The 139,602-nt window shown below is 43.2% G+C and overlaps 2 protein-coding genes across 5 annotated transcripts; one reads left to right on the top strand and one right to left on the bottom strand.

Annotated features, from left to right (window-relative positions):
* Positions 1-24,699: 24,699 nt before the first annotated feature.
* Positions 24,700-41,240, bottom strand: c14h2orf49 (chromosome 14 C2orf49 homolog). The gene is made up of 4 exons (XM_038818298.1): positions 41,020-41,240; positions 36,209-36,378; positions 33,964-34,333; positions 24,700-25,309 (listed from the first exon to the last, which is right to left on the bottom strand). Exons 1-4 carry the CDS (start codon positions 41,236-41,238, stop codon positions 25,253-25,255), a joined length of 816 nt encoding a protein of 271 aa, XP_038674226.1. The 5' UTR covers positions 41,239-41,240; the 3' UTR covers positions 24,700-25,252.
* Positions 41,241-41,367: 127 nt separating this feature from the next.
* On the top strand, positions 41,368-110,813 carry tgfbrap1 (transforming growth factor, beta receptor associated protein 1). Of its 4 annotated transcripts, none has more exons than XM_038817920.1 (14): positions 41,368-41,506; positions 44,794-44,899; positions 45,236-45,335; positions 55,730-56,428; positions 66,742-66,936; positions 75,506-75,660; positions 76,699-76,781; positions 77,659-78,000; positions 85,118-85,175; positions 99,498-99,641; positions 100,595-100,741; positions 102,768-102,927; positions 103,533-103,966; positions 108,561-110,813. In XM_038817920.1, exons 4-14 carry the CDS (start codon positions 55,747-55,749, stop codon positions 108,732-108,734), a joined length of 2,574 nt encoding a protein of 857 aa, XP_038673848.1. In that variant the 5' UTR covers positions 41,368-41,506; positions 44,794-44,899; positions 45,236-45,335; positions 55,730-55,746; the 3' UTR covers positions 108,735-110,813. The 4 variants fall into 4 exon arrangements, with proteins under 4 accessions (XP_038673848.1, XP_038673846.1, XP_038673849.1 ...); XM_038817921.1 differs by having other exon boundaries at positions 41,412-41,506; positions 44,798-44,899; XM_038817918.1 differs by lacking the exon at positions 45,236-45,335.
* Positions 110,814-139,602: the final 28,789 nt, after the last annotated feature.

Here is a 139,602-nt window from a genome sequence, read left to right on the forward strand (position 1 = left end):
TTGAGTATACCTGCACTCTAGGACTACAGGTCTTGTACATGGAATTGATTGACCTTTGCAGGCTGAAAGTTTAACAGCAGTAGGTTTCACCATGGCCTTCCATATCCATGGTTACATGTCTTTTAGAATTCGGTGGGGTAGTATGTTGACATTTGCCCCGTATAAATCTTGGCCAAAAGCTTTGTTGCCACCTTTCTTGGGGTTTGAATCTTGGCAAACACTTCAGATGATATGACAGTATTCATGTTTTCCATGAGATTGATAGTGTGAAGTATGTGTTCACGACTCCTTGTCACATTGTGCACATCACCATAATTTTCTGCTTTGTCAATGACCTCATAGTCTTATGGGACACTGACCAGATGGTTATTCTTATTGTTAAAAGGTACTCGTTAAAGACGCCCTGTTTGGATCAGAGCATGGCTCTTTGTACCTGCATCAACCTTTGCTCTAGTGCCCTGTTGCAGCTAATGACCTTTTCTGCCACATACCTTGCAGTATTGATGGAAAGCTGGGCATTTCCTTTGTGCATTCTGTTCAGAAAACAATGTGAGTTTTTTTTTTAAGAGTACCCAATTATTTTTTCCAATTAAGGGGCAATTTAGTGTGGCCAATCCACCTATCCTGCACATCTTGGATTGTGGGGTGAGACCCACGCAGCCACGGGGAGAATGTGCAAACTCTACACAGACAGGGACCTGGGGCCAGGATCCAACCTGGGTCTTCAGCGCTATGAGGCAGCAGTTCTAACAACTGCGCCACAATGATGCCCCAACAACAGTAATTTTAAGAGATTTATATTTACATTGGTAAACATTCGAAATAAGGCACAGATCTGAGTAGGTTTAATTGAATTATTCTATGCCCTGAAGGGTAAAACCTATAGTTAGATTCATGCTGGACAAAGGAGCTTGAGTGGGTTATGTGTGGGAGGGTGGTTTCAATACCAACTGTGATTCTATTGTGCTTAGAGAGGGTTAAGGTGTGAATAATAAGTAGTAGTAGCAGTCATTGCTTAGTAACTGGAGGTCTTTTAAAGTAGGAAGGCTTTCTGTTCTTAGTTTAGCTGAAGTTGTTTGCAGTTGAGGATAGGACATTTTGCAACTCTGCCAGGAAAAAATTGACACAAGATGCAAGTTCCCTTACGGAATAAGTTACAGTCCGAATAAACAGGGAAATGAGATGGAAAAAGTGTCTTAAGACAACTGGAGGTAAGAGAACAGAGATGAAGGTATTGTTCAGGAGAATTCAAGGAACAGAAACTAAACGTTCTGAGTTAAAGAGACAATTTCAGTAATTAGAATTAAAAGTGGAATAGCAAACTTCAGAGGTAAATCAAACATTCAATGCCATTTTACTGGATCTGGGAATTGAGAGTTAAAGCAACTATGAAAATTTTGTACAGCAGTCAAGAGAAAGAAATCCTCAAGGGATTTGATATAAAACCTGGACTGGATTTACTATTAAAAGTGGAGCGGAAGCTTTGTTTTGGTAGTGTAATTTGGAAGACCTGGACTGGATTTCAGAACGTAAATCATGAAGGGAAAGTATTATTGTGAGAGAAGATTTTAAGGTGCAATTTTGGGAGTGGAGTTTAGAAACTCATGTGACAATCTTTTGGGGGTACTCTGAGGAGAAATCCATAGACACTAACATGGGTTCAGAGGGAAGTGTGTGTATTTGACCACAGTCATCTTGTGGAATAGTGGTCAGCATTGTTGCCTCACAACGCCAAGAACCTGAGTTCCATTGGTATCGCAGGTGACTGTGTGGCACTTTTACTTTCTCCCCGTGTCTGCCTGGGTTTCCCCCAGGTGCTCCAGTTTCCTCTCATAATCCAAAAATATGCAGGTTAGGTGGATTGGCGATGTTAAATTGCCCCTTGGTGTCCAAAGGTTGGGTGGAGTTATGGAGATAGGGCAGCGGAGTGGGCCTGGCTAGGGTGCTCTTTCGGAGGATGAACTTAAAGGGAATGTGTGTGTCAATTACGCCATTGTAGCTTAGGATGTCCTTTGTAATCCATGCTCATTGTTAAGCTAAGGAGGTGAGTAAAGGCGTATCGCATCATAATTCAATTTTTTTCATATTTAATAAATGTTTTGTTCTTGTTAAAATGAATTAGTGGCCCTGTGACTCTGTTACTCCATATTTTATTTTTAAAAAAGTAAAAGTTATCATCTTTTGAGCCAGGGTTCCATTCTGGGGTCATCCCGTCCAGTTATCAACTGGATCGTAACACAATTGGGGGCTCTTGTGGGATTTCAAAATGTGGAGAAAGGATTATTGGATGCTGATGAGTAACAATTTGTTGGGATATGTTGAAATGTGGCAAGCAAGTTACTGGATGCTGAATAGTAAAACTTGTTCTGGGATTTATTGTTAAATGGTGAGATCTGTGAATCCTTAAAAAAGGGTAAGTGTGGAACTGAGGTACTGGACAAAATAATTTGAGTTATTGTGAGGTGTATTGTACAGGTTTGAATCCAAAATGGCTTTGGAAATTGCTAAGACTATTGCTAAGATGGAAGATGTAACCTGACTGGTTTACAGAAAGTATCCAAGAGTCGGTTAACTGAATTGGCAAATAAACTGGAATTAGGTTTATCTGCAGGGACAAGGAGAGCTGACATTATTGAAAGCATACTGAAACATTTGAAATTGCAAGGGTTGCCTGAAAGATCAAGTTCTCCAAAGCTGAGGCAGTTGATATGGCTAAAATCAAGTTACAAAGAGAAATGGAAATAAAGAAATTTTAAATTCAGGAAAGAGAAAATGGAATAGAATTGAGGTAGCTTGAAATGCAGAAAAAGGGAAAAAAAGAGAGACCTTTTCAAAATAAATTGGAAATTGAGACGTTAGCTATAGCAGAAAAGGGAAGGGAGAAAGAGAGAACATTTCATCCTAAAATGTGGATACTAAAGCAGAGACACTAGAGCAGATTGAGGAAGGATTCACTCTAGACATGGATTCTGTGGGGAAATGCTTAAATTTGTACAAGCACTTCCAAAGGTTGAGGAGAATGGTGTGGAAACATTTTTTATTTCTTTGGAAAACAGATGAAATGGCCAAAAGAAATTTGGATATTACTTTAACAAAGTAGACCAGTGGGGAGAGCTAGTGAGGTGTATGCATCATTGTTGGAAGAGGTATCTGTAGATTATGATATAGTAAAGAAAGATATACATAGTGCCTACAAGTTGGGTCCAGAGGCATACAGGCTGAAATTTTGGAATGCAAGAAAACAGCCTGGGCAAACCATATTGAATTTGAGAGGGTGATGCAACATAATTTTGATTGTTGGATTGGGTGTTAAAGATAGAGAGAACATACGAAGCCCTCAGAGAGGTGATTCTGTTCGAAGAATTTAAAGATTCAATTCCTTTGGTTATTAGGATACATGTTGAGGAACAAAGGGTTAACACTTCTAGACAGGCAGCAGAGCTACCTGATCATTATGAACTTGTCCATAGAACCAAATCTTTTTTCTGTCATCCTTTTAAACATGAAAAGGTTAGGAAGTGGAAAGGAGAAAATAAAACAAATAGTCAAGGGAGAGTTGGAACATTTGGGAATGGTCAGTAAATTTCACCTCACATCAAAGGGGCAGGAGCAGCAGGGGAGGGTGGAAGTGACATTCGGAGGTCTAAGTGTTTTAATTGTAACCAATTGCGACAGATGCGGTCAAATTGTTGGAATTAAATGGAAGACTAGCTGCGGTAGTATGAAAAGAAGCATCGGAAAAGGTATTGGCTGCCAAAACTTTAGCAGTGAGGGGGCAGCATGGTAGCGCAGTGGTTAGCATTGCTGCCTCACGGCGTCGAGGTCCCAGGTTTGATCCTGGCTCTGGGTCACTGTCCGTGTGGAGTTTCCACATTCTCCCCATGTTTGCGTGGGTTTCGCCCCCATAACCCAACGATGTGCAGGGTATGGATTGGCCATGCTAAACTGCTCCTTAATTGGAAAAAATTAATTGGGTACTCTAAATTTATTTAAAAAAAAGAAAAAAAAACTTTAGCAGTGGTACAGGTAAAATGTGCTCTTTCAGAATCAATGAGAAAGGGGGATAGATCTCAATAGAGTACAGAGAATTATTTGACTACTGGCAAAGGACATCAGGCTATTTAAGGGTCTGGATGTTTTGTTTCAAAGGCAGTAGTTTTTCCTTAAACAAATTAAAATGTTGAGGAGCAGATAAATCAATGATGGTTGATGATGGTACAATTTGTATTTCAGGACGTTTTATGAAGGAAAATGTAACCAATCACTGTTTTGTCAATGTACCATTTGCCAATGTTCCCTGTTGATTATTCTTGTGTCTACTGTGTACGTACTGTGTACGTTCCTCGGTCGCAGAAAAATACTTTTCATGTACTTCGGTACATGTGACAAAAAATCAAATCAAATCAATAAGGGATATTATTGTCTCTTTGTATCAAGTTAAATTAAGAAGTAATTTTGTAAATTAAATTATTACAGTGGGAATTATTCTTTCTCAAGAGTTAAGAATAAGTATAACCTTCTCAAGCGTTAAGAATTCCAGCAGGTCCCCCATGCCAGGGCACAGGGTGGAGAGGTTGATCTCCATTCCGACAGGATCCGCCTTCGGGCGATCAACGAGGTGAAGGCTACGACATATGCCTCCGCCCCAGTTTCCAACCCTGGCTGGTCAGACACCCCGAATATGGCCTCCCGAGGGCCCGGGCCCAGTTTCACGTGCACCACTTTAGAGATTACCCTAGAAATCTCCTTTCAGTAATTCTCCATCTTTGGAAATAAACGTGGTTTGTGCCCCATCCCCACCCCCAACGTTCGCACACATCTTCTACCTCCTTAAAGACCCAGCTCATCCTCGCCCTTGTGAGATGTGCTCTATATACCACCTTCAGCTGTATCAGTCCCAACCTCGTGCACGAGGTAGAGGCGTTCACTCTCCGGAGCATCTCACACCAGAGCCCCTCCTCCATACCCTCTCCCAACTCTTCCTCCCACTTTGCCTTGATCCCTGCAACGGCGCCTTCTCCTCTTCCAAAATAGCCCCGTAACCCACCACCTACTTCTCCTGTCCCCCTGTCGTCAGCACCTCCAGCAATATGGAAGTCAGCTCCCCCAGGGAAGCATTGTATCTCCTTCCTGGCAAAGTCTCGAACCTGCATGTATCTAAATATTTCCCCCTGCTTCAGCCCATACTTTGTTTCCAGCTCCTTCAATCCTGCAAACCAACCCCCAAGAAACAAATCTTTTAGTGTCTTAATCCCCTTCTCCTCCCATCTCCGAAAATTTCCATCCCACTTCCCTGGCTCAAATCTGTGGTTCCCCGAATCGGCATTTCCCTTGACCCTGCCCCCAACCCAGTGTTGGCAAAACTGCCTCCAGATTTTCAATGAAGCTATTATTACCGGACTCCCTGAGTATTTCCCTGGGGCCATTGGGTGCAGTGCTGTTGCTAGCGCCTTCAATCCCGACCACCTACACAAACTCTCCTCCATTCTGACCCATTGGGAATCAACCCCTCTGATCCAGGTCCGCACATTGATGGAACCATCAATTCACTAGACACATGCTTTAAGATATGAACAGTGGTTTTAATCTACTTACAACAGAGCCAGCCTGTTCCGCGTTGAACTCTCGATGAACTGAATGACTGGCTCTGAGCATTGAGGGGTCCAGGGGAAGGAGTCGTGGGCGGAGCCAAGAGTGGAGCCCTGTACAAACTCCTAAGCATTCCCAGCGCTACTCCCCCTAGTGGTCGGGCAACGCAACTGCGCTTACAAATGCATGGTGTCATGTATATACAATACAGTGTGAATTACGGAGTTACATTCACCACATACCTTATGCACATTTGCTGCCCAGTAATAATGCATCAAGTTTGGAAGACCCAAACCCCCTGCCTGCCTTACCCTCTGTAGTAGCACCTTTCTAACTCTGGCTACCTTACCTCCCCATATGAACGAGATAATCATTCCTTGAATCTCTCTAAAAAAAATGCCTTTGGCAGGAAAATCGGCAGGCATTGAAAAATAAGCAGAAATCGCAGCAACACGTTCATTTTAACCGCCTGTACCCGACCCGCCAGTGACAGAGGGAGACCATCCCACCTTGCCAGATCAGCTTTCACCCTCCGCACCAAACTAGAAATGTTGTACCTACAGAGCACCTCCCAATCCTGAGCACCTGCACCCCCAGGTACCCCCAGGTATCTAAAGTGAGTCCCTTCCCTAAGGAATGGCAGCCCCCCCCAGCTCTACCCCAACCGAGACACCACAAAATACTCACTCTTGTCTAGATTTAATTTGTATCCCGAGAAAGACCCGAAGCAGCTCCAATATTCCCCCTATTGACACACTCAGTTCCGACACGTATAACAAGTCATCTGCATATAAGGACACTTTCTGTTATACCCATCCCCCCCACTATCCCTTTCCATACCCCAAACTTTTAATGCGATGGCCAACGGCTCAATCGCGAGTGCAAAAAGCAGGGGGGACATAGGACATCCCTGCCTAGACCCACGGTTGAGAGAAAAGTATCCTGTGCTGATGCTATTTGTGCGGACACTGGCCCTCGGCTCCTTATACAATAACTTTACCCAGTCCACAAATCGCAGCCCAATCCTAAACTCCTCCAGAACTGCCATCAAGTACCCATATTCTACCCAGTCAAAAGCTTTCTCGGCATCCAATGCCACAACCACCTGTTTCCTCCCCCTCCGCCAGTAACATAACCACGTTCAATACCCTCCTAATGTTCAAAAAAAGCTGCCTCCCTCTCACAAACCTCGTCAAATCTTCACCTATCACCTTCGGGAGGCACTCCTCCAGCTACCTGCCAGTAACTTCGCCAATACCTCTGCGTTCATGTTTAAAAGTGATATGGGCCTAGACGACCCGCACGATCCTTTCTTTTTTAAGCAACAGGGAAATCGATGCCGGCCCCAAAGTTTGTGGAAACACCCCCCTTCTCTATCCCCACCATCAGCGGTGCCAGCTTATCCTTGAATTTTTTATAATATTTCACCGGAAACCCATCGGGCCTGCCACCTTCCCCGACTGCATCCTCCCAATCGCATCTTTTATCTCCTGCTTCACTAGCACCCCTTCTAATGTAGCCCTGTACCCCTCCCCTACCCTCGGGTACTCCAACCCATCTAGAAATTACTGCCTGTCCCAGTCTCTCCCAGGTGGCTCTGACCTGTACAACTCATAGAATTCCTCAAAGACCTTGTTAATCTGATCCGGAGCCACCGCCAACTTCCCTGCCCTGTCCTGCACCTGGGCAATTTCCCTTACCACCACCTCCCTCCGAAGCTGACCCGCTAACAAACGTTCCACCTTCCCTCCATGCTCATACACTGTACCCCTTGCTCGTCTCAATTGGCGCACCGCCTTACTGGTAGATAGTCTGTCAAAGCTCGCCTGTAGTTCCTTTTTTCCAACTTCGCATAACTCCTATCTACCTCCAGCATCTCATCTATTATCCTCTGATGCTTCAACCTCTTCTCTTTGTCCACCCTACCCTTAAACATGATCACCTCAGCCCTCACCACTGCCTTTAGGATCACCAGACAACTGCGTTCAACACCTCACCCGTACAGTTGAAACTTACATATTCCTCAATTACTTTTTATATTTTGTCACAGAACCCTCGGTCCCCCAACAGTCCCACATCTAATTTCCACCCCGATATAGCAATGCCGAGTACTCCGACCCCTTAACCCCAGCCAGCAAAGCATTCTCCCACCATAAAAACACCGATCCGCGAGTATATCTTATGGACCGCCGAGAAAAACGAGTACTCCCGTTCCCTCGGGTGCAGAAACCTCCAAAGATCCATCCCTCCCAGTTCCACCATTAGCCCAACCAAGCCTTTGCCCCCCCCCCCCCCCGCCGACGGGATCACACCTTCTCCGCGAATCCCACATCATCCTAATTGGGACCATATATACATACCAGCGTCACTAGCCACCCTCCAGCGCCCCTGTCACAATCACATATCTACCCCCCTGATCAGCAACCACCTTCTCCATCTGGAACTGTACCCTTTTGCTGACCATTACCGCTACCTGTCGAACTCTTCCGTCAAATTGAAACACCTGGCTAACCCAGCCCTTTTTAAGTCTCACCTAGTCCTTCACCCTCAAGTGAGTCTCCTGCAGCATTGCTACATCGGCCTTCAAACTTTTAAGATACGCAAACACCCTTGCCCTCTTGACTTGACATCCCAATCCCCCTCACGTTTCACGTGACTATCCTAACTGGGGTCTCTCACTCCCCCCCCCTTCTTGTCCACCATCACCCTAGCACCGAGCCCTGCCCCATGAGCCTGACCTGCCCCTATCCATTATTAACATCGAACCCCCTCCCCCTTCCAGAATCCCCCCTTGCATTTCCCCTTGAAAAAACCTCACCCAGTATTGTTTCCCTCCATGCTCCCCCGCAACCCCCCCCCCCCCCCCCCCCCCCCCTGCTCGCCTTGTAGGCCCATTGACACCTGTTAATCAGGCTCCAATGTCCGCAGTCCTCCTCTCACCTCACCTCCGTTCACTAGCTGACTTCAGTTAGTTAGCGCGGGTGCTGCCCACCACCTCCCAAAGCATAACGTCCCCTCCCACCCATCCCAGAAGAAAATGAAAAACAATCCAACCCATACAATTCAACAAAATAACATATGCCAATCAAACCAAACAAAAACGTAAACTCTGTAACAATGTGAACTCAAGTAAGTTCAATACAGGTCAATGAAAAGAAAGTTATAACATTTATACATTTTCCAGTTCCCCAATCACAGTCCACGATCTCTCTTCCAGCTCCACTTCTCACTTCTGTCCCAAGCCTTCTGCCTTCATGAACACCTCAGCCGCCTCCACCGTTTCAAAATAAAAATCTTTGGTCTTATACATCACCCTCAGCTTCGCTGGGGATATCATACCAAATCACACCCATTGTACAGTGTCGCCTTTACCGAGCCAAACGTCGCTCGTCTCTTCGCCAACTCTGCCGTCAAGCCCTGGTATATCCAAACTCCAGCACCAGCAAAGGCGGCACATGGTGCAGTGGTTAGGATTGGTACTATGGCGCTAAGGATCCGGGTTTGAATCCCGCCTGTGTGGAATTTGCACATTCTCCCCGTGACTGCGTGGGTTTCACAACCCAAAGATGTTCAGATTAGGTGGATTGGCCATGCTAAATTACCTCTTAATTGGAAAAAGAATAATAATTGTGTCCTCTAAATTTTCAAAAAAAAATTCTAGCACCAGCCCACTGCACCTCCCGCTTCTGCTTCGGCCAGCTTAACACCCTCTCCTTCATGTGGTATTTATTGAAGCAGATAATTACTGCACTTGGTGGCTCATTTACTTCGGGTTTTGGCCTTAATGACCGATGAGCTCGGTCCAGTTCATACCGGGAGGGATCTTCACCCTCTCCCATCAACTCCGTCATCATCTTAGCGAAGTACTCTGTTGGCCTCGAGCCCTCTGCCCCTTCAGGCAAGCCCACAATTCTCAGATTATGCCGCCTCGAGCAGTTCTCCAAATCTTTGAGCTTTGCTCGGAGTCCTCTGTGGACCTCCACCACCCTCCACAGCTCGCCCACATCGAGGTGAGCTGGTCACTGTGATGTGACACGGCCTCTGTCACTTCCTTCATTTTTTCACCTTGTTGTCTCACTCGGTCGATGTCTTTGCCACAGCTACCCTCACCGGGGTGATTGCCTCCTCCACCAATGATTTCAGTGCGACCGCCGTCTTCTTCCTCAACACCTCCATGTGCTTTTCCAGCGCCACAGCCATCACCTCAGTCATCTTTTCCACCATAAGCATTGCGGCCCCAACATGCGGTTCGGCCTCCTCCATCTTGTCAATGCTTTTGCTGGCCCTCTCCCTCGATGGTGAACTCTCGTTTCCTCCCTTCTACACAGCTGCTCCTCGCAGTCCTTTTTGCCTTCTTTAATGACTTATTATTTTTCTGACTTCAATCATTAAAAAATTTTTTTTTCCCCCGGATCAGACTTCAAACTTCTTAAAAAAACATCTTAAGCGGGAGCCTCCCATTGTGCTACTTCACCTCTATATGCCGCGTCCTGGATTCAGGCCTGCCGCCTCGACAGTCTGGTGTTAGGCTCCAGCTAAAAGAGATTTTGACGAGAGGAAATGGCACAAAAATGACATTTTGACGGTGTTAAATCAAAATGCGAATTTATCACGTGTGAATTTGAAAAATAAGCTTGAGAATGGAGCTGTGTCTACAAAGGACAAAAAGAACATCTGCACTGTAAACCTAAAAGAAACAGTATTTTCGGAGTTGAAAACTGGAAATCAGAAGAAAAAGAAACATAAGACATGAGCATAATAATGTTACCATGTATAGATTCTGATGACGCTGCTGAAGTTATTGGGCTGGATTCTCCGCAGTTGGGATTCTACATTGCGGTGGCTGCCCGGGGATTTCCTGACGGCGTCGGGCTGCCCACAATGGGAAACCCCATTGGCTGGTGAGACGGAGAATCCCACCCAGTCTTTGTTTTGGCTAAATAATTGTAATTATACAATACGAGATGTGTAATTGTGAACTAAGAAAACTGTACTTGTATGATGTAGTAAATTATGTTGTTAGATATTTGTGGTGCTAAGTTAGTGTCAAGTGGATGTAACACCAATTTTGAAGAGTTCTTTCTTTCAAAAGTGGAGATGTTAGGAAAACAATGGTCATTTTAAGGGATTTATATTTGTAAAGGTAAACAGTAGAAATAAGGTATAGTTTTAGGTGAGTTTAATTTAATGCTTTTGTGCCTGGAAGGGTAAAACTATAGTTACATTCATGCTCGACAAAGGTGCTTGGCTGTGTGATGGGTGGGTTCAATTTCAACTGTGATTCTATTGTGCTTAGAGAGGGTTGTGGCATGAAGAATAAATAGTAGTAGCAGTCATTGCCTTGCAACTGGAGGCTTTTTAAGGTAGGCTTTCTGTTCTTAGTTTAGCTGAAGTTGTTTGCAGTTGGGGGACAGGACACTGGCGAGTGAACATCTCTCAACTCTGCTGGGAGAAGTAGGATAAGGACAAGGGAGTTGCAAAGGTACAGTCTTCCTAAAGAACGAGAAACAGTCTAAATAACCAGGGAATTGGGACAGAATGAATGTTAAGATGACTGAAGTTCAGAGAACAGAGACCAAGATGTTATTAAGAAGAGTTCAAGGAAGAGTAAACAAAACATTGAGTTAAAGAGACAATTGTAATAACCAGATTCAAAGTGGGACAGCAGATTTCAAAGGTAACTCAAAGGTTTGATGCCATTCAACTAGAGTCTGGGAATTGAGTGTGAAAGAAATTTTGAACAGTTTGTACAGCAATCAAGACATGTTGTTAAAACAAATGAGCAGTTCTATAACTCTGTTCCTCCATGTTTTATTTGAAAATGAATTCCGGTCTTTTGAGCCAAGGTTCCATTGGATCTTCCTGTCCAGTTATAGCATCAACGGAGAGTGTAACAATGCAGAAGACCACACCTTAAAACGGTAGTACAGTGGTTAGCGCAGTGGCATCACAGCTCCAGAATCCCAGGTTTGATTCCCGGCTTGGGCCACTGTCTGTGCGGAGTCTGCACGTTCTGTCCTTGTCGGCGTGGGTTTCCTCTGGGTACTCCGGTTTCCTCCCACAGTCCAAAGATGTGCAGGTTAGGTGGATTGGCTATGCTAAATTCCCTGAGTGTCGAAAAAAGGTTAGTTGGGGTTACGGGATAGGGTGGAAGTGTGGGGATAGGATGGAGGTGTGGGCTTAAGTAGGGTGCTCTTTCCAAGGGCCGGTGCAAACTGGATGGGCCGAATGACCTCCTTCTGCACTTCAAATTCTATGATTCCATGACCTTCCACATGTCTTGCTAGATCCAGGTACCATAGTGCATCAAAATTGGGATTGTACTAAGGATGTGAAGCTTTGTTGACCTGTGAGGAACCCTTCATACATATGTCCATCCTGGTGTTGCTCTTTGTTGCTTTACATTTTGTGCTTGTCTGGCAGATCTTTCTGCAACTTTTCCACTGAAGTGGATGCAATCACCAACTCAACAATTCTGTCTGCTTGTTCTGCATTTTAAAAAAAAAATCACAGTATGTCCCCATTTCTCTTTGTCTGCTGATGAAGTGGTATTTGAATTCTGTAGAATGTTGTTGAAATGACCTTATCTCCAGCTGATGATAACGGAACATTAATCTGATTCTGAACCGGTCTTCCAATGTAGTCCATATCGTTTGGGGATCTATTAGCATTTCTGCTGTTAATTCTGACATGTCTACTGTGTAGATCTTCATTTCCAATTGTTCGGCAAATTTAATGGCTTGCTTGTCTGGTTCAGATACACCTAAATGTTCAAACATTTTGAATTCGGAGAGTAGGTCAGCTGCATCCCATCACTGCCACAATGCTGTGGTGTTTTAATGATATAAAGGCACCAATCACTCATAATGCTTGGGGAAACATGTCATAGGTTTATTTATTTTGTCTAGGTACATGGTACATAAGAATATACATAGATAGAAATGTATGGATGTGTGTGCATTCTGCTCAAAAGCAAAAGTGAAACCAAGACTGGATCATGTGACACATTTCACTTCGAGTGATATCATCTGCTATCTCTTAAAAGGCATATTTTGACACTTGCCTGCCAATTTTTGGACATGAACAAACTTTTCTCTAACTCTCAACATCTCCATCCTTTCTAACTATTGCCCTATCTCAAACCTTTTTCTAAATCAGTAGGTCATGATTGACTTGCAACTATACTGCCTCTTAAAGCTTAGAACATCAAAATCACACCCAGCAAAATCGCTACAACAAAGCTTTGTCATTTATAAAGCACTTTTAATGTAACAAAATGCCCCAAGCTATTTCAGAGCACTACAAAACAAAATTTGACATTAAGCCACATAAAGTGTTATTATTTCAAGAAGCAGAGGGCGGCACAGTGGCGCAGTGGTTAGCATTGCTGCCTAGGTTCGATCCCGGCTCTGGGTCACTGTCCGGGTGGAGTTTGCACATTCTCCCCGTGTTTGCGTGGGTTTTGCCCCCCACAACCCAAAGATGTGCAGGCTAGGTGGATTGGCCATGCTAAATTGCCCCTTAGTTGGAAAAAAATGAATTGGGTACTCTAAAATTTATAAAATGAAAATAAATTTCAGGAAGCAGTTATAGGACTTGGGGCGAAGGGGATCAAAGAATATTGGGGAAAGGCGGGATCAGGCTATGGAGTTGGATCATGATCATAACAAATGGTGGAGCAGGTTTGACGGGCCAAATGGCCTCCTCCTGCTCCTATTTTTTATATTTCTATTACGGGAGATGATGAAAGAGTTAAGTTTTAAGGAGTGAATTAAAAGAGGAAAGCAGGGTAGAGATTAAGGGAGGGAACCACAGAGTTTAGGACACTGGCAACTAAAGGTATGGCCACCAATGGTGGAGAGAATCAAATTGAGGATGCTCAAAAGGCCTGATTTACAGGAGTGCAGGCACCTTGGAGAGTTGTTGGTCTGGAGGGAGATTACAGAGATAAGAATGGATAAGGCCATGGGGGGATATGAACATCAGACTGAGAATTTTAAATTCAAGACGCTCCCTGACCGGGAGTCAATGTAAGTCAGCGAGTATAGGGAGGATGGTTGAAGGGGACTTGATGCGAGTAAAGATATGGGCAGCAGAGTTTTGGATGACCTCAGGTTTATGGAAGGTAAATCATGGGAGGCTGGCCAGGAGTGCATTGAAACAGTCGTCACTTCTAATGTGCCTGATCATACTTCACCGATCCTCATCATCGAATTCCTTGGTCTCTCTGAATGTCTCTACAGTCCATCTTCAGGGCACGTCTTTCTGCTTCCATTCATACCTGATGCATTGTAGACATTACATTATCGCAAAAGACTTATCTCGCACCTTCAGACACCTCTTGTGTATTGCACGGTTCCATCTTTGGTCGACACCTCGTCATCATTTCTACATTGCCCTTTTTGACTGTTATTTAGAAGAATTGAGCCAGCTTTTGCATGCATGCTAATGATGCAGAGATCTATTTTGTCACATCTTCAATTGTCCCACAGCTGTTTGCACCATCAGCAATTGATAATCTGCATGGAATTCCCAAATATATATAGATCAGTTGCCATCACTCACTTTTGAATTCAATATAATCAGCACACACCCTTCATTTTCACGTTATTTAGACAGAAATTCTGTGGCTTTTGAATGGAAGTCAAAACATGTAAACGCATTCGCTGAAGCCGATTTTATATGCAATTCATGTGACATCTAGTGGTGAAATCAGAGTATTACAGCAGTCTCTTGGGTCAATAATAATCCGTAATTATTTACAAAATATTTTATTTCTATAATATCCGAATGAAATTTGGAAATAAAGTCATCACAAAGCTTTGTTTTCCACAACACAAGGCATAGTATCTTGTTTGTTTTTATAACAAAATGGTTAATGACCAGCCTACTTTTGTGTTCAGGAGTCTTAGGGACATTTCTTACTGTAGAAAGTTACTATAACCACAACTCCAGGGACCCGGGTTCAATTCCAGCTTCAGATAACTGTCTGGGTGGAGTCTGCACGCTCTCCCTTTTTCTGCGTGGGTTTCCTCCGGTTTCCTCCCACAGCCCAAAGATGTGCAGGTTAGGTGGATCGGCCATGATAAATTGCTCCTTGGTGTCCAAAAATGTTAGGTGGGGTAACTGGGATAGGGTGGAGGCACAGGCCTAAGTGGAGTGCTCTTTTCAAAGACAGGTGCAGACTTGATGGGCCGAATGGCCCCTTTCTGCACTGTAAATACTATGATTCCATAAAACTGTATTGCAGCTGGAATATTGTGTACAGTCCGAGGTGCCACACTACAGGGAGGATGTGAGCACAATGGAGGGAGCACAGAAGAGGTTTACAAGAATGGCTCCAGGGATGAGATATTTCAGTTATGAGGATAGATTGGAGGTTGGTACTTTATTTCTTCTTATTAGAGGGCGTTTCCCACTTGAGAGCCAATCTTCCCAATGTGTGTCACTTGGTTTGCCACCTACCTTTTGTTTCAAATACCACACCCCATTATTACATTATTTGCAAGTGCAGCTGTGATTCCTTTCCTTGATTCCAAGTCATTTAAATACAGGGAGAACAGCAACGATCCTGTATTGATCCCTGTGGTATTCCAAATTCCAGTTTTCTCCTTAATTTCTGACCCAAAAGACCATTTGGGGACTTAATAACTGTGTTTCTTGCTGAATGATAGCTGTCATATATCTAACAGTTGTGGTTTAACAATTAAATGCTCTAGATTTACCTTCTATTCCCCACCTTATTTTACATAGTTCAATAAAGGCTTCTCTCATTCACCTTTCAAGGCAATAAAGAGTTCCTAGAAATTACAATATAGGTCACTCGGCCCAGTTTCTCTGCCAATGTTGGACCTTCAACTGAAGCTATCTACTTCTAACTCCACCCTCCATATATTCTATGCTCTTCATTTCCAAATCCTTGTCCAATTTTCTTTTATAATGGTACGTTTTACACCACATTAACCACTTAAATAAGTAACTGGTGTTGCAATAATGCTTTTTCTTTTGTTGCTTTAGTGATAATCTTGAGTCGTCCCCTTTCTTATCAATTTGTCATCCACTGGAAATAATCTTTATACCCTCTCAAAAGTGTTAATCATTTTCAATATCGTCAGTTTGATTTTGTCTTAATTTGCTTCATTCCAATGAAATATTCCCACTTTTATGTCTTGCTTTTTCATAAAACAGGTCTGGTGACCCCTCACTGAACCCATTCAATGGCTGTAATAGTCCTCCTGCAATGAAATGTAAGGAACCACGTGTGGCACTGCTCCAACTTTAGTCAAGTCAAAGCCTTGTACAAATTCAATATCACTTCCTTTTTTTAAAATTCAAGAGTTCTAGTTTATCCTTACGACTCAGGGTAGGGAATCAGCCTCATTACACAGCCTCTGATGCTTGCCGTTCATGTTTTGGTGGCCAGAGTTAAATGCAGTACCCAAGTTGTTTGCCTAACTACAGCCACCATTATAGTTTCAACAACAGCCTCTGCTTTGCAGTTGATGGATTTGGCAATATACCACCTTAGCATTCTGTTAGGCTGAAAATTAGAAGTTCTGTTTCTTAAATTTGCGTAGCAATCAACATTTATAAATTTCAAATGAGCAGTTGACCTGTTTGATCAGTTAAACTGTTAATATTTAAATTTGTACATGTTTTGGTTCAAAAAGTTTGAATTACATTTTTGATTTATCCCAGCCTCTACTGAACCATGTGGTAAATGGCAACAATAAGATGCACTTGTGATGCACAATCAATAACTTTGAAGCAAAATTGGAGTACAATTGAAGGCTTTATTGGACTAGATGTTTCCCCCAGCAGCGCAGTTTCAGAATGCTGCAGCTGGGGAGACAGACTCTTATACTCTGCCTTACTGTGCAGAACCAGCAGGCAGGCTTCACCAATGATCTTGCTGTCTCAGGTACCTCCCACACCAATGGTCTTACAGCCTCAATCTGGGTACCGTAATACCCCTAATACCGAATACCACATTCACCCCGTTAAAAAAGAGAGTCCGGCGGGGGTGGTGGTCTTGCGTTATACAGTGGTAGAGGTTGAGATTATGGTGGTACCCGTCAGTGGTACAGTGTTTTGCCTTGTTACATGTCACAACTATTTCACAGTATTTATTTACATGTACATATCAAAATGAAGCAGTTAGTCGATCGGGGGCCCTGGTCATCCTCTGTGAACGTCGCAGTTTCAACAGTGATGCAGGCGCCGGCTCGGGCATCCGTGACTCTGAGAGCATGACTTCGGTAGCTTCATCACCCCTAGATGGGACCAGTGTGAGAATTGATCCACCTAGGAAGGGGGGCAGCCATGGGGTGCGCCGATGGGAGGGAGGGTGGGGGAGGTGGGGGGGGGGGTGGTGTGGGTGGGGATCCAGCGGGCGCCAAGTCCCGTAATGGTAATGAGACCGTATCCTGTCAGCCGTCAGGGTACGCCACGTAGGCGTACTGAGGGTTAGCATGAAGGAGGTGGACCCTCTCGACCAATGGGTCTGACTTGTGCACCCGCACGTGTTTGCAGAGCAGGATGGGTCCAGGAGCTGCCAGCTAGTTTGGGAGCAAGGTCCCAGGGGAGGACATCCTAGGGAAGACAAGGAGACATTCATGGTGTTTAGTTTGTCGTGGTACACAGCAATGATCGGATGGAGTGGAGTGCATCGGGGAGGACCTCCTGCCAGCGGGAGACTGGAAGATTTCTGGACCGCAGGACCAGTAGTACGGTCTTCCAGACCGTTCCGTTCTCCCTCTCTACCTGCACGTTTCCCCGGGGGTTATAACTGGTCATCCTGCTCGAGGCAATGCCCTTGCTGAGCAGGAACGGATGCAGTTCATCGCTCATGAAGGAGGACCCCCTATCGCTGTGGGCTTTTCACGGTAACTTAATTGAAGCCTACTTGTGACAATAAGCGATTTTCATTTTCATGTAGGTGGGTAAACCGAACAGTGTAAAGATACTGTGGAGGGCTTTTATGACAGTGGCTGCGGTCATGTCGGGGCAGGGGATGGCGAACGGGAACCAGGAGTACTCGTCAATCACGTTCAGGAAGTACGAGTTGCGGTCAGTGGATGGGAGGGGCCCTTTGAAGTCCATACTGAGGCGTTCAAAGGGACAGGAAGCCTTTAGCAGGTGCGCTTTCTCTGGCCTGTAGAAGTGCGGCTTGCACTCCGCGCAGATTTGGCAGTTCCTGGTGGCGGTCCTGACCTCCTCGATGGGAGTAGGCAGGTTGCGGGTTTTGATAAAATGGAAGCATCGAGTGACCCCCGGGTGGCAGAGGTCCTCATGGAGGGCCCAGAGTCGGTCCACTTATGCGTCGGCACATGTGCCGCGGGATAGGGCATCAGGAGATTCGTTTAGCTTCCCGGAACGATACAAAATCTCATAGTTGTAAGTGGAGAGCTCGATCCTCCACGGTAAGATCTTATCGTTCATTATCTTGCCCCGCCGTGCATCATCGAACATGAAAGCAACCGACCATTGGTCAGTGAGGTGCGTGAATATCCTGCTGGCCAGGTAATGCCTCCAGTGCCGCACAGCTTCTACTATGGCCTGGGCCTCTTTTTCAACGGAGGAATGACGGATTTCTGAAGCATGGAGGGTGCGTGAAAAGGCCACGGGCCTGCCCGCTTGGTTGAGGGTGGCCGCCTGAGCAATGTCGGACACGTCGCTCTCGACTTGGAATGGAAGGGATTCGTCGATTGCATGCATCGTGACATTTGCGATGTCTGCTTTTATGCGGCTGAAGGCCTGGCGGGCCCCTGCCGACAGGGGGAAAACCGTGGATTGGATTAGTGGGTGGGCCTTGTCCGCATAATTAGGGACCCACTGGGTGTAATATGAAAAAAGTCCGAGGCAGCGTTTCAGGGCCTTGGAGCAGTGGGGAAGGGGAAACTCCATGAGGCGGTGCATGCATTCTGTACCTGCGCTGCTGGGGAAAAATCTAGTCCAATACATTGATGCACAATCAATAACTCTCAAAGCAAAATTGGAGTAAAATTGAAGGCTTTATTGGACTAGATGTTTCCCCCAGCGCGCAGGTACAGAATACAGCAGCTGGGGAGACACAGACTCTTATACTCTGCCTTACTGGGCGGAACCAGCAGGCAGGCTTCACCAATGATCCGCACGTGGCCAGTGGAGAGTTTTATGGTGGCGGCCCTGGTTCGCCCCCGGGGACGGCGGCGACCACCCCGGCCTAACAAACTGCCACGAAATGGCCCTTTTTGCCGCACCCTTTGCAAATAGAGGAGCGGGTCGGGCAGCACTGCCGGGGGTGCTTGGCTTGCCCGCAAAAATAACAGCCGGCCCCCCCCGGCGTTGCCTGGTAGCTGCGCGGCACAAGCTTGTGGAGGGATGGGGGATGCATCGGGCAGGTTCCACGCTGTCCAAGGGGCTGCCGTGCAGTCGGGGACGTACGCACGAGCGTTTCGGGAGGCCATATCCAGGGAGCTAGCAAGGGCTCGTGCCTCCTTGAGGCCTAGTGTCTCTTTCTCTAGTAGCCGCTGACGGATTTGGGAGGACAGCATACCTGCAACGAATGCGACCCGGATTAAAAGTTCTGTGTGGTCGCTGGCTGAAACTTGCGGACAGTCATAATTCTTACCTAGTACCAGAAGTGCGCAGTAGAATTCGTCTAGCGTTCCCCTGGGATTTGTTGCCTTGTTGCTAGCAGATGTCAGGCGCAAACCTGGTTTACTGGGCGAATGCAGTGTCCTTTCAACAGGGCCATCGCGGCCTCAAAATCGTCCGCATCCTCAATGAGCGTGTAGATCTCTGGGCTCACCCTCGTGTGGAGAACTTGCAGTTTCTGGTGTAGTCGTGGCCGTCCTTAGGTACCCGTTGAAGCACGCCAGCCAGTGTTTGAAGGTTGCCGCTGAGTTTGCCGCGTGGGGGCTAAGTTGCAGACACTCCGGCTTGATACGGAGCTCCATTCTTCAAAATCTAGTCTAATAAATTGATGCACGATCAATAACTCTCGAAGTGAAATTGGAATACAATTGAAGGCTTTATTGGACTAAATGTTTCTCCCAACAGTGCAGGTACAGAATTGAGCAGCTGGGGAGACACAGACTCTTATACTCCACCTTACTGGGCGGAACCAGCAGGCAGACTTCACCAATGATCTTGCTGTCTCAGGTACCTCCCACACCAATGGTCTTACAGCCTCAATCTGGGTACCATAATACCCCTAATACCGACTACCACAACTTACAAGTGGCAGAGAATTACTTGCATTGATTTCCTTTCCTATGGGAATTCACAACTGCTTGAAAGCCCAGCGGAAAGGAGAATGCTCACATCAGATGCAAATCTATTGTCCCAACACTCCACTGCCCAATGCCTTAGTACATCAAGAGCTAGTCCAACATATAGCATTGCATTAAAATTCATCCTTTGGTGCCCAAAACATGGGGGACTTCATTTTTAACATACTGTAAAAAATACATTTTGATTTTGAAAACTGAAATGCGGTCTTGGTATATAATAACAATCATCTGATATATAAATTTTGGTTACAATGTAAGAGATTAGCCAAAAAGAGCCATTTCTTCACTCAGCATACACAGCTTCTTCAGTTGCAGCACCTATAAAATAAAGTAACAGCTATACAAAGTTCATAGCATTGCCCAGAAGGAATTAAAAGAATAATCGTTTCTAAGTGTTATCCAGTTGAGGAAAACGTGTAGAAATCATCTGTTAAAATAGACCTGTTTCAAAATGATGTATTCAGAACATAACCGGTACCAACACAGCTCTAAATCACCCAAATATGAAGAACATGTGATTGGTGCTAATTATATTTACCTATATATTGAGGGGGAAACAACAGAGGGAAATGAAAGATTCAAAAACATTTATTCAGTTGTCGCTTTTACCACTCATACAAAAATTATTCACAGCTGCAACAATATCTTGTAAACTTCTGTTATATCCAACAAAACAACAAGTGATTTACAGAATTGCTGTAACAGCAATAAAGAGGAGTCCAAAGATAACAGATGTTATAGTTTGGTAATCTGGAGCTCATACTTTGAGAGGCATTTTAATTTAATATCAGTGGCAGATCATTTCTTTGTACACAATGATAGCATTACAATTAATTCAGAAAGCAGAGGGTAGATAGCTGTGGTTTTATTGACAAGCCTGGAGATGCAATTTAATATATAGCAACTTGAACCTCTCCTTAATGAAATCTGTGTGCATATTCTAATAGTTGTGTAGTTGAGGAAAAGAGGCTGATACAGGAATAACAATCTGCAAGGACAATGGGCGGGATACTTTGTCCCATTCCACCTGTTTTCTGGTGGGGCACGCCCCCACCAGCAACGGGATTCTTTGTCCCGGCAGCCAGCCAATGGGGTTTCCCAATGTGGGCACCCCCACACCATCGGGAAATCCGTGGGCCTGTGTGCGCTGCCAGCAAAATGGAAGATCCTGCTGATGGAGATTCCAGCCAAATATATTACGGGTTAGGCGAAAGTTGCCCCAAGTCTCTTATCATAACACACTCCCTCTAACATTAGGCACTGGCCTTTTGGTTCTCCTCCCTGTTGCCTCCATGTTTGAATATCTTCCCTTAAGTAATTCTCAAAAGGTTTGGGTCTTGTTTGATTACTTGGTACCAACAGTCAACAGGATACACCTACACCATCACAGCATCAGTGCTCTGGCCTCCAAGGCAGCATCACAGGGGTCCCATCTAGGACAACACCTAAATGGCCCACTCTTGGTGTCTGCCATAGTTCAACAGTAGAACACACACTTGAGTCAGAGACTGTGGTTTCAAGCTCCACACTGGAGACTTGAGCACATAAACTAAAATGGCACTTTAGTGCAATACTGTGGGAATGCAGCACTATCTTTCAAAGATTATATTAAACCTAGGTCTCATCTGCCTTTTCAAGTAGATGTAGAATTTGAAGAAGAGCCTGAGAATCTGCAAACAACAACATCAGCAATAGATTATCTAGTTATTTATCACATAAATATTTATGGGACCATACAGTCTGAAAGGTTGTTGCTTTGTTTCCTATGTTACAACAGCGACTTCACTTCAAAAAGCACCTTATTGCCTGCAAAGCGCTTTGCATGGTCAAGAAAGGCACTACATGAATCCAAATTCTTTTTTTTTTTACATAATAGTTAAAAATAATTTTATTTTAAAATTCTCTTCTCAGGAATATGACTTTAGATCTGATAGTTTCTCCTACTGACAGATAACTGATGAGGTCCAGTTCTGTACAGACTAAAAGCTGAAAGATGCTATACAGCTGATCTCACAAGATTTAAAAGGCCCCAACACTACCAATTAAATCACACATATCATAGCATTGGAATACAAAGCAAATGCATCACAGTTTCAATCATATTGCCTGGCCTTATATGAAGTTGTGTACAGATTACAGTTGTGTAATATGTGTACAGATATATGACTGCAACTATGGTACAAATACATATTACTTTTCACCTCTGGCAGCTGGATTTGATTCCAATCCAAATTGCTCAGATGAAGATACCCAGTTTTTTCTGGTTTGTCAACTTTCTTATAAAACCAAATCTTTGGTAGTCTCTTCTTAGGCCCTTTCACTAAATTTTTACCTATTCTGTCACTAATTGGCAATCTCTGAAGGCATAAGGATGGTTATTGAGGGAACTGGAAGTATCACACTAAAATATGTTTCTATAAGGAAAGGCACATTGTTGAGAGACAGGTTATTGAGGCAAAGCCAAGACTCCACAACTAGCTGGAATATACCTGTCCGTGTAGTGTTCGATGCCAATGCTAGTTACCCAAAATTGCTAACAATTTCATATCCTAACATTGCACTAATATCCATTACTCTGATGGCCACACACAATAATCCAACAAATGTTAAAAATACACATCACATATGCTATTTACCTAAAATGTACCCCTGTCATAATATATTCACAATTGATTTTTTAAAAATAAATATAAAGTACCAATTATTTTTTCCCAATCAGGGGCAATTTGGCGGGAGTTATGGTCCGGGTTGATACTGCTCCCGCTCGGCCTCAAAGACCCCACCCTCAAGCATATTTTCTCCTTCCGGCGCCAAGTCTTTGTTTGCCTGGCCTGGAAGGAGGTCCTGGAAGGGGCTTTTGAGATCACTTTTGGCGAAAAAACATACTGCATCTTCTGGTCCTCGGGTGGTGTGCGTGCCACGGCTGCAAGAATGTGGACCATATTAGAAAGAATTGCCCCACCTCTAACACTGCCGCTGATGGTGCCTCCGGCCCTCTACGTCTACTGGCGTGGCGGTGAGGGGACAGTCGCGTGGCCGATAGGCTGAGAAGACGACCAACAGGGCGATATGCCAGCGGTCAGGTTTGGATCCTTCTGACCGACCCAGTGCCCCTGGCTACTGACACGGGTGCAGTCGTTATGCCTCACCCCACCATCACCCAGCAATACCCTCAGTCCGGTGAAATTTCGCCATTGGATGCCGGACCCAGCGACACTTCTGCGCAGGCTCCTGTGGGTGGTGGTAGTGAGGTGCACGACCTCAAACCAGAGGGTGCTCTGTCCCAGCCACCAATTCTGGAGAGAAGCATTGAGGGACAAGGAGTCAGCCTGGAGGGGCCTCCAGAGATAGCGGTCTCCCCAGTGTGTGACCCTCTCCCCTGCAAACGGCGTCACTCCAGGTTCTTTTCCATAGATGTCACGTCCAGTCCCCGAAAGAAAAGCGGCGGGGGGATAGTGAGGAAATCTCAGCAGCTGCCGCTGTCCCCCGAGCAGGGTGCTTCGGGGTCGGTCGGGATGCACGAGGGCCCGTTCCATCCAGTACAATTTACCAAGCCGGACTTGTTCAATTTCTATGGGGAGGGGGTCAACAATAACCCCCTGCTTCTTAGCAGGTTATAGTTTGGAATACCCTCTGTCCCAACCGCTTCCTTCGGACACCTCTGCCACCATCCCGGACCTGTTTCCGGAGTTATTTACGAGGCTTTCCGGTGACCAGGGGCCCGGGAGAAGCCTTTGGCGATCCCGCCTGTCAATGATCCCGGTGTCGGGATCAAGGCAGGCCCTGGGTTGGTTGGTGGGCCCGGTGTCACCCGCCGCACTCAGCGTGGTGGAGGATTCAGGCCCGGAGGGCAACTGACTGAAGGCTGTCAGCTGCCCAGTGCCGGAGCGGAGGTTGCACATGAGGATCTCTGCAGTGGGGTGCAGGGCTCACTCGTGCCTGATACTGTGTCGTCCCTCACCCCCTCTGGGGGACTCCTGTAATCTGACACATCATAATTGAAGGTTCTTTTGTTTTTCTGCCTCTGTAGATAGTTCAGGTAGTGTCCTATTGGGCCCTCCCCACCACCTCCTTTCCCCTCTCTCCCCACCAGATCCCCTTTCTATCCCTTCTGTTGGTACAGAGGCGAGGGTATCTGGTCTCTCCAGCGCAAAGTTTAGTGCTTGCACCGTTTGTTTTTTGTACAATTGTGTTGTGGACTGTTTTAATAATCAGGGTACCCTACCCTACCCCCCCCCCCCCAACCCCTCCCCATACGTCGGTACTGAGGAGAGGGTACCCTGTTTCTCCAACACAAAATTACTGTTTGTACCATTTGGGCGTTTATATAATTTTACTTTTTTAATAAAAAGATATGGTCAATTCACTTACCGTGCACATCTTTGTGTTGTGGGGATGAAACCCATGCAGACACGGGGAGAATGTGCAAACTCCACGTGGACAGTGACCCAGGCCGGGATCGAACCCGAGTTCTTGGCGTCGTGAGGCAGCAGTGCTAACCACTGCACCACCGTGCCGCCCCCAGGATTGTTTCTACCACTGTACTCAGAGTTGCTTATTAGATTACTGTTATAAATATTACATTCCATGTGTGAATCGTATAACATCAATGGTATTGTAAAGTAAATCAATATTTCTAAGAACATTTCTAAGAAATAATCATATGCTATCATAAATGGAACTTATTTTCATATGTGATCCTCTTATGGCATTATTTAATTGGAGATAATTTTCACAGAATTCTGATTTTTTGCATTGACGACTGTTAGTTTACATGTTTTGATATGAATCCAGAAGCTGAGGACAGATGCACAATGAACAACACAAGTTTCCATTCGGACATAACAGAAATATCAATTGCAATAAATTTATTCAGGAACATTAGTTTGCAACACTAAAGTATCCTATGTTCTATCATGAGTTAAATTTGAAAATTGACATGATTATATGGAACAATACAGTGCAAAATTAACAAAGTCAAATTGATGAGCCTTAACTATCTTTGATTTTAAAAAGTGAGTTCCAAATTTAGACCAAACATATATACAGTTAAATATGGACTTGTATAAATTGTGCATAAAACAATGCATTATACCTGATATTCCTATTTCTATTCAAAAATGAAATTGGTCTGATTCACAAACAGAAAGAAACTACATCCAAAAAATCCACTGTTCTCAAGTAGTATACAAATCGCATGTAGTATAAAATTGTTCAGTGAAAGATGCTATTTCACTGGTTGGTCTATTTTACAGAACCAAATGGATCATGGATTTCTTTTAATTGTTTAACGGGTGCCTCATTCCCAGTTGGTTTTCCAGCCTGCCATTTCCAACAGCTACATCATAAGATGTAAATGAAAAATGTAATAACAGGACTGTCAGACCTTATGGCCAGGTAACATGTTGAATCTTTTTCTTTGGCTCTGTAGATCTCAACTCCACCTGCAGGCAAAAACAAAGTATTATTTGCAATACTAAATACTATTCAATTGTTCTGTGCGCCTGCGTATATAACAGCAATGATGCATGCGTTAAATTGTTACCAGGATTGAAATTGTGTTTGTAATAGCTGAATACAATTTGCATTTAGACTTTACAAAAGATTTACAAATCTTTTGTCTGTGTTTTATCAGTACTAGTTATGAGCAAAATACAATTTCCAACTCTGCAATGTAACATCAAAAAAAATAAGCAAATACAAACACTGTTTTTTGCCGATTTGTTTGATAGAGCATGAAGTTGATATGTTAAGACCATGTCATGAATCCCAGGTGTTTCAATTGTATGATATCCGCTACCTGGATTACTCTAGTAAAGCACAAAACTTAAGTTGGGTAAACTAAAGCAGGTGTTGCCGATGCATAATGCCGATATCTTCTCCCTGTAATTTTGACCAACACTTTAATGTTCACAAGAGCAAAATATTGTGGAAGCTGAAAATCTGAAACAAACAGAAAATGATGGAAATACTCGGCTGGTAAAATAGATCACTTTTCCTCTGAGTATTTTCCTGGTAATTGTCTTGTCTGCCGCTTGGCTCCTTGAAAATAATAGAAACGGTTTCAGTTAATCAATGCCAGTACTACAGACAGAGTTTGGAGTTTAGACTGTAGGAACGGAACTAACTCCTTTGGTTAAAGATGCTCTGGAGGCTGTCTGAGGAATTCACTAAATCAATCATTAACCCAAGTATGAAAATGAACAAAATAATTCCCACATCTGCCACTCGCACTTCCCTCACTGTATTCGGCAGTTTTGGTACCACTCACCAATATCGGATCCTTTCTACCCAGTCAGAACTAGCAACCCTTAGTTTCTACTTCATTACTATCATGAATTGAAAGACAGTTGATGATTAGATTTCTCATTCAGATCCTACGAATAAACTGAAGAATGCTACATTCTGAACCCATGAAACATTGTTCTAAAACACCGTTGGAAACCTAACTTCACAACTTCCTCTGATCTGCTGCACAGAGTGCAAAAGATGGATCAGCAAACTGGGGTGTGGGGTGATGACTTGTGTCATAATCTCTGTATTCCAAAGGGGTTGCTGCTTTCTATCCACCATAAATACAGAACTACTTTATCTGAACCTGGGGATGGGGGAAGAAAAGAAAAGGAAAACAATGGCAGGGCTGAGGGGAGTGCTTCCATAGGCCTGAGTCTAAAATAAGTTTTAATTCATGGAAGAAACAAACTATGATTACACCATTCAAAGGCAATAACTAATTTCAGTACAAGAAGAGATTCACTTCTCTTTTAAGGCCACAGATGACAATTTAGCTTTCGCAAGATGCCTGGGCCTACTTTCCACTTGGCCCTTCAGTACCTTTGCAACCAATTCATACAGACACTGAAAGAAACAAACAAAGGATTTACACAAATGCAAGAAAAAAATAGATAAGGAGGTACAAAACAACAATAGGGAGAAAGTAATGAAGAGCAAATATATGTTTTTAAAATGATAATGGCGAAAGTAATACATATTATTATGGACAAAATTCCAGGGTCTAACAACCAGCATACCTAATAAATAGGTAAAGATATTTTAGAAGTCTTTATTAGCTATAATTTCCTGAAGCTCTCCAGAATTGCAAATTATAGAGAAAGAAATTTGTCCCTGTAGCACCACTATGCAGACATCTCAGATTCCCCAGAGGCTGACAGCACTGCCGGTCCTCAATTATATTAATGGTGAATGCCGTTCAGTCTGCACAGATGGCAAAGACAAGTGGAAACTCCAAGCCATTACGGATGAAGCAAGTTATATTAAAGCATTGTTAGGGACTTAGCTTCAGTCCTGTGTGTAATTCTGGGCAACACTGTTGAGGAAAAACATCAATTTAACTTCATATCAAGAAACTGAAGAGAACACTGGTACAACCAAGGCTATGGGCCCCAACAACATCCAGGCTGTCATGCTGAAGGCTTGTGCTTCAGAACCAGCTGCACCTCTAACAAAGCTGCATCATCACCATTTGCCCTGCAAAGTGAAAAATTGCTAGGTATGGCCTGCCATAAAAAGCAGGACAAACGCAGTATGCTCAATTAACACCCCATCATCAGCCATCAGGAAAATTGAAAATGTTGTTGACTGCTATAAAGGGCACTTACTTACCAACAACCTGTTCGCAGATGCTCTATTTGGGTTACACAAGCACCACCCAGCTCCAGGCTTAATTTCAGTCTTAGAAAGAGCTGTATTCCAGTGGTAAGATATGAGGCAGCATTTAACTGAATGTGGCATCAAGGAGCCTCAGTAAAACTGATGTTAATGGGAATCAAGGGAAAAATTCTCCACTTGTTGAGGAGTCATACCTAGCACAAAGGAAGATGGTTGTGAATGTTGAAGGCCAATCATCTCAGCCCCAGGACATGACTGAAGGACTTCCTCATGGTAGCGTCCTAGACCCAACCATTTTCAGACGCTTCATCAATGACCTGTCCTTCAGCATATGGTCTGAAGTCCACTGGTTACTGTAAATCCTTCTATAACGAAGATGTCCAGGCGCAAGCAGCAAGCTGGACAACATTCACGCTTCAGCTGATAAGTGGCAAGTAACATTTGCAGCATGCAAGTTCCAAGAACCTTTTCTTCATGGTGAAACGCTCGGAACTCGCCAAAGGAATTTTTGATTTGGGTTTGTTCATTGTCACGTGTACTGAGGTAGTGAAAAGTATTTTTCTGTGAGCAGCTCAAACAGATCATTTAGTACATGAAAATAAAATAAAAAGAAAATGCATAAAAGGGCAACACAAGGTCCACAATGTAAGTACATAGACACCGCCATCGGGTGAAGCATACAGGAGTGTAGTATTAATCAGGTCAGTCCATAAGAGGGTCGCTTAGGAATCTGGTAACAGCGGGAAAAAAAGCTGTTTTTGAATCTGTTTGTGCGTGTTCTCAGACTTTTGTATCTCCTGCCCGATAGAAGAAGTTGGAAGAGTGAGTACGCCGGGTGGTAGGGGTCTTTGATTATGATGCCCGCTTTCCCCAGTCAGCAGGAGGTGCAGAGTCAATGGATGGGAGGCAGGTTTGTGTGATGGATTGGCTGTGTTCATGACTCTCTGAAGTTTCTTGCGGTATTAGGCCGAGCAGTTTCCATACCAGGCTGTGATGCAACCAGATAGGTGCTTTCAATGGTGCATCTGTAAAAGTTGGTAAGAGTCAGTGTGGACATACCGAATTTCCTTAGTTTCCTGAGGAAGTATAGGCGCTGTTGTGCTTTCTTGGTGGTAGCGCCGACTTGGGTCGACCAGGACAGATTTTTGGTGATGTGCACTCCTAGGAATTTGTGTGTCCATGGACAATCAATCATTAATAATTACAGAATGTGAGGTACAGAATGTAATCGAAAAGGCTAATGGAATGTTAATCTTTATCTCAAAAAAAAGGAATTGATACTTCAGATACACAGAGCCTTGGCCAGATTCCAGCTGAAATACTGCACTCAGTTTAGTGTAACACACTTCAGGAAGGGTATTGTGGTTTGGGCATAATGCAGATTCCCATCACAGTTTAAACGGTTATCGGGAAAAGTTGCATAAAGGTAGCTTGTGTACCCTTGAGTTTAGACGGTTGAGGAGAGAATTAATCAAGGTGTTTAAAATGGTGAAGTGATTTAATGTACTGATACAAAGAAGCTATTTCTTCTGGTGTGCAGAATAAGGGGCTGAGCATTTAGGAGTGAAATCAGCACTTTTTATGTAAAGGTAGTGGAAATCTAAATCTCTGTTCCCAAAAGTTATAAATACTGGGTCATTTGAAATTTTAACACCCAAGATCGATAGATTTTCTTTTGGTGAGGCCAAAGTATACAGCCACATGCAGCTGAAGTACAGGTCAACCACAACCCGATTGAATGGTACTGTTGACTTGAATGGCCTATTACTATGACTTAAAATCCATTACAAGAGGCTATTGATTTCTTGGATGCACGTGAAAACTTTTCAGCAAGTTTGTTTGAGGACACTGTCCTATTGTAGTCAATATACACCTTAATACATTCCTTCAAACTGGAGCAATAACTTTCCCCATCAATCTTACCTACTTTTTAAACCTCTTCCTTCTTTTGAAATAAAATTATTTACTTTGAAGGCTGTCTTCCTGGTGGTCATTACAATTATTTCAAAGGTTTAGGATCAGGCAGTGTGGATAAGCTGAGGAAGTGGCCAAAATCGTCCTGAATAGTAATGTTTATTTTCCTTTAACAAATCTCATCTTCAAAATCTGTCAAGTCGGCTGAATCACTTTGCTTCGGTGAACTTACCATGATAGGTAGAAAAACTGGACTTAAAAATAAGGTCAAATCTCAACCATATCCTCCAGCTGCATACCAAAATGCATTACACCACTCAACAAATGTTTACTGCCACTAAATTGCTCATTGATTTTCCTGTCAAACATGATTTGCAGTCATCATCTCATATTTACTGACAACAATTTGGGTGCAGATGGCCAGATATGTATTTTCATTTTTTACTTTGATTTCTAGATGGTTTGTTCGGATTAGTTTAATTATCAACTTTCTTTCTTGTAATTTGAACTTAGCAGTCAACTGACTGTCAAGGACTTAATCTGATAAATTGTACAAAGCTTTGTCCTTGTAGCTGAAGGCAGGCCCTCCACTCATACATAAGGAATTGATCATTTGTAAGGACAGTACCAAATTGTCTATAAAGGGAAGTTTCTGATGCAAGAGATGCTGCTTTGCTCGAAAGATGGGGAACCAACTATTTGCAAGTGGGAAATCCATCTACTGGTGCCAGAAATCAATGTGCTAGCCAGTGTTAATATTTATTCACTACAAAAACAGTTTCCTAACCACATGTGCCTATCCTGTTTCCGGCAACATGGATCTAACCTATTCTTACAAGCTGACATAGTGTGTTTCAATAACTTGCACTGAGTCCATTCCACAGCTCACAGGTTTTGCCTGTTCTGTGCCCTAAATCTCATACATTTCATCTTATGTTTATGATCATTCATTCTGTCAGAAGTAGAAAAACTGAAGTGTGAGCTACTGGGCCTCGGCATGATGCCAATTGTCACCATAAGTGTAGCCTTTCAATACTCTTTATTTTACACATGAATGATCACTTGGTTAAGAGGACTAATTGAGTTTTCTTGGACATGTAGGTACATACAATAGAGTCAGGGATCTGGAATGCACCTCCTGAGAGATTGGTGGAATTTCAGTGAATAGTAATAGTCAAAGCAAAATTGGATAAATACTTGAAGACAAAAAGATTGACAGGGCGATCAGGAAAGAGCGGGGTGCTGGGATTAACTAGATAGTTCTTTAATAGGACAAATATAGGTATGATGGGGCGAATTGCCTCCTTCTCTACTGAAGCATTCTATGATTCTAAACAGCAGCCAGCTTTTCCTATTTTTGTCCTCAGGGAAAGCCCGTCCTCTAGAAACAAAGTTCAGGAAAAATAAAGAGATGAAAACTAGCTGCACCTGGGGCAGGTTTCTCCATCCCATCGCACCATATTTCTGGTTCAGCACATCGTCGGGATTCTCTGTTTCGTTGGCTGGTCAATGGGGTTTCCATTGTGGGGCAGCCCCACGCCGTCAGAAAACTCCCGGGCTGCCGGCAAAATGGAGAGTCCCTTGCTTCGTGCAGGGGCACCAGCTTGGCAGCCCTGGTCACGGCTCCCCTGCCGTTTCCGCCGGCCAGGTACTCCACCAGCCCTGTAGTGGTGGCGGCTTTGGGGCCAATGGAGGAGGCATGCGGGGGAAGTGGGAGTGTCGGGCTGGTCCCCAATATGTGACAACCACCGATTTGTCCCGGGGAAGATGGATGGCGGGTTTCGAGCGTGGCGGAGGTGGGAAGGATGGGCGACTTGTTGCTGGAAGGGAGATTCGCACCAGCTGAGGGCGCTGGAGAAGTTCAGGCTGCGAGGGGGAATGACTTTCGGTACTTGCAGGTGCGGGATTTCATACGTAGACAGGTGTCGTCCTTTCCACGCCTTCCACCAAGGGGGATCCAGGACAGGGTAATTTCCAGGGGTGAGGCAGGAGAGGGGAGAGTCTCAGATATTTATAAGGAGCTTATGGGAGCGGAGGACACAGGGCCCGAGGAACTGAAACTTAAGTGGGAGGAGGAGCTTGGTGGGGAGTTGGAGGGAGGCTTATGGGCAGACGCTCTGAGGAGGGTAAATGGAACCGCAACATGTGCCAGTCTCGGTCTGATTCAGTTCAAGGTGGTTCACCGGGCCCACATGACGGTGGTCCGGATGATCAAATTCTTTGGGCTGGAGGACAAGTGTGCTAGATGTGGGGGAGGTCCAGCGAACCATGTCCACAAGTTCTGGGCGTGTCCAAAACTCAGGGAATACTGGCAGGGATATCCTAGGTACTGAAAACAAGGGTGGTGATGAGTCCAGAGGTGGCGTTTTCTGGAGTGTCAGGAGGGGATAGAGGCCGACGTTGTGGCCTTTGCTTCCCAGATAGCCCGGCGACAGATACTTTTGGCCTGCAGGGACTCAAAGCCCCCAAAGACCGAAGTATGGCTGTCGGACATGGCAAGCTTTCTCGGCTTGGAAAAAAAATCAAGTTCGCCTTACGAGGATCACTATCGGGGTTCGCCCGGAGGTGGCAACCATCCATCGACTTCTTCGCGGGGAACTAATCGTCAGCAGGTTGGGAGGGGGGGGGGGGGGGGGGGGGGGGGAGGGGGGGGAGTAGAATAGTGTAGAGTAGGGGGGAAGAATAGGTGGGTCTATCTGCGAGAGTGGTACTGTTATTTGCACTATGTTTTTTGTAATTGGTATCTGCACACTAATGCATATGGTTACTGTTTACAATGCCAAAAATACCTCAATAAAATTGTTTGTAAAAAAAAAATGGAGAATCCCGACGCCAGAAAATTTAGCCCCAGACTCTTGGCCTTTCACATTGCACCTGAATTTCCAGGGTCTCTCCAGGTAGTAGAGCCCTGCAGCAGCCGCAGGAAAGGGTTAGAAATGTTGTAACAATGTCAGCGCAAAGTAGCATTGTCAGTCTTAATGCTTAAATACCTTTTCCTGCAGCCATGGGGTGTGGATATCTCCTGAAACTGACACAGGCGCTTTGCATGAGGACACTGCTCAAATCAGAGAATCTGAGGGAAACCAGCGGCATGCTAACAAAGATCTCCAAGGTAAACATAGCAAGTAGGAGCAGGAAGAGGCTATTTGGCTCTTCGAGCCTGCTCAACCATTCATGGCTGACCATCCAACTCAATAGTCTAATCCCGCCTTCCCCCCCCATATCCTTTGATCCCCTTCGCCCCAAGTACTATATCTAACTGCTTCTGAAGTATAATTTTTTGTCCAGCAGGTCATCAGACTTAGGGGTCCTCGGACTGTAGTTGTGCTCTAGTTTTCTAGCCTATACTTCGCAGGCGACAGGGGCAGGAAATTCAAGCACACCTGGTCCAGATACACACAGTGTGCTCAGTACCGGAAAGCAGGAAATTCATTCTCATAAGGTTTATATCAATCTTTCCATTAATTTTCATATCATTGTCCGCAAACATTAAAAAATGTTGGTGTCCCAATGTAATATCTATCAACGAGGCAGCTGTGCTATAACCTTTTCTTTCCAATCATCTAGGCCCACAGTGTAAACGGGGGAAAAAAAATCAAATAAGAAATATGAGCAGAAATAGGACCAAGTTCCTTGGGCTTTGAGGGCAGGATTCTTGGTGATAGAGGGATAGATAAAGCTCACGGGTCACAGCTCAGATCTTACTCTGTAGGGCTTCTAATGCCTAAAATACTTCACCACCATAAGACGTTAAATGGAAGATAAGCTCATAAGTTTTAGCATAGAAGAATAGCATATTTGAAGATCAAATGATACCTCTTGAAATGCAGCAACAGGTTTCTTTAAAAGTTCACAGCAGCAAAAAATAGATAGAAAATTTGAAATCATGCACATTTTAAAATTATGCTTACAGTACTTCTGCAAACTTTTAAAATCCTGGCTCACCTCGCCTTTTAATAAATTGATTGCAGAGAGAGGGAAAAAGAACTTATACCAGCTACTAACACTTGGCAGTGATAGAGCACTACATTTGCTATTCTGAATAATAACCAACAAGAGAGACAGAACACATGATCTGAGCAGAACTAAGATTAAGCACACAGCATCCATTGAACAACAGAAGTATAACTGAGAACACATTGACTAGAGACTGCAGTGAGAACTGACGCTGAAATGTGAGCTTTGGACTAGGATGTCTTGTGTATCTATTTTTATTCAAATATATCTAACTATGTTAGGTAATAAATGTCACTCAACAAACAACAAACAAATGTAAGCTCAGACACAATTATGTTTATTGGACCAAATGCACTAAGTTGAACTATTACAGAATACTAATTTATGAAATCATTTCCAATTAGTATAACAACAAGCTGATCCAATGTGATTCTTCAACAGGGCCTGTTCTTCAGCTTTTATAATTCATGGTCGTTTAAGCAAATTCCATAAAAAGTTACATTACAGCTGCTACATCTCAATTACACAAGCGTGCAAAAAAAATCTACGCCTGCATGTCCTGTTAGCTCTGCTAAAAACGGTAAATTTTAAAACTTACTGGTGCATCTCCCTCTCCATCGTTTGCAAGTGCTCGCTTTAGTTTTATGGGGTTGGTGCCTCCAGAAGTTGAGTAAGGCAATGGTGAGGTTTTCAAAGGCATATTGCCTCCATGCTTCATGGCAGCCATACCATTGCTGGGCACAACATTTCGAATTGGACTTTTGACTGTATTATTATCGGTCAGAATATTTGTGCCACTTGGCTGGACAGCAAGTTTATTCGTGGGGCTGGTACCCATGACCCTTGGTGGCAACGGCTTTACTTGATCAGCCATTGCATTTTCGGTCTTCATCAGTTTTATTTTCGTACTTGTAGAGCTGCCATCAAACACAATTAGAGGTCTTTTCCTTGAGCCCTCCATTGATGATCTGCAAAATAAGTGATAAAATGTGGTAAGCTGACTGGTATGTTAAAAGCCTTGAAATGCAAAATAATTCTTTCTTCTTTATAAAATATTGATCAATAGAGATAAATATAGTCCTTAGGAACTATTTAATATTTTCCACCAAATTTGTACCACTCAAGTGGCAGACAATGCTCATCTCCAATAAAGAGTTTAACTATCTCTCCACAGTCAACGTCAATGCCAGTGCTTAATGCCCCACCTTCAAGAATCCGAGAGGTCGCCACTGACCAGAAAAATAACTGGACTAGTCATATAAATACTGTGGCTAAAAGAGCAGGTCAGAAGTAGAGAATTCTGTAGTGAGTAATTCCTGACTACCCAAGGCCTGACCACCATTTAAAAGGCAGAAATCAGGAGTGTGATGGAATACTGTCCACTTGTCTGGATGAGTGAAACTTTAACAACACTCAAGAGGCTTGACACAAACCAAGATAAAGTAGCCTGCTTGATTGGCCCCCCATCCACCACCGTAAACATTTACTCCCTCCCCCACTGGTGGCTGCAGTGTTTACCATATACAAGATGCAGCAACTCACCTAAACTCCTTTATGACAGTACCTTCCAAACCCATGACATCTACCAACTAGAGGGCAAGGAAAACAGACATATGGAAAAACCACCCCCTGCAAGTTCCCATCCAAACCACACACAATCCTGACTTAAGGCCTATTATTGTTCACTGTAATTGGGCCAGAAATCTAAAACTCCGTTCTGAAAAGCACGGTGGAAGCTCCTACACCAGATGGACACAGCAGTTCAAGAAGCAGTTCACCACCTTCTCAAGGGCAATTAGGTGTGTGCAACAAATGCTTGTCTTGCCAGCGCTGCTCACATCCCATCAAAGAATAAAGAAAAACTACAAACAATATAAGTGATTACAAAGATGTTCTGCAAGTAGGTGGGAACTACAGTACAAGGAACCTGTGTTTCAGTGAACTGCAAATAAGAGTATAACACATTAATGTTGATAAACAGATCTCTGATGTCATATATAATTGGTACATAGTTAAATTAAAATATTATAAACTTCAATCAAAATATTGTTATGACCTTCTTGCCTAGTACCATGATATTATGGATTTACTTGTAGCATTGCACAAAATGCTCAGATTTTTAAAAATTGCAGCTTTTTCTACGTATAACAGCAAACATTTACACAAGCCCCTGCAAAACAAATCATTTTTAGAGCAAAATAGATTACCTTGAATGTTGAAAACCTATAATACTGAAGTAGAAAAGGGTAGTCAGCAACGTCATGGTTGCATGAATTATAAATAATAAGCAACAATTGGCATGATCTTAATGAATACAAATACCAGACCAAACACATGCAAATATCCAAATTTATATTCAAAATTAGGTAATATAATTTTATTCATTAAGGTTTCTAAAAAACATTTAAGCATTCTCAAACAAAATGGCAAGACTGCAGTCTCATATCAATCAAAAGATTGCAGCTGAACTTTTCCTTGAAACCACATGAATTTCAGAGATAATTCAGTGAATTGAAGCTATTTCTTTTTGTGTGCTATAATATTCACATAGCCAAGTATGAACGAGAACTTCACTGAACCAATTGGAGCAGGAAGAACTTTTAAAACTGGCAGTTAAAAAAATAGTTAATTGACCAATTCTGCCAAATAAATTTCTGTTGCCAAAGTGAATACGTCAGTTTCTTAATGCTAACTGTGCGAAAACCATCGTTGACAACCATCACCCCATTCAATTTAAAACGAAAACATCGCTTGAAGCCAATAGCGGCTCATACAATATCAAACCATAAAGATAAATACACTGATTAACATTTTTGATTCACTACAATACACAAATGACATGCCTTTTACTCTCTGTAGCACACATGGGCTGTTGTCCTCTTTTTTCAGCCATCATTTTTCCCCATCTATTCTTGGGCAGCTCTCTCTGTGGCAGTGGAATGACATGCTGAAGATACACTTCAACAATCTGATCCTTCTCAGCGTTATGGAGGTTCTCAGTAGTTATTTTTCTCTAAAGGAAACCAAGCAGATCTAGTTTAATTCCACAAACAATTACACTTGATAACCGCAACACTGGAAATGTTACTTTCCAGCTGTTCTCTATAACACAGCCCCATGCCTATCTCAAATAAGAAAGAATCAGGCCATCACCCATGACAATTAATACCATTAATTCATGCTCAATTATCCACTTTCAACACACTGCATTTTCTGGAAGAATATTATTCTAATTAAAAAAGTGGATTTGTGAAAAAACATATTGGGGCAGGGGAGGGCAGTTACCATTGACCAGAAACCTAATTGGGCTCGCCATATAAATACTGTACTGGGGTTACAAGAGGTTGAGAATTCTGCAGTGACTAACTCAGCTCCTGACTCCTCAAAGCCTGTTCACTTGTAAGGCGTATGTCAGGAGTGTGATTGAATATTTCTTGTCTGGATAAAGTGTAGTTCCAACATTTCAATGCTATCAACTCCCTGATGATACAGTAACTGATGAACAGTAATGCCCCACATTCAATAGAATGTGAAGATTGCGGCCACCTCAATTCCACAGGTTTAGTGTGGTATTTTATACTTGCAGAATGTAATGACTTTGGTCTATGGCACTAGTTCGAAAACCACAATGGAAGAAAACCCAGTTAGTGCAATTTGAAAGTAAACAAATATCAAATGTGTTAAAATGATCGTCCATAGCAAGCTATTTTGCTTAATATCGATATTTAAAACTGGGTGAAGGCTTTCATATCTGTCGAACACAGAACTTGTTAGAGGTCAAACATCTTCAACATGAATTCAGGACACCATTGTCTAATTTTGCCTTCCTATAACTCAGTTAGTTATCGTATTTTCCTAATTACCGCTTGTCTATTACTGTCAGCTTAACCAAGGAGGAAAAGACAAGGCAAAAGAAATGAGGAATTTTTAAAAATCAGTCAGTCATTATGACACAAAGGAAGGTCATCAAGTCCATGTAAAGCTCTCTGCAAAACAATCCAGTAAGTCCCATTCCCCCTCTGTAGCCATACAAGTTTACTTCCCTCAAGTGGTCATCCAATTTTCTTTTGAAATCATTGACTTCCCCACCTTCATCAGCATGGAGTTCTAGGTCTTTGCCACTTGCTACATTAAAAAAGTTCTTCCTCACATCCCTCTCAAACTTTAAAACTTCAAAACCGTAAATCTGCATTTCCTAATTCTTGTACCATCAGCTAACGGGAAAAGCTTTTCGTTGTCTACTATATAAACTCGTCTCAATACTGCACACTTCTACCAAATCTCCACTCGATCTTCTTTTCTCCAAGGAGAACAATGCCAGCTTCCCCAAATTAACCTTGCAGCTAAAATCCTACGAATCCAATCTGTATTTCTGCTGCTCAAGTCTTTAAAATAGCACAACTTCAAGGCAACATTTTCTAATTTGGAATAAAACAGAAAATACTGCAAATATTCAGCACATCAGGCAGCATCTGTGGAGAGTGTGTTTTAGGTCAATGACCCTTCACCCTTCCATTTTTTCCCCAAGATTTCCAGCATGTGCATATTTTGTTACTGCATTATCCAATCTGGGAGAGTTTGCTTCGCCACTGACATATGTGGCATCGACACAAGTTTAGTTTTTAAGCTGCCAATTTGATAGTTTGCACATTATGAGGAATAGGTTGCTGCCAGTGTGTCCAATCTCGGACCTGTCCAGTGACAGTGGTGCTTGCCCCAGGTTCTGAGGTGCATGGTTGGCTTATCTAGTTGTTTATTTCAGGCAATGACTGGACTGGTGAGGGAGCAGATTGCAGGGGCTCTAACCTAAATTTTTAATTTCTCTCTGGCCCAGGGAAGGTGCCAGAGAACAGCTAATGTGATTCCAATATTTAAGAAGGGTTGTAGAAGGGCAGCACGGTGGCCTAGTGGTTAGCACAACCGCTTCACGGCGCTGAGGTCCCAGGTTCGATCCCGGCTCTGGGTCACTGTCCGTGTGGAGTTTGCACATTCTCCCCGTGTCTGCGTGGGTTTCACCCCCACACCCCAAAAATGTGCAGAGTAGGTGGATTGGCCACGCTAAATTGCCCCTTAATTGGAAAAAATAATTGGGTAATCTAAATTTATTTTAAAAAAAAGAAGGGTTGTAGAAATAAGACTGGGAACTACAGACCAGTGTGTCTCATGTCAGTGGTAGGGAAACTATTGGAGAAAATACTGGAAGAAAGAATCCATCTCCTCTTGGAGAGGCAAGATTTGATCAGTGATAATCAGCTTGGCTTTATCATAGGGAGGTCATGCCTAACAAATTTGATTGAATCGTTTGAGGAGGTGACCGGGTGGATAGTGCAGTTGATGTTGTTTATATAGGATTTCAGCAAAGCCTTTGACAAGGTCCCACATGGGAGATTTCTAAAGAAGACAAATGCACATGGTTTACAGGGTACTTTGATAAGGTGGATTCAAAATTGGTTTAGTTGTAGACAAAGGCTGCTTTAGTATGCCAGTGGCATATCACAGGGATTTGTGCTGGGTCCCCTGTTATTCGTCATTTAAATAAACAACATAGATGATTATGTGGGGGGGTAAGAACAGTAAGTTTGCGGATGTCACAAAGATTGGCCGGGTAATTAACATTAGGGTTGAGTGTCTTGGGTTACAGGACAAATGGAATTTAACCCTGAAAAGTGAGAGGTGATACACTTTAGAAGAAGTAATCTGACAAGGAAGTATTCAATGAATGGCATGACACTGAGAAGTTCTGAGGAACAAAGGGACCTTGGCGTGTTTGTCCATAGCTCTCTGAAAGCAGAGGGCAGGTTCATACACACATGCCTATACACACACGACTGTGGCGCAAAACTCAGCTCGACTACATCTACAACTTTGCTGATGACACGACCATAATGGGTACTCCGGTTTCCTCCCACAAATCCCGAAAGACATGCTTGGTAAGTGAATTGGACATTCTGAATTCTCCCTCTGTGTACCCGAACAGGTGCCGGAATGTGATTCGGGGCTTTTCACAGTAACTTCATTGCACTGTTGATATAAGCCTACTTGTGACAATAATAAAGGTCATTATTAGTGGGTCAGATCTCAAACAATGACGAGTCAGAGTACAGGAGGGAGACAGAGAACCTAGTGGCATGGTGCAACAACAACAATCTCTCCCTCCATGTCAGCAAAACTAATGGGCTGGTCATCAACTTCAGGAAGCAAAGTGTTGTACACTCCCCTCTCTGCAACAATGGTGCTGAGGGAGAGATGGTTGACAGCTTCAAAGTCCTAGATGTACACGTCACCAACAATCTGTCCTGGTCCACCTACATCAGCGCTATGATCAAGAAAGCACAACAACACCTATACTTCCCCAGGAAACTAAGGAAATTCGCCATATCCACAATGACTCTTAGATGCACCATCGAAAGCATCCTATCTGGCAGCATCACAGCTTGGTATGGAACTGCTCTGCCCAAGACCGTAAAAAACAAGAATCATGAACACAGCAGTCCCACACGCGAACCCGCCTCCCGTCCAATGACTGTCTATATCTTTCTCTGCCTCGGGAAAGTGGGCAGCATAATCAAAGATTCCTCCTATCTGGGGTATTCTCTCTTCCAACCTCTTCCATCAGGCAGAAGATACAAAAGTCTGAGTACTCGCACTGACAGATTCAAAAACAGTTTCTTGCCTGCTGTTGCCACACTCCTGAATGGCCCTGTTATGGAGTGAACTGATCTCTCCGCACATCTTCTCTATTTTGTAGCACTACACTCCATATGCTTCACCCGATGTCTATGTATTTACACTGTGTATCTATTGTATCCCCTATGTTTTTCCTGTATTGTAAGATCTGATTGGACCTTACACAGAACAATACTCTTCCCTGTACCTCAGTACATGTGACAATAAATCTAATAGGCTGGTGGAAAAAACATAAGGGTCACTTACATTTATCAATCGAGGCACCGACTACAAGTGCAGGGAGGTCAAATCGGACTTGTATAGAAATTTGGTGAAGCCACAGCTGGAGTACTGTGAAATTCTGGTTGCCACATTATAGGATGTGACTGCACTGGAATGGGTGCAGAGGAGATTCACCAGGATGTTGCCCGTCATGGAATGCTTAAGTTAGGAAGAGAGTTTGGATAGGCTTGGGTTGTTTTTCCTGGAGCGTAGAAGACTGAGGGGTGGCCTGATCGAGGTGCACAAGATTATGAGGGGCATGGACAGGGCGCTTAGTTGAAGGGTCAGTTACGAGGGGACACAAGCTCAAGATGACGGGCAGGAGGTTTCGGGGTGGGGGGGGGGGTGGGGGTGAGGAAATAATTTTTTTACCCAGAGGTTGGTGACCGTCTGGAATGCACTGCCTGGTAGGGTGGTAGAGGTGGGTTGCCTCACATCCTTTAAAAAGTTCCTGGATGAGTACTTGGCACGTCATAACATTCACAGCTATGCGGCAAATGGGATTAGGTAGACAGGTCAGTTGTTTTTCATGTGTTGGTGTTGACTGGATGGGCTGAAGGGCCTCTTCTGCTCTGTGCGACTCTGATCCCCAGAGGAGTCACCAGCAGATACAACAATGAGTTCGGGCCGGGCCCATTACACAACTGGTTGAGTTGCGGCTCGGGGTACGGAAGTGGATCACGGGGTACAGTCCCCATCGCCTCACCTGCTGCAAAAGGTGCAAGAGGAAGTCGCCGGACAGGATCTCCGGGTGCAGCAACAGCTGCGAATCAAACTCCCTCAGGCCGACCTCAGCAACCGCCATCTTCCCAATCGCCCAGACTACTGGCGCCACGTGATCTCCATTCAGACCAATCAGAGCGTCCAGCAACCGTCTGACGTCACAGCCGGGATAGCGCGTAGGCGCGAATCTGGCTTGGTCCATTTTCGGGGGCGGGGGGGGGAGAGGAGGGTGTGTGGGGGGGGGGGGGGGGGGGGGGGGAGGGTGTGGAGGGAGCGCCGCCCAGCGGGACTCCGGGCAATGAACAGATCAGCTTGAGGGAGTCGACAGCGCCCCCGCCCGGCGAGGAGGGGTAGTGATAAGCTCGAGATCACGTGACAGGCCGATGTCACATGATCGGAAATACATGGGAGGGCGCCGGATGTCAGCAGGAGGAAGACGTCAGGTGTGGGGCTGGGACCGAGAGGCTTGGGTAAGAGAAGGAGGTCACTGGGGTTGTGCAGCTGGTGGTTGACGATGTGTAATTAGATTAAAGCTTGCTGGGTTTACCGAGTGGGGATTGTAAATATAGGTCGGTGCCGGGTCGGGGAAGGGTTAAAGGGAAAGCGTCGATTCAGTGGGGATTAAGAAACTGGTTGTATCTCTTTACAAGCCCATAAGTGAATCTCAATCAGTTCCAGATAAAATATTGGTGCCTTGCGTTTATTCTGTTTCTGTGTGATGAGAAAAGCTTTTCAACCAATGTCTAGTGTGACCATCCATTCAGTGGCCTGAGGTGCTGAATGGAGCAAATTGGTCCCACCCTCAACAGTAGGCAGGTTAATGTGATGTGTTCCGTGCTCTGGGGTTTGTGGCCACAACTGCACTTCACACCATCCCTGGTCTTGCACTCACTGGAGCAGGTGGCTGCTTTGTCTGTGTGCTGGTTGTGGATTTGGTTCTGTGCTGTCCACTGTCTTCAAGGAAGGATGAAACAGAGTGCTGAGGTTTTGATTCTTCATGCTGTATCTGTTTCACAATTCTGTCCATCTGGACTCGGTTCATGTATTTAACTTGGCTTTTGGGGGAAAAAAATCAGTCTTTTGTTATGTTGCAAGAAAAAAAATGAGTGCCTTTCATGTTTGTCCAAACTGCTAAACATGCTTCACTAACCATCCCAGCAGCCCCACCTAATGTTTGGACCCTACAGTGTAATTTAGTATGACCATTCCACCTAACCCACACATCTTTGGACTGTGGGAGGAAACCGGAGCACTCGGTGGAAACCCATGCATACATGGGGAAAATGTGCAGACTCCGCACAGATTGTGATCCAAGCTGGGAATCAAACCTGGTTCCCTGGTGCTGTGAAGCAACAGTGCTAACTACTGTGCCATTCCTTGTGCATTGGATTGCTTATGCTATTGGGGATGATTTAAGTTAACTTGGGGGGGGGGGGGGGGGGTTGGGAGGGAGCAGAGGGTAACATCAGGGAGGAAAAACAAGATACAAAGAATTATGAGAGACAGAATGCTATTATGAAATCTAAAGGCATTAAGTGTGGTCAAAATTACGTTTCCTGTCTTTGGCGATCACTCGCTAATGAGTATGATTGTCCACCTAAAAAACTCTGTTATTAATCAGGGGTTCTGTGGGTCCTTGTGTGGCTGCTGAGCCCGATCCTAGAGCCATATCTTCAACTAGACAATTGGCAGGTGTTTCCAGGAGGTGGAATTGGCCCTAGGACTCTTGATCGCTGTTATTCCTTTCTCAGGCTGTGAATGCATGGAGTGTAGTAAATAAGGTTGGTGAACTGCATATGCAGAAAGCAAGTGAGACTCATATAAAGGGGATGTGGCTTAAGACAAATGGCAGAACTGGGTACTAAATATTCCTAGGTAAAAGGTGTTCAGAAAAAACTGGGAAAGAAAGGAGGGGTGAAATAATTGATTGAAGAGAACATTTCAGTGCTGGTGAGCAAGGATGTCAGAGGGATTGAGAACGGATGGCACGGTGACACAGTCATTAGCAGTGCTGCCTCAGCGCTTGGGACCTGGGTTTGATTCTGGCCTTGGGTGACTGTATGGAGTTAGCACGTTTTCCTTGTGTCTGTGTGGATTTCCTCTGGGTAATCTGGTTTCCTCCCACAGTCCAAAGATGTGTAGGTTAGGTTGATTGGCCAGATCAATGCGGCCCGATCCAGGGATAGGGTGGATTGGTTTATTGTCACGTGTGCCAAGGTACAGTGAAAAATATTGCTCTGTGTGCAGCTCTGACAGATCATTCAGTACATGAAAAGAAAATACATAATAGGGCAAACATAAAATAAACAATGAAATACATAAACACAGGCATCGGGTGAAACATACAGGTGTGTCGAACTACTCTGTAGAGAAGATGAGTGAAGAGATCAGATCAGTCCATAAGAGGGTCGTTTAGGAGTCTAGTAACAGTGGGAAGAAGCTGTTTTTGAATCTGTTAGTGCATATTCTCAGACTAGTAGTGGGCCTTGGTAGAATACTCTTTTGGAGCATTGGTGCAGACCCGATGGGCCCAATGGCCTCTTCCTGCACTGAAGAGATTCTATGGAATCTAATTGATTAGAGCTAAGAAACAGTATAGGTATCATTACATGACCAGTTGTATTCATTAAACCACTAACTGGGGTAAAAGATGTAGAGGAATGCATTTGCAAGGATGTTATAGAGAGGTGCAAAACCTGTAGCATAGTTAAAATGGGAGCTTTTATCCTGATGTCGACTGGGATATTAATAGTGGGAAGGGAAGGAGAATAGTTTCTGTAGGAGGTGTTTCTAAAATTCAATAAGTAAGGAGCATTATTCGATCTGGAAAATGAACTTGTTCAAGTGGATTAAATGAGCTGGGTCAAGTGGATTAAGTGTCAGTGGGGGAACATCTAGACGATGGCATTTAGAGTAACGCAAGTGGTGCCAGGGACCCAGATTCATCTCCGGCCTCAGGTGACTGTGGAGTTTATACGTTCTCCCCATGTCTGCGTGGGTGCACTGGTTTCCTCCCACAGTCCAAAGATGTGCGGGTTAGGTGGATTGGCCATGCTAAATTGCCCCTTAGTGTCCAGGGATCTGCAGGCTAGGTTATGGGATTACGAGGATAGGTAGGGGTGGACGCTTGTAAATGGACAGAGTGCCCATCCGTAGGGTCGGTGCAATCTTGATGGGCTGAATTGCCTCCTGCACTGTAGGGATTCTACGATTCCATGATAAGGTTTAGGTCAGCTCTGGAAAAGGAACAATCCAGAGTAAATTGAATGAATTGGGGAGGACTTATGTTCAGTGGGGTGAAAACATATCTATCCCAGGTAAATTGAAATTAAAGATTAATGAGAAAAACTGTTATGGAATAATGGGCTGCATTAGAGAGGAGTTGGTTTGGGTTCAGTCAAGGTACATTGTCGCAAAAGAGAATGTTAGGTCAAACAAAGCCAGAGCTCCCTGGCTGACAAGGTGAGAGTAAGATGAGAAAGGAAAAAGGTGTCTACGCAGATTGACATTACAAATGAGAAGCGGAATATAGAAAGTTATGAGAGGAAGTGGAAAAGGAAATAAGAGAAGCACAGTGAGAGGAGACTGACAGTTAATATGAAAGGGAATCCAAAAGTCTTCTGTATCTTTGTGAAAAGCAAGAGGGTGGTGAAAGGAAGGGTTATGTCAATTAAAGACCCAAAAGCAGATTTGTGCATGGAGGCAGAGGACCTGAGTGAGGAATTAAATTGAGTACTTTGCATCTGTTTTTACCAAGGAAGAAAATGCTGCACAAGTCATAATGAAAGAGGAGACTGATACTCCGGAACGTCTAAAATTTGATCAAGGAGGAAGTTTTAGCAGACTGGCTGTATGTCACATTGGTAAGTCACCAAGAGCTGATGAGTAAAGGTGAAAATTGTGAATGCACTGTCTGTAATCTTCCAATTTTTTTAGCTGCAGGAGTGATACCAAAGGCCTAGAGAATGACACCCTTGCTCAAAAAAGGGTGTGAGGATAAATCCAGCAATGATAGACCTGTCAGTTTAGCCTCATTGGTGGTGAAGCTTTTAGAAATGATAATCCAGGTCAAAATTAAGTCATTTGGGCAAATATGGATTGAGTAAGGAAAGCCAACATGGATTTGTTAAAACAATTAATATCTTTTATGTGATAACAGAAGGTTGATGAAGGTATTGTGGCTAATGTGTTGTACACAGATCTACAAAAGGCATTGGATAAAGTGACATAACTGGCTTTTCATCAAAGATAAGGTCCATGGAATAAAAGTGACAAGAGGTTGCAAGGATATGAAGTTCGGTGAGTGACAGGCAACAGAGTTGAATGGATTGTTTTCCAAACCGGAGGAAAGTATATAATGGGGTACTTCAGGACTTGAGGAGCACTGCTTTTCCTGATCTATATTACTGACTTAGACTTGTGTGGAGGGCACAATTTTCAAAATTAGTAGATGTGAAATGTGTGGAGATTAGAGAGTTTTGAGGACATTGGCTTTTGGAACGGGTAAACAAGTGAAAGATTAAATTTTAATGCAGAGAAATGTGAAGCAATTCACTTTGGTAGGAAGAATGAGGAGAGACCATATAAAATAAAGGATATAATTTTCATGGGGTTGCAGGAGCCGAGAGACCTGCGGTATCTGTGCACAAATCATTAAATAGGGCAAGTTGCGAAAGCAGTTAATACTGCAAATGGGATTGGGGCTGGCTTTTCAAATAAGGGCACAGAGTAGCAAAGCAAGGAAGTTATGATAAACTTGTATGATATAAACAGTGGAGCAGCCTCAACTGGAGCATTGTCTCCGTGTCTGTGCACCTGGGACAGAGGCAAAGGCATCAGAAGGGGTGCAGAAAAGTTTTATGAGAATGGTTCCAGAGATGAGGGACTTCAGTCAAGAGGATAGCTTAGGCTGTTTTCCTCAGAGAAGAGAAAGTTGAGAGGTATTTCCATAGGCCTGTTGAGAATCACAAGGGGTCTGGACGGCAAATGGGGAGAAATTGTTCTTGTAGGCAGAAGGACAGAGAAACATTGGGGACACAATCTGTGAAAGGCAAAAGAGCCAGAGGTGACATGAGAAGTGGTGCTGCTATCAACATTTCTCTGTGAAATGGAACTTGCCATAGTTTGAGATGACCATAGGCTGCTGTTCAGGGGCTGGTTTAGCACACTGGGCTAAATCGCTGGCTTTGAAAGCAGACCAAGGCAGGCCAGCAGCACGGTTCAATTCCCGTACCAGCCTCCCCGAACAGGTGCCGGAATGTGGCGACTAGGGGCTTTTCACAGTAACTTCATTGAAGCCTAATCGTGACAATAAGCGATTTTCATTTTTTCATTTCTTCCTTTTTTGAGCGCGAGCTGATTGGTGGTGATTTAACCTGAGAGTCACCACACCTCGGGCGAGGGGCAAGGTTGAGAAGGCGGGTCCTTCTCTACAAGTACGGGAATTGAACCCGTGTTGTGGTGTCGCTCTACCTCGTAAACTAGCCATCCAGGCAACTGAGCTAATCGATTTATGTGGTGAATGGTTAGGATCTGGAATGAATTGCCCGAGAGTGAGGTGGAGGTAGATTCAATATTGGCTTTCAAATGGGAATTGGATAATCAGCTGGAGTGAATAAACTTGCATTGCTACAGGGAAAAAGTACGGGAGTGGGTCCAGCTGAGTCTCTTTTGCAGAGAGCCAGGATGGATATACTGGCTGAACAGCGGCCTTCTGTGCTGTAACCATTCTCCAATTTTTAAATTCTGATTCATATTGGTTGAGGTATACATGTTCTCAAGGCCACTAGGGAGAACTCACCTGATCTTCAAGTAGTGTTATTGAATCTTTTGCCTCTACCTGAGTTCCTTTGTTTAGCTTCTAATCTAAAGGACTACTTCTGAGCGAATGCTGCACTAACAAACTGAAGTGTCAATCCCGATTTCGTGCTCGAGTCTCTGCGGAGGGGCTTGATCCCGCAACTTTGACTCGGAGGCAGGTCACTGGGACTGATTCAAATTTTGTTTGCTGAGCTTCTTCCTTTGTAGAATCCTAATCCAAAAGTGCCTCCTTTTTCTAACAGCATTTTTTGCATAATTATTGTTAGTGTAGATATAAGTGGTCATTGTCGTAATCGTCATCAGTCCCATGAAATGAGGGTGACATCTGCCAGGTTTCATGATTTGATAGCTGGTAACCCAAAATACTTAAACAGCTTTGTAATTCTAGTTGTTTTACTGCTGCTGTATATTTTGGGGTTTCAATAAGATGTTCAGTGGTGTTGTTGGAACACACTGGCTGGGAAATTCCTTGTATATGCCCCCACGTTGCTCGTGATGTAACGCCAATGAAGTGGAGGAAGACCACTTGACTGTGTTATTGAAAGGAAAGCTGCAGGGCTTGTTTTGCTTTGGGTTAGACATGGAATCATGATAGTGGGTGAGCAGTTCTCAGCAGCTCCAATAGGGATGGGGCTGTGGTCTGGTTGATTGCTGGTGGGGCAGAGAGTAATCAATTGTTGGGTTGCTTTGGACGTGACAAATAGTTTTTTTTTTCTCTTCACCAAGGATCTATAAATGTGTATGCAGTGATTAATTTCTGTATTTAACATGATGCCGAACATCTAGTGACAAAATGAACTCGAGGCAAAATCAACTTTCTGGAAATTGCACAGTATTGGGCAATGAAGTTGATAATAATCTTTATTAGTGTTACATTAACACTGCAATGAAGTTACTTTTGCTGTGATGAGTTTTTAAAGGAGGGCTATTTATTCATTCACTCTAAATGTCACAGCCCAGGGATCATGAGGATTTGGATACGGGGGCAGAGTTGTGTAATGTGGGGCAAAGTTCGTTTAACAGATTATTGAAGCAAAGCCGGGAGGGCCACTGACTTGGTGCTGTTTGCTTATTTCTGTATGGCAGCAATGACATCAGGGCTTTCTAAAAAAGCCTGAAGTTGCACAACTGAAGGTAATGCATTCAAAAAGACTATTCAAACTTCTCTGAAGATGGTTATGGACCAAGTGCTGGAAATAGATAGGTGCTTGATGGCTGGCACAGGCACAATGGACCATAGGGCCTCTTTTTGTGCTGTAAAACGCTGGCTGTGAAACTATTTGCACAGACATGCATATAGGTTTTGAAGAAAGGGCAGAGACCAGTGTTGAGAGTGCTACAGCAGCACCAATGGAGAAAGTACATTATGTAGGCACTACCAGTTGGATATAGCTAGGACCTGCCATGTTTGAACCATGAGTTTGGAAACTATTATATAGCACCTTTCATATTTCTGGGTGGGCCAAAGTGCTTTGCAGCCAATGAAGTAATTTTTGAAGTGGTAATTTTTGTAATATAGGGAAATATGGCTCCAGCTTTCGCACAACAGGGTCCCACACAACATCAAGATATATGATTTGAGAATCTGTCCTCCTGGAGCTAGTTGAGGCATAAACGTAGATCAGGACATGATGGGAATTCCCATATTTATGAATATTGTTCTGAGTCTTTTATGTAGCTGTCAGATATGTGACACCCTTGACAGTGCTGCACAACTTCAGTACTGCACTGAAGTACTAGTCAGATTATCTACTTGGATGTAGAAGATAGAACATACAGTGCCGAAGGAGGCCATTCGGCCCATCGAGTCTGCACCGACCCACTTAAGCCTTCACTTCCACCCTATCCCTGTAATCCAATAATCCTTCCTAACCTTTTTGGTCACTGAGGGCAATTTATCATGGCCAATCCACCTAACCGGCATGTCTTTGGACGAGGGGAGGAAACCGGAGCACCAAGAGGAAACCCACGCAGACATGAGGAGAACGTGCAGACTGCACAGGCAGTGACCCAGCAGGGAATTGAACCTGGGACCCTGGTGCTGTGAAGCTCAGGGCTATCCACTTGTGCTACCATACTGCCCATATAGGCAGCCTTTTGATTCAAGCAAGAGCGGTACCCCCTCCCAATTGAAATATCAGAATCTCAGAACAAATTGATCATTTCTAGGGGTTACAGTGTTAATGTAAGCTTACTTGTGACAATAAATATTATTATATTTGTAAATAGAAAGATCTCTTTTTGTACTGAAAATGTGATGTTTTTTTTTTAATTTCCACACCTAAAAAATCATTTATGTAGGAAAATGTTCTGTGTGCTACACAAGCAGTGATCACTTAAAGTTTGATGAAGCTGAAAGAGGAAATGTTAGAATTAATAATTGAAATCTTGGTCAAAGAGATAGGTTGTAAGGAGGGTTTTAAAAGAGGAGTTGGGTTTAAGGAGGGCAATGCAGAGCTTTGGGCCGTGATGGTTGAAGGCACGGTGCCAGTATTAGTTTGAAACGAGTGGGGGTTATGCAAGAGACGCAAATTAGAGGAATGTAGTGTTCAGCAGGCAATAGGTGGACTTTGAACAGGAGGATGACAATTTTCAATTCATGGCGTGAGTCTGGGAGCCACTGTCAGCGAGCTTGGCTGATGGGTGATTAGAACCAGGTATCAGTTTGAATGCAGTCAGCAGGGTTTTGGATAAATTTAGGTACGTGAAGCATAGCAGCTGAGATACTGGCCAGCACAGCACTTAAATAGTTGAGTCCGGAAGAAACAAAAACTTTATTGAAGGATTCATCTGCAGGTGGCCTGAGGTGTGGCTGGAGATGAGCGATGTTAAGGAGGTGGAAGTAGTGGGATTTTGAAAGGGAGAGGATATAGAATTGAAAGTTTGGCTCAGTCAAATAAAATGCTGAAGTAGAAACTTTCATGAGCAGAATTGCTTATTCGGAGAGATTAGTAAAGTTCACTATATAGTCTCTTGAAAACAGTCTGCATGATGGGCCGAATGGTCATTTTCACCATTGTTATGATTTTATGTAGACAAAAGCTTAGCAATTAACAAATAATACAAATGCAATTAAATAGGTTCAGCATCTAATATTAGATCCCAGTTGAGAACGGTCAATCTTTCTCGTTATTGAATTTGTTGGTCTCAGCAATTCCATGTTTAGCAAACTGGAGGCAAGCAACAGCTGACATCTTTTTTTCCCTTCCAAATTTTCTGCTTTTCCTCCGGTCCCCAGGGCTGGAATTATCCGAGAATTGCATTAAGATTTTAAAATTCTTACCTTTGTTTGAAATCCCGACATGGCCTCAGCTTCTATATATCTTTAATCTCCTCCAATTCCACAGCCATCAGATGTACAAGGCTGTAAAAGGCTCTGGTCAAACCTGATTTGGAATATTAAGAGCTTTTTTGAGCCCCGTATCGAAGGAAGGATGTGCTGGCCTTGGCGAACGTCCAGATGGGGGTTCACAAAAATGATCCTGGGAATTAAGGGCTTGTCATATGAGGAGCGGTTGAGGACTCTGGGTCTGTATTCAATGAAGTTTAGATGAATGAGGGGGGAATCTAATTGAATCTTAAATATTACTGAGAGGCCTATTTGGAAAGGACATGGAGAAGATGTTTCATGAGTAGAAGAGACTAGAACATGAGGGTACAGCCTTAGACTGGAAGGGTGGATCCTTTAGAACTGAGATGAGGAGGAATTTCTTCAGCCAGTGGGTGGTGAATCTGTGGAGCTCATTGCCACAGAAGGCTGTGGAGGCCAAGTCACAGAGTGTCTTTAAGACAGAGACAGATAGTTTCTTAAGGGGATCAGGGATTATGGGGAAAAGGCTGGGGATTGGAGATCCCAGACTCGATGGGCCAAATGGCCCAATTCTACATCTCTATCTATGGTCCTCTATCTCTGCTCCTCTAATTCTGGCCTTGTGTGAATTCTGTATTATATTTGTCCTCCATTGGTGACCGTACCTTGACTTGCCCAAGCCCTAAGTCCTGGAATTCCCTCCCTGCATCTCCAACTCTCTACCTCTCTTTCCTCCTTTAAGACACTTAAAACCTACTTGCCATCTTTCCTACTAACTCCTCAGGATCGAGGATCAATTCCACTCGGGTTCAATGAGCACTGACATGGATGATATATCCAATGCGTGATCTGCAGACTCTGCTACATGCAGGAAAGGTGCTGGTTGGGTAGATGGGTTGTTTGGAGGTTTGCGCGCTCCCTCAGATACCTAGACTTTGCCTCTGTGTGTTCCCAACAAAGCGTTTCTATGTGTTTGGTGCTTTTCTGGATGAGCCTGCTCCATTTTGTTTAGTCAAAAGCTAGGAAATCCTTGGGTTGGTGAGAACATGGATGTTTGACCTGTACAGGATGCTTTGAGGACATTCTTGTAGCGTGTGTCCGCCTAGGAGACCAAATTCAATGTAGAACAGTTGCTTCAGGAGTCTGGTGTCAGATGGATGAATAACATGTTCTGCCCAGCGAAGCCAGTTTTGAATGATGAGTGCCTTGATGTTGGGCAAGTTGGCTTGGGCAAGGACACTACTGCTGGACTACCTTTCTTGCCACTGGATTTGAAAACTCTTGCAACGCATTGCTGGTTGTGCTTATCCAGTGCTTTGAGGTGCTTACTGTAGGTTGTCCAAGTCTCCATAAGGAGCACAATGATCACTGCTAACTGGAAAACCATGACCTTGGTCTCCGGGTTTGAGATTTTATTGTAAAATATTATTTCCTTCTCGGTCGGCCAAAGGCTAAGCTGGCATGTTGAAAGCGATCGTGGATTCTGTAGTCTTATGGCTGCCTTGGTCGAAGGCAGATCCTGAGATACAGAAATTGGTCCAGGTTTTCCGCAATATTGCCATTGATATTAATTGATACCAACAGATGTTGTGCTGTGGGAGCTGGTTAGAAGAGAACCTTAGTTTTCCAGGCCTATTTCCTCATGCCTTTGAAATGGTAGCAATGATAACCTGGAGCTCAGTTTCTGAGCGAGCACACACCAAAGCGTCCTCTGAAGCTGAAGTTGGAATGTTTTTGGTTTTGGATTGAAGGCAGCATACATTGAATAGTTTCCTGCTTGTTCAGTACATTACCAGTGGCTACTTTGCTGCAGGTGAAGTGTAGTATTGCAGCAAGGAAAATGGAGAAGAGAATTGATACAATACCCAACCTTGTTTGACCCCAGTATTCACCGAGATAGGGTTTGTGGTGATTCTATTGGTGAGGACCACGGCTTGCATGTCATCATATAATAGGCAAAGAATTTCTGACGGCAGTCAAATTTGACAAGGATATTCCATAAGCCTTCATGGCTGATAGTCAAAACCTTTTGATAAAGTTGGAAAAAAAACCATGTACAGTGGTTGGCTTTGTTCCTGCACTTTAAAAAACGAATTGCAACACAGTGAAGATCATGCCTGCAGTGCCTGTCAATCGGCAAAAACCACACAGCAAATCTGGAAGGAGTTCCTCAGCCACTGAGGGGAGGCAATTAGGAGGGTTCTTGCAATGGTCACCCCTGTAGCAGTTGGCTGACTCCTCTGTAGTTCCTGCAATCTGACTTTGTTTTATAGAGCTCCTGTGAAGCACCTTGGGTCATTTCATTGGGTAAAGATGCTATATAAATATAAATTCTTGTCAAATGGGTGAAATTTAGACATTTCATGCTATGTCACATTTAAACTGCATGTTTGCATTTGGAATTGTGCAGTAAGTCTCGCATTCCATGTATAAATGGATTTTGGATAGGTTCCAACAGGTTATTTATTATATGATCAATAATTATTTCTCCAATTTTCTCTCCTCCAGAGGCAGTGGCCCATACTAGATTAGTTTCATGAGCTACCACAGGTTTCTGATACCGCTCTTAAATGAAAATGAAAATCGCTTATTGTCACGAGTAGGCTTCAATGAAGTTACTGTGAAAAGCCCCTAGTCGCCACATTCCGGCGCCTGTCCGGGGAGGCTGGTACGAGGGCTGACCATTAGTCGTGTGTTGCCCAGTGTCATCCGTTGTCAGGAAATTACTAGAATCTACAATTAAGGATAATGATGGACACCTTAACTTTTCAGGTGATCAAAGAGCGGCGGCTATAGTAGGCCACACCCGATCAGCCTGATCAACTTGGGTGGGGTAGAAACATATCCAAGATTGCTGGTGACCATGATGGGTGGCATTGTAAGCAGTGTAGGTAGAAGCATAAAAGTTGTAAAATTATTAATAGGTTAAGCTAATAAGCAAACCTCAGGCAGTTTTAGACTGCTCCAGGTAGCATTCTGCTAATGGAAAATGCCACTCAAGTAGTCACTGCATAGCAGCAGTGTGAAACAGTTTGCTTGACCTGTTAAAATTTTTGAAATGCCGTGGCTTTCCAAGGCTATTTGGTAGACGCAACATACATTCACATTCAAGGACCCATTCTCTGCAATCAAAAGGATTATGTTCAAGCCTTCAATTACCTGGGGGCTTGGGGAGCCCATAGTTCCTTGTTGCTATCACTGTGGCAACATCTTGACCAATAGTCAGCACCCCTTTCTCCGTATAAATTGTTGCGATCATTTGAAATTTGGCATTCTTGTATTTATCTTGATGAGTGCAAGACTATAAGTTTTGGCAACCTGTCTGCAAAGTGACTGAATTGACAAAGTTTCTTTCTAAAACTAGAAAAAGTGGAGATCCAAAGAGATTTGAAGGTCCAAATACATGAATCATTACAGTGGCATTGGTAGAGAAAATATTAAAAACAGCTGATGCATTGCTGACTTTATACCCAGAGGACTACAAGACAAGGGGTAGAAGTCATGCTTCAGCTATAGAAAGACATGTCAGACCATGCCTGGCGTACTGAGAGCAGTACTGGACACCACACTTCAGGAAGGATACGTTGACCTTGGAGCAAGTGCAGTGTGGATTTGCTTGAACAATACCTGGTTTGCAATGATTAATTTACAGGGATCAATTTACCCACACATGTAAAACCCAGAATCTTAGATGTGATTTGATCAAAGTTTTCAAGATAATGAGAGGAGCCCTGAGGATAGCTAGAAATAATTTCTGCTGATTGAGGACTCGGGGTCATAGTTTAAAAATTAGAGCCAGGTTTTCAAGAATGATGTGAGGGAAAACATCTCCACACAGTATGGTGGAAGTTTGGAACTCTTCTGTAAGAGCCCAGGTCAATTGTTGATTTTAAATCCTGAGATTGAAGGGTTTTTAATTAAGCAAAGGATTTAAGGGATACGGGACAAAGAAAGGTATATGGATTGAGGTAACATATAAACCATTATCTAATTTGAGCGCAGAACACTTTTGAAAGGCTAAATGGTCTCCTGTTCCCATGTTCCATAACACTATATCAGCTGGTTATTCAGCTGTTGGGTATGTTGCGACTGAGTCCAGCCATGTAGCACTTCTAACTGGGACATGATTTACTGCATTGCTGCTCCGGCTGAGATCAGCTAATTCAGCTCAGAAAAGGAATTAAATCTTGGACTCGAATTGTTTGTATAGCTGAGCACGGCATCACATTTTGAGCTGTTGAAGGATGGGCTAGCAATTAATTCAAAACATTTGTGTTTAAATGTTTCAGCATGTTGTGAAGATTTTATTTCAATGAAATTCCAGTGTAGATTGCATTGATGTGATTCCCAGCATTCAATTTCACAACCATGTTGGCATTGACTTAAAGGTTGTCAGAATAGTTCCATAAGCTTTTCCATCAAAGATCTACATTGACCCATTACTGTCATTTACTTTACAGATTAGCTTTTACATCATAGTTATTGGGAAAAAAACTTCGTAGTTTTAGAAATTGTTGCCAGATGGCTTGGTCAGTAGTCAGACTTTATCTTTGTGTTCTAACTGGTGTGTTCAGCACAGATGGGCGAGTCTGTAAGGGATTTACCATGAATAAAATAAACATTTAACAAAACCATAATAGCTGAGGCACAGGTTTGCCCAAGTGTAGGAGTTCCATGTGTGCATAGAAATACTGTGGGAGTTTTGCCAGCTAATGTCTAGTAGCATACAGTATAACGTTTTTTCTAGCCAAGGTGACGACACTTGCTGGGGCATTGGCTTGCAGAGTTATCTTCCAAGATTAGACAGAACCAGAGCCCACAATGACAGATCTACATATCCAGGTTCCTTTCGTGAGCCAAGTTTAGGGGTTGATTCACTTCCAATCTTACATTGTCGCAAATTGTCTTGGAGCTAACTCAAAGCTAGAGGGCTGTTGCCATAAATGACCTGAATAATACACTCTCTGTTCCTTCATCTTCCTGTGCTGTTTCACCTTTTTTTAAAACTTAAAATACCAAATTAATTTTGTCTCCAATTAAGGGGCAAAAATTAGTATGACCAATCCACCTACCCTATGCATCTTTGGGTTCTGGGGGTGAGACCCATGCAGACACAGAGAATATGCAAACTCCACACGGACAGTGACCCGGGGCTGGTATCGAACCTGGGTCCTCCAGCGCCGTGAGGCAGTGCTAACCACTGCGCCATTGTGCTCCCAACTAATGTCAGTGATGCAATCATGTATCTTGTGAACGTGAATTGGCTATGGTGCATTAAATAATCATGTAACCAAAATCGCAAGTTCAATAATTTTTCTATTAAATCTTAAATGGTGTAGTTACCAATGCAGTAATGCACTTTCACTGCTGTTTCTGGTTCTGTTGAAAAGCTTTGGATACTGTTTTGTGAGTAAGATTGTGAATGACCATTTATGTTTTGTATGTTGAGTGAGGGCACCTTTATAGAAGCCATTTTAATCGACAGAAGAAAATATAGAGGTTTGAGGCTCTGTTTTAATGTGTATATGTTTTATGATTCATTGTATTTTTATCCTTTTTTTAGATGACTGAGAAGGCACAATGAGTGTGAAGGCATTTGAACTTGTTCCTGTGCTTGGGCAGGATCTGCTGGTAGATAAAACCTGGATGTCTATTGACTGCATTGAATGTTGTGGGAAAAATCTTTATATAGGAACAAGTGACTGCTGTATCTATCACTTTCTCTTGGAAGAAAAAGCATCCACCTCAGGGCGACCTGCGTTTACTCCAACAAAACAACTGCACAAATACCTGGGGCTAAAAAAAGCTGTGAATGAGCTCAAGGCAGCATCTGCTTTGAATAGACTTATGGTTTTATGTGACAATACTGTGGTTTTATTGAATATGATCAACTTGGAGCCTGTACCATCAGGAGCTAAAATCAAAGGAATAACTGCATTTGCTGTGAACGAGAACCCAGTGACTGGAGATCCTTTCTGTATTGAGGTTTGTGCCATTTCAATGAAGCGGAAAACTGTACAAATATATGCAGTGCATGAGGACCGTGTCCAACTAATAAAGGAAGTCGCCACACCAGAACAGCCAGTTGCTATAGCTGCAGATGGGTACTTTCTTTGCTTGGCAATGAGCACACAATATATTATTTTGAGTTATAACACAGGAACATCGCAAGACCTGTTTCCATATAATAGTGAAGAGAAACGACCGATTGTAAAGCGGATTGGTCGACAGGAATTTCTATTAGCTGGTCCAGGTGCACTGGGTAAGTTTTTATTGATGATTTGATTGAGATAATCAATGTCATTTGGTGTATATGATTACACAGACTGATATGGGTTTTAATTATTTCAGATGGGATGGTGGATAAGTTATCCATTTCAAAACTTAGTGCCAGTTTTGAATTCAATATTTAGTTTCATAAAAGTACATTTGATTCACCATCACTCAAAAGAGATGGTGTGTATGAAGAGAAAGTAGGATAGTGGGATCAGACTGGATAGTTTAAGGAGAAAGACCAAATGCTGTGATCCAATTTTCTGATTCTGTATTGTGTTCTGGATTCCTAAATGAACTGGAGGGGAGAGGGGATCTTAGTTTGTGCAAATGCACGGAAAAGTTCACCACGTTCTTTGTTATTGCACTAACTCTGCCAGAGAGCCCCAATATACAGGAAGATTTTCTGCATAGTGTTCAATTGGAAGAATTGCAATGTTGAAAAGGGACCTGAACCAGGTGGAGTGGAAAGAGATGATCAGCTAAAACAATACGTCAGCAATGGGAGGTTTTCAAGGCGGAGATAGTTTGGTTGCAAACTCAAAGCATTCCTATGAAAAAGGAGAGTTTCCAAAGCTAAAGATCCATGAATGGCTAAAGGAATTGAGATTCAAATGAAACCGAAAGGCTTCTGGTAAATATGAGGTTCATGTTACAGTAGAGTCACATTGGCTAGGGCGGTGCATTGGTTAACACTGCTGCTTATTTGCACTGAGGACCCGGGTTCAATTCAGGCCCCCGGTCATTGTATGTGCGGAGTTTGCACATTCTGTGCAGGTTTCACCCCCGCAACCCAAAGTAGTACAGGTTAGGTGGATTGGCCATGCTAAATTGCCCTTTAATTGGGAATAAAAATAATTGGACACTCTAAATTTATTTTAAAAATAAAGAATCACACAGGCTACATGGTTCAGAGGAGAAGAGAGAATGGAAACAAGGAGACAAAAGTGAATGAATCAGGTCAGTGATTGTCACTTGGAAAAGCCAATACTGAGCTTAATAAATGACAGGCAATACTGACTTGTAAAAGGCAATGATCATGTGTGTCAAACTTTATTGAGTTGTTAAAATAATGGCTAGAATTGATGAACAGAATGTTTATGTTATGATTGTGGACTTTCAAAGGTTTGATGTCCCACATAATAAATCTGTTAGCAAACTTAAGATCCAAAGGATTAAAGCAACAGTACCAACATGGATAACAAATTGGCTGCAAGGCAGAAAGCAGAGATGAATCCAGAGTGGATAGAAACATGCAGTGATTTCCATGAAGGTCGGTCAAGGGACAACTCTTTCTGATAAATTGAAGTTGACACAAAAGTAGGGAAGTAAGTTGTGAATATGATAGAAAGTTACAAAGGGACATAGATTATGTGAGTGGGCAAGGAAATGGAGTATAATGTGGGTAAATGTGAAATTGTCCATTTTGACAGGAAGAATAAAGAAGAAGCTGATGATCTAACTGGTGAGAGATTACAGAGCTCTGAGGTGTCGAGGGATCTGGGTGTCCTAGTGCATGAATCACAAACTAGTATACAGGTACAGCAAGTAATTAAGAATGTGAATAGAATATTGTTTATTGTGAGGGGAACTGATTACAAAAGTAGGAAGGCTACACTTCAGTCATATTGGGCACTGGTGAGATGTCTGAAGCATAGGGGTCTTGACAAGGTAGATGTAGAGAGGATATTGTGGGAGAATCTAGAAATAGCAGTCACTATTTAAAAATAAGGGGTCACTCATTTAAGACTTTTAAAATAAATTTACAATACCTAATTTTTTTGCATTAAGGGGCAATTTAGCGTGGCCAATTCACCTACCCTGCACTTCTTTGGGTTGTGGGGGAGAAAACCCACGCAAACACGGAGAATGTGCAAACTCCACACGGACAGTGACCCAGAGCCGGGATCGAACCTGGGACCTTGGCGCCGTGAGGCAGCAGGGCTAACCCACTGTACTACCGTGCTGCCCACTCATTTAAGACATCAGATTTTTTTCTCAGGGTCATGAGTCTTTGGAACTTTTCCTCAAAATGGTGAACAGTTATCTCGTAGACAGGAATGTTGAGTTGAGGTTACAATCAGATCAGCTATGATCGTATTGAATGGTGGAGCAACTCTGAGTGGAGTGGTCTCCTGCTCCTAATTTATATGTAATTTGGGGACTGTGGACACAATTGCAAACTCTGCAGGTAAGGGCAAGGATGGAAATGTAGTAAATAATGAAGGAGTTGATCATAGACTTGAGGAGGCCAAGAGTAGATGGCAGATTAAATTTTATGCTAACAAGTGTGATGTGATGCGCTTTGGTAAAAAGGGTAGTGATGCAAATTAAATTGTGTAATTTTAGAAGGGGTACAGGAACATTGACCTTGGAATTCTCTTCTCTGAGCGTGATGGGATAATTTGGTATAGACTAATTTGAATGCTTTAGCCGTGCTAAAGAATTCAAGGTCCTCGAATTAGAGTAGTGCTCAAGCAAGGAAGTAATGGTAGATGTTTTATAAATCATTAGTTAGACCTCAGCTAGCTTAATGCACCAAAATCTGGGCAATACTCTTTGCGGGAAAAAAAAGCAAGGCATTTTTTCAAGGATGCAAAGGAGATTTACCAGAATAAAACGAAAGATAACAGACTTCAATTATCTGGAGAAAATAGAGAATCAAGGATTATTCTTTGAGCAGAAAATTGCTCAAAGGGAGATTTAATGAGGTATTTAAAATTAATGAGGGGCTTGATTAGATGGAAATAGTTTATTCCACTAGCAGAAAGATCTGTAACCAGAGGACGCATTTCTTAATTTTTAGCAAATAAGACATGGAGATGGGTGGATTTTTTTCTCACGGCTCTAGTTGTTGTGAGGAACAGTTGGCCAGACCGCTGTCATGTGGATCAAATTAATGCCAACAACACTGGTTTTGATACTGTTCCGGCTGAGGTAGACTTGGGGTCTGCATTCAACCTACCAATAGTTTTTTTAAAAATGGCAGCGCTTTGGCAAATAATTGCCTTGAACCTGCCTTTGGACAGAAAACTTAAGAAGAAGGTGGTTATGTCCTGGAATGTTCTGCCTAGAAGGGTGGTGGAAAACGATTCAGCTGTAACTGAAGAGGAATTGAATATATATTTAAAGCAAAAATTTGAGTATTTGGGTAATTCTTACGGAGAGCTGGCATAGGTATGATGGGCTGAGTGGCCTTTTTTGGTGTCATGCTTGTTAAATATAATTAAATAAAAGATCTTTTGATTTTGAAACCTCACCAAATGATAACAGTACCTTTCTGATTGGGTTACATGGGGCTGGTTTAGCACAGTGGGCTAAACAGCTGGCTTGTAATGCAAAACAAGGCATCAGCGCGGGTTCAATTCCTGGACTGGCCTCCCCGAACAGGCGCCGGAATGTGGCGACTAGGGGCTTTTCACAGTAACTTCATTGAAGCCTACTTGTGACAATAAGCGATTCTTATTACCTATTTTAAAAATTAGAAATCTTTCTACAGTCATAAGTCTTAAAGGCACAGAAGTATGTTGATTGGCTCATCGAGTCCTTGCTGGCTCTGTGTAGAGCAATCCAGGAAGTCCCATTCCCTCACTCTATCCTATAACCATACACGTTTATTTCCCTCGAGTGCCTATTCAATTTTCCTTTCAAATAGTTGACCATCTCTGCTTCCATCACTGTCCTAGGGAGCAAACTCACCAATCCTTGCTGCATTTCAAAATGTCCTTCCTCATATCTCTTGCCTACAATCATAAACCTGTGTCCCCTAGTCCTGTGCCATCAATTAATTGGAACAGCTTTTCTTTGTCTCCCTTATCGAAACCTGGCTTTTCCAACCCAACCTTGTAGCTAAATTGCCACACCTCTTCAACCATTCATGTAAATCTTCTCTGCAATCTCTAGGATCTTAAAATCCTTTGTGGTGTGGTGAATCGAACTGGGTGCAATACTTTAATTGTGGTCGAACCAGAGTTTCATGAAGGTTCAACATAACTTCACTGTTTTTGTGCCCAATACCTCTATTTGTGAAACCTAAGATCCCATATGTTTTACCAACTGCTCTCCCAAAATATTCTGCTACCTTAAAGGATCTGTGACCTCTGCCCTTGCACTCTTTTAGAGCAGCATTAAATCATGAATGCATTCTATATCACCTTTGAGTGTAGATAGTGGTTTGGAGTTTTTATCAGAATACTTCCTCAGTTGCTGTATTTTTTTATGCAGGACTTGTTCATCTGTGTTTGGAACAATTAGAGTTGGTAACATAGTACGTATTCTTCGTCCCATCAATAGTTGTGCTGGAGAAAGCGCCGATGACAGTGGTGTAGCCCTGTATGCTAACAGTGTTCAGTCAAAGTCCTTTCTGTCCTCCATAGCTTTTTTGAGAAGCTGCTTCACAATTCCCACCCCTTTCTCAGCTTTCCCGTTTGCCTGCGAGTACAGTGGGCTAAAAGTTATGTGTGAAGTTCTAGTCATTGGCAAATTGTAACCACTCCAGGCTGCTAAAACACGGTCCATTGCCTGTGACAACAGTAACTGGTATGCCATGTCTCGCAAATGCATTTTCCATTGCCCTGACAACTGAATGCGGATAATTTGATAAACTCTGGAAAATTTGAGTAATAGTCAATGATTATCAAATAATCATAGCCTTGAAAATAAAATATGTCCATAGCGACTCTTGTTCATGGTTGAGTAACTAATTCGCTTTCCATCAAGGTCTGCTTGTATTGTGCCGGTTGGTGCATTTGGGATATCCGACACTGTTGAATGTAGTTGTCTATATCCTTGTTGATTCCCGGCCAATATACCGATTACCGTGCTCTTCTTCTACATTTCTCAATGGCTTGATATTCTTCATGGATTTGTGCAAGAATGTCTTGTCTAAGACATGGTGGAATTACAATACGGTCCCCTTTCAATAGAAAGTCATCTATTGTTGTTGGGTCTTCTCTGATGTCACGAATGTTTGTACATTTCCCGTTAGGCCAGTCAGTATGTAGATCACTTGCTGAAGTGTCTTATCTCGTAGAGTTTCTGCCTTGATTATTTGTAGTTTAGCATCTGTGATAGGTAGCATTGCTGTGATGAAGTTGGCTTGTGCTTCAATACTGAGTACAACGTCAACAACTTTGTTATCCTCGTGCATTGTGGCTCGTGTGAATTCTCTGCATCAGGTTTAGCTGGATACATGCATCTACTCCAATAAATGAGTATTTTGTGTCATCCACAATTTCAAAAACAAGTGGAATTTTAATGTCACCATTCTGCACTAAGGGAGCATGACCCTTTTGTTGCTTTTTCATTTCCATCGTAGTCTGTTAATCTACAATGTGTCTTTTTATATTTTGGATGGGTTGCTACTTTGCCCAAATCCGATTCTGTTATCAGATTAGCGTGTGCATCAGTGTCCAATTTAAATTGTACCTCTGATCCATTTATGATCAATGTTTCTATCCAATCTTTATTTCTATCAGATAGTTGCCTGATTGGTTTATCAGCAGTATCGGTTCCATTTGTTTTAGTGATTGCTTCTATTATGAAGTTGTCCATTGAATTGGGAGTCGTGAGATCAATGTTTAATTTTAACATTTTTTTCTTCTTCTTCCTTGTTTTGTATAGTGTTGACTTTTTTATGCTATTGAAATGCCTTTTTAAATTGATTCTGCTGTGTTGTGTTAAATCTGCATTGTGAAGCAAAATGATTGAGTTTGTTACATGTTGTACATCTTTTTTCCAAATGCAGAACAGTGTTGCTTTAAGTGGGAGTGTCCATAGTGTGTACATTTCATCACGTTGGTGACGTCATGTGTAAACCTGTCGTGCGCATGCGCAACTTCCGGTTTGTGTCCTTTTTAAAAGCGCGCATGTGCGAACGGATCCTGCGCAGAACGTCAAATGTTCATTTCGGGTTATCTCTTACCCGCGCCTGCACAAAACAGCTACCTGCTGCTGCACAGTTCGTTTTAAACTGTGTCCCAGAGGCAATGGCGCTGACCACGTTGCTGAAGATTGCGCCTTATTCACAGGATCTGAATTCAGCAAATTCATAGGTGGCTTACTCACTTGCTTGATGACTTCTTCTAAAGTTAAGTTTGGTTTTCTAGGGCAGCACAGTGGCGCAGTGGGTTAGCCCTGCTGTCTCACGGCACCGAGGTACCAAGTTCAATCACGGCTCTGGGTCACTGTCCGTGTGGGGTTTGCACATTCTCCCCGTGTTTGCGTGGGTTTTGCCCCACAACCCAAAGATGTGTAGGGTAGGTGGATTGGCCAGGCTAAATTGCCCCTTAATTGGAAAAATGAATTGGGTACTCTAAATTAAAAAAAAAAGTTTGGTTTTCTTCGTAAACTTTCCCGCATTTGCTCTTCAAATATGCCAAACACAATTCGGTCACGCAGGATTGATTCAGTAATTGAGGAAAAATTACAGGATTGCGCTTGGAGCCTCAAATCAGTTAGAAAAGAGTCAAAAGATTCTCCTTTTAGCTGCATCCTTTTTTAAAAAAACATGTATCTCTCATACCTCATTGACCAGTTTTTTGCAATGAGTAAAAATTTTCCAATACTTTCTCATACTTATTTTTAACTTCATTTTCTGAGAAATCAAATGAGTTCAAATGCCTGCAGACTTGCCAGATTTTGTAGGAGAGCTATTTTCCAAGTGTCAGGAGCTGATACTTTTGAAATTGATATGGTGGAAAGATGAAACTGATTGTTAGTGTGACTGGATGCTGGCCCATGCTTCTCCATGATGTTGAAGCCCCACCCACATGAGGGGGAAGAGGATGGAGCTTTAGAACATAGAACATAGAACAGTACAGCACAGAACAGGCCCTTCGGCCCTCGATGTTGTGCCGAGCAATGATCACCCTACTTAAACCCACGTAACCCGTATACCCGTAACTCAACAATCCCCCCATTAACCTTACACTACGGGCAATTTAGCATGGCCAATCCACCTAACCCGCACATCTTTGGACTGTGGGAGGAAACCGGAGCACCCGGAGGAAACCCACGCACACACGGGGAGGACGTGCAGACTCCACACAGACAGTGACCCAGCCGGGAATCGAACCTGGGACCCTGGAGCTGTGAAGCATTGATGCTAACCACCATGCTACCGTGAGGCCCCTTTGTGGGGCATATTGTGGGATGTGGCTATATAAGGAAGAACACTTAAGAGGGATATGTTGATGTTGCAACAGATAAAACTGGAAACCCAGGGAAGTCTTGTCTCAAAGCTGAATTGCAGAGGATGCAGTATTAGGAAGGCAGGAGAATTGAAGGACGAGGAACAATACAGAGTCCTAGTTGAACAGGATGTAATTTCTGATTTTGACCAACAGGGTCTTGATGTCTGTTGGGAACTGAAATGAAAGGTTTCCTATAGTGAGATGCTAAAATTGGCTGCAAATTTCCGGCACTTTAAGTGAAGCCATGCAGGCAAGTGTTTTACCAGCTCTTGCGAAACAAATCTCAACTTAAGATTCTGTGTAATCAGTTGAGAAAAAGAGGAAGGAAGGTCCAAACAGTTTCTTTTAAAAATAAATTTAAGAGTACCCAAATCTTTTTCCAATTAAGAGGCAATTTTGTGTGGCCAAACTACCTAGCACATCTATCAACAAAATGCTTGTTTTACTCAGCACTTGATACTGGGAGATACTATTCTAGGATGCTGGCCGCCTCATGGACTTTTGGTGTGTTTTTAATGTGTTGTCATAGGTCAGGTACAGCAGCATAGTCTTTTCATTTGGAGTCGGCTGTAAGTTAATAACTGACTCGGGGGTCTCAACCTCAAAAGGAATTTTTCATCCACCACTTCTTTTTCGAAACCTGAAACGTGGCTCATTTTCCAGTACTTCCTTGCATATATTACACATGAAATTGAAAATTTTCATTTTCACATGGGCTTTGCATCCCTATTTGCATTGGCACAACTGACGAAACCATACCTCAAGAAATCATCTTTGCCTTGCTATTTTTCCCCCCCTGAGTTAAGTTTCTTCCTCACAGGCTGTTCATCAGAGGCCGTGGAGCTCTCTGCAGAGCTGACACTAGCACTGCTCTGTCCTGCTGTGGATTCTCCTGAGCAGCTCTCCAGATTCAAATCTGAGATCCTGGCCAGTAGGTACACTGCCTATTTGCATCTCTCACTCTCTCTCCCTTTTGAATAAAGCGATCCATCATCACAGTCCAGCTTTAACAAATAGTCATCAATGTGGTGATCACAAGTTAACCAGATGCAACACAACTGAGCAACCACTAGAGGGAGCACGGGAGAGCCATATAAATAGATCAGGACAGGAAGTGAGGACACACTTCACTAAGGGCAGAACTTGGAGCAACACATATACACAAGAGACACTTCACAGCAGGCGGGCTGGTAAGCAGGACACACACACAGCAAGCAAAGCTGGTAGTTAGCACTGGAAGGTCGTTCTAGGTCGAGCTCTGGAAACTGAACGAACTCACAATAAAGCATCTTCTCCACACTTGAGACTACGAGCTTTATTAAGACACGAGTAGCAACACAATCAAGACTCAACATTAGCTCCCTTTTCTCTCCACAGATGCTGACAGATCTGCTGAGAATGTCCAGTATTATCTGTTATTGTTCATTGTCCACTTGCCTTGTTTGCCAGCAGCTAGAAAGTGGTAGAAGCTTTCCTCCATGATTTGGCGCCAAAAGCCAATAGAACATATAGAACATACAGTGCAGAAGGAGGCCATTCGGCCCATCAAGTCTGCACTGACCCATTTAAGCCCTCACTTCCACCGTAACCCAAGAGTTACCCAAGTGTAGAGTGCTTGAAGTCAAGTGTACATGCATGGCTCATGACCTGCTCACTACTGCCGCTTGTGGCTGAAAGACGGCACACATTTTGTTCTCAGTTTGAATGCCAGTAATGGCAGTTGGGCACTTCTTCCGCAATCGGGATCACCGCGGAACTCCAACCCTCCCGACACACTCCATGACCCGCACTTGAAAAACCCTCAACTAACCAGAATTTTGTATATTTTTAACATAATGTCCCTGCTTTCCAATTCTATTAATAGCCTTATTTTATGTTCTATTAACCCAGAACAGTGTTTCTGGAACACTTGCATAATTCCCAGAGCCAACATTAAGTGGTTTTATCTTTGCCTGCAGAATTTGGGACTGGATTTTCAGTTTTGTGTATGTATTTTTCAGTGTTCATCAAGTGTTCATTTTTTGATCATTTTCCACCAACTCACTTTGGAGTTCCTGCTTGTGTATTGGAAGGGACAAGAAAGGCCGATCAGAGAAAAGCATAATGGAACATATGAAAGAAGGATGACTTCAAGTTTGTCAGCATTTTTTGCTGATTATCCGGGACACCATGTCAAAGGACAGGATATGAAGTTACTTCCCTCTTTTCAGTGGATAGAACGTAGCTTGTTTGTGCAAACGGAGTATAGGATTTAAGTGCTCCATTTTGGTGTTACATAGACCTGATTGGCGTCATTAAGAATCAGTTATTGTAACATTTGTAGTACAATCCATACCCTGTCTAAATACATTATTTTAATAAAGGTTCTAGAAGTGCATCACAATTTGACAAAGCTCCTGGTAGCACAAATTTGTCAAACAAAAACCTGTTTAACAGTGCCACCTAATGCCAATAGTTAATTACTATGGCAGTGTCACAATTTCCTGGATACAGCCATTGAAGAATAAATGTTGGCTGGCCAGGCTGGGGAAAAAAATTCCCTCCTTCATTGCTCAGGAACTGGACTGAAGGTTTGCAAAATATTATCAACTTTTTAACATTTGTGTGGAAATAATCTGAGCTAGCAGTCCACACAAAAATATTTTTTTTGTTTGCATTGCAGGTCAGTACCAGTTACTCAAGATTACTGAAAATTAGGTGATTTTTGTGCTTTTAAAAACTAATTTTTCCGGTAACTCTACGAAACAATTGTCAATTCAACTGACTTTGTTGAGCGATGCTGCACTTGGTTGCTATTTTGGTCAAATGGACACCAGCAGTGCATCAAGCGGTGTTGCATATTTTGCGGATAAAATTCATTCTCCTTTCTTTGAGGTGTGAAGAAACAACCTCCAATATGGTCTCCACTAGTCAAGAGCCTTGGGAATGAGAAGGGATTGAAACATTGCTTGTAATTAAATGTGTGAATTAACATTTTTATTCTCAGTAGTGTAGGTCCTATAATTATGAACAAATGCTTACCATTCAGGTAGCAAATTTTCTGCAAGGCATTAGGGATATGGTAATTGCAACTCATTAATTTCTGTTTTTTAAAATTTTGCTTTTTCAGGAATGTTTGTGACAGCTGCAGGAATCTCCCAGCGTGCACCTGTTCACTGGTCAGAGAATGTGATTGGAGCAGCTGTATGTTTTCCTTATGTGGTAGCTCTGGATGAGGGATTTGTTACTGTGCACAGCATGCTCGACCAGCAGCAGAAGCAGACTATTCCATTCAGAGATGGCCACATACTGCAAGACTTTGAAGGTAATTCAAAGGAAGTTACCTTTTGGCTTAGTGTGGGTTCAGTTACTTCAGTATTGATAAATTATTCTGGCTTCAAACATATGTACCTTTTACAAACTTAACAATTAAGGGTAAGGGAAAAGAGCATTTTCTGTTACATATTAAATCTCAGTCCAATCTCAAAAATCAAAGGATATGCAAGCCTATTTGGCAAGTGACATTGACTAATTTTAACTTTTGCAATTTTATTTACCTTGTGCTTAGATTTCACTGTCACCAGTTTCAGAATTTTTGAGTTCTGTAAAGATCTATTTTACTCCATTAAGGAGTTCAGTAATGCATTACTTTTAATTGCTTGTTGAAGCTGAGATATGATATACTTGTATCACACCTTTAACCCCAATTGCTTCGTAAAAGCATTCTAAAACAAAGAACGGCATCAAACTACGAGGAATATTAGATGATATTTCCAAAATGTTGGTCAAGACTTGTATAGGTACGTGAAGAAGAAAAGATTGGTGAACACAAATGTAGGGCCCTCACAGTCCGAAACAGGGGAATTAATAATGGGGAATAAAGAAATGACTGACCAACCAAATACATACTTTGGTTCTGTCTTCACAAAGGAGGACACAAATAATGTACCAGAAATATTGGGGGAACACTGGGTTTAGAGTGAGAGGGAGGAGCTGAAGGTAATCAGTATTAGTCGGGAAATGGTGTTGGGTAAATTGGCTGATAAATCCTCAGGGTTGATCATCTGCATCCCAGAGTAGTTAAAGGAGGTGGCCTGAGAAATAGTGGATGCACTGATGGTCATCCTCCATGATTCTGTAGATTCCACAGTGCCTATGGATTAGAGGGCAGCTAATGTAATTCCACTATTTAAAAAGGGAGGTAGAGAGAAATCAGAGAATTATAGATTAGCAGCCTGACACCGGTAGTGGGGAAAATGCCAGTGTCTTTAATATTCTGGAATTCTTCAAGGATATGGTTGATGAGGATAGGGGGTAGGCTATTTAGGACTGAGGTTAGGAGAAATATCATCAGCCAGAGAGTGTGAGCCTGTGGAATTCTCTACCAGAGAAAGCAGTTGAGGTCAAAACATTGCATGTTTTCAAGAACAAACTCTTGAGGCTAAAGAGATCAAAGGATATGGGGGAAAGAGGGAACTGGTACTGATTTGGATGATCAGCCATGATCATAATGGTGGAACAGTCTCAAGGGGCCAAATTAATTACTCGCTTTTATTTTCTTTCCTATGCATCGTCCAAGAAAAAAAGTGTGGTAGAGAGAAGTGTAGGAAGGGCTTGCTAGAGCGTGGAACCTATGCAACTGGGGATGCGGCCACCAACTGTGCAACGGTTAAAATTGTGGATGCATAGGAGGCTAGAATTAGGGGAGTGCAAATATTTGAGAGTTGTGGGCTTTAGGAGATTAGAGGTAGGGAGGGGTGAGCCCAGAATTTTGGAACAAATGGATGGGAATTTTATAAGTAAGATGTTGGCTAACTAGAAGCCAATGTAGATCAACGAGATTAGCGGTGATAGGAAACTTGCGAGTTAAGTTACAGGCTGCATAATTTGGATGACATCGTGTTTATAGAGAGTAGAATGTGGAACACCAGCCAGGAATGTATTGGTATTGTTGAATCTAGAGCTAACAAAGGCATGAACAAGAGTTTCAGCAGCAAATGAATTAAGACTGGCAAAATCAGGCATGGTTGCAGAAGTTTGAGATGGACGGTCTGGGTGATCGGTGAATATGGGGTGAGAAGCTCATCTCGTGTTCAAACATGATACGAATGTTGCAGGTAGATGGGCTTAATCTCAAACTATTGCCAAGAAGAGGGATGGAATCAGTAGTTATTGACAGACATTGTTTTTTTTTTAAATGTGTTTTATTCCAAATGTACATGAAACGTTAAGACACAAACAGTTTGGGGAAACGAACTTCCCAACACACATCTATACAGCTTGTACAAATTTTTCCCCTTTTTCTTCGCTCGCCCCCCCCCCCCCCCCCCCCCCCCCAGTGATGAACAACTCCTCAAACGCGGTCACGAACATCCCCCACCTTACCTCAAAACCCTCAGCTAACCCCGTTAACTCGTATTTAATCTTTTCCAGCCGAAGGAAGTCATAAATCACCCAGCCAGACCCACTGCCGGTGGCATTGCTGACCACCACTCCAATAAAATTCGCTGCCGGGCAATCAGAGGCGAAAGACCACAACATTGGCTTTCCTCTCCTCCATCAGCTCCAGCTTCCCTGATACCCCAAATATCGCCACCAAAGTATCTGGCTCAACCTCCTTCCCCCACTATCCTTGCTAGTGCCGCGAACATTCCCGCACAGAATCTCTCCAGCTTTTCACAGCCCCAGAAATATGTACATGATTCGTTGGGCTCCACCCACACTTCTCACACTCGTCTGCCACCCTCTGAAAGAACCCACTCATTCTTGCCCATGTCATATGTACCCTGTGTATGACCTTAAACTATATCAGGTTGATCCTTGCGTACAAGGAGGTCGCGTTTACCCTTCGTAGCGCCACATTCCACTGTCTATCTCGCCACACAGCTCCCCTTCCCATTTCTGCTTAATCTTCACCAGCCACCCACCTCCCTGTTCTCCCAGCCACCTGTATATGACCTCAATCCTGCCACCACCTTCCACATCCGGAAGCAGCAATCACTCCTGCAGGGTGTACCTCGTCAACCTGGGATCTCTTTCCAAACCTTCCACGTGAAGTCACTTACCTGCAGGTACCTAAACTCACTTCCTCTCGGAGTCTACTCTCTCCTTCAATTCATCGATACTGGCAAACCCTTCTTCCAGATACAAATCCCTCACCTTAACCAGCCCCACTTATCTCCATTTCCTATACGTGCCATCTATCCTCTTCTCCCCCCACCCAGGCTCAAAACTGTTTTCACACAACAGTGTAAACACCGACATCCCCTCTGTCCTAAAGTGCCTCCTCAGCTGGTTCCAGGTTTTCGCACAATAACGTAAACACCGACATCCCCTCTACCCTAAAGCAGTGTTCTTCAAACTTTTTTTCCGGGGACCCATTTTTACCGACCCACACCGGCCGACCTGCGCGACCCACCATTTTCTCTTGCCTTGTTTGCTGCTGACAAAAATGGAGGAAATGGTTTTGGGTCCTTTTGGGCATCGTACACGCTCCTCCAATGGAACCTGTTGGATGAAGGTGAAGCCTTCCAATGTAGGAAAGTATGGAGTCTCCATCTGTTCAAAGTTCTGAATTTTTTTCCTGTAAATTTTTATCAAATAAACCCCCCCCCCCCCCCCCCCCCCCCCCCCCCCGGAACATGTTTTTAAAAAAATGTAAAAAGATGAGTAAAAAATGAATAAAACCCCCCGAACTTGTAAAAAAAATAAAATGAATAAAATAAATGAATAAATACCACTACAGAACATGTAAAAGAAAAGCTGCAACCATTTAAAAAAAAAAAACAGCGGCCGCACTGCGAATGCGTGCCCGATGATCGGCACGAATGCGCAATGCGGGCAAATTTTTTTTTAACACGCTTGCAGCCGGCGTTATGAAAAGTCGGCTGCCTAATGGGGATCTGCGCGATCGGGAACGCCGCGGACAACGGCTCCGTGACCCTCCCGACACCCGCCTGCGACCTTCCCGCGGGTCGCGCCCCCGACTTTGAAGAACAGTGCCCTAACGTGCCTCCTTAGCTTGTTCCAGATCTTCACCGTGGACTGCAGCACCGGGCTCCCGAAGTATCTGCTCAGTGACATTGTCAATGCTGCCGTCACCATAACCCTCAAGCTGGACCCCCTGCAGGACTCCTCCTCCATCTTAACACATTCTACACCTCTCTTTCCCACCATTACCTTACCTTCTCCAAGTTCCGCCCAATAGTAATGTAGCAGGTTCGGTAATGCCAACCTGCCCTGCTGCCTCTGAAACAAGGTCTTCTTAACCCGTGGCACCTTCCCTGCCGATACAAAGTCCGAAATAATTATGTCCAGTTTCCAAAAGAAGGCCTTCGGTATGAAGTTCGGGAGTGTCTGGAATATGAACAGGAACCTCAGCAGAGTTCATCTTCTCCACTTGGACTCTCCCTGCCAAAGCCAAGTGCAGCGTGCCCCACCTCTTGAGATCCCCTCTAGCTTCCTCCACCAGTTTTGTTCAATTCAATTTGGATTTGTTTATTGTCACGTGTACCAAGGTACAGTGAAAAGTATTTTTCTACGTGCAGCTCAACAGAACAATAAGTACATGAAAAGGAAATAAAAGAAAATACATAATAGGGCAATGCAAGGTACACAATGTAACTACATAACACCGGCATTGGGTGAAGCATACAGGGGCATAGTGTTAATGAGGTCAGTCCAGAAGAGGGTCGTTTAGGAGTCTGGTAACACTGGGGAAGAAACTGTTTTTGAGTCTGTTTGTGCATGTTCTCAGACTTTTGTACCTCCTGCCCGATGGAAAAAGTTGGAAGAGTGAGTAAGCCAGGTGATTATGCTGCCTGCTTTCCCCAGGCAGCGGGAGGTGTAGATGGAGTCAGTGGATGGGAGGCAGGTTTGTGTGATGGACTGGGCTGTGTTCACGACTCTCTGAAGTTTCTTGTAGTCTTGGACTGAGCAGTTGCCATACCAGGCTGTGATGCAGCCAAATAGGATGCCTTCTATGCTGCATCTGTAAAAGTTGGTAAGAGTTAATACGGACATGCCAAATTTCCTTGGTTTCCTGAGGAAATATAGGTGCTGTTGTGCTTTCTTGGTGGTAGCGTTGACTTGGGTGGACCAGGACAGATTTTTGGAGATGTGTACCCCAAGGAATTTGAAACTGCTAACCATCTCCACCTCGGCCCCGTTGATGCTGACATGGGTGTGTACAGTACTTTGCTTCCTGAAGTCAATGACCAGCTCTTTAGCTTTGCTGGCATTGAGGGAGAGATTGTTGTCGCTGCACCACTGCACTAGGTTCTCAACCTTCCTCTTGTATTCTGACTCATCGTTCTTCGAGATCCAGCCTACAATGGTTGTATCGTCAGCAAAATTGTAGATGGAGTTGGAACCAAATTTTGCCACGCAGTCGTGTGTACAGGGAGTATAGTAGGGAGCTAAATACGCAGCCTTGTGGGGCCCGGTATTGAGGACTATTGTGGAGGAGGTGTTGGTGTTAATTCTTACTGATTGTGGTCTGTGGGTTAGAAAATCGAGGATCCAGTTGCAGAGTGAGGAGCCAAATTCTGGGTTTTGGAGCTTTGATGTGAGCTTGGCTGGGATTATGGTGTTGACGGTGGAGCTATCGTCAGTAAATAGCAGTCTGATGTAGAAAGCCTTGTTGTCGTGATACTCTGGGGTTGACTGTAGGGCCAGGGAGATGGCGTCTGCTGTGGACCGGTTGCAGCGGTATGCGAATTGCAGTAGATCAAGGCGTTCTGGGAGTATGGAGGTGATGCGCTTCATGATCAACTTCTCGAAGCACTTCATTACGCCTGAAGTCAGGTCCACCGGACGGTAGTCATTGAGGCACGTTGCCTGATTCTTCTTTGGCACCAGTATGATGATGGTCTTCTTGAAGCAGGTGGGGACCTCGGAGTGGACTAGGGACAGGTTAAAGATGTCCGCGAACACATCTGCCAGCTGGTCCGCGCAGGCTTGGTGCACGGCCAGGGATCCCGTCCAGACCCGTCACCTTCCCAGGGTATACTTTCAGGAAAGCCGATCTGACCTTGGAAGCTGAGATGGTGGGTAAGATGTGTTATGGGCTGCTAGGGCACTCAACAGTGGATCATTGGTTTCCTGCTCGAACTGAGCATAGAATGCATTGAGGGGTGCGCTGCTGCTGGAGATACTGCTCGGCTTCGCTTTGTGCCCGTTATGTTGTCTAGACTTTGCCACAACCGCCGTGAGTTTGTAACACTAGTCTGTGACTCTAGCTTGGTCTGATATTCTCTCTTGGCATCTTGGATGGCTTCGTGGAGGTCATACCCGGATTTCTTGTATAGGACAGGGTCGCCTGACTTGAATGCCTCAGACCTGTCCTTCAGTAGGGAGTCAATCTCACGATTTAGCCATGGTTTGCGATTATGGAACGTACATACTGCTTTCTTTGGCACGCAGTCGTACACACATTTGCTGATGAAGTCTGTGACGGTGGTGGCATACTCATTTAAGTTGGTCGCTGAGTTCTTAAATATGGGCCAGTCCACAGTCTCCAAGCCGTCACGTCGGAGCTCTTCTGTTTACTCGGACCAGCACTGCACGGCCTTCTTAGCTGGGTTCTTCCGCTTGAGTTTCTCTTGTATGCCAGGAGAAGGAGCACCGTCTTATGGTCTGATTTCCCAAAATGTGGTCGGGGGATGGAACGGTAGGCGCCCTTGATTTTTGAGTAGCAGTGGTCTAGAGTGTTGTTGCCCCTGGTGGGACAAGAGATGTGCTGGTGGAATTTTGGCAGTACACACTTGAGGTTGGCTGTGTTGAAGTCCCCGGCCATGATGAACAAGGCTTCTGGGTGTTCTGTTTCATAGTTGTTTATAACTGTGTACAGTTCGTCCAGCGCCTTCATCACTTCTGCCTGGGGTGATATGCAGACTGCTGTGAAAATGGCTGAAATGAATTCGCGTGGAAGATAGTATGGGCGGCACGTCACGGTCAGGTATTCCAGGACTGGGGAGCAGTAGGTTTCCAGGGTCGCCACATCCAAGCACCAGGAGGAGTTGATGAGGAGGCAAACCCCTCCACCCTTTGCTTTGCCTGATGACGCGGTGCAGTCCGCCTGATTAATTGAGAAGCCTTCAGGTTGTATGGCACTGTCTGGTGAGGTGGGGGTGAGCCATGTCTCTGTGAAACAGAGCACACAGCAGTCTCTTGCTTCCCTCCGAAAGATAAGCCTAGTGTTAAGTTCATCCAGCTTGTTTTGGATCGCTTGGACATTTGCCAGGAGTATGCTGGGGAGAGGAGTCTTGAAATCATGTTGCTTCAGTCTCACCTGCAGACCGCCGTGTTTCCCTCGCTTCTTCGGTCGGCGACTGCAGTTGGATGGTCCCGGGATTCGATGTGAGAAGTCTGACCTTGTGGAAGGTAGGTGGTTGTGTCTCGCGGGGGCCGGATACTGGTGGGGGCCGGGATGCTGGTTACATTTCTGGGGTCATGTCTGGTAAGGTCCTGGGTGCTGGTTGAAGGGTTGCTGGTGGGGGGGGACATGTTTGCAATCCGGACGGGTCCCAATTTGTGAAGCATCGCCCATTCCCTCGCCACCTGAATCCCCATGTATCTAAGCTTGTCTCTAGCCACCTTAAATGGCATCCTTCCTGAGTTGGCTTGCCAACCAACTCATTCACTGCGAACACTTTGCTTTTCCCTACACTTAACATATATCCTGAGAATGCCCCAGACTTTCCCAACAAGCCCATGATCCTCTTCATGCTCTCCAACGGGTTCGAAACATACAATAGTGGGTCGTCAGCATAGAGTGACACTTGATGCTCCTTTCATCCCCTCGTAATCCCTTGCCACTCTGCCTAACCCCTAAAAGTCGTTAACAGAGAATCTATAGCCAGTGCAAACAGTGGTGACAGCGAGCACCCCTGCCTTCTTCCCCTGTGCGGTTCAAAGTTGGGTCTAGGTGGGATGGTCTTTTGAGGTGCCAATGCAGACTTGATGGACCGAGTGAGTCTTTCTGCACTGTCGGGATTCTATGATTCTATGAATCTGGGGGATTTTGCCACAACCCAAGCTTCCAGTGTTGTTCCATTATATAATTTCAGTATATTTCTACAGTTTGGTTTTCTGTACTTTAGTACCATGTTTATTTTCATCCCAGTGGTGTGAAGCCAGTCAAGAGCAGGTGGGTTTCCACTGATGTCATGGGCAGGCGTTCTGCTTTCTGAAAATCTTTCTGTTACTAGAATTTTTAAAGTCATGAGTATTGTATCAATAAATACAGCAAAATAAAGACACTTGATGCAAGATTGCATTGTAGAGGATATGACAGGAGAAATGTTCAGTGCGCATACTTGCATTTATTTTATTAAATTTATCAACTATTTGGGCTTAGAAGGAAAATGTATGCTGATTAGTTTTTGTCCTAATGACTGTTTTGTGCCTGAGGTCATTGAGCAATATTTATTTTGTAACATGCAATTTCTAAAGTTAATGATTTTTGGATAATTTCTGAAATCTTCATCACGAAAACAAACTCTGCAGATGCTTGAAGCCAGCTTAAAAACAAAATACTGGAAACACTCAGCAAGTCGGGCAGCATCTGTGGAGAGCGTTCATGTTCATGTTTCGGGTCAACACGAAAGGAGTTTTTCCGACATTTTTTGTTTTAGTTTGTGATTAATGTGGGAAATTGTTATCTTTAGGTTTTGTTATAGTAATGTTACTATTGTAATGAACCTTGGGTTCAAACACCTACAGGCTGTATGTTTGCTAAAGCTGTTAGATCAGAATGAATTGTATTTTGTCTTAATTGAACAACATGGACCATGTCACAAAGTTGCTTAGTTACTTGCATTCACATGTGTTTTTGGCAGTATTTTGAATTGTAAATTTGCAGATCTTGATTTGTTAGGTCTGTTACTCAATAGGAAAACTGATTTTGGCCACAAGTAAAGAAGTACATATCCTGGTACCTTTGCCTTTGGAAAAGCAAATTCAAGATCTTCTGGCCAGTCAGAGAGTAGAAGAGGCACTCGTCCTAACAAAAGGAGCTAGGCGGAACATTCCAAAAGAGAAATTCCAGGTTAGTAGGATTTTAAGTAGGAAAATTGATTACTCTTCTGTTAAATGTAAAGCCATTGTTTACTTTGTGTATTCAAATGGTGAATGTTCTAGGTCATTCATTGTTTATTGCTGGAGGTTTATATTGTTCCTGTTTGCCCCACTTAGTCCTCTTCATTCAGTCAGTGTTGTTGACTCTATAAAGCCAGCAACGCCCACATCCCACGAACGAATAAAAACAACATCAAGTAATACCCATTTTGCCTATGGCAAATAAGCAGGACCTACTTTGTCCCTATGAACTATCTATTACTAACATGGTGACACAGATCTATCCGTTGTCCTTATTAATTATCATTGTTACAGTTCAGTATTGCCCTATGCCTCCTACAAGGTTGCTGCACTATGAAGCTGAATTTTATGCATTCTGCATTCTCTTCAAATATGATTTATCTGTTTTACTCTAATCAGTCCATGTATTAAAAAAAAACATGTTTTTTGCGAACTTTGAATACTATAAATACTCCTGTGCCATTGGTAGTTCTTAATAAATAATATATTGGGAGTGAAATATTAAGTGTTGTGCATGATGAGTGATGAATTCTGCTCCGGAATAAAACTGCATCACTAATTTATCTTGCTAATGCGAGGAAATGAGTTGCTTTTGTTGTGCATGTCGCAAAATATATGAATTGGATGCAGTAATATTTGATTCGAGAGATTTTATTGCATGATTTTATTATGGATTGAATCCCTATTCTTTTGCAGAAAAGCGTGCTTATAAGTAATATTAATCTCAATATGCTAACTTTTGGAAATTTATATAAATAATTATTGATCAGATATTGGAGCATAGCCAACATCCATGGGGCTATATTTCTAAATAGTGCATATAACTCATAATGATTGCATCTAAAAATTTTAACTCTTGTTTGTTTTTAAGATTTTAAAAAGCCCCAGTTAATAATCCACGTTGATTCTTGTAAGGCTTCAGCTAACTATATGTCTACTTAATGGTGTTCATAGATACTTAACTGACCACTTTTGTTTTAATATTTAGGGTATGTACAGAAGAATTCTGCAGCAAGCAGGATTTATACAGTTTGGCCAGCTTAAATTTTTAGAAGCTAAAGAACTTTTCAGGTATGGGCATCCCTGGTACCCAATGTCTGATTTTGTTTGTATTAATTCCAAAGTCTTTGTGCACACATATAGTTTCCTTTAACAGTTTTTATTAATCCCACTGTTGGGGATCTTGCATTATATTTATATTGTATGTTTCACAAGACTGGTACTTCAAAATTTTAATTAAGCAACAAATATCAGAGAAATTGGTTAACTGTTGCACAGTAGCTTATGCTTATTAAATGTGTCATGTTTAAATTATTGGTTTCATTTTATTTTTCCTAATTTCCACATCTAATTATATTTAAATAATAGTTGAGGGAAGAAGTGGCCAAATACCAAATCTAGGAAAGCAGTAACCAACCTTATTACGTACAAACTGCAATTTGTTCTGTTATGTTATTTGCTTTACGTGATTCAGTATAATTACGACAGCCACTCCAGTCTAATCTGGGCAGCCAATCTATTAGTTCAGTGCCGCACAATCCATTGTCTTTAATGGTGTTTAATGAACCTTTGCAGTTGCTATCAAAATTTTTCAGAATTCTATTTGTTCTGCTGTTTGTCTAAAGGTTCAACTTGATCTAACCCATTAAGCATTTCTGTCAAACGAACTTAAATTAACTATGCCCTTTAAGTGTCATTGAATCATAAAGTTTTGCAGCGCAAATGGGAGGTCATTTAGCCCATCGTGCACGTGCTGTTTGAAAGGGCTATCCAATAAGTCCATTCCCACTCCTCCAGTTCCAATGATTAATGCTTATCACATTTAGTTCATATCTAGCGATTTAATGCTTGTTATTGAGACAGTCTGAATCATTTTACTATCCAGATTAGCATATTTTATTAAATATTGATGGCTTTTAAAAATTTTTAATTTTGTCTTTGCCAACAGGAATGGCCAGCTCGATGTAAGAGAGTTGATGTCTCTCTATCCATTGCTGCTTCCTTCAACCTCTACATTTATACGTTCCCATCCTCCATTACATGAATATGCTGACTTAAATCAACTAATGCAGGGTGACCAAGAGAAGATTGCAAAGTGCAAACGCTTCCTTATAAGCTACTTGAATGAGATTCGGAGCACTGAAGTAGCAAATGGTTATAAAGAAGATATAGACACAGCTTTGCTGAAACTATATGCTGAAGCTAATCATGACAGCTTGCTGGATTTGTTGGTTTCTGAAAATTCATGTCTCTTGGTGGACAGTATTCACTGGCTGGAAAAACACAAGAAGTATGTAATTCAGTTGTCTTGTATTTTCATAAAATTTGGTGGGTATTATAACCTTTTGTGTTCTCAGAACATAAGAAAAGTAGAGGACGTAGAAGGCAGTTTGCCTAAACAATGTTCATTCCTAAGTATCTGAAAGCAGGATGATTCCTGACTCTAATCTGTTTTCAACCCTCCTACTCTGCCTAACAGACCGTGCAAAAAGTAAAATTTCTTCCTGATATCTGCATTAAATGAAATATTACTTAATTACTATTTATTTCCAGTGATCCTGCTTTCTTAGCTTTCATTGAATTATCCTTTGCTTGTAATGCTTGTACACTATTACTTAAGGTCAACCTCTGAACTTCCTTCATTGTAGACTGCTCTAACCTTTACCCATGACTCATGCACGTTACATTTGGGGTTAGTCTTTTTTTTTTACTTCTGTTCTATGCCTTTTGCAATGCAGGTGTATATATATTTTTTATATATTTTAATGGTATAGTGACCAGGACTGAATACACTTCTGAAGTGATCTGACTAGTTATGCTACAGTAGTGCAATCCCTGAGAATTTACATTGTACTATTCTGTTTCTTATCCTAGTGTTCTAGCTTTTCAATTATTTTTTCACATTTATCAGACAAAGAACAACTCAGCACAGGAACAGGCCCTTCTGCCCTCCAAGCCTGCACCGACCATGGTACCAGCCTAAACTTAAACCGTATGCACTTAGAGTCCATATCCTTCCATTCCCATCCTATTCATATATTTATCTAGATGCCCCTTAAATGCCCCTATCGTACCTGCTCCCACCACCTCCCCAGGCAGCGCGTACCATACATTTACCACCCCCTTGTGTAAAAAAAAACTTGCCTCGCACATCAGTTCTAAACTTTTCCCCACGCACTTTTAAACCTATGTCCTCTTGTACATGACTCTCCTACCCTAGGAAAGCGCATCTGACGATCCACTCTGTCCATGCCACTCATAATCTTGTAGACCTCTATCTGGCCGCCTCTCCACCTCCGTCATTCCAGTGAGAACAGACCGAGTTTATCTAACCTCTCCTTGTAGCTCATGCCCTACATGTCAGGTAACATCCTAGTAAACTGCTTCCGTACCCCCTCCAAAGCATCCACATCCCCCTCGTAGTGTGGCGACCAGAATTGTACACAATATTCCAAATGAGGCCTAACTTAGGTCCTGTACAGCTGCAACATGACTTGCCAATTTTTATATTCCATGCGAATATAAATTCTAACGATTACAGTTTTTCCTATACGGACGGCATGGTAACACAGTGGTTGGCATTGTTGCTTCACAGTGTCGGGGTCCCTAGGTTCGATTCCCAGCTTGGGTCACTGTCTGTGCAGAGTCTGCATGTTCTCCCCGTGTCTGCGTGGGTTTCCTCCGGGTGCTCCAGTTTCCTCCCACATACTCAGAAAGACGTGCTCTTTAGGTAATTTGGACATTCTGAATTCTCGCTCAGTGTACACGAGCAGGCGCCAGAATGTGGCAACTGGGGGCTTTTCGCAGTAACTTCATTGCAGTGTTAATGTAAGCCTACTTGTGACGATAAAGATTTTTTTAAATTTAAAAAAGGAAAACCACTCCAACCTGTCTAAACTTTCCTCATAGCTGCAATCCTGAACTGCACACAGTATTTGGCTTGTGGCCCATTTCATGTCTCACATAGTTCCAGCATACCCTCCCTGCTCTTATATTCTGTATCTTTGCAAATATATGGAAGGATTGATGGCCACGGTTAAAAGAAAGAAACTGGGAAATATTGGTGATTACACAATGGAAATAAAATAGAATATTTCCAATACTCTGTACTATTGAATATGAAATAGAAAATTAAATGTATGCTAAATGGACAAACTCCAAAGTGGATGAAAGATCATATGGAAGAAAGAAAAATTATAAAACTTCCAGGAGAATAAGAGTATTTTTCTTAAACAGGATAAAAGACGTAGGGTGGAATTTTACGGCACCGTAATGGAAAATGTCCATTGACTTTTCAGAACCGGTATATCCCACCGATGGGAGGGGCTGTAAAAGTCCACCCATAGCATGTAATGAAGACCAAGAGATAATTTTTCTCTAAAGATAGTGAGCCCAAAATCAAAAGGTTCTTGTGGTATAAGAGAGCGGGTTAGTTTGAAAATTAGAATTCATAGATGACAAACTGTAGTAAAATTAAGAATAAATTAGTTGGAATATTAAATCAATACTTATTGAATAATTATTTTGTTATTGAACGATTATTAATATGTTATGTGTTCCCTGATTTGTTCCCTGATTTGAATAAAGCTATATTAAAACTATATCCCCAGCCACGGAAACGTCATCCCAGTGTCTACCCTGTCAATCCGCTTGAGATTTTTAAAAAATATAAATATTCATTAAAGAAAGTAACTTGCTAATCCAATTTCTTTAGTGTACTCAATATTCTAAAGGCATTTTAAGTCAGCCTGATAGCAACACTGACCCATCACTTTGTGTTTAAGCTCCTATGTAAAGAACAAAAACATGAATCGGAGCAGGGATAGGCGATTTGGCCTTTCAAGCTTGATCCACTGTTCAATGGGAGATTGTCTGACCTTCAACCTTCCCTCCACCTTCCTGAACTATTCTCAGATCCCTTGATTCCCTGAGTATCCAAATATCTATTGATTGCTGTCAATAACTATTCATACACAGTTCTGAGAGAGTGTTACAAAGACCCATAAACCTGAGTGGAAAAAGGTTCCTTCCCATCTCAGTTTAAAATAATTAACCCCTTATTCTGAGACTGCATCTCCAAGTTCTCTAGCTTTGCCAAAGAGTCATCCAGACTTTCAACTTCTCTCTCCACAGAGGCTGTCAGACTTGCTAAGTTTGTCCAGTACTTTGTTTCTGTTTCAGATTCCAGCACCCGCAGTAATTTGATTTTATCCCCAAGTTCTAGACTCCCCAGCAACGGAAACGTCATCCCAGTGTCTACCCTGTCAATCGCTTGAGATTTTAAAAATATATAGTTTTATTCAAATCAGGGAACACATAACATATTAATAATCGTTCAATAACAAAATACAGCACCCCCTATTTGACACTTTTCCGGCACACTACCTTCTCAGAACAAATCGTTTACCTGTCTCACACGCGCACACACACACATACATGCAATCATGCCACCACTTAAATGTTGCATCCAACCCTGCCCGGGGGAACAAGTGATTACTACGAATAGGGTCCAGCACCAACCTCTTTCCCCCAAATCAAAATGCCGCCTCAACTGGCTCCAGATCTTTAAGGAGGACGTCATCACCCGTTTCACATATCAAATTGTCGTCCTTTGCGACTCCAGGCACTTTCCCATTTGCTCCATTGTACCACTAAGAGGGGCCTCTGCTCTCTCGATTGCCTTCGACCAATCTTCCTGCATCCCCCGCCGATGCTGTCTTTGATCAGTCCTATCAGTTGTTCTGCTGACAGTGGGGTGATTGGTGACTCGTTTCTTCCTCCCTTTTTTCCCCCTCTGCAGCACACCGACCCTTCGTGTATTCAAATGGTGAATGTATCTGCCATTTTACCTCAAAGGAGAAATCACTTTTCCCACTTTTTTGACCGTCACCTCATAAACAGGCAGAAAAAGGAGCCCAACCAAAACCTTTGTTACCCTGCGTGTGGCTGATCACAACATGGCTGCAAATAAAAAATACAATTTTTTCGATGATGACTTCTCATTCTTCTGAACACCAGAGGATATAGGCCCATTCTACTCAATCCCCCCAAATCTCTCATCCCAGGAATCAATCAAGTGAACATTTACATCCCCATTTGGAGGCAAGTGTGCTTTACCTTGGGTAAGGAGACCAAAACAGTACAATGAATTACAGATGGAATTACAGAATTAATGATTACAGTTTACAAAGGGATTGCAGTACAGACAGAGTAATAAACGCTTTCAGAATTTCTTGTACTGAATGTTGAATTTGTGATGCATGTGCTAGGAAACCAAGCCCCCCTCCATAAATCAACATTTCCTACTCTCTAAGCTTTTTTTAAAAAAAAGTTCTGTTTTCCTATTTTTGTAGTAAAGTGAATAACTTTACATTTCCCCACAGTATACTCCACTCAACGGTTTACCTCTCTTAGTTAGACAGCTAGTTCGTGATACAGAGTAAGGCCAGCCACGTGGGTTCATTTCCAGTATCGGCTGAGGTTCTTCATGAAGGCCTCGCTTTCTCAAACTTGCTCCTTGCCTGAAGTGTGGTGATCCTCCGATTAAATCATCACCAGTCAGCTCTCCCGCTCAAAGGGGAAAGCAGTCTATGGTAATCTGGGACTTTACCTTATTCCGTTCACCCAGCCAATCTATTTTGCAGTTTCAGTGTTGTCCTCCACGGTGCACTTCCCACCTAGCTTTGTATTGTTAGCAAACGCAGTTATGTTACACTCAGTTCCCTATTTCAGTAATTGATCTAGATTGTAAATGGCTGAGACTTGTGCACCGACCCTTGTGGTTCCTCACTGGTTACAACTGCCAAGCTGAAAATAATCCATTAATTCCTACTCCATCTTCTGTCCATTATTCCATCCTCAATCCCATGTGCCATAATTGTATGTAATAACCTTGTGTGGCATCTTTTTGAAGTCCTCTTGAGAAGTATAAAATACATCATTTCCATTGTTTTTTCCCCTTGTGTTCCCTGCTCATGACAAATCCAAAGATATGTTCAACATTATTTCCCTTGAAATCCATATTGACTCTGCCCAAAGTGTCCTACTGTCACATCCTTAATAATAGATTTTAGCATGTGGCCTACTCCTCATGTCAGGCTAACTGATCTACAGTTTCCTGTTTTATTTATTGCCTTGTTCCTTGAATAGCAAGGTTATGTTGGTTTTTAATCCACAAGAACCATTCTAAAATCTGAAGAATTCTGAATGATGAAAACCATTGCATGCACAGTTTCTGTAGCTAGCTCTTTTGAAACCCCAAGACCCTAAACTCTTTTAAAACATACCTGTGTCTGCACCTTAAATGCTCTAAGCTAGAAGATTATAGGCCGGGTGCAGGAAGGTGAGATCAGAAAGGGCACCTGGATGTCCTCAGGCTGACATGGATGAAATGGGCTTAATTGCCTCCTCCTGTGCTGTAACTTTTCCATGATTCTATTCTATGATTTTGCATAGGCCATCATTGTCACTAAATGCTTAGTTTCGCACTATTTCTGAAATGTTCTTTTGTCTTTTCAATAGAAAGACACCGATGCAAAGTATTCATTCATGTCTGCCATTTTCTTTTTCCCCATTATAATTTCTCTTTCGCTACCTCTAGGGGACATGTGTTTAATTTCTCCAACCCCTTCCTATATTTGTATATCTGATAAACAGATTGTAAAAGCTTTCATACCTCTTGCTGGTCTGCTTCAAATCTGTTTTCTCTCTTTTAATTTCTTGGTCTTCTTTTGCTGAACTCCCAAATCCTCCCAGTCCTCAAGCTTGCTACTTTTTTGACAATACAATAACTAACCTCTCCAGTCTGAAAATTTTGTTCAGAAACATCAGTTGTCCGGAAATCTTTTCAGCAGATCCAAGCAACTCAACAGTTTACGACCACACAAAATAGTGTGAAAAATTATTAAAATTCTTTAAATGAAATTTAATTTAATTGAAGATACAATATTTGGATAAGTAAAACCATTTTTATTACTGCTTTATAATGTTTTATCACTGTTTTATGACTCAGGTAAATTTTTATATCTGCAGTTGCAGCTTTTCATAGAATGTTTCCAGTTCACAATTTTGTGTTTAAGCATTCTAATGTCATTCAATAATCCAGAAAATTCTGAAATGAAGAAATGTCATGGTCCCAAGCATTCTGGACTGGAGAGGTTACAGTGTATTATAAGCTTCTTACTTTAATCTAATATAATCTTTCACTTCAGTTGTTAGCCAGAGTTGGATCACTCTTCTTGTGGGCTTTTATTCCTCAAGAAAATATGTATTCATTGCGAATTATGAATGATTTCTTGACATATTTTCCATTGCTTATCTATTACCATATCCTTATTCTAACCTACCATGGCCAACATGCCCTTTGAACCCACAAGCTTTGCTTTATTCAGCTTAAATCCTAGTTTTGGGTTTAGCTATGTCAGGTCATGGTCACATTTCCCCAGAGTCTCCTTTGCTATAAGGTTATTAATTAACCCTGTCTTATTGCACAAAACTAGATTTAAAGTAGCCTGTTCCCCAGATGGCTCCTTGACAGATTGACCCAGAAAACGATATTGAATGCATTCCGTGAACTCTCTTTTAATACAAATCTGGTTTGCCCAGTCTATATGATGATTCAAGTCCTCCATGATTAGTCTCTTTCCTTTGTTGCATGCATTTTAATTTACTGATTTATATTCTGCCTGTTAGTATTATTGTTGGGGATCATAAATTACTTCCAAATGTTTTCTGCCCTTTGTTAGCTGAATCCTAACTGATTTAAGGTCCTTTCACGCTGCTCTCTTTTTACCTCATCCTTCATCAGATCACCCACTGCACCCTTTCTGTATTGCCAATTGGTTTTCAAAGCCAAGCTTCCTGGAGTATTTAGTTCCCAACATTGGTCACCCCTGCCACCATGACTTTGTAATAACTATTGGATTAAACACATTTATTTCTATCTGTGCTAACTATTTGTAACGAATGCTTCACACATATGGTTAGCTTTATGATTTTCCCACTTTTCCCTGATGCCAATCATAATTACGAATGCTTATTACCTGTTTGTTCCTTACCCAACTTGTTTATTTTTACCCAAATTGTTACTCTTTTTATTACAATGTTGCCTTTTCTCTTGCTACTTTTGAATTGCCCTTTTGCCCCACTCCTCCCATACATCCCCACCTTCCACAGTTTGATTTGGGCCACTTCAATGGCCACTTGACTTCGGCATTGTAGCAAGTGATTGTGTGACTGTACCTCAAGGTGAGAGACACCATGCAAGCAGCTCTAAGATATCTTTTTGAAGTTTGAGTGTTTGCTGATATCTAGCACAGCATAAGATAGCAACATTTTAAATCCAGTATTTGAGCTTTTTGAAGCTGAATTAACTAATGTTGTTTAAACTTGTGTTTTTCTGAACATAGGTATTTTGCACTTGGTCTTCTTTACCATTATAATGGTCAAAATGAAGCAGCACTACAGGTAAATTGGTGCTTAGACATCTATTTCAATACTTTTGTTACTCGTTGTGCTATAATATCTGCATTGGTGAAATTCACTGGGGAAAAAATATTGAAGTCTCGCAATTAGTGGGTAGGGATGAGGAGAAGGGAAATTGCAAATGTTCATTGTTAAATGTTACTTAATGTTGGTAATTGTGGAGTATGAGAACGGTTCCCAAATTGCCTGGCTGTATAGCCCAGGAGCGCTGACACCATAAGCAGGCTCTTTTGTGGTCTTGAAATTATTTTCTGTATTTCGTTGTCTTTTGTGCATTTGTCATGGAGCTTACTGAATTTGAGCAATCCAGATATTTGTCTTCTGGCTACTCATATGGGTGAAAGTAGTGATAGAACCTATGATGGTCAGTGGCATACCACTCGCATAAGTACATAATGTCAGACCTATTCTTGCGTAAATAATTTCCCCGAGTCCTAGATTTCACAGATTTTCGAAGCAATTTCATACTTCATTTGCAGCGGTTGCAGGGCACCTACATTTGGGATGCAGTAGTCTTAGTGCAACATGACGATGCTTACAACTATAATATGCTGATGAGTCCACGTACAGTGACATTCAATAGATTCTTCTCCCAGTTGAGAACAAGTGATGAGGTTGAGTGAAAGCACGCTGTTGTAGTAAGTGATGCTACGAAATGTACTGGAATCATAGAATTCCTACAATGCAGAAGGTGGCCATTTGGCCCACAAATCTACACCAACCCTCTGAAAGAGCACCCTACATAGGTCCACTCCCCTGCCCTAACCCCGTAACCCCACCTAAATTGCACATCTTTGGACACTAAGGGGCAATTTAGCATGGCCAATCCATCTAACCTGCCCGTCTTTGGAGCAACCAGAGGAACCCCATGCAGACATGGGGAGAAAGTGCATAATTCCACACAGACACTCTCTCAAGGCTGGAATTGAACCCGAGCCTCTGGCGCTGTGAGGCAGCAGTGCTAACCACTGTCTCCACGTGCCCTAATATGTGTACTTAGCTTAGAAATTGTAGTGTAAATCACTTGCTGTGAGAACGTTTATTGGGATTTCTGCAGCGAATGATGTTAATGCTCTGACTTGGAAATTTTACTGGTTATGAAACGAGAGCATCACATGTAAATGCAGTGAAATTGAAACCATTATCCAGGAAAATCAGTGAATATTTCATCCAGGAAGAGCATCTATTTCACATTCCTGATTCTGACTGTGATCAACAGAGAGATTTTCTGCTGTCCAAGATAGCTAGTTATTAGAGTTTGTTAAAATGTACAGTTATATCCTAAAATATGGGGTGGGACTCTCCATCGGCCGGCACCGAACTCGTAAAGACGATTCAGCAGAGAACCGGTTTTGATGCCGAAATTGTGGGGGGGAGCTGGGTTCATGCCAAATCACAATTTTCCATTGCCTCAACAGCGGTGTCAATGTGTTCCACTCTGCACATGCAGTAAATGCCACTTGCATATCATTAGTGGCCTGACCCAGTATTCTCCGGGGCTGCAATGATCCTCTGCCTCCACCGTGGGGAATTCCTGACGCCGAGGTTCCCTTGTGCTTTCAAAAATCGTGAAACAGGCAAAGTGGCTGCTGAGGGGAAGAGAGGAAGTACAGAAAGTGTCCAACATTGCCATAGTGTGCTGACAGGTCTGCAACAGGACAGGGGGGCTTCTGCCAGGGTCGGGGGGAGTAGCGGGTGTGACCTGGAGGTGGGCTGTGGGGTCGGGGTGGACGGGCATGGAACACCATTGCTGCAGTCGGAAAGGCAGCCATGCAGCCACACACACTGCTGTCTGCCCACTGTGAATTTAGTGCCACGGGGCGTATGGGTGTCCTCCCAGGCCACTCCCCTATTTGCCCTCTGGCCCCAGCCAATCCATCAATGGGATAGACGCACTCCAGCGCAACCAGTGTCATCTTGTTGGCTAGGATGAGTGTGTGTGAGGAGTGAAGTGTGTATATGCAGTTGTCGCTTGTCAGCTTCCTGAGTGTGAATCACAGACCCGGTGAATCAGACACAGTTTTTCATTGGAATCAGTCATGCTCCACATGGTGCCGATGCTAGCCCCTCAGCAGTTGCTGAATTGGTCCAGGTGGGGTGTCAGTTTTGCAATTGTAGAAGTCCATGAATCCTGCCCTGGCATCAACACTTAGTCTCAGGAACAGTGAATCCAGTCCATGCTCTTTTGACCAGAGTACTTGATATTTGTCTCAAGAGGAGGTGTAATTTGGAGGGTCAGACAAGAACATCTTTCACTGCTGGTTGTAAGAAGTTTGCTTTACTTCCTCTTGTGATGTGATGTGAATCCCTTTCCACAGAAATTATAGGTGAAATGCTTATAGGAGTTGAGTCTAATGATTTAAACATTCAACTAGAAGCATTCTCAGGTTTTTCTCCTCCCCGAAACCTGTCCCACCCTCCCCCAGGTGAAGACCACTGCCCAAAATAGGGGCAATCCAGTTAGATTGTTAGGAAGATAGGTATTCCAAGTCTCATGTTGGATGGAAATTATAGATGCAAACTTCCCATGACATTAGCTACGCAAAAATGCCGTAGATGCCTAAATGTGAACAGTGTATTACTGTATAGTCCTGTAAATCTAAAGTGATCATGATATTGGTTCGCATGGCAATAACATGTGTAGTGTCTTTAACATAAGAAAATGTCCTAAGGCCCCTTACAGGAGTAGTACAAAGCAAAATATGACACTGAGCCGCATATGCCAATATTCGGCAAGATGATGAAAAGTTTGGTAACCGAGGTGGATTTTAAGGAGTGTCTGAAAAGAAGCAAGCGAATTAGAGAGTTGACCAAGTGTAGAGGGGGTATTCCCAGAGTTTAGCGCCGAGGCAATTGACATGGCCCTCAAACGTAGAATGATTAAACTTGGGGGATTAGAGAGGTCAGAATTAGAGGAGTGCAGATATCTGAATGCTGCGGGAGATAGAGAAGGACAAGTCCATGGAAGGATTTGAAAATTAGTAAGAGAATTTTAAAAGATGCACCCTGCTCACAGATGCCTCTTGACTGTGAATCACTCTGGGTTAGTGGATTTATGGGAGAATAGGTGAAATGGGTCTTGATGTGAGTGAAGACATGGGCAGCAGAATTTTCAATGGCCCTAAGTTAACAGAAGGTAATATGGGGCTGGTTTAGCTCAAAGAGCTAGACAGCTGGTTTGTAATGCAGGACAAGGCCAGCAGCGCGGGTTCAATTCCTGTACCGGCTTGCCCGAACAGGTGCCGGAATGTGGCGACTAGGGGCTTTTCACAGTAATTTCATACTTGTGACTTCATACTTGTGGCAATAAAATATTTTTTTGTTTGTGAGAGAGCATCCAGGAGTGTTGGAATAGTCAAATCCAGAGGTAACAAAGGCATGAACAAGGGTTTCAGTAGCAGATGAGCTGAGACGCCGAAGTTAAGCCATATTACGGAGATGGAAATAGATCTTGGTGTTGGTGCAAATATGCAGTCAGAAGCTCATCTTGGGATCAAATGTGACACCAAAATTGCAACAAACTTGATTAATCTTCCAACAGCGGGACGGAGTCAGTAATTGGGGAACAGAGCTTGGAGTGGAGCCCAAAAAACATCAGCCATTCCAATATTTAATGAAAAACATTGGTAAACGTGCAAAGTTTTAATTTTTTTTAGCTGATGTCTGTGATTTAAAGTGTACACTCTCAGCCTTTTTGTTTTTCTGTGGTGTCTCACTATTTACTGTTCATGCCTTTCTTTATATTTCTTAGCACTCTCTGGAAAATGACAATAGAAAAAAATACAGATTTTGGAGAAGCTAATGTGATTATACAGATCGTTGTTGCATTAAGAAATGTCACCTTTGCTGATCAGTCAGAGGCATGTAGGCTTTGCTGTAATGGAAAGCAGTGACTGTGAATGTAGAATGAATTTAAAATTCCCAGCAGGCATGGAGGAAATCAAGTGTGGGTAAATGTGCCCCTTGGGTATAGCTCAGTTTATACCTGTGTGCCTTGTTATCGCTTTTCAGAACATTGCAGATTTCTGAACTGATTGTTAGCTTGTCTGTATATAATTAACACAAAGCAGACTTGGAATGGTTTTGAATGAATATTCGTGTCTCGAGCAATAGAGTTCTCAGTTTACTTGAAACCTAGTTTTGTGCTGCACAGTTTGACAGTTTACTACACCACCTTTGTACCATTTTTAAATGCACTAAATTCTGACGCTGCTCACTAGAATTTCTTCTATTGTTTGTCTTGTTAATTTTTTTTTTTTAATTTAGAGTACCCAATTAATTTTTTTCAATTAAGGGGCAATTTAGCGTGGTCAATCCATCTACCCTACACATCTTTGGGCTGTGGGGCGAAAGCCCGCAAACACAGGGAGAATGTGCAAACTCCACAGTGACAGTGACCGAGAGCCGGGATCGAACCTGGGACCTCGGCGCCGTGAGGCAGCAATGCAAACCACTGCACCACCGTGCTACCCCGTCTTGTTAACTTGTAACATTTTAATACATCACATTCTTTGTCATGTTCCCCTTTGATGTAACGATTACGATGTAAAATTGAAACTGTCGAAAATTAGATTGATTCTTTAAACATTAATTGGAGTGAATCTTCTCAGATTAAATTGCAGTAATTTATCTACTATTTATTATCAGCAGTGTTGAAGAATGCCTCCCCGATAAGGCACAATGTTTGTCTTAGAGTCATAGAGGTTTACAGCATGAAAACAGGCCCTTTGGCCCAACATGTCCATGCCGCTCAGTTTTTACCACTCAGCCAGTCCCAATTGCCCACATTTGGCCCATAACTCTCTATAACCAGCTATCCCATATAACTTTCTAAATGCTTTTTAAAAGACAAAATTGTACTTGCCTCTACTTTTGCCTCTGGCAGCTCATTCCAGTCACTCACCCGCTCTTGTATGGAAAAAATTGCCCTCGGGACCCTCTTGTAACTCTACCTTCTTACCTTAAACCTATGCCCTCTAGTTGTAGACTCCCCTACCTTTGGGGAAAATATGTTGACTATCTACCTTATCTATGCCCCTCATTATTTTATAATGTAGAGATGCCGACTTTCACCTGAGGAAGGAGCAGCGCTCAGAAAGCGAGTGATCGAAACAAACCTGTTGGACTTTAACCTGGTGTTGGAAGACTTTTTATATTATTTTATAGACCTCTATAAGATCACCCCTAAGCCTCCTACGCTCCAGGGAAAGAAATCCCAGTGTATCCAGCCTCCTTATAACTCAAACCAAGTACTGGTAGCATCCTAGTAAATCTTTTCTGCACTCTAGTTTAGTAATATCACTTCTATAATAGGGTGACCAGAACTGTACACAGTATTCCAAGTGTGGCCTTAGTAATGCCTTGTACAACTTCAGCAAGATGTCCCAACTCCTGTATTCAATGTTCTGACCAATTAAAACATGCATGCCAAATGCCTCCTTCACCAACCTGTCCACCTGCGACTCCACCTTCAAGGAGCTATAGACCTGTACTCCTAGATCTTTGTTCTATAACTCTCCCCAACTCCAGAGTAGGTCCTGCCACAATGCGATCTACCAAAATGCATCACCTCACATTAATCTAAATTAAACTATATCTGCCATTGATCCGCCCACTGGTCCAATTGATCAAGATCCCGTTGCAATCCAAGATAACCTTCTTCACTGTCCACTATGCCACCAATCTTGGTGTCATCTGCAAACTTACTAACCATGCCTCCTAACTTCTCATCCAAATCATTAATCTAAATAACTAATAACAGTGGACCCAACACTGATTCCTGAGGCATACTGTTGGTCATAGGCCTCCAGTTTGAAAAACAACCCTGTACAACCACCCTTTGTCTTCTGTCGTCAAGCCAATTTTGTATCCAATTGGCTACCTCACTATGGATCCCATGAGATTTAACCTCGTGCAACAACCTACCATGCGGTACATTGTCAAAGGCCTTGCTAAAGTCCATGTAGACAATGTTGACTGCACTGCCCTCACCTCCTTCTTGGTTACCCCTTCAAAAAAAACTCAATCAAATTCGTGAGACATGGTTTTCCCCTCACAAAGCCATGCTGACTGTCTGTCTCTAATCAATCCTTGCCTCTAAATGTCTGTCAACCCTGGCTCTCAGAATATCTTTGAATAACTTACCCACCACAGATTTTAGGCTCACAGGTCTGCATTTCCCAGGTTATTCCCTGTGGCCCTTCTTAAACAAAGGCACAACACTTACTCCCTCCAATCTTCAGGCACCTTACCTGTGGCTGTCGACGATTCAAATGTCTCTGCTAAGGGACTCGCAATTTCCTCTCTAGCCTCCCACAACGTCCTGGGATGCATTTAATCAGGTCCCGGGGATTTGCCTACCTTGATGCGCTTTAAGACTTCCAGCACCACCACCTCTGTGATATGTACACTCCCCAATACATCACTATTTATTTCCCCAAGTTCCCTAACATCCATGCCTTTCTCAATAGTAAAGACCAATGAGAAATATTTGTTTAGGATCTCACCTATCTCTTGCGGATCCACACATAGGTGACCTAGTAGATCCTCAAGAGGCCCTACTCTCTCCCTCATTGCTCTTTTGCCCTTTATGTATTTGTAGAAGCTCTTTGGATTCTCCTTTGCCTTATCTGCCAAAGCAATCTCATGTCCCCTTTTTGCCCTCCTGATTTATCTCTTAATGCTACTCCGACAACCTGCATATTCTTCAAGGGGTCCACGTAATCCCAGCAGCCAATGCATGGCATATGACTCCTTTTTGACCAGGTCCTCAATATCCCGAGCCATCCAGGGTTCCCTACTTCTACTAGCCTTGCCCTTCACTCTGAAAGGAATATGCTTACCCTGAACCCTGGTTAACACATGTTTGAAAGCCTCCCACTTACCAGCCGTCCCTTTGCCTGCCAACAGACTCCCCCAATTAACTTTTGAAAGTTCCTGTCTAATGCCTTCAAAATTGGCCTTGTTCCAATTTAGAATTTTAACTTTTGGGCCAGAACTATCATTCTCCATAGCTATCTTAAAACTAATGGAAATGTGGTCATTGGTCCCAAATTGATCCCGCACTATCACTTCTGTCACCTGTCCTTATTTCCCAAGAGGAGGTTAGGTTTTGTCTCCTCTCTAGTTGGGCCATCCACATACTAAATGAGAAACTCATCTTGAATACACTCAACAACTTTCTGTCCATTCAAGCCTCTAATACTATGGCTGTCCCAGTCAATGTTGGGAAAGTTAGTCTCCAACTAATACCACCCTATTTTTCTTGCAGCCATCTATAATCTCCTTACATATTTGCTCCTCAATTTCCCGCTGACTATTTGGGGGCCTATCCTATCAAAGTGATCCCTCCCTTCTTATTTTTCAGTTCTACTACTCATAGACTCAGTGGGTGAACCCTTGGATATATCCCCTCTCAGTACTGCCACGCCATTCTCCCTAATCAAAAACAACTCCCCCTTCCTCTCTTACCTCCTGTTCTATCTTTCCTCCAGCATCTGTACCCTGGAACATTGAGCTGCTAGTCCTACCCCTCCCTTAGCCATGTTTCAGTAATAGCTGTAATATCACAGTCCCATGCACCCATCCATGCCTTGAGTTCATCTGCCATGCCCGTCGGGCCTCTTGCATTGAAATAAAGGGGCAGCCCGGTATCGCAGTGGTTAGCACTGTTGCTTCACAGTGCCAGGGACCTGGGTTAGATTCCCAGCTTAGGTTACTGTCTGTGCGGTGTCTGCACGTTCTCCCTGTGTCTGCGTGTGTTTCCTCCAGATGCTCCGGTTTTCTCTGAAGTTACTACCACCAAGAAATCTCCCTCTAAAGGATCGAGAAATCACTAAGAAATCTCCCCCTACACCAAAAAGGGTCGAGATGTCACCAAGTAATCTCCCCCTACACCAAAACGGGTCGAGAATTTCATGTTGTGCACAGGGACTCCCTTGTCCCTGACTCCTGGACAGACATAGGTGGGTGCTGTTCGGATCAAACCTAATTTTTCAAGTTAGTCACCGTTATAATCCATATCTTCCAGGAAGATTTTATTTACCTATCACTTAATAGCACTACACACGGGTCAAGCTTTTTAAGTAGAATAAGTAAACTTTACAATTGGACTTGATAGCAATTCTTTCAGGATATTAACTTAAATAAAGTTTATTTTCAAACTTAAAAGATTAAAACTTTTTTTAAAAAGGATATAACAGATCTTTTTCTTTCAATGTATTGGGCCAATTGTAAGACCTTCAGGTCTTCTTGTCAATCATAATTCTTTTAATCTTGGGTCTTCCGATATATTTTCTGGGTTGTTTTGTTTTTCTTTCTTTTTTCTTCCTCCTTTATTTATTTCTCTATGACCTTGTTCTTTATAGCCGCTGGCACTTTATTCGCTTTGCGGAGCCGTTCGCTCAGCCTCCGCATGCCGTTGGCTTTTTTCTTCTGCTCTGGTCGTCGGTTGCCTTCCTCTCAGGCTGCTTTTGTCTGCTGTCAACTGCTCTTAACTGCCGTTATTTTTAAAAATAACGGCTGCCGCGAGCGCCAGCACGTGCCTCACGCATGTGCTGCCAATTGCTGCCTTTTTAAAAATAGCAATGACTCCCGAGATTCACAGCACGCGCCCCTTTCCAACAATAATTTTTAAAAATTCATAAACAACATAAACTCCCACTGGGGTTGATTCTATACACACACTCGCAGATACAAATAGTAGCCAGCCATCTTTTCTTTCTCCCCCGCAACATGGCCAAAGACTTGACATAATTTTTAATTGAATGGCAGGCAGATGAGCTTCAAGGCACTGAATGGTGACGTCCCGTTCCTCTAAAGATACCAACTCAAGTTGGCCTTCCGTTTCCTTTGCCCAATATTGGTTCCTCAAACAAAAATCCTAAGTCCTCCCAGGACAACACCCACGATTCAAATGCCGCATTTTCCCATTTTTTATTACACCTCCCACAATAAAAAATGTGCAGGTTAGATGGCCATGCTACATTGCTGCTTAGTGTCCATAAGGTTAGGTGGGGTTACTGGGTTATGGGGTTAGCATGGAGGTGTGAGCTTAAGTAGGGTGCTCTCCCCAAGGACCAGTCCTGACTCGATGGGCCGAATGGCCTCCTTCTGCACTGTAAATTCAGTGATTCTAGCATTCCTGGACCCATTCACTGAGTTATCCACAGTTTCTGTACTATGGCGCTTTTTGATTTTTGACTTTGGTTTCTCTGCCTTTCACTTTTCCCCTTACTGCCTTTTGTCTCCACTTTACATCCCTGTGACTTCCTGCATCGGTTCCCATCCCCCTGCCACATTAGTTTAGTTTAAACCCTCCCCACCTGCACCAGTAAATACTCCCCCTAGAACATTGGTTTCAGTCCTGCCCAGGTGCAGACAGTCTGGTTTGTCCTGGTCCCACCTCCCCCAGAACTGGTTCCAATGTCCCAGGAATTAGGATCCCTCCCTCTTGCACCATCTCTTAAGCCACATATTCATCTTCTTTCTCCTGACATTCCTACTCTGACTAGCACGTGGCACTGGTAGCAATCCTGAGGTTACTACCTTTTGAGGTCCTACTTTTTCGTTTAACTCCTAACTGCCTAAATTCAGCTTGCAGGATCTCATCATGTTTTTACCTATATTTTTGGTGCTATATGAACCGCGCCAACCAGCTGTTCACCCTCTCCCTCCAGAATGTCCTGCAGCTGCTCCGAGACATCCTTGACCTTTGCACCAGACTTCCTCAGCATCATGGATGCTCCAAAGTGACTCCATCCACAGGTCCAGAGCCTTAAAACGGTCTAACAGGAGCTGCAGTTGGACACACGTCTTGCACGTGAAGGAGCCAAGGACATCGGAAGGGTCCCTGAATTCCCTCATCGCACAAGAGGAACATGACATGGGTCTGGGATCTTGTCATGACTTAACCCTCAATTTTTAAAAAAAAATATTTTTATTAAGGTATTTGAAATTTTTAATAAAAATAACATTAACAATGACATCAACATGGTATAATAAACATTTCTCCCCCACCCACCCCTCAATCTTCACACACCCCAACCATACAACAACAATCCAGCCACGCCCCCCCCCCCCCCCCCCCCCCCCCCAACACCCACCTTGGAATACTGCATCTGCTGACATTTTCATTTTCCCCGAGAAAGTCGACGAACGGCTGCCACCTCTGGGTGAACCCGACCATTCACCCACTGAAGACGAACATTATTTTCTCGAGACTGAGAAACCCAGCCATGTCACTAACCCAGGTCTCTCTACTCAGGGGCTTAGAGTTCCTTCACATTAACAAGATCCGTCTCCGGGCGACTAGGGACGCAAAGGCCAAGATGTCGGCCTCTTCCGACTTAACCCTTAAGTTAACTTACAACAACTACAATGCCAAGAGGAAGAATAAACAAAAAACTACTTCCCAGTCACCAATCACTTACCCCCTAGTCAAGGTGACTTCTCCCAGAATGCTCTTCTGCCGCCTCTGCTGGACGATGATCTACCTCCTGTTAGTCACTGGAGGGGTTCTTCGGCCACCCACAGTACAGGCGAAGTGACTGAGCTGACTTCTCCCAGAATCAACCTGCTGGACGTGACATCCTTCTTTATCCCTCCTTGTCCTCCTCACAGTGCCTTTTTTTTTGATGTGGAGATGCCAGCGTTGGACTGGGGTGAGCAAAGTAAAAAGTCTTCCAACACCAGGTTAAAGTCCAACAGGTTTGTTTCAGATCACCTAAGCACTGCTCCTTCCTCGGGTGAATGAAGAAGTTGGCTCCAGAAACATATATATATATATATATATATATATATATATAGACAAAGTTAAAGCTGCAAGACGATATTTTGAATTCAAGTCTTTGCAGGTAGTTAAGTCTTTACAGATCCAGAGAGAAGGATAATCACAGGTTAAAGAGGTGTGAATTGTCTCAAGCCGGGACGGTTGGTAGGATTTTGCAAGCCCAGGCCAGATGGTGGGGGGTGAATGTAATGCGACAGGAATCCAAGGTCCCGGTTGAGGCCGTACTCGTGTGTGGAACTTGGCTATATGTTTCTGCTCGGTGGTTCTGTGTTGTCACGCATCCTGAAGGCTGCCTTGGAGAATGCTTACCTGTAGATCAGAAGCTGAATGCCCTTGACTGTTGAAGTGTTCCCTGACTGGGAGGGAACATTCCTGCCTGGTAATTGTCGCGCAATGTCCGTTCATCCGTTGTTGCAGTGTCTGCATGGTCTCGCTAATGTACCACGCTTCAGGACATCCAAGGCAGCCTTCAGGATGCGCGACAATGCAGATTCCCCTAGTCGCCACATTTCAGCACCTGTTCAGGTACACACACACAGGGAGAATTCAGAATTCTCAGCTGATACTGGAATTGAACCTGCGCTGCTGGCCTTGTTCTGCATCACAAACCAGCAGTCTAGTCCACTAAACCAGCCCCCATAATATACCAGATTGTCGCTAAAATCCCTAATCCATGGAACCCCTTCAGGACCTTCACATCCTCGCTGAGTTGTGGTGGGCCAAACTGGGTGCAATACTTTACTTTAATCATGGCCTAACCAGAGCTTTAAGTGTTTAGTATAACTTCCCTCCTTTTGTACCGAATATTACCATTTCTGAATACCGACATCCGTTATGCTTCGCCAACTGCTCTCCAAATATGTCCTTCCATCTTCAAAGATCTGTGTGCACAAACCCCGAGATTCCTCTGTCCCTGCACAGTCTTTAGAACTATAGCATTAAGCCTATATTGACTCTCCCTGTCTTTCTGCCCAAATGCATCATCTCACAGTTCTCTGCATTAAATTCCATCTGCAACTTGTCTGCCCATTCTACCAGCCTAACTACGTTGTGTTACAGTCAGTTAGTATCACCTCACTCTCTGCCGCACTTTCAAATTTGGTATCATCAGCAAATTTTGAAATATGACACTATATTTCAATATCCAAGTTATTTTTATGTATCTGAAAAGAAGTGGTCCTGGGACTTATCGTTATGCAGCATAGTTGTTTACCCAAGCTATTGCTGACCCTTGTGTTCCATGAGGCTTAATTTTGTTAACCAGCCTCTTTATGTGGTACTTTGCCAAACGTTTCTTAAAATTCATAGAAACAACATCAACTGGAGTCCCCATATCAACCTCCTCTGCTGTTTTTGTTGACCAAGAAAACCATCCTCGATCAGCTTGGGCCAGACACAAGAAAGCACACCCTGCCAACTGTAAATCTATTTTATTTGGGTATTACAATCTTCAAAATCAATCTCTCAGAATAGGTGTTACCTGCCGTCATGAAGGAGGCCCGCCAGGCTAAAATCACTCTGTGTGGATATCTTCTTTTCTACCCTTCGAGCTCAGGGCTCTTCTTCTGCGATGATGGCGCCTGGGGATTCCCATGCCATCACTGACTCTGTTCCAATGTAAAACTCATGGACCAAGATTTGTGTCTTTCGTTTTCCTCTCTAATCCCTGACTATCCCAATATCACCTGTTTACCCCCCTTTAAGGCAAAGGATCCTTCCAGAAGTCTTTTGTCACTGGCCACCTTCCACAAAGTGGTTTGAATATCCATTCCCTATTTGTGGACTTCTTTGGACCAGAACAAAGAACAGTACAGCACAGGAACAGGCCCTTCGGCCCTCCAAGCCTGTGCCGATCACGTGTCCTATCCAGACGAACCGCCTGTCCCCTTCTATACCCCGTCTACTCAAAAGTCTATCTAGATAAGTCTTAAAGGTCACTAACATATCTGCCTCAACCACCTCACTTAGTGCATTCTAGGCCATCACCACCCTCCGTGTAAAAATTCCCCCGGACATCTCCACTGAACCTATCCCCCCCTCACCTTGAACTTGTGCCTCTTGTAATTGTCATTTCCGCTCTGGGAAACAACCTCCAACTGTTCACCCTATCGATATCCCTCATAATTTTATAAACTTCTTTCAGGTTGCCCCACAGCCTCTCTAGGGAGAACAATCCCAGTTTATTCAATCTCTCCTCGGCTAATAACAAGCAACATCCTGGTAAACCTTTTCTGTACTCTAGCCAAAGCCTCCACGTCCTTCTGGTAGTGTGGGAAAGAACAAACTTGCTGACAGTGTTGTTCCTCAAGTCTGTGTTGAGCTTAATTGCAGTAGTGAAGAAGGGCAAAAGTTGGAGATTAAATTGCTGTACAGCTGGTTAACTCTAGTGACAGGAAGCTTCAGTCATACTTGTGAACAGAACAAGGGTTTGACAAAGTAGCCATTTAGTCTGTGTTAATTTTCAATTAGAAGAGAGCAGATTGAGGTGTTTAAGATTAAAGGAATTCATATTTACCGTATTAATTTTCACTGTTCGATCAACCATTAATTAAAGCACTGTTGGATTCTGATTTCTTCAGTGCTGAAATGCACCAGTTGTCTATCTTAGGGTGATGGTGACGTTGACGGGGCAATTTGGAGGTCCAACATTGACGTGTTGACTGTGCACATCGTGAAGGCGTTTGAGTTTGTAATTTTACATTTTGCTTTATTTGGGCAAATAGAATTCATAAGTATATAGATTTAAAACTCTAATATCTATCTATCTATATATTCTACAGCAGTTTATGCCATAAAAAGGGGGCATAGATTCACTTCCTACCAGGTCTCAATTCAGTTACCAGTCCCACTCCAAATTAACTTCTGTCTTTGTTCCACTGTGCTGGCATATGCTGACGGTCTTGGTACCTTGCTGCGCTGTACTTTTCACACCAGGACCTGTGAGAGTAGGCGAGAAGTGTGCAGCTCCTGACGAAGCGATGTAAAAAGAAGTGGAGTGCAATCCATTGATATCCACTCCTCGGAAGTTCTGGTCCAAGGAATGGTTGAGGACTCTGGGTCTGTATTCGTTGGTGTTTAGAAGGACTAGGCGGGGTCTTATTGAAACTTATAGGCTACTGAGAAGCCTGGATAGAGTGGATGTGGAGAGGATGCTCCACTAGTAGGAGAAACTAGAACCAGAGGTCACAATCTCAGACTAAAGGGATGGTCCTTCAAAACGGAGATGAGGAGGAATTTCTTCAGCCAGAGGGTGGTGAATTGGTAGAATTATTTGCACCGATGGCTGTGGAGGCCAAATCTGAGTGTCTTTAAGACAGAGATAGATAGGTTCTTGATTGATAAGGGGACCAGGGGTTATGCGGGAAGGCAGGAGAATGGGGATGAGAAAAGTATCAGCCATGGTTGAATGGCGGAGCAGACTCTACAGGCTGAGTGGCGTAATTCTGCTTCTATGTCTTATGGTCCGATAATTTGAGGCACTTGTGCAACTATGTTTTCCATTCTTTTCCTCATAGTTGTGGGTAAAGATCGTGGATGGACAGCTCCAGGATACAACCCGTTCAGACCTTTTTGAGTATATAGTGGATTTTCTCAGTTTCTGTTCTAACCATGAACTGGTGTGGAAGTATGCAGATTGGGCCTTGCAGAAAAATGAAGAGGTTAGCTTGTTTTTTTAAAATTCATTGATGTAGGTGTGAGATGAGTTGTCATTGACTTAATGTTTTTTAATTATTATTATTTAATTATTATTTTGCAATCTGGTCTTATCTGTGAAAGCCTGCAATCTGGTCTCATCTGAAAATTTGAATGCACAATGTACAAAGGGCAACTGCCCCACAGTAGTTTACAAATGCAACTTATTTTAATGTATGCATGTGGAATATACATTTTTTTAAATGTGACACTGAATTAATTTCACACTGGAGCACAGGTTTGGCGCGAGTTACTTGTATTCCCAGGTATAATTTATATAGAAGGGTATATTTATTTATCATTATGAGCACCAACTGTGTATTCAAGAATATGGTGCACGTTCCTAATTGCTGCATGCAATAGAGGTGAAAACGATAATGGTTTATCTTTAGTTTGAGAACTGAAAAATCGATACAATAATCTCAGCAATATGTGAATCTGTCTTCTACAAATATTAGGCAAGGTTTAAAATTAAAATCACAATGTGCTTATAGATTAGAAAATTTATAACAAAGTACCAAATAGCTTCAGAATTGATGCTGAACAAAGCCGTGGGAGGTGTTGTTTTTTTTTTTTACAAACACATTTACCTGAACAAATAGTAGATGGCCATCTGAGCTAGATAAACCAAATCTGGGGAACTCTGCGTGTGACTGTCATTTAAGTCTATATCTGTGAATTTTGTCCAGCCGTGCAAGTCTGCTAGCACATTGGCATTGGGGAGGAAAGAAAGAGGACTTTTTATTCCTTATAAACACATCATCTGTCAAGCAATTGTAGATTGCTGTGATTTAATTGAGAAATTCCCAAACCTTCTGTCCTGTGATAAATCAGCAGAATCTTCACAGTCAGTAAACGTGTTCAGGGTGAGATAAATTCAGGATTCTGACATAGTTATCATTATGTTTTTGTGGTGTAGGTTGGTATAAACATTTTCACGAGGCGACCTTTGGATGAAAACCAGACAGGCCGTGTGAATCCAGATGACATTATCAACTACCTTCACAAGTACAAGAAAGCTGTTGTTGCATACTTGGAACATTTAGTATTTGAAAGAAATATTCAGGTAAACCTTCAGCGAACGTGTATGAATATGCAGCTTGAAAATTGAAAAATATTACCCAATATTTATGGTGCATAAATGAGGGACATAATGTGGGCAGCACGGTAGCATGGTGGTTAGCATAAATGCTTCACAGCTCCAGGGTCCCAGGTTCAGTTCCCGGCTGGGTCACTGTCTGTGCGGAGTCTGCACGTCCTCCCCGTGTGTGCGTGGGTTTCCTACGGGTGCTCCGGTTTCCTCCCACAGTCCAAAGATGTGCGGGTTAGGTGGATTGGCCATGCTAAATTGCCCGTAGTGTCCTAAAAAGTAAGGTTATGGGGGGGGGGGGTTGTTGGGTTACGGGTATAGGGTGGATATGTGGGTTTGAGTAGGGTGATCATTGCTCGGCACAACATCGAGGGCCGAAGGGCCTGTTCTGTGCTGTACTGTTCTATGTTCTATAATATTCTTTATGTGGGGAAAAATTCAACATTGAAAGATCCAACTTGGGGCTGGATATAATGTCCCATGCCAGGTGTGCTTTTGATGGTGGTGGGAGGCCGTGTAACATTGGACAGGTGCCAATCGTATCACCTTCCTTAAACTCCAAATCTTCCCTGCCCAGGATCCTGGACCTTGCTCAGGGATCTGTGGGCTGCTGCCTTGGGCTTGCTTGCAGTCCTGGAAATGCCCATTGAATGTGCTCTTGGCACTGTTGGAACTTCTGGAGCTGCTGGCCAGTCTGATTGGTCAGAAGCTCCTGAGGGCAGGGTATCAACCTCAAGGAGGGGTGAAAGTCCCACACTACCTATTTAGCCTATGTGGAGCACATTCTAACTGGGTTGGTCTGGTGTGGAAGGAGTTGGCTCCATGCTGACTGTGTCTGCTGAGTGAGTGGTGTGAGCCACCCCCCCCCCCCCCCCCCCCCCCGCCCAGCAATATGTGGGCCTTAGTTTCTGCTGGAATATTTAAACTATGCATTGGCATTAATATAAAGCGGAATTGTACTGTTATATCTCTTTGTACCAGTTAAGCAACTGTCACTTGTGGTGGACTGTATTTCTTAATTTCGAAATTTAATGCTGGAAATTGCTTTTTGGCATAGTTGACTACAAGGCTGATTTTTCAGAAGAGGAAGGCTGTTTGACCACGCTTAATTCATGCACCCGGAAAGGTCTTAGTTCCACAACCATCTTCTCCTCCAGCCCATTACAGCATTCAACTGTTAAACAATTAAATGGATCAGTTTCATTTCAGAGTTGATTCCATTTGTTAATCATGTGTGTGATGCAATTCCTGGCATCAATCTGAAATGTTTCCTTCACTTGTTTGAATCTGTTTCCTTGACTTGCTTTGTATTAGTGCTCGAGAACAAATTTATTAAACTGAATCCATTTAATCATTTCCCTAACTTGGAAGCAAAATATTGAGGGTGCTGGAATTTGAAACAAAAACAGAAAAGACTGGAAAATCTCTGCAGGTCAGGCAGCATCTGTGGAGAGAGAAAATAGAGTTGATGTTTTAGGACTGAGTTTAGGAGGAACTTCTTCACCCAAAGGGTTGTGAATCTATGGAATTCCTTGCCCAGTGAAGCAGTTGAGGCTCCTTCATTAAATGTTTTCAAGATAAAGATAGTTTTTTGAAGAATAGAGGGATTAAGGGTTATGGTGTGCGGGCCAGAAAGTGGAGCTGAGTCCACAAAAGATCAGCCATGATCTCATCGAATGGCGGAGCAGGCTCGAGGGGCCAGGTGGGGCCTACTCCTAATTCTTATGTTCTTATGTTTTGAGTAACTCCTCAGAGCTGGGTTTTTCCAGCCTTTTCTGTTTTTGCAATTATTTACCTATTTTGCCTCACTCATGCTGCATTTCCAGAGTTGCCTTGTATTGAACAGCCCATCCTCTGGCCACCGTTCTAGATTTGATGAGCATATAGGAAAGTACAGAGCCATAGAAGACAATTGTGGCCTATCTGGCTATTTGATGGCTCTCGAACTGCGCATCAAATTTCTGTTTTAAGTGAATTATCCTTGATCTATTTGAATCTACAGAAGGAGAAGTACCACACTCATTTGGCTGTATTGTACCTGGATAAAGTTCTAAGATTACACTCCCAGACAGGGGACGTTTCAGAAGAACTAATTGCAGCACGTCGCAGTCTCAAGAACCTGTTTCAACATTCTAATCTCTATAGAGTTCAACTTTTGCTAGGTAAGTCCTACCATCATCTTGCTGTTAGTTCAACGTTTCAAAGTTATGCAAAATTAAACTTGTAATATTTAAACTTGCCTTATTGGCTTAGAAATCCATTTATATAGTCTGTGCTTTCACTGCACAAAAGGACATCAAAATACAACCTTGTTTCTTTCAAACTCGGTGCTAGATTTGTCCATCATTCTTTTCAAACCCAAGGATTCCCAAAATATTTGTTCACCCCTTCACTAGTGAGTAATTCCGATGACATTAGCTGATGCCAACTGCTGGAAGGCCAACAAGTAGCTCTATATAGATTAGCATGGACTGACATCTAAGTTTCCCTTGAGTATGGATGAAGAAATTCCCAAGTAAGAAAATATTGTGCACGCTGTGGTCCCATCTATTGATTTTTTTATGAAGCTGCTGATAGCATTTCCTTACAGAAAGTAGATACCTGATTTGTATTCACTGCCGTGTTCATATTTGTACAACTGACCACATCACAAAAAGAGTATCCTTAATTGAGTTTGAAAAGTAATTACTTTATACTGTATAAAAGAATAAAAACAGCATTTTACTTAACTTGGAAACTAATATGTATTCTCCCTCCTCGCTTGCAGGTAAAATTAAAGACACTGATCTCTACATGGAATGTGCAATATTACACGGAAAACTGGAAGAGCACGAGAAAGCTCTTGAAATCCTGGTTCACAAGTTAAAGGATTTCCGAGCAGCTGAGGATTACTGTTTGTGGAATTCTCATGGAAAGGATCCTTCGTGTCGACAGAGGCTCTTCCACATGTTATTAGCACTTTACCTGCACCCAGGTGTCACCAGTGATGCATTAGCTATGGCTGGTGTGGACCTTCTAAATAATCATGCTGTTGAGTTTGATGCAATTCGCGTTTTACAGCTAGTCCCTGAAAATTGGTCAATACAACTGCTTTCACCATTCCTAACTAGGGCGATGAGAGGGAGCTTTCATTCCAAATGCACAGCAGAACTTTCATCCGGCTTGGCAAGATCTGAAAACTTAAATTATAAATACACAAAGGTGGGTAGCTTTCAGTAGAAGGAAATCTTATTCTTAAATTACTTGTACGTTATTTTTCAATCCTCCATGTATTAGATGAATTTAAAAAGTAATTAAAATATCAAACGCTATGAATACAATTATTTTAAACAGTTGTTTCTCTATTCAGGTAGTAAGTAAAAATAAGCTGCAATATCTACCTAGGGGCAGCACGATGGCACAGTACTGCATCACAGCACCAGGGACCAGGGTTCAATTCCGGCCTTGGGTCACAATCTGTGCGGAGTTTGCACGTTCTCCCCGTGTCTGCTTGGGTTTCCTCCGGGTGGCCCCGTTTCCTCCCACAGTTCAAAGATGTGCAGGTTAGGTGGATTGTCCATGCTAAATTACCCTTTAGTCTCCAAAGAAGTGCAGGTTAGGTGGGGTTACGAGAATAGGGTGGGGCAATGGGCCAAGGGAGGATGCTCTTTCAGAGGGTCAGTGCAGATCCGATGGACAAAATGGCTGCCTCCTGCAGTGTAGAAATTCTATGCGATACCTGTATAGTCCTCTTTATCTCGGTTATACTGTTCTGTAGTGGCTTTAATATTATACAGTATTATTATTAATTCCAGAACCAATATATTTGTATGCAATGCTCTATTTGTTGGTATGGTTCTGTATTCTTCCCAAACTCTTTCCCACCTTGCTGACCTCTTCCACCTCTGACTCCTTGGACTCAGCCAGATGATCATTAATTATTGCCCCTCTGCATCGTCATTTGTCTTTGTCATTCACCAATTTTTAAAGTTGATGATTCTGTTGATACTGTTAATGCATAATTGCATTGTTGAAAACTCGGCTAATGGGAGCGAACATTTTTCTTATTAAATTCTGTCCTCCTGGATGCTTTCCTCCATCACACACACCCAAACCACTGCCGTGTTCCTTATCTCAAATCTCACCTTAACCTCATCCTCCTATTACCCCACACTTTCTTTTTTGAGCATGTCACTTTATTCCACCCTAAAAGATTTTAAAAGGAATGCTGTTGCCCACCCCAATTTTTGAAAAAATGTTTGTTCATTTTCTGCACTGAACAATGACTTACTTGTAATTGCAATCCATGTCAACTAACCTTGCCCTCTCTCCTCTATTATTGCTACTCACTTGCCTTCCCTTGACCTGAATTCTCCAACCCATATTTATAGCTGTTCCCCTAACCTTGCTGTGTTCTCTGTATTCTCATTGTTTCAGTCACATTATTACTGATCACCTCACTGAATCCCTCACCATTTTATATCCCACTTCTTTCTGCGTTGTCCTGCTAAAGAAATTACACCCAAAACCACTTCTTGAATCTCTCAACTACCTCATCTTTGACCTTCTGCTCAGCTGAACAATTTGAGTCAACAATGGATTTGGAACTAATTTAGTTCAATCTTCTGCAGAAGTCACTAACAGGATGGATAGGAAAGTCTCTATATAGACTTCCAGAAATTTTTTACAAGGTTTCGCAGGGGATTGTGAGTAAAACAGCAATTGGAAGTAACCTTGTGACAGGGCTCTGTATTTGGGTGTTAGCAGCAGAGTTGGGAATAATGGGAATATTCTAATTGGAGTGTTATGACCAGTATGGTATGACCAGTGGCATTTCCCAGGAATCTGTGTGGGCCGTCAGTTTTATACCATAACTTGGATGAAGGGAATTGTTTTTTTCTTTGAGATGTGGCAGGCTAGTCTAGCGTTATTGCGTGCCCCTAATTTGAGAAGGTGGTGGTGATCCGCCTTCTTGAACTGCTGCAGTCCAAGAGGTGAAGGCATACTACGTGCTCTTTGGAAGGGAGTTCCAAGATTTTGATCCAGCCACAGTGAAAGCACAATAGTATAGTGGATAGTGTTGAAGGAGCCTTGGTGAGCTGCTGCAGTACATCTTGTAATTGGTACACACTACCATTGTATGTAGCTGGTGGAGGGAGTGAATGTTGAAGATGGTGGTGGGAGTGCCAATCAAGTGGGCTGTGTTGTCCTAGATGGTGTCAAGTTTCTTCAATGTTACTAGAGCTGCACTCATCCAGGCAAGTGGGGAGTATTCCATTACACTCCTGATTAGTGCCTGGTAGATTGTCAACAGATTATGGGGAGTCAGGAGATGAGCTACTCTGCACAAAATTCACAACCCCTAACCTGGTCTTGTAGCTAAAGTATTTATATGACTGCTCCAGTTAAGTTCCTGGTCAATGGTAACCCCACCAGGATGTTGATAGTGAGATTCAGTGATGGTAATGTCATCTGGCACTTCTATGGTGTGAATGTTAATTGCTGTTTATCAGACCAAGCCGGAATATTGCCCAAGTCATGGGTATAGACTGCTTCAGTGTCTGAGAAGTTGCAAATCATGCTGGACATTTTGCAATCTTAGTCCCCACTTCTCTGATCTTATGATGTACAACTGAAGATGGTTGGCCCGAGGATATTACCATGAGGAACTCTGCAGTGATGTTCTGGGACTGACATGATTGCCTATCAACATCCACAATAATCTTTGTGCTAGGTATGGCTCCAATCAGCAGAGTGTTTCCTCCTGATTCCCATTGACTCCATTTTGACTAGGGCTCCTTGATGCCACACTTGGCCAACTGCTACTTTGATGTCAAGGGGAGTCACATTCACCTCACCTCTTGAGTTCAGCTCTTTTGTGCGCATGTTTGAACCAAGGCAATAATATGGTCAGTAGTTGAGTGACCCTGGCAGAGCCCAAACTGAACATCAGTGAGCAGGCTATTGCTGTGTAACTGATGTGTGCTAACACTGTTGTGTCATCTGCCATCACCCTGCTGATTATACAGAGTAGACTGACAGGGTGATAAATGGAGGGTTGGATTTGTCCAGCCTTTTGTGAACAGGACAAACTGGGAACTTTTTCACATTGCTGGGTAAATGCCAGTGTTATATCTGTACTGAGCAGCTTGGCTAATTTGGAGGTGGTGATAAATGAATAGATACAGTTAGTTGTGTAAGTGGAAAAAGGAGATTGCAAAGGAACATAAATGGATTAGGTGATTTGGAGAAATCTGGCAGGGGCAATTCATTCTGGGGAAATCAACTTTGGATCCCCGACCCCATAACCCTTGACTCCTTTGTAGATCAAATAATCCATTCAACCTTGTATATGTTCAATGACCCAACCTCCACTGCTTAATCAAGAGGAGAATTCTAAATACGAATGATCCTCTGAGAAAAGAAATGCCTCCTCCATTAGAAGTCGAGCAATGATCATGAAACCATTGCCAATTGTCGTAAACGCCCAACTGATTCACCAATGCCCTTTAGGGAAGGGAATCTGCCATCCTTGGCTAATCTTGCCTACATGTGAGTCCAGACCCACAGCAATGTGGTTCGCTCTTAAATGGGCCACTCCATCCAAGGGATGAGACAATTAGGGGCAGGTAGGTAGTGACACCCATGTGTAAGAATTAAAAAAAAACTGTTTCCTCTTTGTATCAGTTCATTCTATTTGACTGTGTTCAGAAAGGCACTCTGTATTTACAAAATGGTCTTTAGTTTTGGTGGTGTAAAACTCCAATAAGGAAGAAAATGTCCCTTGCTCTGTCACGCTTTGTGATTAAAGAATATGAAGAAGTGATTGAAAATGCTAGATGGCTATGGTTCTGCAGTCGAAAAATCTGGAGTATAATGTTTGCTCCATGCTTCCACTATTCCTTTTGAAACCATGATTTCTGCCACTGAGGCTGTGCTGGTCAAACTCACAAATGACATGCTCTATTACTTCAATTGGTTCATCATTCTCTTCAACCACTCCACCTCAATGTTCACCAGAATGCTTGCCTATGATTGCACAGAGCAATACATTTATTACCTTTTTTTTACAGCTTGGACCAAAACATTGTCCAAGACTGCACTTCGAATGTTCAGTCAGTGATCAGGTTTCAACACCCATTGCCTATGCCCTGACTATCTCTGGTTCTAGGGGAGACATAATTGATTAAAGTCTATTGAGAATGCAATACTGTATCTCTCCAGATCAAGCTGATTTTATTAAGTTGAAAAATCAGCTACTGTACAGGTGTAGTATTAGAGGGTTAACCAACAATTGACTCCTGTGTCAGTCTGTTCTGGCACCGATATGAGAGGCCTTGTCTTGGTTTTATCTCTGTCGGGAGTATACAAGGCTTTAAGAAGTGTCTGTCTGTGGTCCGAGGATAAGATGTCACTAGGAGAAAAACCATAACATGTCTATCATACCATTGCCTCTAGCTGCACCCTAATGTTGCATAAAGTATATTTTATTATTTTGTCTGCCATCAGATAGGAAACCTTCAGGTAGAGGGCATGCATCAGCACTTTAAGTAAGGGTTAAATCTAAACTTCCCAAAAAGTAATTTTTCTAAATCCAGGGCATGATAGACAAACGTAAACCCCAATACATTTGTTTTGTGCAGTAAAATACTAAAACAAAGCTCTGTTCCAATTTTTGCACACAGGTTGCCTTGCAATATTCTGTATCATGGTTTATTAGATACTTTTCCAGTTCAAGTTTGTTTTAGGATTTAAACCAAAATGAATTGAAAATTAGTTCCCTCTTTGTTTTTGCTCTCTACTCCACACTTTTCAGGTAAAATCAAGAGGAAACATTATTACACTTTCCGATAAAAAAGTCTGCCAAGTATGCCGGGGTTTTTTCACTGAGCCAGTCTTTCAGCGATACCCAGATGGTGGTCTTACTCACATCCAGTGTGCTACAAAACTCCACAGCCTATCTGCCACTGATCAGAACTTCCAGTCCTAGAAATCAGTCATGAAACATTGGCCAGAACAGAGTGGGTTGGCCAGTTCGAAAATTACCTTATTGAAGATCACAGTAAGGAAGAGGAACATGCTGCTAATAAAAAAGAAAAAGAAATAAGTCTGCATCGACTGGCGATCTCCAACAACCTACATTATATTGTAAATGACTGCACTGATTTACAAAGGAAACGCAGTCGGGCATTACCTGAACTTTTCAAATTCCCCAATAATTAGCTGTAATGTGCAACCTGCAGAAGGATCTTCTGATCACCTGGCCATGTTTGTTTTCATAGTATGATGACTTGGACTTTGGTTCTATTCTACTTGATGATTTGGGAAATTTTTCGATGTGAATGTGCAAGTATCATACTTTATCCTGTGAATTTTGACCTTTCATTGGATATGTGTAGGCTATCCCTACTCCTGAAAGAACTTATTGGAACACCAGTAATAGACTTCTGACTGTCCAATAATTCCGTCATGGAAAACCTGATAACGGTGAACTATGGATGTACATGTCACACTTGGGCCAGTATGTATATAGTGGGAGAGCTGAGAGCTCATTTCCAGGCTAAAGATATAATGTCCTATTTGTATCTATAACTTAGTCTTGACCAGGTGTTTTACATAATGAGTTTGCAAACATTACACTTCCCTTCCTATTCATCTTTTAATCTGACTTTCCCAGCAACGATGGATTGCAGGCTATTGACAAGTAATGATAGGTGGAGTGAGGGAGAGCACAGAAAAGACCAATGAGAATAATGATTGTCTGATCTCCAATATGCTCAGTTTGTGAATCTGTATATTCTGATATATGCATGCAATTTCCACATAATTTTAAAGGGAAAAGATGGGGAGGACAGAAGAAGCTGATTGCCTGACTAGGTTTTAGTTCACACAATTCTGTTCAGTTTGAGAAGATCGCTTTTGGCTACCTGAGAATGTTGATTGAATTAAATGATCTGGAACAATTCTTCACGAAGCAAAATGTTTGATTATCCAAGTCTACGAAAATTAGAATAAATAACTCCTTTCATCCTATCAATTGCTATTTGTTAAATCTACAACTTATCTATTTATCAATGATGCCATTAATTTATTAACATAACATAATTAACTGTTGCAACTGGCTGAGTTTTGTTTAAGTAATCTTCTATCTTACAATGATTATACTTCCATTGCAAGTAAACATTTAATTTATAAATCTTGTTTATAGAGAGCATCCGGCCTGGTCAAATGTATCTTTTTCAGGTGTTCTGTATTCGCTATGCTGAAGGATTTATTAAGTATTGGATGAAAGATCTGTTGCAGTTCTATTTCACCCTTACTATACCTTTTAAATGTTCACAGTAATGGATAAAATGCGTTTTGAACATCTTGCTTACTGATAAAAAAAACTAGATCAGAATTTGCACTTCCTTTACAGTGTTTCTTCCATTTCTTTCCAATGTATGTTTGCAACCAAATCTTCATTAATGTCTCTATTTCCAATTCCATTTTGTTTGATAGCATTTAAAAGGTTTTTAATCAATGATAACTTCCAGTTCTGTTACATCATACTTTAGAAGATATGTTCTAAAGTAAGTAAAACATTTTCTATTAAAATGTGCATATTTTTACAATTTGTGAATTGTAATAGATTTTAAAAGGAAAAACATAGATTTTGCTTCAAATAGCAAACAACCAAGTTTAAAAATTTCGGTAAATTTTAAACAATGCAATCAAACTGAGAAAAACTGAACCAAAGTGCATGTTTACTATTGAATCACAGATATGCACTTATGTTTCTGTGGTTTTGTAGTGTTTGTGCATATGCACTAGTGCTGGTAGCAGTAAAGTATATATTGGATGATGATCTAAACTTTGTTTCCTCTTTGTGCTCACGTAAACCTGGTGACATCTAAGTGGAAACATTTTAATGTTTGCAAATTGCCTAATGCGGTGAAGTAATTTCTACTTTAATTGTTGTATCTAACTGCTCTGCTTCTATTAAACTTTGCACTGTAAATATTTGGTGACATACTTAATTGTATAAATGTACAGATGGCAATTTTAATAAATTCTTTCATTGGGAAAATAGAATTGTATGATTTTAAAGTTAAGGCATTAGTGAACCAAAGCTGATGTAGGTCAATGTGCACAGGTGAGCCAGGCTTGGTGTAGGTTAGGACAGTGTCCTTCAAACTTTTTTTCCGGGGACCCATTTTTACCAACCAGCCAAACTTCGGGACTCAACCCAGCCGACCTTCGCGACCCATGCCAGCTGACCTTCGCAACCCATGCCAGCCGACCTGCGCGACCCACCATTTTCTCTTGCCTTGTTTGCTGCTAACAAAAATGGAGGAAATGATTTTTGGTCCCTTTGGCCCTCGTACACGCTCCTCTAATGGAACCTGTTGGATGAAGGTGAAGCCTTCCGGTGTCAGAAAGTATGGAGTCTCCATCTGTCCAAAGTTCTGCATTCTTTTCCTGTAAAATTTTATCAAATAAAAACCCCCCCGAACTTGTAAATCAAAAAGCTGCGATCGTTTAAAAAAAGAAGAGGCCACACTGCACATGCATGCCTGATCATCGGCGCGCATGCGCATAGTTGTGGCATGCCCACCGATGATCTGGCACGCATGCGCATTGCAGCCACATTTTTTAAAAACATGGTTGCGGCCATTTTGAAAGCCGCTTGCAGTCGGCGTTATTAACAGCCGGCGTTATTAACAGCCGGCTGCTGCGGTTGTTGCGCGCAGATTTGCCTGATCGGGAGCGCCGTGACGGACGGCTCTGCGACCCTCCCGACATCTGCCCGCAACCCACCCATGGGTCCCGCCCCCCGAGTTTGACCATGCCTGGGTTAGGATACAGGCAGCATAGTTTTGGATGATATTGGGTTTATGGACATGACCACATCATGAAGAAACATTAAGCCTGACCAGTGCTTGAAAATTTAATTTTATAGTATATGTGAATTGTTATGATTGCTTGCGGTACATTCATTTGATAATTTTTTGAGTTATTTGTTCAATTATATTGTTTGTACGTTCTGGCCTTAATAGTACAAACTATAATGAAAGGGTTAATGAAGCATGTGTTTAGTTTGTAATTTCTTGAATATATTTTCTATTTTAAAAATGGTCAGAAATATGAGCTTAATTGGAGTCCTGTTTTATTTTAAAAATTTCCTTGAACTTGAGACTGTGAATTTGATTTCTCCAATTTTGATCTTGCTTTCAAGTCATCTCGCCTAACTTTCTTCCTAATTGCTGCCAGTCTTCAATTTTTCCTTTCAAACACCTCGGTTTAAAGATTGTTGAAATATCTTTTCACCCCTAACAATTAGCAACTCTGTTCAAGCACCATTCAGGCATTATTTCTTGGTGAACCTATGAAAGGAAACTTTACTTATATATTTAAAAAGGTTGTATTGAGGTTACCTCCTTATCGTAAAGATGATCCATTATCTTTATTTGCACCAAACTGACTTTTCTCTGGTCAAAAAATGTATTAATTGGATGTTGTCTGAATTTGACTAATTTTGAGCTACTTGTTTGTTGTTGGTTTGCCTTCTTTATTGAAAATGGCCATTTGCTTGCATAGCGTTATCTGTTCATTCTAGTGTGGCCATGTGGCTCAATTGCAGAGCACAGCACTGGCAAAGATGAATTGTCTGATTTTGTTGGTATTGCCCACTCTCTTTCCAGCTCTCCTTTTGTCCTCAGCTGCCTGTATTCTTTGCCGTTTGAAGGAAGCTATGTCACTATTTAAGATTGCTGCTAGTTTAATTACAATATTGTAAACAATACAAAAATCCAAAGATTTATCAATTTAAGCAATCTGAAGTCAATTTCCCGTGGACTGCTACGGTTGGAAAGTAACTATGATTTTTTTCAGCATTTTTCCTTAATGAACAATCCTATCATGGGATGTGGTAGCAACCTGCAAAGCTGATATGGTTGCTTTGACAGACCATTCTTCTTATTTTAAATCGTAAGAACCCCTTTGTAAATTTAATAAGAATTTTAAAAAATAATCTTTATTGTCACAAGTAGGCATACATTGCAATGAAGTTACAGTGAAAAACTCCTAGTTGCCACGTTCCGGCTCCTGTTCGGGTACACAGAGGGAGAATTCAGAATGTCCAAATTACCTAACAGCACGTTTTTCGAGACTAGTGGGAGGAAACCAGAGCACCCGGAGGAAACCCACGCAGACACGGGGAGAACGTGCAGACTCCGCACAGACAGTGACCCAGCCGAGAATTGAACTGGGACCCTGGTGCTGTGAAGCCACAGTGCTAACCACTGTGCTACCGTGCTGCCCCTATTTGTACCTATGACAATAAAGTGACTATTTTAAAATGGCTTCTGTGACTGCATTTTGCAATTTTCTTAATTCCCAGTACTGAAGAAACTATAATGGTCAAAAAGCAAATTATGGTGGATGCCGGAATCTGAAATAGAACAGAAAATACTGAACAATCTCAGCAGGTCTGGCAGCATCTGTGGAGAGAGAATGAAGCTAACGTTTCGAGTATCGATGACACCATCAAAGCTGGAGAGACTGGAAATCGGGTCAGATTTCTACTGTTGTAGAGGGTGTGGAGCGGTGAGGCTGGATAGGGGGGCAGTGATAGATGGAGATGGACAGACATGTCATGGACAGAAAGCTAAAGGGAATGTAAATGCGGCTGATTTAAGGCCAAGAAGAGTCCTGATAGTAGCATGTAAAGATATTAGAATGTGTGAATGGCAGAACAAAATTGAGCAGTGTGTCAAAGGGCAACTAGGACCAGGGAACAGATGGACCAGGTGGGAGAAAGGGAAACAATGGTGAGGGCAAAACAGATCAATGGAACAAATTAAAACAAATTGATGGAAATAAAAATGGGATGAAGGTGGAGGAGAAAGTTCATAGTCTGAAGTTGTTGAACTCTTATGTTAAATCCAGAAGGTTGTTAACGTGCCTAATCGGAAGATGAGGTGCTGTTCCTCTCCCTTTCACTGGGCTTTACTGGAGAATTGCAACAGGCCAAGGACGTGTGGACATAAGAGCAGCACGGTGAGTTGAAATGGCAGCAACGAGACGGTCGGGGTCCTGCTTGTGGATGGATCTAGGGTGTTTTGCAAAGCGGTCACCCAGTCTGCGTTTCGTCTCTCCAATGTAGAGTAGCCGGCACTAGGAGCAGCAAATGCAATAGACCAGATTCACATGAAACGCTGCATCACCTGAAAACAGTGTTTAGGCCCTGGGATGGTAAACAGGGAGGAGGTAAAGGGACAGGTGTTACACCTTCTGCAATTGCATGGGAAGGTGCTGTGGGAAGAGTGTGAGGTGTTGAGGGTGATGGAGGAGTGAACCAGGGTATCCCAGAGGGTACGGTCCCTGTTGAAATTCTGATGGGGCGGGGGGGGGGGAAAGAGTGAAGTGAAAATAGATTTGGAGATGGCATCGTGCTTGGCAGAACTGGCGAAGGATGATTCTTTGAAGGGGCAGCACGGTAGAATAGTGGTTAGCACAGTTACCTCCCAGGTCCCAGGTTCAATTCCCGGCTTGGGTCACTTTCTGTGCGGAGTCTGCACGTTTTTCCCGTGTGTGTGGGTTTCCTCCGGGTGCTCCAGTTTCCTCCCACAGTCCAAAGATGTGCAGGTTAGGTGGATTGGCCATGATAAATTGCTCTTAGCGTCCAAAAAGGTTGGGTGGGGTTGCTGGGTTATGGGGCTAGGGTGGAGGTGTGGGCTTGGGTAGGGTGCTCTTTCCAAGACTCGATGGGCTGAATAGCCTCCTTCAGCACTGTAAATTCTATGATTCTATGAATGTGGGGGCTAGGGCAGCATGGTGGCGCAGTGGGTTAGCCCTGTAGCCTCATGGCGCCGAGGTCCCAGGTTCGATCCCGGCTCTGGGCCACTGTCCGTGTGGATTTTGCACATTCTCCCCGTGTTTGCAAGGGTTTCGCCCCCACAACCCAAACGTGCAAGCTAGGTGGATTGGCCACGCTAAATTGCCCCTTAATTCGAAAAAATGAATTTGGTATTCAAAATTTAAAAAAAAAGAATGTGGAGGTGGAGTGAAATGTGCGAACAAATGGACCCTGTCCTGCTTCAGGGAGGGAGGGGGAGGGGCTAGGAGCAGAGGTGCGGGAGCTGGGTCGGACACGGTTGGGAGCCCTGGCCGACCATTGTGGGTGGGAAACCACTATTAAGGAAGAATGAAGACATGTCGGCACTGTTTTGGAAAATGGCATCGATGGAGGTGAAGGAACTCGGAGAATGGGATGGAGTCCTTACAGGATGTCGGGTGTGAAGAGCTGTAGTCGAGGTAGCTGTGGGAGTCAGTGAGTTTGTAATGGATATTAGTGGACAGTCTATCCCGAAAAATGGAAAGGTCAAGGAAGGGAAGGGTCAGAGATGGACCATGTGAAAGTGACAAAGGCGTGGAAATTGGAAGTGAAATAAATATTTTCTTCCAGTTCCAGACAGGAACATGAAGTGGCATTGAAACAGTTGTCAATATACCAATGAAAGAGTTGTGGGATGCGGCCGAGTAGGACTGGAAAAAGGAATGTTCCACATACCCCATAAAGAGACAGGCAAAACTAGGGCCCATGCAGATGCCCATAGCCACACCTTTTGTTTGGAGGCCATGAGGCATGTTAAAGGAGAAATTATTCAGTGAGAGGACAGGTTCAGCCAGATGAAGGAAAGTGGTGGTAGATGGGATTGTTCAAGGAAGAAGCAGAGAGCGTTCAAACCAACCTAGTAGGGAATGGAGGTATCAAGGGACATCCATGGTGAAGAGGAGGCCGTTGGGGCCGGGAACTGGAAGTTGTTGATTTTTGTAGGGCATCAGAGGAATCATGAATATAGGTGAGAGGGGACTGGAGAAGAGGAGTGAGTATGGAGTCAAGTTAGGAAGAAATGAGTTCAGTGGGGCAGGGGCAGTAACAGGCTGACACAATGGGCCTACCGGGAGAGTCCTGTTTGTGGATTTTGGGGGTGAGGTAGAAGCGGGCTGTCCAGAGTTGGAAGATTATAAAGTTGGAAACAATGGAGGGAAGTCGTCCAGAGGAGAGGAGGTCAGTGACCCTGCAAACAATAGGTTGCTGCTCGGTGGTGGGATCATGGTGCTGGGGGAGGTAGGAGGAAGTGTCTGAGAGTTGGCGTTCAGCCTCTGCAAGGTAGAGATCAGTACAGCAGAAAACAACAGTCCCACCCTTGTCAGTGGGTTTGATGACAAAATCAAGGTTGGACCTGAGAGCGGAGTTCAGTAAGTTCAGAAGGCAACAGATTACAATGGCTGAGAGGAGCAGAGAAATTGACAGTCCATGTCATGCCACCACTTCTGAATGAAAAGATCATGAGCAGGTAAGCGGCCAAAGGGAGGGGTCCAGGTAGAGGAAGAATGCTGGACGAAGGGAAAAGGATCTGTTGAACAGTGGGAGGGCTCCTGCCTGAAGAATTGAGTATGGAAGAAGTGTTCAGCATTGTGTTAAGCCTGAAATTCATTGAAGTGAATGAAGTAAGGGTATGAATCGGAGTCGTTTGCTGAGTACAGCACGTTCAGTCTCCGAGAGGGAAAGGTCAGAGGGTATGGTGATCTAACAGTCTGTTACTTAAATGCCAATTTTAAAGGTTGCGGGTGGAATGGTGGCACAGTGGTTAGCACTGCTGCCCCGCAGTGCCAGGGATCTGGGTTCAATTGAAGTGACTGGAATTTGCACTTTCTCCTTGTGTCTGCGTGGGTTTCCTCCCGAGTGCTCTGGTTTCTTCTTACAGACCAAAGAAATGTAGGTTAGGTGGATTGGCCATAATAAATTGCTCTTTAGTGTCCAAAGATGTGTAGGTTAGATGGGATTATGGGGATAGGACAAGGGAGTAGGCCTAGGTAGGATGTTCTTTCAGAGGGTCAGTGCAGACTTGATGGGCTGAATGGCCTCATTCTGCACTGTAGGAATTTTGTTTGCTTGAGTGTTTAAAAATGTAAGGCTATCCAGGTGATAACCTAGTAGCAAATATTAATTATTTCAATCAATTATCTTTATACACTTTGAAACATTAATAATTCTTACAGGCCTTTATTAATGATTCCATCAAACAAAGTTGCATGTAAGAGTGTGGGAGCACAGTGAGTCGAGGACAGAGTGCTTTGAGGTATGAGTGCTAAATTTGGTACATTTGGGATATCACTGGTAAGTTTATCTCCAGCTATAATTTAGACGAACAGCCAAATTCTGACTGCGAATGTAAAAAGCCAAGTTTAACTGAAACTGCTGGGCAGTGGAAGTTGTCTGGCAATCAGTTGGAAGTGGTTGCATGAATAAGTGTTGATTACAGTAGCAGGAAGCTGATTTAGCAGATTTAACTAGTGTAAGTCACCAGTCCTCTATAAAAGCAGACCGATTTTGCCACTATGTAGTGTTTCGAGGTACATTCGCTAACTTGGGGAATCATTGCAGAGGGGAAAGGAGGCGCTTTTTTTTTTAAATGCTTTTTTCAGCCTCCAGTAGCTGGTGGTTTAAAGGGATTAAATTGGTGTACAGGTAGGTGATTGATTGGTGAGTTTTGAGACTTTAACCCTCAGTAAATTTTAATTAGAACTGGGGAAATGTAAACTATTTAATTAACTTTATAGCTTAACGGGTTTGGAACAGGAGTAGGCCATTCAGCCCGTCAAGCATGCTCCACCATTTAATGTGATCATGGCCGATCGGACATTTCAATGGCTTTTATACACACTATCCCCATAACCTTTGTTATTGTTAATCAGAAATCAATCTCTTTCTTAAACATAATCATTGACTACCCTTCCACAGCTCTCTGGGATAGAGAATTCCAACGATTCATAACGCTCTGTAAATAAATTTCTCCTCATCTCGGTCCTAAGTGACATCCCTCTTTGAAATTGTGCCCCCTGTACTCGTTGGAATTTAGAAGGATGTGGAGAGGATCTAGACTCCCCAACCAAGGGAAAATCTTACCTGCATCTACCCTATCTATTCCTCTGAGTATTTTGTAGGTCTGCGATCACCTCTCACTCTTTGAAATTCTAGAGAATACAGGCCCAGTTTTCCTTATCTTTCAAGTGTTAAACTACTTAATATAACTACAGATAACAGTCGACTGATTCTTCTAAACTTTAAACCTAATTAGTTAAACAAATTGAGAGGCAGTTCGAATAACAGGAATAACAGCAAAATTTAAATGATAAAATATTAAAACATGCTGCTGTGCAGAGGGACCTGGGTGTCCTAGTGCATGAGTCACAAAAAGTTGGTTTACAAGTGCAACAGGTGATTAAGAAGGCAAATGGAGTTTTGTCCTTCATTGCTCGAGGGATGGAGTTTAAGACTAGGGAGGTTATGCTGCAATTGTATAAAGTGTTAGTGAGGCCACACCTGGAGTATTATGTTCAGAGTTGGTCTCATTACCTGAGAGAGGTCGTGCTGGCGCTGGAGGGTGTGCAGAGGAGATTCACTAGGTTAATCCCAGAGTTGAGGGGGTTGGATTACAAGGAGAGGTTGAGTAGACTGGGACTGTACTTGTTGGAATTTAGAAGGATGCGGGGGGATCTTATAGAAACATGAATTATGAATGGAATAGATAGGATGGCAGGCAGGCAGGTTGTTTCCACTGGTGGGTGAAAGCAGAACTAGGGGGCACAGCCTCAATATAAGGGGAAGCAGATTTAAGACTGAGTTTAGGAGGAACTGACTTAGCACAGTGGGCTAAATAGCTGGCTTTTAAAGCAGACCCAGGCAGGCCAGCAGCGCAGGTTCAATTCCCGTATCAGCCTCCCCGAACAGGTGCCGGAATGTGGAGACTAGGGGCTTTTTACAGTAACTTCATTTGAAGCCTACTTGTGACGATAAGCAATTTTCATTTCATTTCAACTTCTTCACTGACAGGGTTGTGAATATTTGGAATTCAATGCCCAGTGAAGCAGTTGAGGCTCCTTCGTTAAATGTTTTCGAGATAAAGATAGATCGTTTTTTGAATAATAAAGGGTGTTCGGGCGGAAAAGTTCAGCTGGGTCCACAAAAGATCAGCCATGATCTCGGTGAATGGTGGAGCAGGCTTGAAGGGTCAGATGGCCTACTCCTGCTCCTAGTTATTATGCTCACCAAGCTCATGGAAGTGCTGCGAAAGGAGATGATGGCTGCAATGCAGGAGTGGGTTGAGGAGGCAATAGTCCCGGTGAAAGTGGTGGTGTCAGAGTCACAGCTGAGAGAAGTTGAAGGGGGTGGAGTAAGCCCGGTCACAGCACAGTGACTAGTTTACCTCGATGGGTGAGGAGCTGCGGATAGTGGTGGAGGCCAACAAAGGACTCTGAGCCAAGGTGGAGCACCTGGAGAACAGGTCGAGGTGGCAGAATTTACGAATTATGGGCCTGCCTGAGGGGGTGGAGGGCCCGAGGCCGATCTGAGTGCTTCCAAAGATACTGGCGTAGTTGTTGGGGGAGGAGAAGAACTTTCCCGATATGAGCTGGACAGGGCTCATTAATCGCTCAGGCCCAAGCCAAAGGCAAATGAGCTGCCAAAGGTGGTTATAATTTGCTTTTGCAAGTTTCATGTCGAGGAGAAAGTCCTGAGTTGGGCAAGGTAAAGGCGTGAAGTGAAGTGGGAAGGCGTTGGTATTTGAATATACCAGGACTTGACGATGGAGCTAATGAGAAAGTGGGTGGCCTTCGGATGGGTGAAGGTGGCACTCAACAGTAATGGTGTGAGGTTTGGCATGGTCTACCCCGCGAAAGCTGAGGGTAACCTACACTTAAGTGGGTTTGTGCTGTCATGTGAGAGTACCTTTAAGAAATGGGTGTTTATAAATAGGTGTGTATATAAATATCTGTAGTGAGAGTACCCTTAAGAAATGGGTGTTTATTACTCCAATGATGTCAGAGTGGGTGGAGCTGGGCTGTCAGCTTTTTACTTTCACTGTAGGCTTTTTGCTGCAGTGTGGGTTTGGTTTCATTTCAGTTTTGGAGAAGCTGCAGGATGTGTGTGAATCTCTGTAAGCTTATGAATGTCCATTTGCTGATTTCAACATGGTAACTGTTCTCAGTAGTGAAGTTAAACCTGAGGTGCCTCTGTGGTTTTGTTTTAAGTCTTATGGATGTTAAAAGGAAAGCTCAAGGATTACTTAGTGTTGTATTCTTTGGGGGTTCTATTTGAATTAATGGTTGCTAAGATGTTCACTATGTTTTTAAAAAGGTTAACTTGAGTTCATAGAATAAACATTGTTTTGCTTTAAAAAATACTTTTCCATTTCTGCTGTACCACACCTGTAGAGTGGGCAGTGTGCTCCCCATACCACAATCTATTAAAAGTTGTGGGTCAGGTGAACTCCATGATAAACTTTAGGGTTCTCTAAACCCTGACCCATAACAGTGCAGATGCGATGGGCCGAATGGCCTCCTTCTGCACTGTATGTTCTATGTTCTTAACTCGAGGGATTTCTACTTTGAGACGATGGAGGGGGCAGAGGCGTTTGTGAAGGCAGAAGGATTGTGACTGAAATGAGAGATGGGACAGGGGTTTGGACTTGGGCTGAGGGGAGGGGATCGTGCTCAGCCTTTATTTCTCGTTTTGGGTTGTGTATTTGCTTTGTATTTATGGGCGTAACGGTTGGGTTTCAGGTTGGTTGATGAGAAAGGGTTGTTTACCTTTATTATCGGTAACATTGGTTACAATTATATTGGGCTTTGAAGTTATGGCGGTTTTCTGGGGTGCGGTTTTTGGACTGGTTTTGTTTGTTTTCGTCTTTGTTTTCAGGGACTAGGTCATGGGGGGGGGAGGGGATTGGGGTAGGGGAGGGGAGCCCCCCCCCCCCAATTAACAAGCGAAGGTTGGCTAGTGAATGGGAGTGTGGTGGGGGGAGGGGGCTGTGGTCGTTGGAACCTGGTCGAACCGGTTTCGATGGGCCTGGGAAGTGTGCAAGGTGGGGGGATGGGAGTGATACTGGGAGACGTGTTTTCAAGAGGAAGTGGATGGGGGAATTCTGGGAGGTGGTGTGGGGGAAGGGGTTCCATGACTACAAAGGGACGGGATGGGTCAGGTCTGAAAAGTTGGACCCGGGGTTATGAAGGCTAGTGGGGAAGGAGTGGGGGGCTGGGGGTGAGGCGGTGGTGAGAGACTCACGGTCAGAATAGTAATGTGGAACGTGTGGTGGTTGGGGGTGCCACTGAAGAAGTCGAGAGTTTTTACACTTTAAAGAGCTTAAACGCCCACGTAGTGATGCTGCAGGAGACCCACCTGAGGGTGAAAGATCAGATGAGGCTTGGGGAGGTTTGGGTTAAGTCGGGGTTTCCATTTGGGGTTTGATATCGGGGCTCGGGGGTAGGAGTTTTGGGTCAAGTGGGTGGGCTTTCCGATTGAGAAGGTGGTGGCGGACCAGTGGGACAGGTACGTGATAGTGACAGCGGCATTAGAGGGGATGCTGGTGGCACGGCCGAGCATATATGGCCCCAACTGGGATGGTGCGGGGTTTGTGAAGAGGGTGCTGGGTGTCATTCCGGATTTGGATACCCATGATGGTGGTTGGGGGGGGGGGGGCTGGAATATGGTGCAGGGACGAAGGTGGTTAGGTCTCAGCTGCGCTCGCTGGCCCAGTTAGTGGGGGTGAAGGCACTGGATGGGCTCATGACTGAGGGAGGAGTGGACCCATGAAAGTTCTTGCATCTGAGAGAACGGGTGTATTCGTTTTTCTCCCCGTTACATAAAGTGTACTTGAGGATTGACTTCTTCGTGGTGGGAAAAGCGAAATTGGCTAGGGTAAGGAGATCAGAGTATTCGGTAACGGTGATTTTGGACCACTCTCCGCATTGGTTGGATGTGGTTTTGGTGAAGGGGATTGCCCAGAGGCGGGGTGGAGAATGGACTTGGGGCTGTTAGCGGACCACAGTTTTTTGCGATAAAATCGGGAAGTTAATGGCAGGCGAATGGGGTGAGAAAAATATCAGCCATGATTGAATGGCGGAGCAGACTCACTGGGCTGAGTGGCCTAATTCTGCTCCTATGTCTTATGGTAATTGAGGGATATGTGGAGTTTAATTGCATGGGGGAAGTTTTGCAATCGGTGGTTTGGGAGGATCTGAAGGCAGTAGTGAGCAGGAAGGTAATTTCGCTCAAGGCTAAGATGGATAAGGAGGAGAGAGATGAGCGGCAAAAATTTAGAGGAGATTCTGGAGGTGGGTGGGAGGTAAGTGGTGGACCTGGACCCAACCCTCTTGGCCAAGAGAAAGGAGTTTCAGGCGAGGTTCGACCAGTTGTCCACCGGGTAAGCGGTGCCGCCAGTTGAGAAAGGTGAGGCGGAATTGTCGATGAGCATGGGGAGAAGGCAGGGAGTATGTTGGCTTGCCAGATCCGGAGGGAGACAGCAGCTCGGGGGATAGTTCAGGTGCAGGAAAAGATGGGGAACTTGGTGGTGGTCCCGGAACAGGTCAATAAAGTATTTGAAGGGTTTCATAAGAAGCCAGAAAGGTTGGAGCCACTGGGGGATGAGCGAGGGATGAGGAAGTTCCTGGAAGGGCTGGAGTATCCGAAGTTGGGTGACGACGATAGAGCAGTCCTGGAGGGGTCGCTGGGGGGGAAAGGAGGTGAAGGAGATAATTGGGAGGCTGTACGTAGGGAAGGGGCAGGGCCTGATAGGTTCCCAGTTGAATTCTATAAGAAATGTAAGGATAAGCTGGTACCTCTGATGGTGGGAATGTTCGAGGATGGGATAGGCAGGCGTCTCTTGCCACAGACGATGGGGCAGGCTTCGATTTCACTGCTCCTAAAAAAGGATAAGGACCCAGTAGAGTGTGGGTTGTATAGGCCCATAGCCCTACTGAATGTAGATGCCAAGATATTGGCAAAGGTTCTGGCAATAAGGCTGGAGGGATGTCTCCCAAAGGTGATTGGCGAGGACCAGTCGGGGTTCGTGAAGGGAAGACAGCTGTTCCCTTACGTGAGGATGTTGCTGACGTGATCCTGTCTCCGGTGGAGGGAAAAGAGACAGTGGTAGTGGACGCAGAGAAGGCATTTGATTGGGTAGAGTGGGGTTACTTGATGGCAGTATTGGAGAGATTTGAAATTGGGCTGAGGTTTGTGATGTGGTTACGCATGTACAAGGAGCCGATAGCGAGCATTCGCACTAACAGTATGAATTCAGGGCACTTTGCTCTGCACCGGGTTACGAGGCAGGGATGTCCTATGGTGTCCCCCTCTGTCCCCTCCCAGTTGCTATAGAGCCCTTAGCTATCGCACTGAGAAGCTTGGGGCTGTGGAAGGGGACAGTGAGGGGAGGAGTGGTGGTGGTGGAGCAGAGGGTATCCTTGTACGCCAATGATCTGTTATTGTACATCTTGGAAGTGAGCACGTCGGTGGGGAGTATAATGGAGCTGCTTCAAAGATTTGGGGTGTAAATTGAACTTGGACAAAAGCGAGTATTCCATGATCTCCCAGCCAGGTGTAGGGGCAGGAGTGGGGGTCTGCCATTCCTTTTGGCGGAAACCCACTTTGGGTACTTGGGGGTGCAGGTGGCCAGGATTAGGAGGGTGGTTGTGCAGAGAGGGCGACAAGCGGGGCCAGGGGGAGGGAGGGCTGGCTAAGCCTCCCAAACTTACTGTAGTACTACTGGGTGGCGAATGTGGAGAAGGTGCAGGGCTGGAGAAAAGATGGAGGAGGGCTCGTGTAGGGGGTTGGGGTTGCGGGTGCTGACAGCTGAGCCACTCCCGATGGCTCCGGGAAATATTTGGCGAGTCTGGTGGTGGTGGCCACTTTGAAGATCTGGAGGCAGTTAGGCAACATTTTGAGCTGGGGGCTGGGTCGGGGGATGTCGATTCGAGGGAATCATGGCTTTGAGCCGAGGAGGTTGGATGCGAGGTTTCGGAGATGGGACAAGAGGGGGAGCAAGGAAATTAAGGACTTGTTTTTTGGGGGACGATTCAGGAGTCTGGAGGAGTTGGGAGAGAAGTATGGATTGGTGCAGGTGGAAGGGTTTAGTTACCTTGCAAGTTCGTGACTTCGCAAGGAGGGTGTTTCCAACCTTCCCAATAGTGCCGGCCCCCTCGTTGAGACAACCTCCTCGTTTCTAGAGGCGGTGCTGTCAGTGAGAGGGCTGGAGAGAGGGGTTATTTTGGTGATCTATGGGAGGAACCTGGAGGAGGACAGGGTATCAATGGAGTGGATTATGGCAAAGTGGGAGAAGGAGCTGTGGGAGGAGGTCGATGGAAGAGGGATTGTGGTATGAGGTACTGTGTCGTGTGCGAGGCTGTGGCTGATGTAGTTGAAAGTCGTTCATAGGGCGCACCTCACAATATCGATGATGAACTGGCTGTTTGTTGGGGTGGAGGATATCTGTGAGTGATGTGGGAGGGTTCCTCAAACCACCTTCATATGTTTTGGTCCTGCCCGAAGGTGGAGGGGTTTTGGAGGATAGTATTTCGTACAATCTCGGGGATCCTGCACATGGCTGTGGAGCCCGGTCCCCAAGAAACCCCTTTCGGGGTGTCGGACTGGCCCAAGTTTCAGACGGGCGCGGGGACAGATGTTTTAGCCTTCACCTCACTGATCGCTCATTGGCGGGTCCTGCTGAGGTGGAGGCCAGTCTTTCCACCCTGTGCCTTGGCGTGGTGGGGTTCCTGCTGGAGTTTGTCATCCTGGAGGAGGTGATGTTTAAGCTGAGGGGGGCAAAGGAGGGGTTCTACAATTCTTGGTTTATTAAGCACTGTTGGGAGTTTGTAGCTGCTGAGTTTGTAGGGATGGGTGGGGGGATATTTTCTTTTTTTATATTGTTGGGATTGTTTTGTTTGTTTGTTTTTGTAGGGTGAAAATGAGGAACATGTGGCAAATAAAAATATCTAAAAACACATTTATTTACACAAGTGTGTGCTATAATTTCTTTTACTTTGTTATGAATGCTAGGCATATTCAGATACATTAGATATGTATTTTTGTTATCTTTGCAATATCTGGTCTCCATTATTGGTGTATTCTTCGGCTTTATCATGCTGTCCCTGATGATCTATGAACCACATTCCCCATTATTATTATGGTCTCCTGCCTTGAATCAACCCCTTGGTTTGCTGCATCTGATCAAACTTGATCCCTCTTTTCTACCTAGTTACACGATTTGCAAGAACACTTGTCCCACCACAGTTTAGCTATCGACCATCCCAACAGTACAGCCCATACTTTGCCCAGTACTGGTGCCTAAGCTCCATGAACCAAAACTCACTTCACCCAAACAGGTCTTTGAGCCAAACATTCATCTCAATCTTATTTGTTCTTTGCCAATTTACACACGGCTCAGACAATAATCTAGAAAGATTTGGTACCTAGTCTCTCAAACTGACTGTCCAGAACCTCTTTCCTTGTGATGCCTATGTGATTAGTACATGGACCATGAACATTGCAAGTTCCCTTTGAAAGTTCCTCTCCAGCCCTGAGCAGATCCCCTTTTCCCCCTCCTCCTCCCACTTGAACAACATCCTGTACCATGGTTCCATGGCTAGCTTACTCATCCAACTTGCACACCTTGTTTTCATCTGCACAGTTTATGAGCACCCCAAACCTGTTTGACAATTGCAAAGTCTGAGGCTCTTCCACTCCTGTGTGCTCAATCCCTATACCTGCCTCACACATGTTCACATGCTCCTGTCCCTCACTGCTGACCAAAACGGGTGATCTATTCTAAGAGGTGTGCAGTTCAGCTTCTAGGTCAAGAATCCCGTTCCATAATTCCTCTAGCTACTTTTTGCAGATGTTTGTCATGGATCGCCTTGGCATCCAAAATCTTCCACATTCCACAGCTGCAACATAACACTTGTCCTGCCATTATAACTTGTTGTTTTATAATTTGATTACTCACTTAATTAACTTATTATTCAATGTATAACTCTTTTCCACCGTTCACCAAATTCCCATGCTACCTTAATTTGCTACTCACTCAGTCTCCATCTCACTCTAATTAACGTCTCCTGAACCAACTGCTTTCCAGTGATTGCGATAACTGCCACTCCAGGCAGTTCTCTGCCAGCTAGTTTACTTGAAGGTTAATACTATGTCAGATCTTGATTCTTAATCTATAGTTAAATGTGAAAAGGATTTAACAGAGATTACTATATGAACCTAATTTGTTACTCCGTTTCCATCTCACTCTGGCATGGTCATCTGTCTCCACACCCACCCCTTATTAACTAGGGAAGAAAGGAAGGTGTTACATGGGAAATATGAGCATATGAAATGGGAGCAGAATTAGCCCTTTCAGCCCCTCAAACCTGCTCCATTGATGATCTGTTTGTGTTCTGAGTTGCACATTCCCCTCTCCACCTGATAATCTTTTGATTCTCTTGTCTCACAAAAATCTCTCTATCTCCACCTTAAAAATATTCAGTGACCCTGCCGCCACTGCCTTCTGAGGTAGAGAATTCCAAAGTCACATGATCCCCAGAAATAATTTCTCCTCATCTCTGTCCTAAAAGGACGGCCCCTAATTTTAAAACATTCCCCCCCCCCCCGAGTTCTGGACTCGCCCACAATAGGAAACATCCTTTCCTTGTTCACCTTGTCAGAATCATTCACGATCTGATATATACTTGATTTAAGTCACCCCTCACTCTTCCAGTGAAAATAAATCTGGTCTGCCAACCGTTCCTCACTAGACAAGCTGCTCATTCCAGGTATCAATCTAGTAACACTAAATGCTTACTGGCCTAGATTTTGTAATGATAATGTCAAAAAACTTGTCAGCATTTGCTATTATGTAACTGAAATTGGCAATAACTTCTGGAATCCACATATGTTAAATTGTTTAATCCTAGTACTTGATATAAAAGTGAAGCGTTTATCTGAGCTGGCAGTTCTGTCTACGTGGTTCCAGTCGGGTGAAGAAATTAGGAATATATAGTGGTGTCTAATTCTCTACAAAGCATGGCACACTACAATGATAAGGCTGGTAGATCCTCTGGATGTCCACTATCCCAGATGCCTTACTTTGTCCAAAAAGACATTTACAGTTCATTGGAGCTTGCTTGCTGTGTAAACTGACCTTTGTATTCAGCACAAAGAGAGCTATTAAAAACAAAAGACTTAAAGTACTCGGCAGGTCTGGCAGCATCTGTGGAGAGAGAAACAGAGTTCAGTTTAAAGACCTGGTCAGACACCAATCTGAGTATTGTGAGCCGTTTTGAGCCATGTCTCTAAGGAAGGATGTGCTGGCCTTGGAAAGGTCCCAGAGGAGGTTCACAAGAATGATCCCTGGAATGAAGAGCTTGTCGTATGAGGAACGGTTGGGGACTCTGGGTCTGTACTCATTGGAGTTTAGAAGGATGAGGGGGGATCTTATTGAAACTTACCGGATACAGCATGGCCTGGATAGACTGCACGTGGGGAGGATGTTTCCACTGTTAGAAAAAACTAGAACCAGAGGACACAATCTCAGACTAAAGGGAGAATCCTTTAAAACAGATGAGGAGGAATTTCTTCAGCCAGAGGGTGGTGAATCTGTGGAATTCTTTGCCGCAGAAGGCTGTGGAGGCCAAATCACTGAGTGTCTTTAAGACAGAGATTGATTAACAAGGGGATCAGGAGTTATGGGGAGAAGGCAGGAGAATGGGGATGAGAAAAATATCAGCCATGATTGAATGGCGGAGCAGACTCGATGGGCCGAGTGGCCTAATTCTGCTCCTATGTCTTATGGACCTTTCGTCAGAACAGTAAATAGATAATGTTCCAGCCAGAAGACAGGAAGGAAAATCCAGATCTATGTCAACCTGGCTACTCTATAAAATTATTATTTTTAGTTTAAAAATGGACAGGACTAGCCATTTCTCACACCAGAGGAATTTCTAACTTTCCGAAAACTAGCAGGGGCCTCATTAATGAGAGTGCTGTGACTGCTGACGATCAAAAATCCATACATACAAATTTATACATTTTGATGGCAGAACACGAGCCAATGAAGACTGTATGGTGATGAGCTAAATTAGCGATAAGTCAATTGGAAGCCAAAAGAGGGAAATGCAGAGACCGGAACTAATTTTCGCAAATTCATTATCCAAACACAAAGAAGTGGCAACTTTTGATGCCCAAATGTTCGGCAAAAGAAATTAAATGGAAAGGTTTGGAAGTCCATGGCACAGTTCAAATGAAAGCTGTCGCACGGTGGCACAGTGGTTAGTACTGCTGCCTCTCAGCGCCAGAGACCCGGGTTCAATTCTGGCCTCGGGTGACTGTGCGGAGTTTGCACTTTCTCCCCATGTCTCTGTGAGTTTTCTCCGGGTGCTCCGGTTTCCTTCCAGTCTAAAGATGTGCAGGTTAGGTGGAATAGCCATGCTAAATTGCCCCTTTATGCCCAAAAGGTTAGGTGGGGTTACGGGGATAGGGTCGGGGCATGTGCCTCGGTGGCGCGCTCTTTCCAAGGGTTGGTACAGACTCAATTGGCTGACTGGCCTCCTGCACTGTGGAGATTTTATGTAACTATGGAAATGCAGTTCAAATTGCCCATTAAAATCGAAAGGAATGATCTAATCATGGCATTGGTAAAGCATCTAGATCCAACATTACCAGAGCAGTCAGATGAAGTTCATGTCTCTTAATCCCTTCCCCAAGCCCTTTTTTTGAGCGGGAAGCGAGGAAAAGAGCAAGTAAAAGAATAGGAAAGGAATTCCAAGTCTGAAAATTGGAAATAGAGCGAGCAGCTCAAAAGAGCGAGGCCCGACAATTGGAAGTGGAGAAAGAAATCTCTCTCTATCCTGTAGCACCCCTTATCCCCTTAACCCAGAACCACTCAGAGGCCCTGAGGCATGCAAAATTCTTTCTCAAATTTGAAGAGTGATGTGGAGTAATTTCTTTATCTCCTTTGAGAAGCTAGTAGGAATGCTAACATGGTCCTTGGAAAACTAACCATTTTAAATTCCATTACAGTTGCCTGGGAGAGTCCAAGATGCCTATTCCATGCTACCTACTGAAGTGTCCCTAAATTGTAAGCAGACTATGGCTACCATCCTAAGTGCCTACAAGTTAGTTCCAAAGGCATACCGCCAGCAATTCTGACTGCTCGTCAGAAACTCGCACAAACCTACATTTAGTTTGAATGGCTGAAATAAATCACATTCTACCAATGGATATGATCTCTAAAAATCCTGTGTACCCATGAGGGGTTGCGTAAGGTAGTACTATTAGAAGAATTTTTTTAATGTCTACTCTGCAACCTGTGACTACACTAGAGGAACAAAGAACCCTCACAGCCGGGAATGCAGCAGTCACAGCAGACAGCTATGACCTCGTCCATTATAGATTCCCGACAGTGCAGGAAGAGGCCATTCGGTCTGCAGAGTCTGCATCGACTCTCTGAAAGCGAAATCCACCCAAGCTTAGTCCCCTACCCTATTCCAATAACTCCTTGGCCTAACCAACACATTTCTTTTGGACACTAAGGGGCAATTTATCATGGCCAATCCACCTAACCTGCACATCTTTGGACTGTGGGAGGAAACCAGAGCACCCGAAGGAAACGGGGAGAAAGTGTGAACTCCTCACGGACAGTCACCCGAGGGCAGAATTAAACCTGGGTCCCAGGTGCTGTGAAGCAGCAGTGCTAACCACTGCCACCATGCCACTCTAAGCCTGGAAACTCAGGCCAACCCTGTCCAATCTATGACCATGAGCACTGTGAAGATAAGCAGGGCAACCTAGATAGGAAAGGGTCTCTACCCAGAAAAGACAGCACAAAAGAGGGTCTGAGAAGCCCCTTATAACCTGAAAGATAGATTTCCTGGAGGCTAGCATGTTCCCATTGCAACAAAATATGCCATTCCAGACCCAAATGATGGGATATTGCCAGGGAAGCCAGTTGGCCTAGTAAGGTGCCACACGAGTAGTCCCTTGAAGAATGCTTCAATGAGTAGGTGTATGTGTGTTTGTCTGTGACTGAGCTGGACAAATTTCCATTGTTCTGTCCTGTCAGGACCTGTCCCCCATCCCTCCAAAAATGTGTGCTAGCCTGTGATACTGCTCTTGAACATGAGGGGTCACCCAAAACTTAATGTTAGGGAAACCTAAACCTACCACACATGCCCCCCCCTCCACTGAATCCTCCCTCGAAGCCAAATCTGATCATTTCAATGGAGTAAGAGATGGATCTGTGGTTACACCCTCCATAAGGTCCACCTGGGGCATAACCTTGTTTGCAGCCTTGTTACAGTAAGAATTGTCCCGAAGCTATCAATTTTCTCCTTGGGAATGACTTAGCTGCAGCGAGGTGAAGGCCAGAAAAATAAATGAGCAATATTTGGGGTGACGGAAGACCTGGAAGTCCAGGAGACTAGAAAGGCCGATGTCTTGGCCTTTGCCTCTCAGATAACCCGGAGACAGACCTTGCTTGGATGGAGGGACTTGGGTGTTGGTAATATTATAAACAGAGCAGCCAATGCAAATAATCCTGTCATTGAGTTTAAAGTAGATGTTGTGATGACCTTTGACATGGAAGAAGTGTAGGGAAAATTAGCGATATAAATGTGTATGGAATCTGTAATTGTTTTTAATAATTGAAAAAGACTTTAAGAGTTTGCCCCAATTATAGAGATTAATTGTAATTTTCTTTAATAATAAATACTGACCATGTGGCCTGGAAGCAGCACCAACCAGGAAGGAAGTAAAGACAGGAAGCCATGTGGCTGGTAGACTGAAAGGAGAGCTATGAACAGAGAAGGTGGACGGTGAAGACACAGATTCAGACACATAGAGAAAACAAACAGAGCTGACGCTCCGGCGCATGCGCGGACTTACGCCGGCCGGCGAAGTCCTTTTGGCCCCTGCTGGTCTAGCGCCAAAGGCTATTCACGCCAGCCGGCGGGACGGGAAGCACTCTGGCGTGGGCCTAGCCCCTCAATGTGAGGGCTTGGCCCCTAAAGATGCGGAGACCCGACGCCGGAGTGGTTCACGCCACTCCAATCCGCCGGGACCCCCCGCCCTGCCGGGTAGGGGAAAATCCCGGCCCTGAGATGCAGTAAAGTTAAAGCTACAAAAAGTGGAATCTTGTTGGTAATCTAATCAAGATTGGATTAGTCTGCACTAACCCTCCGAAAGGTTGGGTGGGGGAGGGTCATTGCGTAAATTGTTATTTTGGTTTATGGTTTGAGTTTGTAACAGCGTGCACCATGACTTGATGAACCTTTTGAGTCAGAATTATATATTTCCACAATTACAGTTGGATCTTCTGCGCAGGCATGCAGCAAATGGTGGGAGAACCAACATGTGGAAAAAACAACTTGACCTCGTCCTCACCAATCTACCTGCCGTAAATACATCTGTCATTACAATATTGATAGGAGTGGCTATTATACAGGCCTTGTAGCGATGAAGTCATATCTTTATACTAAAGACAGCTGCCATTGAGTTGTGTGATACCACTAATGTACTGAACAGGATGGATTTAAAACAGCATTAGTGGCTCAACTCGGCATCCTTGAGGTGGTTGGGCTATCAACTGCAACAGAATTGTATTTAATTACAATTTGTAACCTCATGGCAAGGCCTATCCCTCATTCTACCAATACCACTCAACTAGAAGAGCAAAGTTTGGCTCGATGAGTAGTGTAGAAGAGCACACAGGAGCAGCACTGGCCATGCCAAAAAATGAGCAGCCAGCCTGTTGAAGCTACAGCACAAGACTAAACCAACAAGTGGAAGGACTATGTTCTGGACAGAACTAAACAATAATGGATCAGATCAAGGTCATTGCAGTCCTGCCACATCCAATCATGAATGTTGGTGGATAACTAAATGGGAAGCAGAATTCACTGCAGCGACTCGCCAAGGCTTCTTCAATGGTACCTTCCAAATCCAGGTTTCTACCACCTAGAAAGGTAAACGTAGCATCTTCCAAGGTCCCCTCCAAGCAACATACAACCCTGGCTTGGAAACATATTTCTGTTCCTTCATCAGCCCTGGATCAAAATTCTGGAAATCTCTGCCTAATAGCCTTCATCAGACAGATTGCAGTAGTTCAAGGAAACAGCTCAACACAACCTTTTATATAATTACTTACAAGAAATATGTAATAAATACTGGCCTTGCTAGTATAGCCACATCCTGTGGCAGAATTTAAAATGTATAGAATAATGTTTTTTACTGGTAACCTGAATACAATGGGTGCAGACTGGATGGGCCAAATGGACCCCTTCTGCATTGTAGGGATTCTATGAATCAATTTGAGACACCAAACCAGATTGTTATGGGCTCCAGAGTTGCCTGTCATTTGCCACACTGGCAGGCAATTTTGCCAGTTCTCCACTAAGGCACTAAATACAGCATCAATTCAGTCTGGAATGCATGCTGCGCTGAAATTTCCAACAAACTGACTCATTCCCTAACGGTGTGCTGGCATAGAAAATCCCCCGCCACGACTCATTTCTATGCTTATTCCACCGTGGAAGTTTGTTTGCCAATTGAAACTCCGTATTAGCAACAGAATTGTCAGCAAGATAATGTTGGTCGGGTAACATTGGCACAAATCACATCTGCCATTTTGCAGAATCTGCCAAGTAGGCTGGTGAAACTGTCTCACTGTGAAATGCCATCTAAATAGGGCCCGCTCTGCTGACATTAGCTATGTTGGAGTTCTTAAACTGGTTCTACCGTTTTACGTCTCACATTCCACATGTACATGGGAGTACATTTTATTAGGAACTAACCTTTCACCAATTGCTGGTAGATCCTGCTGGGATTGGCCCTTTGTTCTAGTGAGTCATGCTGTCCCACTGTTAAATCACATGACAATTATCCTGCCCACTAGATTCATTTTCTGTTTGAATGCACTATTAGTTTGATATTAATACAACAAGGCTTCTTTTAATGGCAACTAAACAAATAATTGTTTGGCAATGAGTGCTATAAACATAAATTATGAACAATACTCTATAATAATAATATGTGCAGAATTTTGGCACTACTGCAGAATGTTGCCATGCAGGTCCAGCAAGTCTTGTATTCTTGGAATAAATACAGGTTTACAGTCCTGGTGATAGTAACTCCTGCTGTACTGATCTGTTTAGAACTTCATTCCTGTCGTTACCACTGAATTCTGCCTATCTTTCTATTCATACAAAAATAATTTTAAAATGATTGAAATTGCAGTGTATCTAAAATCTGTAAAACACTGCCTATTTCAGCATTAAAGTATTCCATTTGAAAAATAACATTATATAAGTAACTTCAGTGTAAATTTTATTCTATCACATAGTTTTGAACAGTGAACTGCATTGAAAGACATTCCCACGAGAACAAAAATATCCTGTTATGTTTACTATTTTCCATTTCCAATGGACTCCTGTGAGAGACCAAAATGATTTCCTTCTGTTGATAAGTATTTCCAAATTAAAACCAAACCAGAAATAATCAAATTACCCGCGGCTGCATCTGTTCTGTCCTGATGGTTCCTTGACTACAGCATCTGCTTGTCTGCCCATGGGCTGCCATATCAATTGCCTGAGATGTCACTCTTCTCCTAGACTCCCACTTTTGTTCTCTGAGGGCATGGTTTCATTTTGTGCATTCAGGTCCAAGGGCATTCATTTCAATTCCCTGTGCTGCCACTTCTCTTGCCCTGAAGCACTGCTCTCATTCTCAGCCAACCCTCTGCATTTCTCAATTGATGATGGGTTGAGTTTCTTATCCCTCAATCATTCCCAGTCTCCTGCAATGTACAATTCAGTCCAACTGGATAGGAGTTAAATGTACAATGCTGCTTTACCAACTCACTGTCAACAATAACTTGTATTTCGACATGAGACCTTCCTTATATCTTAGAAAGCTTTTGACCACCTTGTCCTAGCATCTCCATCTTTGACTTTGCAGCAATATTTCTTTGCCACTGCGAAGTTCCTCAAGACAGTTTTCACACAAAAAATATGACATGAATGCGCACTATTATAGAGGGAAGATTCGCAGCCCAGTTGTGCCACGGGAGTCTTCACTCTCACCTTTCAGGAGGGCACACAAATCATTCTAACAGTCTCCCTTGAAATCTTTGTAAAATTACTGGCGTGTCTTGCATATGCAGTCTCTTGTTAATCGTTTCTGATGTCCCAAATTTTTTGCACATGGGAGGCAAATTGAAGAGGTAAAAAGTAAATAATATGGAAGGAAAAATCATAATAGCAAAATGCACAGTTCACATTAAAAAAAAATTACATGTATTGTAATGTACCATTGTTGCAACATTTCAGATGGATGAATTTCAATCATGCATGGATCATTTCAGCACAAGCAACATGCAGTCATTTGTTTATAATATTTTGGAACTGGACATCTCTCCTTATGGCCTGTTAGACTTTTTCTTTCATCCTTCAGCTCAAAAAATCTTTGCATCCTAAATTGTTGGCTGTGCGAGATGGGAACAGCATGAATGCACACATGAATGTTAGGACCAACAATGTATCTCCTTGCGTGACGAGATTTAAGAATTGAGAAAGAAACCGAGAAGAAAATAGGATGAATTAGGTCAAATCAGGTACAGAAATAAAAATAAAGAGGGGATTAAAGATTGGATTAGGAAAGACAAATGGAAAAGAAAAGTAAGAAAAGATTGTAAAATCTGTAAAATCTGGATGAAGAGTTGTCTAGAAACTCCCCAGTTTCACTTATTCACTTTCTGGGCTGGAGAGGTTGAGCGGCATTGGATTAACATATTTCATAATCAAAAGGGTACTTACGCTGTTTAATACTAGCCATAACACAGTGTGGCAAGTTTAATTAATGTGTTAGTGTAGAAATTTTCTTGAAATACATGGGGAAGTTGATAGTGAGCTGTTTTCAAAAAGTTGACAGCCAAGCAGCTCAAATTGTCCAGCAATGCATTGCATTTTGCACTCCGTGGGATATCTCTTGCTTACCACTCTTCTCACTGATTTAGACACTAATAACAGAGAGCAATATTAAACTCACAATTCTTTTGCAAGTAAATTTTAGAATTGTTAGAATGATAGCAGGGCCAAATAAATTTGAATATAAAATGCTGTTTTCACCTTGTCTTAACCTACACACGATTAGAACATTCATGTTTCCTGTGTTTGTCAGGGACCTGATTAAAAGCAAATGGGCCTCGCAATTTCTCCTTGAAGCATTCTCGGAACGTTAATCGATAAATTTAAAATGATGATTCCCATGGATAAGAAAGATACTGACTGTGTGAAATAAAATACTGAAAGACCCACTTGGTGCTCCTTTTAAACTATTGATTTTCTGCTCAGTGCCTAAGTTTATAATATGACAAAATTAAAATCTTGTAAAGCTTTCTGAAAACCATTAGAGAAAATGATTGCCGTGATAATTTGGTGTGGCAGATTTCCTGTATGTTATAGAACCACTTAGATTTCAATGGAATTAAAATCATACATCCATAATGAGCTAGCAGTCTTCCCGACCAAATTACTGCCCAGATGGTGAAGACAAAAATGTGTCCCATTGTTTATTAAATGTAACCACAGTAATATTTCAGAACGAAAGGAGAGGGAATAGTATACACTGCCTACACCTTCAGTGACTGAAACCTCCAGTGGATCTAAAAACACAGCATTGTAAATTGTTTACTCATAACATTAGTATTGCTAATACTGCATACTATAATGCAGTTCGTAAAACACGTTTCCTAACAACTATACTATTTACTCAAATATTATGATGTAAAAAAATGCTCAGAAATCACTATGAATATCTTAAGCATTTAGCAGCTACACAGTTTTTATAAGGCAGCATTTTTATCTTTTCACTTTTTTTCTCATTCTCAATGTTAATGAAACATTTCAACAGCTTTATGGTCAGTCTTACTGCTGCTAGAAGTTTACTTTCAAATTTAAAAAAATACTAAATTCAAGTTTTCAAACTGCCCTTGTGTTATTGTTGATCCATTAACAAACTGACTTAGCCTTGAATTTGGTTCCTGTGGTCCCCGGCAGGACAATGGGCAGCAAGACGCCACCCGGCCTGGGTTTATCGTAATCCTTTTCGCTCTAACGCAGGTGATGTCCTCTTTAAGGTCCTCCTTAAATGTACTTTGCCACGTCATCTTAGACCGGCCCAATCTTCTTCTTCCACTTGGTGGTGTCCATTCTACTGTCATGCTGGTGGGGTGTACGCCCAGGAGGCAGAATCAATGTCCTACCAGCATCAGACAGCTCTCCGTCACTATGTCCCGTAGGCACCTTTGACCAGTCCTTGATAACCCCCTCATTGGTGATGCTGTCTTTCCATGTCTTGCCCAGTTTCTTATGTAGGCAGCATTGGTGTAAGACGTCCAACTTGGGTGACATCTTTGCTGTTCACTTTGATGTCTTGCTGTCACAGATTGTGGTTGGTACTAATATGGACATGCAGAGTGGCATCTTCATGGCCATGTTGATGGCATTGGATGCCCACACCATGTCGAACCTCGATGTTGCTTTGACAGTTTGTACCTTTATTAGCATAACCACCCCATTACTGTATGCTTTATAAAAAGCTAAGAATCATATTTGAAGTAGCCATTTCACAATGTTGCAGATAAAAGTTGCTTTCTTGATATAAATCTACATAGGAATAAATCAATATCATGTTGCCACCAAGATGGGCCATTAAATGGCTGGGTTGTAATGTGTAAGATACTTTTTCTGTATAACATTTAAACTTATATTAAAATTATTGCACCATATCTATTCATTATAATCAACAGCAGTTTGGGGAATAAGGGTTAACAGACTCTTTTTGAGGATGCATTTACATTTCTGTGTCGGGATGTTAATTCATCTGACATTTTTAAGGCTCCAGTCATGTGGGTTCAAGGTATTTAGATTTTTCACTTTTGGGTAGAATTAAAACATGCAGGATCAACAAAATACAAATTCAACAACAAAACACCTTGCATTTTTTGACTATTTCCATTGTAGAAAAGTGCCCCCAAGTAATCTCAGCATTGATTTTTCTGCAGTATTGTTTCTGTTGCTGTTATTGCTTTGGGGTTACATTGATGTTGATCACAGTGCATTAGACAGTGGTCCATTCAGCAGTTGGCTCCTGTCATGGTGTGGATGATGTGCACATCCTTGCGGCACCTCTCTCGGACAATGATGTAGTCAAGCAGGTGCCAGTTATCGTAGCAAGGGTGTTGCCATGAGTCCTTGTACTTGTGTCTCTGATGGAAATGTGTTGGTTATGACAAGGCCGTGTTCTAGGCATTTTGTTAAGAGCAGGCTACCTTTGGTGTTGGATTTCCCTACTCCCACTCTGCCGATTATACCTCCCCAGAGGTCTGTGTCTAATACTTTTTTGTAATTTGTTACAGTAAAAGTTTTAAAATGTGAAATCTTGTCATGACATTCCTTCAACTAATAAGTGGAACTCTGAATCTCCTTTTAAATGTTATTGGTCTCTACAGAAATTGTAACACCGTGGCATTCAGGCGAGGGATTGCGAGTGTGCAGGACAGCAGCAGGCAGACAATTAGGGCTGTTAAGCAGTCAGTTAACAACACTTTTGAGGTGCATTTTAAATTTTCCCTGAGGCACATGGGTTCCACAGAGTGTTAGTGGCGTGCCTGTGAGAGTTCATCGTCAGTTGTGTGGTGTAGGCAGCCCATTGAGTTCAGCTACGTTGTGAAGCAAGCAGGCTGAGATTCATTCAACCAAATTGAATGTTGGAGGGACTGCACAGTGTGAGTCCTTGTCAAAGGGCACTTATTGGAATATTCTCTCCAAGGTTCACTTCATCTTGTGCAGGCAGAACAAGAGGATTGAGAGGCTTTGACCTTTGAAGGCTCCAAGTCTCAATGAGTGGTATTCACTCTAATTTTCCTGTACAGTGAGAAGGAAAGATACACTGATTAAACCATATGGAGTGGGGCTGCAAAAGCCAGAGGAGCACTTGCCTCATGAGGTGGTGAGGGTCCGCAATTGAGGGTGCAGAGGGCCAAGAATACAGACTCATGTTAGCAGAAGGAACTGCCCAACAGAAAAGCTATACAGACAGAGGCTATGCTTCATGGAGATGTTGGAGCTCCGTGTCTTCAAAATCTGCCTCTGTCCAGGCAAGTGGTAACTATATGGAATGTTGGATGCAGAGTTGAGATCAATTAGATGTAGTGGCCACTCATTGCCTGTGGCAGTCAAGGTGACTGGCACTCGGCTTTTATGCCTCAGTGATCTTCAGGAGATGTCTGTGGGATCTCGCAAGCAGCCCATTGCTGCATCAAGCAGGTTTAGGATGTCACGTACTAGAGGGAAGGGCAATACATCAGGTATCACACCAATCAGGCCAACCAATTGGGGAGTGATCGGCTTCAGAGTTATAGCTAGATTATCTCAGATGCAGGGGATAATTGACTGCATGCATGTGCTCACCAAAGGTCCTGCAGAGTAATCTGGAAACCTTTTCACCTGGAAGGGGAGCTCCAATCTTTGAATGTTCAATTAATTTACAACCACTGCAAAAGTATCCTGCAGGTGTATGCAAGGCTCCTGGGAAGCTGCCAAAGCCCATACAGAATGAGCTAATCTCAGATGCCTCCACTTCAGGCCACAAAGATCTTTGTGAATGGGTGTTGTGTGACATGGGCTATGCTATGAAGACACCTGTGCAGGAGAGGCAGAAGACACTTAACAACTGCTGCCACGTGACTACAAGGGCCGCAATTTAACAGATCATAGGCCTGCTGAAAGAGGTTCAGGTAACTGGATAGATCTGGAGGAACCCTGCAATATGCCTCACTGAGGATTTCATATATCATTGTGGTATGCTGTGCTCTGTACAAATTGGTGCTCCATAAGGGAGCATTGGAGGAGGGTAATCTCAGTGAATGCACCACCTTCTCCGGGGAGTAGGACGAGTTGGACAAGGGTCAAAGCTAGGTGGCCAATAGAAGTACAACTATGGGTCTGACGTCAATGGGCATTGGCATGCATGCCAGGGACACATGTACTTTGTGCATAAGTGAACATTCCTCCTGAGATGGTTAAACACCTCTGGAGTTGATTCAATTTTCTCCCCTGAGGTAACCTTGGTGGTCTTTCATTAAACCCCCTGTTAACCATTTCACTGACATCGCTACATGATTTGAAGGGAGACATTCACCATTGCTGTCATTCTGAGAATATAATTTCATGCTGTTCTTCTCAAGTGTTCATCTGCTTTAATGTTCTACTGGTGCAGAAAAGAGCACATAAGACTTTTGATATGACCTTTAAATTGACATCCATAACTATGGCTTTCAGCAAGAAACTATCACCCGGTGAGACCCCAAATACAACTATGTAGATTTGCACAAACATTTCTGGATGCTTCAATGCACCCTCTGGCATCTGCAGTTGATTTGGAGACAAGCTGCCGTCTTTTCTGCTCTGGTGCAGGAGATTGTCACATTGGATGGTCAGTGGCTGCTTGAGCCCTGGACCACCTGCATTTGTTCAAGAGCTGCCTCTGTCACATGGCTACATGGAGTGTTTGTGTCACCATCTAAAGGGCTGACGATTCATCGTCAATGCAAAGAGCCACCATGTGGGCTTCAGGCACCATCTCCTCCATCCCTTCAAAGGCCGCTATGCCCTTTCCTGTGCACTTGCTGTTGGAGCTACTGGCAAAGGGTCTGAGGAACTTGGGCCTATTTTGACCACTCATCACTCAATAAGGTTACAGTGTACAGATCAGCACACACCTCCTGTGTCTGCAGGGTAGTTTGCTGTATATGGCTCTCCATGAGAGTTGCCACTGCCTCACTGGAAGCTACCATATGCTCCTCCATTGTAAGTGCATGTGGGTGAACATCTTCTCAATACTCTGACCAATATCCACACATTTCACATTGCTGCTCCAGCATCTGACTCTTTTTGGTGACTCCTGAGACCCGACATCTAAAGTTGAGCACTGCTGGACC

Source organism: Scyliorhinus canicula, chromosome 14 (assembly GCF_902713615.1).
Source record: "Scyliorhinus canicula chromosome 14, sScyCan1.1, whole genome shotgun sequence".
In the NCBI taxonomy this organism is placed as follows: domain Eukaryota; kingdom Metazoa; phylum Chordata; class Chondrichthyes; order Carcharhiniformes; family Scyliorhinidae; genus Scyliorhinus; species Scyliorhinus canicula.

What these genes read in the sequence shown, in the direction of transcription:
- c14h2orf49 (XM_038818298.1), bottom strand. Translation starts at nt 41,238, where the DNA reads ATGGACCAAGCCAGATTCGCGCCTACGCGCTATCCCGGCTGTGACGTC. An exon ending in TGTGCTACAGAGAGTAAAAG is followed by an intron (nt 34,334 to 36,208) that starts GCATGTCATTTG and finishes CTTATTTTGCAG; the next exon opens with ATCATCAATGGAGGGCTCAA. An exon ending in ATGGAGAGGGAGATGCACCA is followed by an intron (nt 25,310 to 33,963) that starts GTAAGTTTTAAA and finishes TTTTGCCTGCAG; the next exon opens with GTGGAGTTGAGATCTACAGA.
- tgfbrap1 (XM_038817920.1), top strand. Translation starts at nt 55,747, where the DNA reads ATGAGTGTGAAGGCATTTGAACTTGTTCCTGTGCTTGGGCAGGATCTG. An exon ending in AAAATGAAGCAGCACTACAG is followed by an intron (nt 85,176 to 99,497) that starts GTAAATTGGTGC and finishes TTTTCCTCATAG; the next exon opens with TTGTGGGTAAAGATCGTGGA. An exon ending in CCTTGCAGAAAAATGAAGAG is followed by an intron (nt 99,642 to 100,594) that starts GTTAGCTTGTTT and finishes TTTGTGGTGTAG; the next exon opens with GTTGGTATAAACATTTTCAC.